Genomic DNA, 143461 nt, shown 5'->3' with positions numbered 1-143461 from the left:
ACTAACCGAACGCCTGCAGCGCCACTACGCCCCCACTCCATCCTGGGTGGCGAGGCACTACGCTTTCCGGCGCTGCGTACAGAAGCCAGAGTTTCCCCGCTCTCAGCCAGGTCGCGTCTTAGCCAATCAGACGCGACCTGGCTGTTGCTAGCGCAGATGCCGGCAGACGGAGGGAACTCCCTGACGTCATCTGCCCGGACACAACAGTCATGGATCAATTTGCTGTCAAAAACATTCATGCAGCAGGTTGTGCTACAAGCTCTGCAAGTCTAGTCATTGCAAGCAGCAGCAACAGTGCGATACCACACAAACCAGAAATGTTCAATAGCATGCCCAGAAAGGTTTGATAGGGTGCTGACTCCATTCCATGCCTTTTGGGCACAGTATAACCTCTATATGAGCCTAAGAAGTGAATATTTTACCTCAGACAGACTTAAGGGTTGGATACTTGGATTTGTCACCAGCTTGTTAGGAGATTCTGCTAAATGGGCCACACTGTTGCTAATGCAGCAGAGTCCCCTGCCGGACAACATTGCTGAATTCAGCCTTCAGTTTCAAGCTCTTTATGCCAATCCCAAAAACGCCTTTGGGCCACAAATTACTACAAGCGAGAACTAAGAGAAGGATGTTGGTATGCCATGATAGCCCAGCTGCAGGCCACTTTGGTTTCTTCCAAACTGTGAAGATTTTTGGTATCCATGAACCCAAGATAATGTAAGTTGGTATGTCACCTCCTCTTCTACCAGTGGTAGAGGAAAAGATGTTATTAGACAAATCATTGGGATTTTTCATGCCATTACATGACCCAACACATCCATGGGCCACTGTATCCTAGGATTTTATAATATATCTATCAAAGTCAAAAGGTAACACGACAATCTTGGTAGTGACAAACACTTGTACTAAGATGACTCACTGCATAGCTTGTCCAGGTCTGCCCACAGCCAAAGACACCACTTGGCTATTTTCATCATATATCTACTGTATACTGCATCTACTGCTAACTGAACACTTGATTTCAGATTTTAAGCCTACAATTCACTGCCAGAGTTTGGTAAGTTTTTCAAAAGTCTAGGGCTCCAAATCTTCCAAACATCATCTAGAGTCAGACACAATGGGTGAATGTGATTCTGGCAATATCTCAGATGTTTTATTAACTACCAGCAAGATAACTGGGCAGGCCTCCTAGCACAGGCTAAGTTTGCTTATAATAATTCACAACGTACCTCCATTCTTGGCTAACTATGGTAACCACCCCCATTTTTTTCTGCTGACCTCACCAGCTTCTTCTGTCCCAGCCTTGGATCAGCTCTTGCAGGAACTACAAACAATTCATCACATTCTCCAAGATCAGTTACGGAAGGCCAAAGTTGATGATAAACACTTTACTAATTGTTATCACCCCGCAGGCCCACCAATAGTGGTGGTGGGGTCTTAGAATGAGTCTCCTCTAAGCACCTTGTGACCAGGCCCCTATCAAACAAGTTCAATAATTGCTTCATATGATCATTTCCATGAAAAGCTATCATCAACCCTTTTACTTTTTAGCTCAAGTTATCTTCCAGTTTCCACCTTTGTCCTTTATTGCAGGAGCCCTCAAAGTATGGCCCGCGGGCCAGATACAGCCCACCGAAGCCATTAATCGACCTGCATGGGACCACGAGGCTGCCCCGTCCATATTGCCCTGCCCACCCGCTGGCACCCACCCTTCAGTCGAGCACAAGCAACAAGAGATGTGTTACTTTTGGGGAGACTGCAGGATTGCCCCTCCTTCCCGCCAGCCAGCTGGTCTTCAGTGCACCGCTCATCAGCCTCCGGACATCAGATTCCCACCATCCAGCACCAGTTCAGGAGTTCCTTTCCCACCCCCACCCCCCACTCAGGGGGAGAGAGAGGGAGGGAGGGAGAGGGGGAGGGAGAGGGAGAGAAAGAGAGAGACAGACAGACAGACAGATAGACAGACAGACAGACGGAAGGGATCAGTACCAATGTGCTCCTGGTACCAGTGTGCCTGTTAATTATTCTTAGAAAATATTCACTCTGTATGGCTGTAGCCTAGTGTTCTCTTTGGAAGTATAGTGGATGGGGTGGAACAACTTCACCAGTTCACCCTTCAAATATATTGTTTTAATAGGCTATGCACACCAAAGGTGGCTTTTTTTGAATAGCTAAGCCCTCCCTCACAGCAGCCCTTTAGAGAGAATAGGCGCAGCAGATTCTCAAATCTTCATATGTTTACTGATCCAAAATGTTTGCTGAACCATGCTATATGCACTTAATTATTTGTAACATCTATAATCATACAATAAGACATAGAAAAACTAATAGGTAGTACATGTTATGTGCTCTATTGGGGCTTAATAAAATTCCAGTAACTGCTAGCATTGTATAACCATCATATATGGAAAACAAAACTGTTTCCTATCACAGTTTTTTCCATTAGAGGAAGGCTTTATGTTAATTTCTAGGTTTTATATAATTTTGCTGATCACTGAAAAAAAATCACAATGAAATCCTATATTTAGAGTTTATCTGATTATCCTCTCTCAGTAATGGAAGCGGGATAGCAATTCATATTCCCACTGTACTTTCTTAAAACTCCTCTAGAAGCATGGCAGATAAATAGAACATTAAAAGTCAGCAGTACAGAAACCTCTTTTTACAGTAGACTTTTATACCCTTACTAAACTGCATAAAAATCATTGCCAAATGAAATGATTAGAAGACTAAAATCTAGGATTAAAGCGTAGTTAGAGTTGTCCTTATTGATCAGATTGTTATCAATGATCTTGGTATAAAAGTTCGGGTGAGGGAATGGAAAAAGAAAGAATTGTGTATTTTAGTTTCCCAAATTTGTCAATTTTAAATAAAATCAGGGAGCAATTTTTATCAACTGTGATTTTAAGAGTTCTTAACCTTGCAACCTTGAATAATGCTGACAACAAAAGACAGTGTCTGAAGCCTGCACAGGTTTTTCAATAGATTTCTTTATTTATATTATCTGAAACTGCAAAAACGTTCCCAACAGGATTTCTTGCTTGAACCAAGAAGTTTCAGTTTCATGTCCTCATTCTGAAGTATAAATTAATATGTGACTCTTGCACATGGAGCAGAATGAGAATAGAATATTTTCTAACAGTAGCTGTTGGCTACCTTGGTTATAGAACAATTTTCATGTAATTTGTATGACTGTAAAATGTGCACAATAATTTTATGCACATAAAACATGAGTAAAGTAGTTTTCATCCTAAGGCCCTCCAGATATGGACTACCATTCTTATAGTACACACTGCATGAAAAGGAAAGAAAATATTGATGCGAAGAAAAATGTGTGAGTGCCTATCTGTCTATCTGTCTAACCTTGTGTATAACTAAAGAAAATTTGAGGTACCAGTATGTGTTTGATGGCCTATGTCTCCAATAAGAGAAAGAATGGAAAATAATATTCTCTTTTAAAAAAATACTTTAAATATTTTTGAAATGTTAAATAATAAAAATAATAGGACTGTGCAATTATCTGGATTTGAGGGCAAAATATGATTTGGACATGTCACCTGCCATGAATGTCTTAGAGCAGACCATGGGTCCCCAACCCCTGATCAGCGGCATGCTAAAAACCATAAACAAGCAAAGTCCCATCTACAGAATGCAGGCAGCATGCGAACCCCCCCCAACAGTATGTGGGAAATCCTCTCTCCACAGCACCTGTCCCTGGTGCCCAGAAGGAAGCTGTCTTAGACTAAACACCTTTTTTTCTGGGATGGTCTGCCAGTAGATGGCAGTCATACAAACCCTGGAAAAGACACAGGGGCTCCATATATAAGGTGACCAACCGTCCTCCTTTAGGGAGGACAGTCCTTCTTTTGTAAGTTCCGTCCTCCCTCGAAAAGTGTCCTCCTACATGTCCTCCTTTTTGATATTTGAAGGCTAATCTGTTGCGCGTTATGTGACGTATTTTATTAAATAGTTTTTAATGGTGTTTTTTTTTACTTCATCGCAAGTATATTGAACAGATATTGAATCTTGTGTTGAATTTTTATCTAAAGAAATGCTAGACATTAAAATAGATGACAATTGTCTCTTTGAAGAAATTAGAAGACTGAATGTATATTTAAATTCTGAAAAATTAATACAATGGGAAAATCAACATGTTGAAATTGATAAAAGATGGGTGGATATTTTCAGCCATTTCAAAAATGAACATATTCCATGTGAACATTTATTTATACTTGTTCAATTTACGTTGTGCTGCCCTGGAACTAATGCAGCAGTTGAAAGAGTTTTTTTCAATTGGCAATGATTTTTCGACAAATGAGAAATCGAGATTGAATGTTGATACTCTAGCTGCAGCACTTGCTGTAAAATTCAATATGAAGGATATTTCTTGTTCAGATATTTCCAATATATTGTTAGAAGATAATACATTGACAAAAAATATTAATTCAATGGAAAAGTACTCATTTAAATAATAATTAACAGGCATGTAAGCATAATTACAATATAAAATGTTGCAAATGTTTTTATTATGCATATATCATATTTTAGTGTATTATTGTTGCAATGAATAAAATGTTTCTTTTATTTACGATATATTTTTTCCAATTTATTTGTCCTCCTTTTCATTGTAAAAAAGTTGGTCAACTTAGCATTTTGGACAATAGAACGTGTTTTGTCCTCCTTTTCATTGTAAAAAAGTTGGTCACCTTACCATATAGCTATTATACTGTAACTTTTTATCCTATGAATCCAGCTCTCTGCACAACCTTATACAAAATTTAGCATATTTAGCTTCATTGTTAAGACATAGGATACAGATTGCAGTAAATAGAATTGGTAGCATGGCATCAGAGGTGGGTTTAAACCGGTCCGGTCCAGTCCGCACGTACCGGTGCCAGAAATCCAGCATGAATTTGTGTACCAGGTCCTCTGGAGGCCCCGTACCGGAACTGTCCCTCCCCTGGCCTGCCCCCCCCGGTTCGCTCCCCCCCGCATGCCCAGTCGCCGCTCTCTGTCTCTCTCGCTACGTCTGTCCGCACCATTCTTGCCCCGTCCACCCACTTCCTTTGCCAAACTCAGCTGTTGGAAGAAGCCCACGCTTCCTTCTCTTTGACAAGCGCCTTGCAAAAACGGGACTTTGCAAACCGCTTCTCAAAGACAAGGAAGGGGGGGAGGGGGACAGACTTCTTCAGACGAGCCCAGAAAGGCCACTTTGCCTCCTCTGCTCTCCTTCCCACACTGCAGGCGCGGCCTCGAGGAGAAGATGTCCTACCAAGGCAACAACATCCCTCAGATCACAGTGAGGTGAAGCACCCTCAGGTATATTCTGCCAACCTTGGGCGGACAAGGGTGGGAAGGTGGGTGGGAAGCTCCAAAAGTCCGGCAAGAAGGGGAGGGGACACCTGGCGGGGGGTGCAGCTTCCCTTTCAGCCTCCGAAGCCACACTTGGCCCACTCAGCTCCCGGGGATGCTTTCCCAGCCTGCCGCCAATTTATAAACAGAAATTAGCCATCTTCTTTTAAACTTTCTATTTCAATGAGAATTTAAGAAGTTTTAGAAAAATTCTCATTGAAATTGAAAGTTTAAAAGAAGTTGGTTAATTTCTTTTTATAAAGGTCATGTGGTGGTGGTGCACGGGCTGCTGACCGACCTAGCGCCTGGCCAGGGTGGCGGGGCTGTCCTGGAGCATCTCCCATCAGGAGAAAGCGGAGCTGCCAAAAGCCCAACTGCAGCCGGGCATGAAGGAGCGGGTTGGGGGAGAGGTTGCGTGGGCCTAGAGGTGGCAGGGAGGCAAGGGTCGAGGCTGCCCTGGGCACCTGCAACGGGTGACAACCTGCCACCTGCAGCTCTCAGAGGATGGAGACAGGGAAGCGAGCTCCGGGCCTCATCTCTGTCTCCTTCCTTGAGAGCTGGTTTTGGGGATGGCCAGCCTCTCTTGCCACAGCGCCCTTCACTCGCCTCCCGAGAAAAGCTCGGGAGAGACATGCAAATGGCTACGAGCCTCCCGAGGAGGATGCTGGACACCAGGGGATGGCGGTGGTGCCCGCTGCTGCTGCTACTGCTGCTGCTGCTGCTGCTGCTACTGGTAATACAGGCTTCTTGGAGAGCATTAAGTTGCAGGTGCACCAATTCCAGCAGCTGTGTTTTGCCTTGAAACTTGCTGTCCCAGCAACCTAAAGGGGACATTCTCCCAGCGGCGTCTCAGGTGCTCCTGGGTGCAGTTTGGCGCCTCCCAGCTCCCCTCAGATCATTGGGTGGCCTCGCAAGCCTGCTCGCTCACGTAGCCTGCATCCGTCTAGCAGGAATGGAAAGCATGGGGATCTTAATGTAATAGGGCGGGGGAGGCTGGAGCGGGAGGTTCCCCGGTGCTCGTGGCTGCGGCCACTGCTTGGGAGAAAATCAGCCAGAATCTCAAGTGAGAGCCGCGGGGCAAGACGCAAGCGACGCAGTGGGTCACGGGCATAAAAAGCACTGTTGGATCGCCTCCCACAGTCTGGGAACCCACCATCCAAATAAATAAAGTTGGCTTCGCTTCCTTGCATGGCAAGAGAGAAAGTTGCCTGAGACACCGCTGGAAGAATGTCCCCTTCGAGAGAGAAAGAAAGAGAAAAAATAAGAGATAGAGAACCGAAGGAAGGAAGGAAGGGAGAGGGAGGGAGAGAGAGAAAAGAGAGAGACAAAGATAGAAAGAGAAAGAAAAAGAAGGAAAGAGAAAGAAAGAAAATTGGAGAGAGAGACACAAGAAAGAAGGAAGAAGGAAAGAAAGTAAGTGGGGGAGAGAGACATAACAAAGAAAGAAGGAAGGAAGGAAGAGGAAGAGAAAGGAAGGAAAGAAAGAAAGAAAGAGGGAGAGAGACACACAAGAAAGAAAGGAAGGAAGAAAAAAGGATGGAAAGAAAGAGGGAGAGAGACACAAGAAAGAAGGAAGGAAGGAAGGAAAGAAAGAAAGAAAGAAGAAAGAAAGAAAGAAAGAAAGAAAGAAAGAAAGAAAGAAAGAAAAAGAAAGAGAACATGATCACAATTGAGCCTAAAATTTTGGTTGCTAAACAAGAGCGTTGTTAAACGAGCTTCATCACATTTTACATGTTGGCCACTCCCACCCAGTCACATGACTGCCAAGCCACACCCACAAAATAGGCCACACCTACAGAATAGGTTCTAAAAAAAATTGAAACCCATCACTGCATGGCATATATTCACCAAATGTATCCTATGAGCAAATTGTTTAACTAAACTTTAATCAAGGAACTCAATATTTTCTGTGGTACAGTTCAGAGGTGGGTTGCTCCCAGTTCAGCCTGGTTCGGCCAAACCAGTAGTGGTGATTTGGCCTGGTCGCAGAACCGGCAGCTGGCCACACTCCCGAACCGGTTCCCCAGTCTCTTCTGCCGTTGTTGGTATGTTTCTGCACATGTGCAGAACAATTGACAGTCAACTGTGCATGTGCGAGCAACGCGCGGAGGGAGCGCACGCAAAGAGCGCATGCAGCAAACCAGTACCAACCGGTTCAGGAACCCACCCGATCAATTTGTCCCATTCACATGTTTTTGGCAGAATGTATATTCTCCAGAATACCATTCAGCTCCTAACCAAAAGCTCAGAGCATTTACCCCTTTGACAGGCCAGCAAATTCTTTAAAAACATATTTTTTTAGATATGGCTTTCAAAAGAGAAATTACAAAGAGTGCAAAGAAAATCTATTCACGTTGGAGCAGTTTGCCTTGACAAAAATGTATTGAGCTGCTGCAATATTTGTTTCTCCAGAGAATGCACTTTATTGTAATAAATACAAGCCTGAGTATTAATTGAACTCCATGTCATAGTTAGAGATTTTGCATTAGGAGCATATGGTGCTTTCTGTCATTCTTTCTAGTTATTTTTCTGCCTGAAGTATATTTTACTTCCTATTATTAACTTCCCACTTGTGTGTGTGTGTGTGTGTGTGTGAGAGAGAGAGAGAGAGAGAGAGAGAGAGAGAGAGAGAGAGAGAGAGAGAGAGAGAGAGAGAGAGAGAGAGAGAGAGAGAGAGAGAGAGAGAGAGAGAGAGAGAGAGAGAGAGAGAGAGAGAGAGAGAGAGAGAGAGAGAGAAATATTCAAGAAAGCCAGGCCATATTTATAGTTATTAATAAAAATGAATTATCTAGAAAATTACAATGCATTAATACTTTGCAAGATATTAAAAAGTGTGGTACATCAATTTATCTGATATCAGATAAATTGGCTATATCAGATATTAATACTAGAAGCTAGTATTTAATACTAGAACAATTGATAACAGAAATGCTATTTGAACTTTTTACTCACAATGGAAGTTAAATTAGCATCCTAAATAAATAATTCCAACAAGAGGACAGGTCTGTACTCTGGATGTATCAGACTCTGTTTTTCCATAGTTGACAATCATTGGTAATCTTGACACATCTGGAGGGTAACAACTTGTGGTGGAGCCCATTTCATAGCTACAGTTCTATAGTAGCTCTGTTTAACATGGGGCAGAGTGCCATACATTTACACATCACCTTTTTTATATCCATCAGACCATCAGTTCCCTCAGGTTTTTGAAATCTGAATAGCCATAATTGCTTATTGTTCTCCCGACTTTGCTACACTAACCATTAACAGCTTAGTATATTTATACAGACATCCTTGCAGATACAATTTTGGAGGATAAAGGTCTTATCAAATTGCAGCATTGTATCACCAGTTTTGTCCTCACTCTACTTAAATTTGGCTTCTACTGACTTTTGCAAGAGTCTTTTTACAGTATGTGTGAAACTCAAAAGAAACAAGTTTCTTTCCCACTTCAGCTTTGGAAGATGAAATCAATCTGACCCAGGGTCTCTTGAGACTTTTACTAGGTACAATAGTTTATACATTGCCTTATCTCTAGCTTTGAAGTGTGCTGCAGTATTCCTCTTCCCAGGCACCTAAGCAAGAAACAGCTGTGAGTGCAACTTTCCTGCATCAGCATTTTCAGCCAAGACCTCACTGCTCCTTACAATTTCCGCAGTTTTGAGAAAGTGTAGACACAGCAAAGACGTAACACAAATGTGAGGAGGGGAGGGGGAAACTCCTTAAAGAGGAGGGACAGCACCAGAAAGTGGACATCAAGAAATACTGGCTCATGGTTAATGAAATGAAAGACAAGAGACATATAACTTGCAACTCACGGCAATTCCCATATGATGTATAAACTAGGTAAATTAGTGATTCAGCTATGACAAGTTCAATTTCCTGGGTGGTTGGCAGATAGCTATAGGTATTTCACCCACATAATATAGTTTTTGTTTTATTAATGAAGGGAAATTAAGAGCTATTAGAATTTCAGTTGCTTCAGCATACCTGACTCTTTGGGGGGGGGGGTTGGGGGGAATGCAGATAAACGGCAAAAGCTATTCTTAGATATGCCTGGTCCTAAGCCAGTTTAGTCAGTTCTGGAAATAATATACTTGTCCAAAGTCTGTATGTGACTGAATACCTATGTGAGAGATGAGGAAGTGCCTGACATATGTTAGGAATTGGCCTATGGAATAGGAAGCAAAAGCATTTTGACAGTTTAGGTAAACACCTATAGACTAAAAAGACACAACACACAAACATGGCTGCAGGCTAACATTTTCTCTCTCTTGCTTCCCTTTTAATGCCTCAAGCCTGGATCTACAGGGTTCTGATAACCGGGAATAGCTGCAGAACTATTAAATGATTGATTTCTTTGCTCACAATGAAGAAAGCACTATTGAGGAAAATACTGTGAGGGAAAGGTTTGAAAACTTTCTAGTAAGCAAGTCTTCGTCTAGAAAAAAGTGTTCGGCTCAGGCAGCTTATTTACAATGAAATTGTGGACCAGGTACCACATTTCACTCTTATTGGCTAGATAATAAAAACTGCCTGGCATTCCATAGTGTCTAAAAAGATATTATAAGGCCATTTTCTCTAAAGTCATTTATAGCATCTTATAGCCTCATTGAAACATCGCTGTGCTAATAACAGTAATGGAGCTTTATATTGCCACAACATTGGCTGATGTAGCTATAAAATGCTATAAAACACTAATGAAGAAATGGCCTAAGTCTTGCAAATTTGGAAGCATCAGCTACAAGACTTGCTCTCTGGAACCTTCCAGGACTCTTTTGGCACCAAAGTACCCAGTTGAATATCTTTCTAATGACTTTGTAAACAACCAGCACTTATCTCCCCACCTCCTTTCCCTCCCCCTTTTCTAAGGATCTAGGTGAGAAATAGCCTGCACCTACCAGAAAATGTGCTAGGATGAGTGTAGTTGAGAAATACCTGCAAGTCACACGCAGTGGGGATTAAGGCTCACTGGTGCCATAAGCATTGACAAACCTTGGTGCCCACCCTCCTTTGTACATACTGTACAAATCTTCATTGGTTTTTTCTTTCTGAACCTTGTGGTGCCCCCTTTGGGCCTGGTGCCCTAAGCACGTGCTTAGTCTGCTTAACGGTTAATACACCACTGCTCACACATCTTTCTCTACTCTGGAATTTGCAGACTAGCCTTAGACAGCAGTACCTCCGCGCCTATGCAAAAAATTTGCCCCCGCTGCGGGGCAATCAATCTCAAAGAGGAAAACAGTCGTGCCGCTTTTTTTTTTTTTTTGTAAATTGATTTTTTATTTCTCAGCAGGGATATTGCAATATCTGGATTTAGTGTCGTGCAATTCTTTTCACCCAACTGCTTTATTTTTTCGTCTAAAAATACGCTTATCTTAAAAAAAAATCAAAAAGTTTCCAAATATTCTTCGTTCGGTCTCGTTTCCGTTGTGTTCGGGACAACGGAAAGGTCAAGGGGATACCTAAATGGACTTTTTGTTTTTTTAAAGGGTCACTTTCTGCTTCCTCCACCTATCTTTTCGCAAAACCAGCTTCTTTTAGGTAACAGCTGTGTGTAGCCCCCCCCCCCCCCCAAATTAGGAAACCCTTGAATGGTAAAGCCCGGCTAGTCGAGGATGATCGAATCACAGCCTCCCCCCCCCCCTCACTGTCTGGTACCACACGGTTCACAATTGGGAGGTGGTGGGAGGGGGGGCTACGCGTGGAACGCGGCTCCGTCTCGCGCCACCTCGGTCCTTCGGGTTCAGCCTCGACATTCCGGACCCGCCCCAGCAGCGCCCGCGCGCACCCTCCTGGCACGTGAGCCACTTGTTTTTCCCACCAGCTTCTCAGCCGCGCTCCCGCCCTCTCTTATTGTTCTGAGGGGGGGAGGGAAGAGAAGAGAAGAGCCGGGCGGAGGGAACCTTATTTTTTTGGGCGCCTCCCCCTTTAAGGCTCGGGGCGGCTGCACCGAAAACGGCTTCATGAATGGAGGCACGTGACCCAAACATCACGTGACGTGTCCGTGAGCGGCGGTAGCGGCGGACCCCGGACTCCTCAGTCCCTGTGTGCGTGGCGGTCTGCCCCCCCTCCCCGCCCCGGACCCCCCCCTCCGGAGGCACCGAGCGGAGGGTGAGAGCTTGCACGGGGGAGGCCCGGGGCCCCGGATCCCCTTTTTGGAGGGGTGGGGAGGAAGGCTAGTGACCCCCCTCCCCAGCAAGAGCGAGAGGAAGAAAGAAAGAAGGGAGGGAGGAGGAGGAGGTGAAGCCAAAGGGAATTTAATGCGTGTGGGGGGGTATTGGGGATCCCTTAGGGAAGACCGCTGCTTTCCCCCCCCGGACGATCGGCTTCTGGAGTTGCATTCCTCCCCACGGTGTTTATTTTTGGAAAAAAGCGCCTCCTGCTCTGGACTGCCGGGAGCGCGAGCGCGGCTCTCTCTCTCTCTCTCCCTCTCTCCCCCCCCCCCCGGCTGTTCCCACTCGGGAACGTTCTGGCGGGCTAGGCGGAGGGTACGTGTGCGTGTGTATGTCAAGGGTGGGGAGGCTGAGAGGGCGAGGTGAGATCCTGGCGGGGGACCGCATTTCACCCGCCGAGCTTCCTTTTCCCCCGTCTTTTCCTCCGCTCGCCGACTTCCTTTCTCCCGTGGCTGACAGGTGGGTGGGTTTTCCTCCTCCTCCTCCCTGCTGGACGTGGATCTGCGGCGTGGGTGGCCGTCCTTGTTGCCCGCCGGCGGCAGGTCGCGGCAGAGAGAGAGAGAGCGAGAGAAATGCCGCCGCTCCCCGGCTCGCCTCTTTTTTCCGGGGTCGCCGCGATGCTTTGAGTTTTCCTTCTGCGGAGGTGGGGTGGAAAGAAGAAGAAGAAGTGGGGCCCTTCCCCGCTTCTTCTCGGACTACCTAAGCGTTGGGTGCGCTCTCCCCATCTGGGAAAGTAGCCGGGGAGGGAGGTAAGCCGTTTCCCCGCACGCCGAAAGTCTCTGTGTGTGTTTGTGTATGTGCGGCTCCGAGGACGCGCAGCCATGTCTGCGAGTGTGAAAAGGGCTTGCCGTGCTGACTCATCAGGTGTCTGGGAACGGAGGAAAAGGGGCGAATGTTTTTTGGGGTGGGGCTGAGGAGCGGCTGGGGGTAGGGGGTGTTTCACAGAGTGTAGGGATGAGGTGGACTGAATTATCCCCTAGTATCTGCTGGCTGCAGCCTTCTGTGTGCAGAGTCCAGACACTGCTGACTCATCAACATGAGGTCACCCATAAGTATATGCTGCACACACGCAGACACACACAAAAAGGAATGGGGGCTAACTAGGGTTAAGGGGAGGAAAGGAAAAAGGGGAACCCAAACAGATAAACTGCTGATTCATCATTTTGTGGGGTAGTCACACTTGACCTCGGATCCCTTTTCTTTCAGCTGTTTTGTCTATAAGCCCTTGTGACAGTCGCTGACCCTTAGCATTACTGTAGCGCTGTGTGTATTTGTAGTGAACAAGAAGGTAGGGGAGAGTGTGAACATGAACTTGGTAAAAATGGTTTATGGGGCCATTGGGAATCCTTTGGGGAATGAATGAGAGAGCTGCTGGGGTGTCCTTATACTGTCTGTGCTCACAGATGCTGACATTCTTGTTTTGGTTGGTAAAATTGTAGGTCCTGAAAACCGTAGCTTTATGGGAAACTCTCCTTCTGTTGTAGTGCATGTTGTCTCTTAGACAAGCAATGTTTTTAAGAGCTCTGGGAAAAAAATCTTGGCATATTGTTTTGCAGAAATGCAAAGGACATAGAAATGCAGTTCTGGATGGCTCATTTGTACACCAGAAGCACAGATGTGCAACAAGTGCATCCGGTTCTCTGTTGAGTCTCTTCTGGGAAATTCTCATAGCACAGCTCTTCCATTCTCACCTACAGAGGGCAGTTTGTCCTCTGTCAGTCTGATAATGCTTAGGTATTAATGGAAGTATAAATAAATTTGAATAGTAAAGGCATGCTAATTATCTGTCAATGTACTGCGGGTCAAAGAGCTAGCCATTTTAGCCTGATGTCTTTTCAACCGAGATTTTTTTTTCCTTGTGATTCTACAATAAAATTACATTCTTTAATACATCTATTTTGAGAAAAATGAATAGTTCAGATATTATGAACCAGTCATATCTGAGATAGGGCAAAGGTAATTAGGTGGACATAATTTAAAAACTGAAATGCCTCTCACTATTTCTCTATTTATTTATCTCAAATTGGACATAAGTGCTGAAATTATTTGACTAACTCAATGTGCATTGACTAGTTACAGAATTGCAATTCCTTGTATGACTTGTGGCTCACGGAAAGCAAACTGTGATTTATTCAGAAACAGAAATCCATAGATGTGAAGGGAGCTTTGTTTTTGATATAAAAATGAGTTTCAATTATGGGAATGGTATGAGGCTGACAGTCTTCTAGATAGGTAGGAAAAGTAGAATTTTGATTTCCATTCTGCTGAGTAAGAGGTATAGTGGTAGAAAGCAAGTTGAAACATTAGGTACATTTGGGAGACTTTGCCTGAGGCAAGTCATGTTGATTTGGAGGAGGCAATATTCCCTAGTGATGGTATCTTTCTGGATATTTTACAGGACAAGCATTTTCTTTTACATTGTTTTGCCTGGTTAAGAGCACTAGCTAAAATGTCAATGTAAGTTTAGAAAGGTAATTGGGAAGTTATTTGTAGACAAGTTTCTGTAAATGCATGAACAGCAGAGCCATAGACGTGTAGATGAGAACAAGATAGTGTCAACACTGCTTTTTACACTACACATGTGGAAAAACCTCCTACATGGGTATACCTTCCAGCTTCATATTCTCCCCTGTAGCCTGTTTTCTTTTTCATCTCTTAAAAGTTTCTTTCTCTTCTTCCTATGATGGTGCTGCCTTTACTGCTGGAATGGGTGATGTCATTGTGTTTACACTAGTTTGATGGCGTAGCGCGCTGAACCAGGAATGTTGAGAATGGGGCCTGTGTTGAATCATGCACTCTGCTGTCAGTTCTCTTGTAAGCAAAGAATTGGCGGCACTTGTGCTGAGTGCAGGCCTTTTGGACTTCTGGCGAAATGTGTTGAGATTGCACTTTTCTTCCTTTACAGCCGTCGCACTTGGCATTTTTCAGTGTGATCTTTCTTCGGGAAGCTGTCAAAAAGCTGAGAAATCAGCAGTCTAGGGAGTTAGACCAAGTTTGTCTCTGTCTGGATGCCAATTCTCTCTGGCTGTCCTTCTTGCAAGATATTCACAGGTACAGCTTCTGTGCAGGGCTGTAAAAAAACCTTGTATATATCCTAATTCAGGCATAAAACAGAATGTGAAATTTTTCATAGGTTTTTTTCCCCCACTTAATCATCACTTTCTTTAGTCCCACCCCCTTTTATGAATGATGAATGGAAATGAATCTTTTTACGATTGAATATATATCTGATATTGATAGCTAATGTTATACTCCTTGTATTAAAAGATTCTTAATCTTTAGAAGTTTAGGACAAATGAACTTTTTTTTGTGTTTGACTCTCAGAGCTACAGGACCTAATCTTTCTACCCAGCAATCTATGCCCATCACTTTTAACAATGAAGATCAGCTCCAGTCAATTTTCAATCCTTTTGTGCAATCTTCTCACTTCCCACATGTTAATTGCTTTCCTAAGCATTAATACTGATATGTACTAGAAGTACAGTACTTGCCCTATGAAGAGCCTCACTAAATTATCCAGGCGGTTAATCTTTTGTATACTCTCCTACTAGGCAACATTTCCTTGGGATTTTTTAATTGATTGTTACTAATACTAGCATAGTGATTCCTAAAGTTCTGACCTATACTGGATTTACAGTATGATACCAAATCTGTTTTTGGTCATGCAGTTTGGTTGTGTTGCCTGTGTTCATATTCCTGTCACGTGAGCATTAGCAATGGTACTTAACACTGACATGTCATAGATAAAACTTATATAGGAAAGAAGTGTAGGTTAGACTTTTCAATGAATAGGTGACAATGAATCCCTTGCTTTGTTTACAGTTTTGTTCCTGGTCCTTATGGCTGCATGTGGCTTTTAACTAAAGCTGGAAAATTACGATAGATAGATAGATAGATAGATAGATAGATAGATAGATAGATAGATAGATAGATAGGTAGGTAGGTAGGTAGGTAGGTAGGTAGGTAGGTAGGTAGGTAGGTAGGTAGGTAGGTAGGTAGACAGGTAGGTAGGTAGGTAGGTAGGTAGGTAGACAGGTAGGTAGACAGGTAGGTAGGTAGATAGACAGGTAGGTAGGTAGATAGGATAGATAGATAGATGATAGATAGATAGGTAGGTAGGTAGGTAGGTAGGATAGATAGATGATAGATAGATGATAGATAGGTAGGTAGGTAGGCAGGCAGGCAGGCAGGTAGGTAGGTAGGCAGGTAGATAGGTAGATAGGTAGATAGGATAAATAGATGATAGATAGATAGATAGATGATAGATAGATAGATAGATAGATAGATAGATAGATAGATGATAGATAGATAGATGATAGATAGATAGATAGATAGATAGATAGATAGATGATAGATAGATAGATAGATAGATAGATAGATGATAGATGTGAATATATGGTAGTTGTGTCTGCAGTGTTTATTTAACCAATATTTCAAGCCCTGTTACAGTAATGGAAACATTCTTCCTCTTGTAATTTTTTTCTAATCAGAAAACGTGTCTATTGGTTACTGAGTGTGTTACCCACATACTTTAGGTACTGATTCCCAAATTGTGGGTCTAAAACTTTTTGATAGTAAAGCACAGTAAGCTGTGCAGTACAGTGCCTGCCTTACAGTACAATTAATAAGTGTTTCAAACTTGCTTCTTAGCTGCAAAAGCAAAAATAAGGCAGCGGGGTCCCATTAAGACACTTGTGGCCCACTACATTAAGTACGTTAGAGCTTTAATCAGTGACTGTAGCCATGTCTTTTGGGCACAAGAATTTGGCTTGTCAGCAATTTCCAGTGCTCTAGGAGTCTCTGAGTTGTTTGGCTGGCTTATTAGTGATCTTGGAAAGCGCTGAAGCCATCCCTTCTGGGGTGTTGCTGGGGGACCATTTTTTTCTGCTTTTGCTGACACTAGCTTGTCTTGGTTCTTTGCTATAAATGTGAAGTGATGTTTTATACATTCAGCATACAAGACCCTGGTCGGTGTGGAAGAGGCATTTATTATGTAAATAATGATGATATGCTTGGGTGAGTAAAAGGTAATCCGCATCCATGAAGTTTTGTTATGGAGGTGATGTATCATTGCCTGAGATGCCTTTTGGCTTGATGTCTAGCCCCAGAGCCCTGAAATGCTCTGATGGTCTCCTACATGAGCCCAGACCCTGCATAGCTTATGAGCATTGATATGGTCAGCCATGTGCTGCCATGTGTGGAGGCGCAGGAGTAAGAGATAAGCATAAAAATCCTATGGTGACTTCTCTGTGCTTGAGATACTTCTGGCCATTTTTTTCTTCCTTAAAAAGCATCCTTTTTGAGGGGTGTGGGGAGCAATTATTGAGACTTTTGAGCTGTTCCAGAGGAGTAATTAAAGGTAGTAAAGGTAATTTACAATATCTGATTCAATGGTTTGGGGGAGCTTTCAGGCCTTCTTTAAGAGAAAGTAACTATTCTTGCTGAGGGACGTGGTGGCTCAGTGTTAAGACTCTGAGCTTGTCGATCAGAAAGGTCGGCAGTTCGAATCCCTAGGGCTGCTTAATGGAGTGAGCTCCCATTACTTGTCCCAGCTTCTGCCAACCTAGCAAGTTTGAAAGCATGTAAAAAATGCAAGTAGGAAAATAGGAACCACCTTTGGTGAGAAGGTAACAGCGTCCCATGTGCCTTCAGCGTTTAGTCATGCCGGCCACATGTCCATGGAGACTTCTTCGGACAGCACTGGTTCTTCGGTTTTGAAATGGAGATGAGCACCGTCCCATAGAGTCAGAAATGACTAGCACATATGTGCAAGGGGAACCTTTACCTTTACCTTTAACTATTCTTGCGCATAGTTGCAGGTTGAATGTTGAGAACAAAATGGAAGTATTTGATTTCCTCTGTTTAGGAAACTGGTGGGTAATTTTGGTTTACTCAAGACAGCCACAGTGAATGACAAGATTTTGCTATATGTGATTATGTGTGTCTAAGAAAGAGCTCTGGTGAATTTAAGTGGTGGTTTCAGTAATGTAAGATTAATACAGATTAGTGTGCATACAGAGAACTTGTATTTCTTGTGAATACCAATATTATAATTTCAATTGCCTCCATCCAAGACCTATATGATACATGCTAAAAGCATAAATGAGGAAACCTCATTCTCATAATTTTAAAACTTCTTTTAAATTTTCCACTTTTGGAAGAATTCCTGAAATAATAAACCATAAGTTACCAGCAGCACACATTTCCTAAATAATGAGTTATCTGGAAATGTAGAACAATGCAACATGAATACAGTAAGTCACAGGTGTCAAACTTGCTGTGTCACGTTGCCGTCACGTGATGTTTTGCATCGTTTTCCCCATTTGCGGAGCTGGGGTGGGCTTGGCTTGCGCATGACGCATCCAGCCCGCAGGCTACCAGTTTGACAACCCATGCAATACGTGAATAGGTGATTTCATAATAATGTGGACGATTTTTATCAGCATCTAAAAAATGTGCTGTATCTTGGGTTATTTTTAGTCCTGTTGGTAAAACGGCAATGTGAAAGGAAGTAACTTGACGGGGAAATAAATGGAAATATTTAATCTCTGTATTGTTGGTCAGAATCTCACCCAGCTGAATTTGTTTCATTTTCCCAACTTTGTGTACCTACCACTGTTTTTCTATTAACATACATGGGAAAAGAAGAAGTCAAAAGATGAGAGGTTATCAGAACCACATTTGTGTTCAGTAATGACTATTCAATTATAGTATATATAGTAACCTGGAGACAGGCAATTCACTGAGGTTCTGCATGTTTCCCATTATTCCCTTGCCTGTCCTTTCCTTCCATCCTCTAGTCTTGCTCTTCTGCTTTCTAGATAAATAAATGCTTCAGGCAGAATGGATTAATTAATTGACATATTCTTGAATACTTCTCCCTTAAAACTATGGGGATATAGTGTTGCTTTGAACCCTATTGGGAGAAGTCTATAAGGCAATTTCTTGGCAACTCTCTTAGACTGCAGCTCTCCTTCTAGGCTGTACTGTAGTAGTATCAGGCGTGCACTCTGAGCAAGGCTTCTAATATGCTGAGTCAGCATGACTGGCTCAGCACAGCCATGCAGGACCCTGGCTGCCAAGCTATTTTTAAATGTGGTTTCATCCTACTCCAGCTCCTCCCAAACTTCCAAATCGTCCTTTTCGTGAGCATTTGCTCATAAGATTTATAGAAAGCTGTGGGGTTGGCAGAGACTGGGCAGAATTTGTCAAGAGCTCATGTAAATCCCACAGTTGGTTCATACTGTATAGAGAATACCTGTATTTGGTGCTTCCTTTCCTACTTAGTCTGAGTATATATATATAATAGCTGCTTTTGGATGATGTAGAACTTGACTTTGATAACATCTACCCATTTTGTATCTTACAGAATCTGATTGTGAAGGCTTGCGTGTTATGACGACCCCCAACAAAGGAAACAAAGCCTTGAAGGTAATAAGGCGAGACCTGGGGTTAGCTGACCATGCATGCAACCAGAATCCCACTAAAGCATGTTTCTACGGTCTCTGCAGGTGAAGCGGGAGCCAGGGGAGAATGGGACCAGCTTGACAGACGAAGAGCTGGTGACCATGTCTGTACGGGAGTTGAACCAGCATCTGCGGGGCTTATCTAAGGAAGAGATCATCCAACTCAAGCAACGCCGGCGGACCCTGAAGAACAGAGGCTATGCTGCCAGCTGCCGGGTCAAGAGGGTAACCCAGAAAGAAGAGTTGGAGAAACAGAAGGCGGAACTTCAGCAGGAAGTGGAGAAGCTGGCTTCAGAGAACGCTAGCATGAAAATGGAACTTGATGCCCTGCGTTCCAAGTACGAGGCACTGCAGAACTTCGCCCGGACCGTTGCCCGGAGCCCTGTCACCCCTGCCCGGGGCCCACTTGCTTCCAGCATGGGGCCCCTTGTTCCCGGCAAAGTTGCCACCACCAGCGTTATCACGATAGTTAAATCCAAGACGGACGCCCGGTCTTAGTGAAACGAGCACTGCCTGGGCTTGTCTGTGCAGGGCAGTTAGGCACAAAGCTCCTCCGGAACCCCCAAAGCACAACCCGCTCCCAGATGGCCTAGCCCACACAGGCACACGCTGGCCTGCTTGTCACTGCAGTTGCTTTGTTTTTAGCTTGTTCTGGTTGGTGTGACTGATGGTAAACGCAGCCTTTCCGTTGTGAACAGAACCGTCCACCTAGAGTGTTCTGAAAATGGAAGCTGAAGGACCTCAGTACTCTCGCCAAAGAGATTTTCAGCAGCATGGAATCCATTCTTGGGTAGGAATAACCCAAAGGGGAGGGAAGAGGTCATAGAGAGTTGGAAGACCTGCTGTCAGTGATGACTTCAATACCGTTCTTCCAGGGTTGAGTCAGCTGCTTGTAAATTGCTTGGTATCAGGGGGGTAGTTTGTGTAAGCATTTTTATATTACCATCTAGTTGCACCTTTTAGGTTTGAAGATGGGATTCCTTAGGACTTTCCCTGAAGGAGAGGGAAGCGGGGAAACAGCTATTTCCTGGTGTCTGTGCTGCAGAGGAAGGAACGTAGCCAGGAACGAGCACTGTTGTATCTACGTACCAGACGAAGTGGGTTACATTGCAGTGACCACAGGCCGGTTTTGTGCCTAATGTGTTGCACTGAACAAGACCAAAATCACTAGTTGTTTTCTGTGTTTGGAGAGTATCCAGTGTCTCTAGTGTGATGGTTTACACAACTAGTTTATGTAGTTTAAATAGCCCTTTATTTAAAAGAGAAGCATTCATTTAAAGAGTTATTAAATGATCTAAGTTTCAAATCTACAATTCGGTGAAGCACTTCCATTTAACGGTCTCCTTTTAGCCTGAGAAGGTGAGAATATATGATTGTCATATTCTCGGAGACACAAAATGCAAATTTTAAAAGTTTCTCATTAAGTCTTTGTGGCTCTGAGGTTGGTTTTTATAAAGAGTTATTAGACTTTTATTTATAAATAACATAGGAAAAAACAAACAAAAAAAAATAAGAGGCTAGTCCTGTTTGATATCTTTTTGCAATTGTACCAAAAGTGACTTATTCTTGAATTCCCCATCTGCTTCTTTTGTATTCCTGTTGTATTTAATTGTCTGTGCTCTGAGGTCTTTTGTGGCGCTGTGACGTGATGGTGCCAGTGGCCACTTTGCTATGTGGATGTCTGTGAGCATTTGTTCGGCTTTCCCTGGGCTGAGTGCAGGTTTTCTGGGGCATTTGCCAGTAGACCTTCTCAAAGGTTTGGTCTCATGAGAAAAATTACCTGAATCTGAAGCCTGAAAAGAATGAGTTCTTTTAAGAGGTTAACAAAACTGCTTAAAGACAGCTGGCAGACAGTGTTGCATTATATCATGTCACTTATATTACAATTGCCAAAAAAAAATAAAAATTGAGGGGGGGTGGGGGAGCTGGGACTGGGTGTTCCTAAAGGTTGAATCCAGAGTTGCAACGGTAATGGATTAGAAGGAATCACTCCTGTTAATGTAGGAATATGAAACAATTTACAGCATATCGTACAAAGGGTCCACAAAACATGTTTTCTAGGGTTGGATTGTATGTAGCATTTGTGAAGATCCACTATTGCAACAGGATTCTTTTGCTGGTGATACTACAGATATTTTATTACCTCTTACCTGTTTTCTTCTATGGTTTAGCATGTGGAGCATCACATAGAGATCTAAGATAGAAACTCAACAAGGTCTAAAGTGCATGTGATGGTCAACCTGACCCAGGAAACTTCAAATTCAAATCCATTGTTTTACGTTCTGGATGCTTAGTCTTATGGGAAACCTAATCTAGTTTCTCTGAAAGAGCTAGTCATTGCAGATAAAGGAAGTTGTTTTAGCTTCTCTGTTGCTTGTCTTGTAATTGGCCTACAGGGAGGGAGTGATGGGTGTGTTACCAAGAGGAACATGTGAGTTTGTATCTAGGTGGACACTTGACCTTTTGCCCAGAAAATTGGCCATCAGAATGAGCACAATTACTGATAGCTGGTAAGCATTGAGTACTGGCCTATTCAGAACACTTGAGTTCACCATATTTGGCCATTTTTCTACTTAACAGATACTAGAACCTGTTTTAATGACACAGCTAGTGAATTCTGGAAGTTTCCACAGCTGAGATTGGACTCAAAAACCTCTTGCGGCTTTTCAAAAGCTTCCAACTACATTCTAGGTCCCAGTGGTTAGAAAGAAAAAATAGCTTTAATAACTTTTAAAGCAGGGTTAATAAATTCAAATGAGCTCTTAAGGAAAGTTCGTATCCAGAAACAACTATTCACAAAAATCAGCTGAGAATCCATTCCTTGAAAATGATATTCCTGATATCTATTAACTGGCAAGGTTTTGCTGCCTAGAGTATGTTGGAGGGAAAAAAGGCTTTTAATAAGGACTCGCCTTCAAAATATCTTCATCATATCTGCTGGAACTCCCTTTTTTCTCACTGTAGGACCACTGTCCTCTGCAGACTATTCACCTGAAATGGAGGGAAGGGCACTAGTTCCTTGCAATATCTCAGCTGCCCTTTTGACACATTTAGATTGGAGGTGTTTTTAATTGTTTTTTTGTGCTATTCTTAGCATAGTTGAATTACAGACATGCAAAATACAACTGAGGGACTACGTAGGCACTAAGAACAGCAAACGTCAGAGAAAGAGAAAAATGAAGTGCTTTAATGTGAACATGCATTTACCCTGGCTACAGATTCTACCCAGAAATCACCATTGCCACATTAATTGCTACTTTTTATTTTAGATTTAAAAGGAATGGATCACAGGTTGTTGCATGCAATAGCAGTTATTGCTAAGCCTTGCCTTACTAAGTGTAAGTTTCTGATCTTAAAAAATACCTGTGTGAAATAAATTGCTCCGAGCTATGTTGAGGTTAGTAAAATCTGATCATTCCCCTTGGGGTATGTTTTATCACTGCTAATTTGGAAGACTTGGAAACCAATGCAGATCTGTGTGGAATTACTAGAGCCAGAAATTTCTTATATTTAATTGTTCCATATCACTCTACCTCCTTGCATCTTTCTCTCCATCCCTAAGCCGTAGATAATTTCTTCCCTTCATTGTCTTCCACTTTCTAGCCAAAGAAGTCCAAATTCTGTGAAAACCAAACAGTTGTAACTGAAATAAGCAATATTTATGCTTTCATGTCAAACATGCAAATAAAAATGGGTAATTGGGATTTTCTCACCATCAAATTTATAAATAAGAGGTGGGTTCTAGATTGAACTTTTAGGTCTCCTGGTCACAGCTTCCTTTGAGAGTTGCATGAAATGTACTTATGTCACCTGGATGGATGGATGGGTGAGGAAACAACTCTTTATCTCTGAGCTGTCTGCTGTTTTAATTCAAGAATTTGCCTCTCCATTGTTTGGCATGCCATATTTGCATGTTGCCCCAAAGAAAGCAAGGCAAAGACACTGGTGAAAGCTCCATACTGTCAAAATACAGTTCTGTATTTTGGGCTGCATTTCTGTAATAGGAATTTGTTTTCAGCCAGATGAATAGTTTTGGATCTCTTCAGTTCCATGACCGTTTCTTGATTGGCAGTCCTTAGAATTGGCTAAATAAATTTCTTTTGAGGTTGGGTTGCTTGTTTTACAGTCGAGATCCTGGATACTGTGAGAAGCCTCTGATAAAGAAAGCCCATCCTCTGGGATTTTACAAGAGTGGCTAAGTTGGTTTCTGTAGCAAAGCTAACAGTGTCCTGGCACTTTAAAAACAATTACATCATCTTTTGTGGATTAGAATTTACTTCATCAGATCCATGAGATGATATCGAATTGACTCTGATATATGTGTATAAATACAACTATCCAGACACATTTTAGATATTAAAAAGTACAGACTAATAATTTTATTAAACTTTATATACACACACACACACACACACACACACACACACACAAATACTATAGTTTCCATTTTCTGCAAAATTGGTAACAAACATTACAAGGTGTCCATATTATCTGCATTAGTCTGTGGTCGCTAAAATGTTAAAATATATTGAAAGTGCAATCTATTATTTCTTGCGATTTTGACTCTTCTTCCTACAGTAACAGTTTCCTCCGTAAACAACCTGTATACAGTATTAATTGGCCAATTTGGGATAATACTTCATCTATTGGAGTTGACTTGGCCACATAGATCTATGCTATAATGTATTTGCTTGTCTTGAAGGTGCCACAAGACTCAATCTCTTCCTCTGAAGATGCGCCTTTTGCCCTTTTCAAGGCTAGATAAGTGAGATGGTATCTTCATCTGAATGGATTGCAAGACATTCTTATAAGCAAATGGATATTTATTGAGCAAATCTGGCTCCAGAACTCAGTGGTAAATCTTCCAACTGGAGGTGGGAACCCTTCATACCTCCCAGCTTCCTTCACTCTGTCTGTCATCTCCTAGTGTTCATGAGTTTGTTTTTTTTCTGTCCTAGATTCCCCTCTCAAGCCCTTGCCCCTCAGTTTGTTTTCTGGTATATAGCATCCAGAGCGTGATGGTTCCTGTTTTATAGATGACTGTTTGGTTTTCCTGCTGTGAAGAGTGTTTTTGTTTCGTTGTTTTGTTTTAAATGGGGCATTTTGCTTGATGCAACAGGTTGGGGAACGTTGCTTTCTACCTGGATGCAGAACAGCTCCGTGAAGTAGAATTCCGCCCTCATGTGGCTGGCTTTGGGGGGTTGGGAAAGGTAGGGTTGTTTTATGTCGTGGTGGATTATGTAAAAGTGATATTTTGGATAATGAAACAACTTTTTCTTTCCAGAAAAATGCAAGAAAAACTGCAGGCTAAGAGCTGAGGAATGTGATGGTTAGCAATGGGTAGAGGCTACTCAGATGTTAGGTCCTTGAGGAACATGTTCCTGGGTGAAATAGATGCAGGAGCAGGAGGGAATGTACTACTGTGCATAGAAGACATTCAACATTTGTTGTTCCTTGTGTCATTGATCAAGTTTTTGCATCTGCTGTACACTGGCACATCCCAGTGAAGTAGGATAGCATTTCACTATAAACTAGCAGTAAACAGAGCTGGCGTATCTATATATTACTTTCACTTGGACTAGTAGTGTGTTCCAGTGGTATCCCTTGTCTTCTGCGCCAGTGACAATGGAAGCACTTTCTGACAACTTGCCTTCCACCTCTTTCTGATATCTCAAACTGTATTTTGTTAGTAAAACAATTAACGTGCAGGAATCTTCTTTTCTGGTTTAATAGCACTGCTGCCGTTTCCTGTAATATAACAGTGAATAGCTGTGACTGCTCATACAGAGGATTGCTCCTCCCTGTGCAGAAAGGATCACGTAGTGGTCTAGCTGTGAGCTTCAGGCAAGTAGTAGTTCTTCCAAGTACTGAGGACTTACTCCCCTTCCAGATCTGATATACAGTATACGTGAGTTCTAGCTGCTTGCAGCTGACACTTGCCTGAATGAGAGGCACTGCACAGTTGAGTACTCACTCCTGATTCCCAGTAAAGATATGTCACTATCTGGCTATGCAAAGGTGTTTGGGATTCAAGTGCTACGTGTCCTTGTCCTCACCTGCGGTTTGCTCTGAATTTATTACATCCTTTGTCAAACTGGAATATTATGGAGAAACTTAAATTATATTTGGTGTACTTAATGAACTGAACCGATGGACTGCTCCTCCCCACTCTCCAAATGTTGAAGATAGTCCTTAAAATATTAATTGAAATGACTTCACTACTGCTTTAAAATATTTGTTTAAAACGTTGGGGAGGAACAGTTTGATAATAAGAAATTCAGTCTCCAAAGCTGAAATACAACTGGAGATGAATTCTATATGTTAGGGTTGTAAAAGCATACTGTCATGTCCTGGGTCTCTCCTGTACAACAGTCGAACCCAAGTAATTAACCAGTATTTATTGCTAAATTATTGTCCTTTTCAATCTGTAGATAACTGTTGGGGATTTGTTGCCACAGCCCCAGTGGAGGTGTTGTTAATTTATTTATGTACATAGTGTATGTTGATATGAAGCATTCTTTATTTTGTATATGACCAATAAACATCTTTAAAGAGGCTGGCCCCTATGATATCACTGAGCGTGTTTGGGTTGCTAAACTTGTTCTGTTGCTGACAAGAACTTTTAAGATTTAACTGTTTGCATGCATTGTGTACAAAATCTGCTCCCTGCTGCTTGAAAAGTCAAGTTAGTTTCCTGTTTGGATTTGGAAATTTCCCAGGAATCTTTTCCAGCTCAAAACATCGGTGTGATTGTTTTATTATAAACTGTCCAGATTATTTGTCTCAGGGTTATATTTTTATCTGACATCGCTTTCCTCCAAGAATGAATAAGTTATATTCAATATTTCGTGGTGGATAAATACACTTATTCAAATAGCATATTCATTGGTCTTTATCTACTGAAGTACAGAAAACTACATATTGCTTTCTAGTGAAATCAGATTACTGTCCTTTACATTAATCTTCCTATTTTTGAATTATCTCTGTACTTTAAAAACTTTAAAGCTTGAAATCATGCATTAAAATAGGCAAATCTCTGGGCTTGTGCTCTTTAACTAGGACATATCTGGATTGTAATAATCCAGATGACCACTAAACAACAACAAAGAGGTGGCTATTTGCTGCCATCTAATGATTACCCAGATTTCTGCAGCCCAGATAAGGTAGCCAGGCTAGATTTTAGATAGCACCTTTTTAAAAATTCAGTTATATTAAAACAACACTATTATTCAGGTTACTGTGGTATGTGCTGGAGTTAGGCTAATACATATAGGATTTAAGAATTAAAGTGAACATTTTTGTATTTATCAAGTATAGCATAATTATAGGTAATGACCTAAGGTAATTTTTCTTAATTATATATTTCTTAGCAGTGTCTATATCTAACATTGTTGATGGTTCTCTTCAACATTATTTATGTTTGAAAGAAATCTGTCATTACAAAAACAAAGTAATACAAGAAACATTTCTGTGCTGAAGTTTCTGATTTCTCCTTCAGCACGCAACTAGACAAGGACTCTAGACTAAGAGAGTGTGGCAAATAAGCACTGTTCTATTTTATGTCAAAATGCCTAGTGGCAACTGAAGCAATGTAAAAAACAAAATTATAAGAACCTCTGTCCATTTCCAGTAGTAAGAATGCAACATTTTTGTTTTCTACAGATCCCATTAGCCTAATATGATGAAGAAAGAAAAAGGAATCTGGATATTATCTGGATCTGTGTACTGGGAAGCACATACCTCTAACAAAAGAGCAACTGGTAGTCAGCATTTAAAAAAGGGTGCATTTACATGACCTATTTAGGCATGGTTCACTCAATCCAATTTGCTGGATTCACTTGACACTGAACACAATTAACCCAAACCAAGCTGAAGTGCTACAGTAAAGCTAAAATGCAGTTGACTAACTTGTGGTTCAGTAAGTTGTGTAAACATGGCCATTGGCAAACTTACTTCAAAAAATGTGCACTTTTTTGCCTAATACAATCAATGGTAGGTTAACTTATCGCTACAAGAGCTTTAAGCTTTCATGTAACAAATCCAAGAGAATGTCAGTATGCAGCAATAAAACAAGCAAAATCTCCAGGTCCTTTAAACACTAAATTACAAGCTTTTGCATATTAGTTCACAACACTAAAAATGGAGTGGTTGATGAAAGCTTATGCAGAAGCAGGAGGCCCAAGAGAACAGTATTTTAAAACTTTTAATATGAGGCCTTTTTCTCTGCCAAATTTCCATTGTATTGTTAATGTATCAAATAAGATATTTGGTCGTTGGATTTTGAAAGGGAAAAAAAATTCCACTTTTTCTTACTCAAGACAGACCAACAAAATGTTTAATTCTCATTCTCCAATAGTTAATGAGTTAAATGCCCTGAGCAATCCTTTCCCCGTTATATTCCTATGTAACGTTCAGCAGTAGACAATAGTTTCTGGTTACGGGAATAAGCTAACCAAGATAAGCATCGTTACAGAAGACCTTGCGCTTGAAAGGGTTGGATTACACATCATGAAAATCTGCTTTGATGCGGATGAACAGCGACAGAATCCACGCGACAGAAATTCACACGCGGCCAACACTGGGGGGCGGGGGTGTCTCAGAGAAGGAGGGGCCGGAGCAGCGCAATTATTAGACCAGCCATCGTTTTTAAACCCCCAACCCGAAAGAGAGCGCGCTTCCGCAAGCAAGGCAGAGAGCAGGAATTCGACCCTATTCTCTATGGAGGTAATAGAAATGGCAGTCTTGTCTGCACGGAAAGACAAGTCCAACCGGAAGTAGCGGGTAGAGCTGTGTCCTCAGCTTCTATCTTGGAACGAAGAGCCTTGGCAACAGCAGCGAACATCACTCAGCGTCCCCAGGGCAACAAGCCGTCGCCGCCGAGCGTCGCCCGTTGCCGGAAGCGGAAGTAGCCAAATCCTCTTCAACCGATAGGAACCCGGAAATTACCCAGGGGATGGCGGCCGGTCGAAGTTTGAGTCGCTCGGAACGGAAAGCGGCGGCTCGCGCTGAGTTCCTCCGTCAAGAAGAGCAGCGGGAGCGACGGAGGCAGGTACGGCGGGGTGTCCAGAAATCAAGGTGGGCGGCTCTTCTCGAGGCGCCGGCTTGGCAACACGCCCCCTTCCCTTCCTCTCTTTTTCCCAGGTCTCTCGAATCCTGCGCAAACCTCCTGCCGACCGGAGCGCCGACGAGGCGATGCTTCTGTCTGGATGTCAAGAGATGGTGCGGGATCTGGAGCGGCTTCGCAAGAAGCGGGAGAGGCTGCGGCGCCGGCTAGAGGAGGTGGGTGCGTTTTATAGCTGTGCTGTCAGTGCCTTTTGATGGACGCCAGCAGGGCTTGCTCTCAATCCCCCCTCGTCTCCAGCGGTCTTCTTTTCCCGCCTATGATTTATTTTCTTCATCTCTTCAGTTGACAAGTTTTTATTGATGATGGCTTTAACTAGGCAGGAGTTAAATTATTTCGCCAGGTTCTGAAATCAGCTTCAAGGTGTGTAAAATTAGCTGTGCTTTATCATCTAAGTAAAGGTAAAGGTTCCCCTCGCACATATGTGCTAATCATTCCCGATTCTAGGGAGCAATGCTCATCTCCGTTTCAAAGCTGAAGTGCCAGCACTGTCCAAAGACGTCTCCGTGGTCATGTGGCCGGCATGACTAAATGCCAAAGGCACAAGGAACACTGTTACCTTCCCACTTCAAAGGTGGTCTCTGTTTTTCTACTTGCATTTTTTACGTGCTTTCGAACTGCTAGGTTGGCAGAAGCTGGGACAAGTAATGGGAGCTCACTCCGTTACGCAGCGCTAAGGATTCGAACCGCTGATCTACCAACCTTTCTGATCAACAAGTTCAGCGTCTTAGCCACTGAGCCACCATGTCCTGTTTATCATCTACTAGGATGGGGAAAAAGTTAGGTGATTGGCAATGACTAGAAATATAGGCACAGTTGATTATATGCCCTCAAGTGAGTGTCTACTCTTAGTGATCATTTAAATAGATTTTCTCCATTCTGAGGATCTGATCCCTATATGGTGCTTCAGGCGATCCACCCATCAACACTGTAACTGAACGGATCTGACTTGTGGCAGGTTAACATCTTCATTTCCCCTGCCCCCTTTCTCAAGTATTATAGGGTTCTGTAGAAAGTAGATTTTTACATAATTATCATCCGAAGTATGATAATTTCAGCCTGGGCATTTGTGCCAGAAATTAAAATTCTGGATTGAGTTTCTTGATGATGCTTTTGTTTATTTTCTTACCTGTCTATGATATTCTCAGAAGTCTTTTTCAATGTCAGTTCAAAGGTGTCAAATTTGACTTTGAAGAAGCAGAATTTCCATTCTGCTTCTTCAAAACTAAATTTCTACTTCATACAGTGTCACGAAGAAAACTATTGCTTGCACAATTCTGGTCTTTAGATGCAGGATAGGGATTGGCAATGAACAGTAAAATTCATGCAAGCTTAGTTTATATTAAACAATTGATGACCCCTGGGTCATCCTTTCAGAGTTATTTCCTTACCAGATTGCTCAATACTTCCAACAGTGAGAATATTTATAGCTCGAGATTAAATTGTGAGGTCCTTGGTGCTCTCTGCACTTGGTGGTTTTCTTGTAGATGTTTCATTACTAAGCTAGGTAACTTCATCAGGGCTAATTAGTGCTCATCACTAGTGCTAGCACTGATGATATTACCTAGTTTGGTAATGAAACGTCTGCAAGAAACTCATTGAGCTCAGATAGCACAAAGGACCCCATGCTTTCAGCAGTGACAGAGCTTCTAACGGCTTCTAATGCACAGCCTTCACTGAAAAATCTGCCTTGAAATTAGCCCATGCTGAACTGTCAAACAGCACAGGAAATACCTTGTTTCCCCGAAAATAAGACATGCCCTGCTAATAAACCCAATCGGGCTTTTCAGAACATGCGCCATAATAAGCCCTCCCCTGAAAATAAGCCCGCCCCCAACTACTGGTACAGCTTGCGGGGCAAAAAGAGGGCTCGCTGCAAAAACAGCAGCAGGCGAAGCAAAGTGCTTCCACCCCCCGCCCTTCCCTCCTGTGCAAAAAGAGCCAGCCGCAAAAACAGCAGCAGGCCAGCAAAGCGATCACCCCCTCCCGCCTTTTCCTTCTCGCGCAAAAAAACATTGCCCACCCCAATGGTAAAGGCAGCCTGCCTGGTTCCCTTCCTTGGCGTCCCTTTAGCGAGTGGTGGCAGGTGGGGAAGGGGAGAAGCGAGGCACGGCTCTTACTTTTCCAGGTCCGTTGCATTCCTCACCCTTTCGCCCATTGAATCCCCTTGTAAAAAAACCTCGCGAGTTGAACTCACTAGTACCTATTTGGTTGAATTTAGAAAGTAGAAATATTTTACTATCTTATTTTCTTTGTAAATAAACATGCACAGTTTTTTATACTGTCCAAAAAGCATCTCATTACATTTTTATTTTTGTTAAGGGTCTGCTTAGACACCTTTTCCATTATTACTATTTTTTAATGTTTGGCTTTTTTAATGATTAACTAGTTTATTTAGATATGGGTATACAAAAAGCTTCAAATGTAAATTGACCATTAAATGTTTAGCGTAAACATCTCTGAATCTCTGTGTGCTGCTTGTGCTTGTGGTTGAAGCGAACCCAAATTGTGCCATTTCCCTGAATGTCTTTCGGAAATTTCGTTTAGCATTTACCGTGTTTCCCTGAAAATAAGACAGGGACTTATTTTCTGTTGACCCCCGAAATAAGCACTTGGCCTTATTTTTGGGGAGGTCTTATTATTTTTGAGGTGCAGGAAGTGGCGAGTGTGGTCACCTCATGGCTGCTGCTTGTGTTGCAATATTTTTGGGGAGGGCTTATTTTCGGGGGAGAGCTTATTTTAGCGCATGTGCGCAAAAGCCCCATTGGGCTTATTATCCGGGGAGGTCTTATTTTTGGGGAAGCAGGGTAAAATATTGGCAGAAGAAAAACAATTGTAAATTAAACAAACAAACAAGCAATGGAAGTTACTTCTATAGTTTCTTTCAGGGGAGGTTTTCACTGGATTTCATTTCCAATTGTGAACTGAAGGCCTTTTGTTTCTGGAAAGGCGGATCTGGATCTAACCCTCCTTCACCAATTAAGTTGCTTGCCTTCCGTAGGCTTTAAACAACCTAATTGTCTTTTGAACTGGTTTTGCTTGTTAAGAATTTTGTGGTTTTCCTTGCTGACAGACAAAACTAGATAAGGTTTCTGCCAAATTTACAGAAAAGGAACCTGTTAGTTTATCTGTATCTCTTTTTTGGCAATTAATTTTCTTCTACTTGAAGAAGAAAGGTAGTAATTAAAGGTAGAGATAATAAAGATAAATATATTAATGAACAGTTCCGGCATGTTTCATTGAGGCACCAAGTAGATTTATAAGTACATGGTAGGAGAGCCAGTGCTTATTCAGAAAAGTATGTAATTTCTAATTTAGCTACTTGATATTGTAAAATTCAGTCTCTGCTTTCCGCCACATTTCATCTGCTTGAAAGAATATAAATGATGTTAAAAAGCGTTCCAAATAAATTAGTTTATGGTAATAGAATGCATGGGAGACCTTGAGGAAAGAGGACAAGAGATCCTGCCTGGGAAACAATCAGACAAGAGGGGCAGGAGCCCTCAGTCACTTAACAATCAGAGAAGGAAACTAAGGAAGGGCCCATCCTAATGGAACAAGGAGATAAAAGTGGAGGGGAGGAAATTTGTGCTTTTAGACTGGCAAGATTAATGCTGCCATTCCCTGGTAAAGCAGACAGGAAACACAACTAATGAACTAAGTCTATTTTATTGTAAGGCTACAATTACAGGACTGGACAAAAGCTAGAAAAGAAATTTGTGGATTTCATCATTTTGGAAAATATGAGATATTCTTTCTTTTTTTAGGTGTGTGATGAGCCTGACGAATTGAAGAGAAAAGTCAGCAAGCTATCTGCTGTTGTCCGAGGAGCTAAACATCTTATTGTTTATACAGGAGCTGGCATAAGTACGGTAAGGTTGTATCACTGTCTTTCTAAAGTCATCTGCAACTAAAGATTCTTATAACTGAATTATCTTGCTTATCATGTGAGAGCAGCATTGTTTTGAGAAAATTCTTAAATGCTCCCAAGTCACACAAGTTGAAATAATTGGCTTCATCACCTTCTGTAGAAACACAACTTGAGAGCATTTTGGCATTTTAAGTTATGACTTTTATGTTGTATATTGACACTAGCATTGTGAAAGTCTGGCAAAATGGGTGGTGGTGGTGGAGGGTATCAGAAAAGCTTTTCATGTTTCTTCCCAATCTCTTTGGGGGAAAATGATGTGTGTGTGTGTTTTTTGCAATGTCTTTCCTAAAAAGTTCAAAAAGATTAGATTGTGTTATGAATGTAAGAAAAGTGTGTGTTATTGTACTCATGATTGATAGCATTCCAAAGCAGGGCATTGATCACTGGTGTAAACAGTTGGGTATCTTTAAAGACTAGTAGAAACAAGTAGGATTCTATATACTAATCTTCTTCTAAATTTAAATTGTCAGTAAAAATCAAACTGTAAATTGAGCTGTTCACATCTCAAAGAGCCAACTCTTGTTTAGAATGCAAAATATATCTCTGGAAGTAGTCCTCTGTGAGAAGGAATGCTGGAGAGGTGTAAAATATGTGAACACACATTTTGTGCTTTGGGGAAGAAAAAACTGTGACAGACAACTAAATACTGTGGAAGTGGAAGTGAGTTCCTTGGCTGGCTGATAAATCCTCATATTTTGCATAACTACTTCATCAAAAAATTGGAGATGTGAAGAGAAAGATAAACTACACTCTTCCCATGTAAAACCTTCGAGCCAGGCACAACTCATTGTGACTTCATGGCCATATCTATACGGTTTACTTAGTAAAGTATTTTGCAGGTACAACACAACAGTCCCTGATCCTGCTGGGGCAAAGCAGCATGTTATATACATAGCTGTAACTTTAGAATAAACTGGAAATTGACTGTTGTTTTGTTCAGGGTAAACATTTAAGGGATGCAGCTTGAGCTGATGGAGAGATATACTATGAATGGCTTTGATCTTTGGGTGATGGCAGCATATTTGGTACAAAGAAGTAATTATCAGGTGCTTTAGGGTTTTTATTTTGTTAATGAAATTTGTAGAGCCACCTAATTCACAAAAAGTGACTGTTTTTTTTTTGTTTTGTTTTTTTACAACAATCCAGTAATTTCATGGCATGGAAGTAAAAGGTAGAGATGCTTATCAGTACAGGCAAGACAATGCATTCTTAAAATGAAACCAGTAGAGTTTCTTTTTCTTTGTGACTCCTTACAGGCAGCTTCAATTCCTGATTACAGAGGCCCAAATGGGGTGTGGACAATGCTGCAAAAAGGGAGAAGTATCAGGTAATTGGTTCAAAAGCATTTCTTACATTACGTTGGAATCCTGGTTCTTGCTTTTCATATTCCTTTTCTTTCCATGTATCAGGGCTACCGATCTGAGTGAAGCAGAACCCACACTCACCCACATGAGCATTGCTTGTTTGCACAACAACAAACTGGTAAGCTCTTTGATTTTCAGTCCTGCGCTTCTGAGACAGTGGTGAAATTCAAAAAAATTACTACCGGTTCTGTGGGTGTAGCTTGGTGGGCATGGCAGGGGAAGGATACTGCAAAATCTCCATTCCCCCCCTACTCCTGGGAGAAGGATACTGCAAAATCTCTATTCTCACTCTATTCTGGAGCCAGCCAGAGGTGGCATTTGCCTGTTCTCCAAACTACTCAAAATTTCCACTACCAGTTCTCCAGAACCTGCTGGATTTCACTCCTGTTCTGAGGTCATATTCTTACAGCGACTCTTACGTTTGCTGCATGTTGTATCTACATTTGTCATATTGTTTCTAGATGCTTTTGTAAAAGAGAAGACGTACAGAATCTATTGATGCCACTGTCTACATGAGTGCTTTTTAACCTGGACAATTTTAAAATATATGGACTTCCAACTCCGAGAGTTTCCCAGCCTGGATTGAAATCCATACATCTTAAAGTTACTGAGGTTGAGAAATACTGGTCTAAATCATAGATGTGCAAACTGACACGCAGATGGGCTGGCATTTCCAACATTCTACAGTGAGAAAAATATCCCAGATATAATTTCTTCATACCAAAAAAATGGCAAGGAGGCTGCGGCAACAGAAAGCAGCTATTTTATTACACCTGCAGGTGTATTCCCAAGCAATTGAGAATCCCTACAAAGTACATAGATGCACCTTAAATACACAAAATGACGTATGCGTCATAACTTGGATACAAAAAATACAATTGCATGCACAAAACACAAGTGCAAAGTACATGTAAATTCCCCAAATGTTCTGAAAGCATACGTGTCCAGAAGCCCCAAAGGACCTCGCTTTCCCAGAACTAAACAATAAGGTCATTACCGGCTTCCTGCAAAACATGTCCCGTTACTCCCTTTTACAAAGGGAGGGATCAGCCTATTTTTGACCAGGTAACTGACCTTCTGATTATGCTCCAAGCTGTGATTTTCCAGAAAAGCTTACTTGCTGGTCAGATATCCAAGATGGAATCTATCAGGTTCCTCAAATAACCTCATCTAATTTACCCAAATAATTCAAGGTTCTAGCCTTATTCTCTCAATTCACCCTCTCTCCAATAAGGACAGTTATTTGGGTAACTTCAGGTGAATTAATTCTCAATCTCTTGCATCATAATTCTGGCCTCCCTTCTACTTAATTTTTTCTTCTTAGAGCACTTAGATCCTCTAAAGCAAAGCAAGCAGTACTGGCTACATTTAATACATTCTAAGTATACATAAGCACATCTGACATCTTGAGGCATAACACTCACAAACGCTTCCTTTCACCAATTCACCCTGTCTGACAACCAGGAAGTCAAAAGATTCCAAACACTCCTAAAAGCAGAGCTTTCAGTGACATGTGTTTAATGTGTAGTTATATTGTGCAAAACATCCGGCTTAGCTGAATTTAGCTGTTTCAAGGAATTGAAACAACCTCCAACTTTTACACATCAAAGTCCAATTGCCACTCCTGTCTGGTCACACTCCCATCTCATCAGCTAAAGCAGCTATCGCTGATGAAGGTTCATTGATGCACTGTCACCCAGGGCACAAGTGTGATGGCCAAACATAAGCATGCATCTCTTCCCCCTATACCACACTTCTGGTAATATTCTCTGGTGTTATAGACCATCTTACAGGATGTGCACCTGGATATATAACAACATGTGTCGCTTGCCCCCTTACAGGTGGTTCCACATGTACATGTTCCCTTCCACCATCATGTGCATGAACTAGATGTTTATATGCATGTACATCATGTGCATGATGTGTAGGATGTGTAGACGGAGGCATTACCTTCTTAGGTGATTCTCTATTCTTTTGATAAAGACTTTGATTCATCCTCTCATAATAAAAAACAGTTTATCATTGCAATGAATTACTACCATATGAGTAGTCAAGCGTCCAATAGTGTATGAACCTCCCATGGCATGCTAAAATACGCATGCATAAGCATGCAAGCCACAGAATCAAAATCATCCCTAGGTAACTATAACCTTGGCCCTGCAGCCTCTAGGCCTTCCACTTCAGTGCAAATGAAAAACATGATCAGTGGGCACTTGCACATAGATGATTTTTCCTGCCTTTCTTCAGGAGGCATGTAATGTACACAGTCATGAGCAGGCAGTACTGTTTTCAACTCTTATCACCAGTTGTTTCTAATGAATCCACTTATTAGACTTGTGTGGACTCCCAAAAATAGTGATTATGTGAGAGAGTATAGTTATTTGGTTCTATGATGGTTTCCAGGCACTGGTATTTCCACAAAACATGTTGTTATTCTATCAGAGACTAGTCTCTTCTTTTTGCACAAAAAAAAATGAGCCATTCAAAGTTCTTTGCATTAAATCCAAAAAGATGTTTCCCTCTAGTTCAAGCACTATTGGTGTAAGACTTCCAGGCTTTGGAGGTCCAGCCACATTTCTCTTTTGCCTCATTTGTAGCGGTCTTATATGGGGAGGAATTTTAACATATCCAGTTGCATATTTCCCCTTCCACACCTAAGGCAAACCTGTTAGGCCTAGATCTCCACACAAAAACATAATGTAACAGCATGTCATAGGTTCGGTTGCACCTTGACACACCTTCCTCAAAGGTCAATCTGATGCAAATGGCATCATCATCAGTGGTTTCAATGGGTGATAACAGTGTCTGCACTTGATAATGTGAACCTACATTATCAGGCTCAGAATGGAAGCAGAACTGCAACTATGTAAGGGGAAAACTGAGTAACATCCGTAAAGGCTTCATCCCTACCTGATAAACATCTAACAAGGCAATCACTGCGAATTTCATTGTCCTAATGAACTAGGCCTTCCCCCCTTGTTTAAGGTATATATCTATAAAACAAAAAGGCTTACCCTTAAACTTCCAAGGTCTGTACTGGCTGTACATTCATTGGACACAACATAGATATCAACCACTCTGCCAATTCTTTTCTGAGCAAATGCACGATAAAGAAATTTTATTACCCCCAAACAATAAGCAATTCCCACACCCAATGTTCCATAAGCTAAGCTAACGCTGGTCTTCAAGAAGCTTGCTTCAATGGATTAGATGCAATTGGTAACTCAGTTCATCTTTAAGATGCAGCCACCAGTCCTTTCACTCTGGAGTACTGGAACCTCTTGTTCACACAGCCAACTCAGTTGTCAACAGTACTTGAAACAGACCTTTCCACACTGGCTGCAACTTCATCTCTGCCAAGGATGTAATCAGGACCCAGTCACCACTTCCGTAACCGCCACTGGGCTTTCATGAAGCCAGTATCATCTGAGGGTAGCAGAGATACTTGATCCTGAAGCGATGCCACATCAATGTTTCATATAGATATATGTGATGGGGGCAGAGGTTACTAGCACATGCCTCCCTGTTGAGCAGAACTTTAAATTTCTGCTTTGTTGCAATCAAGTAATTGAAGATGAGGAAAGGTTAATGTCTTGCTTCATCGTACATCTGGACAGTGAGCTGTTTGTCCCCACTGCTGTGTCAGAGGCCATCGAGATTTAGCAAGACCAGTCCCAGGCTAGACTACGTTCTTCCCATACATTAGCTTGCACTCGGGATTCAATTACTAGATTCAGTTTGTAGACAGCAAATTCAAGAGGTCATCTCAAGAAACAGCGAACCTCCTCTCCTGAGATAGAATTTAAACATAGGACAACCAAGTATACAGTTCTTTTACAAAAACATCTTATGTGCCACATATGGAGTCTCCCAGTGTTGTAACCCAACCTTATCTTATAATAAAACAATTTTATTTAAAAACAAAATGTACAAGAGACAAAGGCAACCTTTCATCCATTCAAGGAACGGACCCAAAGTTTTGATTCCACTGAACAAAACTTGTTTCTACTTGGTTTATTGCCAATCAATTCCCAATTGTTCCGTTATCTGCTATAAAACATGTACCTTTATCACTACTAATGGCTTCAATCAACCTGTATCAGGGTATTACCCACTCCAATATGATCCTAACAATCATTTGAACATTCACTCTTGCACATCAGCCAAATATTCAGTCAAATGACCTACTGAATAAACGAAATATTTCAAACTTTCCCACTTCTGGCAATTCAGTGTAATCCATTTGAATTCCACTTGGACAGGCCATACCGCCAATTCCCGTCCCCCAGCAACCTGCTATTTCACATTGAAATACATTGAAATGTATTTCAGTTTCACAAGATCAACCAAAACTTGCATTCCCCACTGATGTCCCTCATGTCTTTCCTCATGGTTACTTTGTTCACTATCCACAATCCATTCCTTATAATCCATCTCCATAAGGATATCTAAAATCTGTATAAATGTTTCCCACTTCCTGCTTCATTATTCAACAATATTAAAGCTTGTATTAAAGAAACAGTTCACACATTTGCATCAACCAACCCACTTCCAATTGGCTCACATCAACCAATTGGATCAACCAGCTTCCCGGCTTCTAAAACCTTCTCAAATGTGCCCCCATTAACTACCGCATATATCCATCCGTTCCTTTGCCACCTTCAACTCAAGAAGTTCCACTAAGAAATAAATTAATACCCGTCCTAGTAGCCTCCCAGTATTCAGAGCTATCCTCAAGACACCAATCCACACAAAAGCCAAAGACCAACCTTGCACTACCAGATCCATTTTGACAAAAAATGCCACAGGTTTCCTTTATCCTTTATTTAGCATGAGCTAACTACCCCTTCAACAATACAGTCCTCCACTGCCTCAAACTTGTGAAAGCTTTTCCTACATCAGGCAAGCTCAAAACAGGAGCTTGTATCATCACATCTCTATATCTCCCTGATTCTCCACAATCTGCAATAACCAACTAAGCCCAATAGCCATCTTATTCCTAAACAAGGGATGGGTGTCTATTCCTTCTATCCCTTCTGGATTTATTCTCCTTGCATCCCCGACTGATTAAGTGACCTAAAATACTTAACCTCAGTCTAGTGTCTCCCTCAATACTCTCTGACCATCAAAAAAAAAGTTCAACAAATCATTTGTACTGTCCTCAACCTCAGCTATAAATCTTCTACATATTGCAACAACTGCAATCCTCTGGACTGGGTAAACTTCCTCAACACCTATTTCACATTCGCAATTGGCAAATGCAGACTTCTTGAAAAGTCCTGTGGTTGATCCCATCACCTCTAAAGCTTTTTGTATTCAAATTGAACCACTCAAAAGTAAAAATGAAAAAAAAACCTTTCAAACCTGCCACACTAAAACCTTGGAATTCCCACTGTGCCTCTGCTTGTTTACAAATCAGCATTCGGCATTGCATTCCATTCGAAAGCATCAGCATTCGGAAATGCTCAGCCATACAAACATAAATGAGGGTGTTAAACAAACTGCCCCCAAAAGGGAACAGAAAAAAATCTTAAATGAGATATCTCAGGTCCCCACTCTGAAATTCGTTTAGCTTTAACTTGAAGGACAACTTCTTCGTGCTATAAGTGCATCTAAACACCTTTAAAAGTTCCAGCAATTATGAAATCAAGATCACAATTCAGAGCACTTCCCGCATAGCTATCATTCTGCAGAAGCAAGCCACCCTTGGACCCTCCTCTCTCTCTCAAACAAAGAGAGGAAAAAATGTGTAAAAGGGAAATCAAGCCGATTCCCTCCCACTCCCCCTCACTCACCCCCCTCTTTTTTTTTTAAACAAAGTTTTATTGGTTTTTTAGTATTTTACAAAGGGAAAAGGTAAGGGAAAGGTTACAAATTTTGGCAGTTGCGAAATGCGGTAGGTGCACCCCCCCTCCAAACTCATAGTATACATTTGCATAAAATTCAATGTTAAGTAGTAACATGTGGTCAGTGTGGTAAATTCAATTGGTAATTTCGAACAGTTTATATCAAGTGACTTTTCTTACTCATTTTTGTGATCTGAGCTTTCTTGATGTCGCCCCATCTCCCCCCGCTGGCAGAGCTCTGGCCCCTCCCGTGTCTTGTATGCCTGTTAGGGAGTCTTCTGGTTTTTCTAGAAGTACTTTGTTTTTCTCCATAAAGGCCTGCGCCTCTATGGGTGTATTGATTCTAACTCTTGTCTCCTCCCAGAATATTAACATACCTTCAGGCATCAACCATCTAAACCACACCCCCTTCTGGTATAATTTATTCACCAATTGCAAATAATTTTTTCTTTTTTCCCTCACTTTCTTGGGGATCTGTTTCAGAATGGTTATCTCCTTATCTTTGTATGTCAAAGCTTGCCCCCTTTGTGCACTCAGGATTTCATCTCTTGTGCTTTTCCTAAGGAATTTAATGTGTACCTCCCTGGGAACATTGTGTGTTCTAGCATAAGCTGAGTTCACTCTATAGGCCAGGTCTATTTCCCACCCACTCACCCCCCTCTTGCTGCTGCAACGCATCAGAAGAAGAAAACAAGAGAGGGAAGGGGAGAAAAAACTTTAACAAAGACATTTTCAAAACACTTTTGAACTCCCTGACATCTCCCACTGTCACGGGATTGTTCTCAGTTCCTTTGTCTTCCGACACTAACTATTGTCGTTACAACAACAATAACCCTTCCAAACTACTATTCCCTAGTATTCATTAGTCGTAAACGGATTAACCACAGACATTTACAGGTCTTGAAATCACTTCACCCCCTTCTCTTATGATTCCTGTAAACTAACAAGCTACTTCCATCAAGCCAGCAACACCGGCATCATCTCACCATCCTTATTCTACAAACAATGGAAAACTTTCAGGGATGGTTTTCAATCAAAAATAATGATATCATTGTCCCACAATTCCAAGCTTAAAACAAGAAATGTACCTAGTCTGTCATCTGGCAGCAGATCACACATATCATAACTTCAAGCAAAAATATGCATCCTGAACACAATTAACAGCAATCACATTACATTATTGAAAAACAACTTATTCATTTTTAGATACGTTTGACTTGACTCCAATTATTGCCCAATAGCTTTAATGAACACTTCAAAATTCTATTCCCTTCAAGCACTGGATCACCCATCTCCCTCAGTGATGTCCTCTTCAAATACTCTATTCTAGGCGTTTATCTATTTGGCCCCAGGAACCTAAATTCCAGCCAAGTCCCAGTGCATCGCTCAGTAATATTATCACAATACTACTCAGTACTCCTTCCCTCTATCAAAGGGGAATAAAAGGGAATAAAAGGGACATAGAAGGAATGTCCTTCTCACATTCCTCAGGATCATTAACAAATCGGGCCCCATATCATACCCGAGAGCCTAAATCACTTCACCTTCTTGAACCATTCCTCTGCATAACCTCTAGCCTGTTTAGCTGACATTCTCAGCTAAACCAGAGGAAAGCTCCAAACACACACATCACCGTTAAACATTCAAGAAAGGAATTTAGCCACCCAGATACCATCCATATGTACCCCTTTGCATACATACATTACCTGGGTCAGATGCATCGTTCTCGGGATTTACTGTACTCATGCTTTTCCATTGCCCAAGTCTCCTTCCAATATAGATTAGATTAGGAGCAATCTCTCCAGAGAGGAACTTCAATCCCTTTCAGAACACTTCAAATGGAAGTGTGGTGGGCCTCCAAAGGTATGACAAACCTCCTCCCCAGAAGAGATGTCCTGATCCCGGACGAGCCCCCAAATTATGAGAAAAATATCCCAGATATAATTTCTTCATACCAAAAAAATGGCAAGGAGGCTGTGGCCACAGAAAGCAGCTATTTTATTACATCTGCAAATGAGTATCCCTACAAAGTACATGTAATGCAAATGAGAATCCCTACAAAGTACATAGGTGCACCTTAAATACACAAAATGACGTATTGTATGCGTCATAACTTGGATACAAAAAATACAATTGCGTGCACAAAACACAAGTGCAAAGTACATGGAAATTTCCCAAATGTTCTGAAAGCATACGTGTCCAGAAGCCCCAAAGGAACTCGCTTTCCTAGAACTAATCAATAAGGTCATTACTGGCTTCCTGCAAAACATGTCCTGTTACTCCCTGTTACAAAGGGAAGGATCAACCTATTTTTGACCAGATCACTGTGACCTTCTGATTATGCTCCAAGCTGTGATTTTCCAGAAAAGCTTACTTGCTGGTCAGATATCCAAGATGGAGTCTGTCAGGTTCCTCAAATAACCATCTAATTTACCCAAATAATTCAAGGTTCTAGCCTTATTCTCTCACCTTTTTTTGCTTTTCTTGCTTTCTTTCCGGCTTCATCCCTGTTCTGTTTCCACTACTACTACATGTCTTCTCTTTCTGCTATTGGCTTTCTTCTTTGACTCTTATTTTTTATATCAGTTTTCTCCTGATAGTAAGCATGGTTTTTCTTCATATTTTTCCCTTGCACAGAAATCTCGGTCTTAAAGATTCTGAATTTTTGGCTTAGAATCTCAGTGCAAAAACAATTCCTGTTAACAGTGAGATAAGCAATAGTGTAATTTTTCATATACTGTATTTTAGGAGTATAAGACACCCTTTTTTCCTCTAAAAAGAGGCTGAAAATCTGGGTGCGTCTTATACACTGAATACAGCATTTTTTTTGGCCTCCTGAAGCCCCGCCCCTTCACCAAAATGGATGTACATAGCCTTATGGAGGCTTTCAGACAGCTCCTGGGGGCTGGGGAGGGCAGAGATGAGCAAACAATGGGCCTTTTCTGCTCCCCCAGTCCCCAGCAGCACTCTAAGCCTCCATAAGGCTATGCATGCATTTTATTTTGACAAAAAAACAGCCCATTTTCGTGAACAATGGGCTGTTTTGGGGAGGTTTACAGAGTGCAAAAACTTTTTTTTCCTCCTTTCGGAAAGCTGTTTAGTTAGAGTGGTTGATGAGAATTACATTGATCAAGTGCTGTCCCAGCAGAAACAAAATTTTAGGTGCTACAGGTTGTCAGCTATTTCCTTCTTCGGCACATGGATAAATACACCTGGAAACATCTACCTACCTACTCTCTCTCTCTCCCTACCCATGTACTGTATTTCTCTCTCTCTCTTTCTCTCCCCCCTCTATCTACCTATATACCTACCTACCTACTCTCTCTCCCCCCCTACCTATCTACTGTTTTTCTCTCTATTTTTCTCTCTCTCTCCCTACCTATCTACTGTATTTCTCTCTCTCTCTCTCTCTCTTTCTTTCTTTCTCTCTCTCTATCCATCTACCTACCTACCTACCTACCTATCTACACTCACTCTCTCCCTACCTACCTACGTACTGTATTTATCTCTCTCTCTATTTCTCTCTCTCTCTCTATCCCTTTATCTACCTACCTAACTACTCTCTCTCTCTCCCTACCTACCTACTGTATTTCTCTCTTTCTCTCCCTCTCTATCCCTCTAGCTACCTACCTACTTTTAAAAAAAATTGCCTCTTCAAAACCGGGGTGCGTCTTATACTCCGAAAAATATGGTACTTCTTACGTACAAGTTTGAAATGCTTTTTAAACTTGAATAGAAGTGAAGTAGAAACTTTCAAAATGTGGAAGTACAATACACTTTGTAACCATAAAATTTAAAACTCAGTAGCCTTTTGGAGGGGAGTCCATGGCCCAGCAGTGCTTGCCTTCCCTGTAGTACATATTCTCTTTGAGACAAGCTAATAGCTTTATCTGTTTTCAGAAAATTAGTTTCTGACCTTTGGAATTCTTCAGGAGGCAACATTCTGCATCTTGTATTCTTACACTGGGAATCCAAATAGCATAGTCATTAAATCTTCCATTTCTCTGTCTCAGACCTGAAATAGGTTTAAGACCATGGTGCTCAAACTTGATCAGGCAACCATATTTACCACTATCTGTAGACTACTTCCAATCTGGAAGTTAGCGAGTTCAAAACAATTTTATTGCCTGCTGCCCATCAACAGAAGAAGTAAAAGCTGTCCTTGACCTACATACAACCATTCATTCAGCAATAATTTGAGGTTAGGATGGCATTGAACAAATCGTGGTTACCATCAGTTTTCAACCTCACAGTCATGATCGTGATCTGAGTGCTTGGCAATCCATTCACAATTACAACTGGTTGACAAGCACTCTTTGATCACATAATCACGATTTGCAATCTCCCCTGCTGTCTATGATACTATTTCCATGTTCACCCCATTCTCTTTATAGGTGAAGCATGTAGTGTCTCAAAACTGTGATGGGCTTCACTTGCGCAGTGGCCTCCCTCGAGAAGCCCTGTCTGAGCTGCATGGAAACATGTACATAGAGGTGAGTGCTTGGAGAGGACGAGATTTGGTGCATTGTCATAGAAGAAAAATGCTAATACATTCTATGATTCCATCCCAAACTAGGTTTGCACATCTTGCGCACCCAATCGTGAATATGTACGAATATTTGATGTGACAGAGCGCACAGCCTTGCATAGGCATCAGACTGGGAGATTATGCCATAAATGTGGAGCACAGCTGAGAGATACAATTGTACACTTTGGAGAGAAGGGTATTTTACAGCAACCCTTGAACTGGGAGGCAGCAACAGAAGCTGCTGGCAAAGCAGACGTGATCCTTTGCTTGGGGTCTAGCTTGAAGGTAAAACTAAAGAAATATCTTCTTTGCACATCAGTGCAAAAGTGTTACGATTTAAGATGTATTCTTTTGTACTATGTATAGGAAGCTTTTGGAACAATACTGCAAATGATGAACTACCATATTTTTCGGAGTATAAGATGCTCCAGAGTATAAGACGCACCTTAGTTTTGGGGGAGGAAAATAAGAAGGAAAAAAATTCTGCCTCTGCCTGCCGGCATCCATGGTATTCAGCTGACACATGGTAACAAGGTCAGCCAGTCAATAGGTATAGCAACTAAATCAGCCAATGAGGGCTATTTGGACTCTGAAATATGCTGTGTGAGCAAGAAGGATACAGGAAGGAGCCTGGCTTAGCCGAGAACTGAAAGTGAAACTGCTTGTGTTTTGCTTGTATTTACTGCTACCTTGAAAAACCTACTTTTGGTAATCTATTGTATATTATTATTATTTTGAATCATGATGAATCAGTTACTATGCTTTCTGAATGTGATTGCTGCTGCAAACTCTGGCCAGCCAAGTCAGCTTCAGCACTTATTGCAGCCTGATTCAGCACAGCTGATTGGCGGGGGGATCGGACTACTGGAATACCCCCAATCAACTGTTCCAGGCTGCAGGGATTGCCACAAACCATCGCTGCTTCCATGCCTCGCATTTTTGGCCTCTGGTGGGGGTGGTTGGGGCTACCTTTGGTGTATAAGATGCACCCAAGTTTTCACACTCTTTTTTTGGGGGGGGAAAGGTGCGTCTTATACTCCGAAAAATACGGTAATTGAGATTTTATTTTGTAGTTTTCAAGGTTCAGCTTGCAAAAATAGAAATTTTTGAAGCCACACACAGGTAATCCTCGACGTACGACTACAACTGAGCTCAAAATTTCTGTTGCTAAGCAAGGCAGTTATTAAGTGAGTTTGTCCCATTTTACAACCTCTCTTAAGTGAAACAATGCAGTTAACTTATCAGCATGGTTGTTAAGTGAATCTGGCTTCCCCATTGACTTCGCTTGTCAGACGGTCAAAAATGTCATCACATGACTTGAGATACTGAAACTTATAAATTTGAACCAGCTGCCAAGCATTTTGTTCATGTGACCATAGAGATGCTGTAACGATTATCAATCATAAGTTGCTTTTTTTTAATGCCGTTGTAATTTTAAACGGTCACTAAACGAATTGTTGAAAGTCAAGAACTACCTGTCATTGCCTTCCTATTATCCCTTCAATATAATCTTGCAGATTCTTTTTAGTATAGTAGCAATCAAATCATGTGCTAATCTTTTTCCTTTTATCAGTGATCTATATTCCTGTAGATAGGCTGAAAGTTAATGAATACAGATTTGGACTCAGCAAGAAATGAAGTTCCTAAAATTATATTTGAAAAGGAAAAGATAGTATTTCTCCCTAGAATTAAAAAACAACAACAACAGTAATTTAGCACAGGTAATCCTCAACTTACAACGATTCATTTAGTGACTGTTCAAAGTTACAACAGAAAAGCGTAAAAGTGATTTAGGATGATTTTTCACACTTGTGATCGTTGCAGCATTCCCATGCGTACGTGATCAAAATTTAGACCCTTCGCAATTGACACATATGTATGACAGTTGCAGTATCCTGGAGTCACATGATCATCTATTGCCATCTTCTGGCCAGCAAAGTCAATGGGAAAGCCAGGTTCACTTAACAGCCGTGTTACTAACTTAAACAACTGCAATAATTCACTCAACACTTATGGTAAGAAAGGTCACCAAAAGGGGCAAAATTTACTTAACAAATGTCTTTCTTAGCAACAGAAATGTTGGGCTCAATTGTGGTCGTAGGTTGAATACTACCTGTAGTTTCCAAATAAATAATATGCTTTAACGGCTGGTTTGCTATTTATTATTCCTCAGAAGTAAAATGTCATGCAACAGGCACTGTTAAAAAGAAAAGGATTCTCAAATGTTCCTCTTGGAAGTATTGAGAAAGAAGATTTGATTAAAGCCTGTAGAAAAAAACAGGTCTGGGTTTTTTTCTTGTATTAGTACAATACTATTCTGAGATCATTTGCTCCCTTTTTCACTAGGAAAGTAGCCAAGAGCACCAAGTAAATATGCTCTTCTCGAAATATTTTGAGCAGACTGAATAGTTCAGTACAAGACCAGAAAGGGTTTAAGAATTGCTTACTCTATAGCCGGGATGCCGGGTGGCACGCGGAGCCATTTGTCAGGGTACGCGAGGTGTTGTCCTGTCAGCTGGCCAGCGCGCATGCGTGCACTGGCCAGCTGAGTTCAGCCTTTTTAAAAGGCATTTTTCGCTCTCCCCAGGCTTCAGAGGCTTTATAGGAGCCTGGGGAGGGCGGAAAGAGCCTCCCCCGCCCCCCCTGGAGGCCTTCCGGAGGCTTCAGGAGCTTCCCTGAAGCCTCTGGAGCACAAAAAACCGGCCCTATGGACAAACCGGAAGTTCGGAAACGGACTTCTGGTTTGCTCGTAGGGTTGGTTTAAGCCCTCCGGAGGCTTCAGGGACTTCCGGTTTGCTCGTAGGGTCCTTTTTAGTCCTCCGGAGGCTTAAAGGAAGTCTCCTGAAGGTTCCTGAAGCCTCCAGAGGGCTTAAACAGACCCTACGAGCAAACCAGAAGTGACTTGCGGTTTGGTTGTAGGGTCTTTTTTTGCCCTTCGGAAGCTTCAGGGAAGGTTCCTGAAGGTCCCTGAAGCCTCCGGAGGGCCACCTGGGAGGTGTGGGGGGGTTCGCCCTCCCCAGGCTCCTATAAAGCCTCTGGAGCCTGGGGAGAGCGAAAAAGCATGCAAAAAATGGGAGGAAGCGCCTCTCATGCACGCATGCGCACTGGGGGGATTGTGCGTTGCATTATGGGTGTGGCATGCCCGCGCACAACCCCCCTGTGCTCCCCCCCCTTATGACACACAAGCCAAAAAAGGTTCGCCATCACTGCTCTATAGTTAAAATTCTTAAAGTAGGTATGGCCTACTTCGGTAAATTCCCAGTTGTACACTAATTCATTACTTTTTTCAAAGCTAAAGTTCATATTTGGAAGCTTTTACACATATTTGATTTATAAGTTATAGACTTTGACAACATTTTTTTGTTTAAGAACATAAAAGCTATACTGAGTCACCCTAAGATAACTTTCCTCCAACCCAATACTTTTCCAAGATAACGTTCTCAAGATATGTGGGACTGTATCTCTAGAATTCTGATATATTAAATATGAATACAAAGTTCTTCATAAGGATCTCAACAAGTGGCACTTGTCAAGTAGGACCACAAGGTAACTGTACTCTGCTCCTTCTCTCAGTTTCTTTCTCACCTTTAAACATGATACACTTTGGTATATCATATTTAAAGAGAAGAGTTCCTGATACCTTGGGCAGCAATTTTAGTTTTCCATTAACTCAGGCTGTACTTCTATACATATTTTCCTATCAGTAATCTCTGTTAAACATTATCAGATATGTTTTAAAATAAACTTATATAAACTTACATTGCGAGCTATAGTTATAATGGTAGGAACTGGAATTAGTAAGAACATTTTTCAGGTATTCTGACTTTAAAAGTTTCCCCTTGAATTTGAGGTAGTAACATTTGGGTTCTAACGTGATAGTGTATCTTGGCCATTTTTGCTTGGAATACTGTACCTATGCATGTTACTTGGTCCAGAATTTTTCTTTTAAAAAGTCATGCAGATGACTTGGTAACCCAGAATCCTGGAATAATAGATGGTCTGTAAGCAGATGATTATTCTCATTGCCCCACTTTCCTTTTTACTTTTGGGAAAATCTGCAAATATGCATTGGAGGAAGTCTCCATATATAAATGACATGTCATGGGGTCCTATACCATGATACCTGAAAATTAGGAGGTACATTCACTTTTTAGCAGTAACAGATGCTGTGTTGTCCTTTTTCCAACAGGTTTTGAAAAAGTATCCACATTTATGGTGCATGAGTAAACCACCCAGACACCGCCCTAAACTCTATATTGTAAATCTCCAGGTGAGTATATTATGAGGTAGAGCATAATGTACAGATGCATGTGCTTACATCATTTGCTTTTATATACTTTTGATAAGGAATAATGTATGTGGAAGGTCATAGACTGTTCCTACTACTGTATATCAAGAATAAATAAATAGTTCTTGAGCAGAAGGCATGTGTGAGCCTTTGGAGGTTTGTCAATTAAATAGATGGTATAGCGCTATGTGGAGCAATTGTTTGCTTAGTTTTATTTTTCCTTAGGTTAAGATTTCCATGATAATGACTCTTGACATAGTGTGAATAGAATCTAGATGGTATTCAGCTATACGCGGAAATATGTATCCTAGCTTGATAACCTTCAGACACTTGTTTCCTCTTAAATGTTGGGTTGGCTTCTCTATTTCTATCCAATGATAATGCAGTGATGGTTGGAATGTGAGCTAATTATGTCTCTTTCTCAGTATTCCAAAAGCTTCCCATTGTATTCTGACTTACACTTTGAAAGATAATTTTATTAGATGCCATATATTCAAGCTAAAGAGAAAGTATTCTTTCCTAACTAACTATTGGAATGTCATTTTTTTTAATAAGGACTAAATATGTTTTACCAGACGTGCCATAAAAAAATAAAATGTCTGTCTGAATCTGATGAGTAGCAGTGTTATATCACTCACAGACTGTTGTCTTTGAAGAAACTAATCCAATCTCAATCTATTGTATTTGCAGTGGACACCAAAGGATGATCTCGCAGTCCTAAAACTTCACGGAAGATGTGATGATGTGATGAAGTTGTTGATGGATGAGTTGGGACTTCCCATTCCTTCCTATGATAGGTCAGTGACAACCAAATGTGTTCAGTGTCACTTTTGTTCAGTGTCAAGCTTGGTTAGTGTCATGAGCTGTCAAATGCCCTTGATAATATAATTTATTTTGATTTATTTGGAGGAAGAATTTGTCATCCAAAGTTCTAAGGAAGATGGTGTGGTCCAAATCCTGCTATGGTTAAATATACTGTATTTTTCAGAGTATAAGACCACTTTTTCCCCCCTAAAAGAAGGTGAAAATTTGGGTGCGTCTTATACATCGAATGTAGCCAAAAACGCGAAGCACGGAGGAGGCGATGGTCTGTGGCAATCCCTGCAGCCTGGAACAGCTGATTGGGGGTATTCTGAGAGGCCAATTCTCCCGCCAATGAGCTGCTTGTGCTAAATCAGGCTGCAATAATGTGCTGAAGCTGACCTGGCTGTTTATTTGCTGCAAGGACGTTTCAGAGTTTGCAGCAGCAATCACATCCAGAAAGCACACACAAGTAACTGATTCAGCAGGATTCACTAACTTCTCTTTATATATAATATAACACATGAAGTAAAAATATACAATACCAAAAGCAGGTTTTCAAACATGGTAGTTCCAACATGGTAAATACAAGCAAAACAAAAAGCAGAGGAATTTCAGTTTCAGAGATCAGCACAGCATGCAGCTTTAGTACAGAACAAACCACAAGCCCAGGCACCTTGCTATCTCCTTTCTTATTGCTCACACAGAAAATACTGTTTCAGTTTCCAAACAGCCCCCAACTCTCTCACACACTGACAGGATGCTAGCCAGATGAATACTATGGATGCTGGTAGGCAGAGGCAGAATTTTTTTTCTCATTTTCCTCCCCCAAAACTAAGGTGCGTCTTATACTCTGAAAAATACGGTATTTGCATAATAGTTCAAAATGTAAGGTGCTACTTTGGTTCAAGACACTTATTCATAAGTAGCTGTGTAAATTAACATTACATATTATCATGTTTGTCTGTAGAATGAAAGACCCCATCTTTTCTCTGGCTGTTCCTTTGCAACCTGCAGAAGAAAGCAGTCATAGCCGAAAACTCGTGGCTCCGCCAGCAAGTCTTCATGAAGTACAACTGGGAGAGGAACAACACATGCATCCAGATCCACCCTCTGGTGGCTGGTTTGGCAGAGGCTGTGCAAAAGGCACAAAGAAGAAAAAGAACTCTTGATAACAGATTAAAAAAAAAGATTTTGAGGACCAACTATAGTTGCTAAAATCAGGGCAAGAAATGACATCTGCACTAGACTTCATCAGGATTGCTGGGCTAACTGGAAAAAAACACAGCTGCTATTTTCATAGAGATTTTTTATAATTAGCTGACAAGGACCAAAGCTTAGCTTGGGTTTCTGCCATCTAAGGGGAGGTTGGCTTTTAATACTCAGGGCTGCCAATTAACAATTATTAATAAAATTATTATAAATGGCTGCTGGCAGTTGTTTTGAGTATGGCTCTTTTGGTTTTGATGTAATCATGGGTGTCAAACTTGATCACATCACGGGTCGGATCATGACATATTGCGACGCTTTTTGCCTTTGCGGAGCTGGGGTGGGCGTGTCCTGCACGTGACATACCTGGCCCACAGGCTGCCAGCTTGTGGCTATGTAGTTGCTGGTGTAGATGCTGTACACGTAGTCCTTGAGTTATGACCACAATTGAGCCAAAATTTATGTTGCTATGTGAAACATTTGTTAAGTGAGTTTTGCCCCACTTTACGAATTTTCTTGCCACAGTTGTTAAACGAATCATTTCATTTGTTAAGTTAGTGACATGGTGGTTAAGTGAATCTGGACTCCCTATTGACTTCGCTATCAGAAGGTCGCAAAAGCTAATCACATGACCCCAGAACACTGCAACCGTCCTACATATGAACCAGTTGCCAAGCATCTGAATTTTGATTGTGTGACCATGGGGCTGCTGCAAGGGTCATAAGTGTGAAAAATGGTCGTCAGTCACTCTTTTCAGTGTTGTCATAACTTTGAACGGTCAACTAAATGAACTGTATGAGGACTATCTGTATTCCACCACTCATTTAGGTCAGCGATTTCTATATTAAATTCTGCCAGTGAGCAGAGGTCTGTTCCTAGAATAGAAACAGAAATCGCATATTGGAAATCTGCCTTTGTAGATCTACATCTTCTGTTGGCTTTTTCACATTTTAGAATGCCTTATGTACCCTGGAAAGGTTCAACTGTCACTGAAACACGAATGGTTGCTGGGTGTAATAATTGTGCGAAAGGTGGTAATTCCACCCACACACACAAAAAGGTGATGCATCTTCAAAAAGCCACATGCAGTAAGTAAGAGTGAAATGGCGTTGAGGTAAATTGCCCGTTCTCCAATAGTTTGTGGCCTGGCTGGACGGCAGAAAAATGCGAGTATCTCCCTCCCGCCACAGGCCAGCCGGCCGACCAGTTCAGCGCCCCCTGACTGGGGCCGCCCAGCGCCTCCCTTTCAATCCGAGCGGCTTTTCGGAAGGGGCGGGGCCTTCCGGGACGTAGCCAGCGGGGCGGCGCTTTCGGCAGCTCCGGCTCCTCCCTGGTCACGTGGCGGGGGGGGAAGGTAAGTGACAGCGTCGGTGTCGGGACGGCGGCGGTCTGTCCGGCACACTCCCGCTCGAGATGCTGCGGAACGGAGCTGCCGGAGGCGCCTCCTCTTTCAGCGCCGCCGCCCGGCCTGTGCGCGTCTGGTGCGACGGATGGTGAGTGTCCCTTCCAGCGGAGAGATGGGCCTTGTAGTTGCGATATGCTGCTAGCCTCCGCATTTCTATGGCAACCGTCTCTCCTCCACGGCGTCGAGGAGCTGCCGCACCGAAACGGGTCCCCATGGCAACGCCCCTCACGCTTCCGCTTCGCTTGAACGGCTCCTCTTGGAAGTTTCTCAGCGACCCCGTCCGTACCCGGCTCCTTGTGCTGGCTCCCGGCCAGGCTCTTTGGCCGGGAGCATTTCCTTCCCGCTTAAGGGCTCGTTTATGCACACTGGGTGGTAGTGGTTGTTTTTGCTGCCAGGGTTCATCTGGGGCTACGGTCATAGATAGTGCGCCTAGATCTGGGGACTCCACCAGAACTAAATTTACGTCAAAGCTATGATTGACGTGGAGGGGAGGGCTGTGTGGTATTCAGTTGAATCACGGGTTTTGTTGCAGCTCATCTTTTGGCAAGCACCACTTGACCTCTTCAGCATTTTTGGTGGAGTGTTTTGGCACCATTTGGCGGGGGGGGGGAGGGGGAAATGCTTAATGTTTCTGTCTGCCAGATGTGCTCATTAAGGACAGAATCTCTGATGTGTCTGAACATGTGTGCGCAAGCAGTAGACATTCATAAGCAGGCTATTTGCATCCATTGAGCTATTCAAGATGAGCTGACTTCAAGGCTGCCAATCCCGCAGCCAGAAAAGTTCCAGTAGTACGGTTGGTTGGTAGCTGTGGTTAATATGTTCTTCTGGGATTCCTCTTTATCTCCTGACTCACTTTTTTCTGAAACAGCTTTTGAATATTAACCCCTGTCAAAGGACTGGGTGTACTCTTCCTCATACTATGTCAAAAGGACTTTGGAGTTTAGAGGACTTTAGGCTTATAAACACGAGTTGCCCACAAAGACATACTTTTAAGATTACCAAACATTCCGGGAACCTACCGTGTTTAGCCATGAAACTCAATTTGCTTTTATCTACTCATGATTTATCACCGGCCTAAATTAACTTATATTGCCAGGTGGGTCAAATTGGTACAATAGAGATAAACCATTGGAAGAAGTAATAGCCTGTATTTCCTGTTCTTTTCTGTCAACACATATAAAGTCAACTCTTGGAATTCAACAGTTTTATAGAATTGCAGTTTCTATGACTCTCTTTCTAACACGAAGACTGTAGCAAAAAATTATCGAATTAAATGAATGTCTAAGGGACCTTTTAGTTTTGGTAAAATAAGTTAGAAAGGAAACAAACTAGTTGGGAGAATGCCACGCAAGGAACAAAATGGAATCAAACAATAGGAAGTAATCAACAGCTTCATGATATCAGGAAGATGAAGGAAAATATTATATTTGGCAATGTGATCATTATAGAAAATGTATTTTTTTATTATAAATATATGCGAGTGAATCAAACATCTTGTAATACTTGTTTTAGAGGATTTTTAAATTGCAAATGCTGCTAATATCAGCCATATCCTAGTTGAGTTCAGAGGAAGGGGACAAATGGATCTGGAACTGTTCCAGAAGTTGTCATGGAAATTGGATTTAGAGTCATATGACTCCTGGAAGATAACTCCTGGGAACACAGGCACTAAGGCTCTTCTGAATTGTCATATGATAGGTGTGGGCCCCATTAGAAACTGCTTGGCATTTGCTAACATCTGGGTTACAGCCAAATTAAACCTGAAGGTTTGACATTCTCCTGGAACTGTATTTTTATTTTATTAATATGTATTGTAATCCATCTTTCCACTTACACACTTTTCTTTTTAGCTTGGAAAAAGTAATTCGTTTATCTTAGCAAAATAAAATATCCTGTATTAATTTATTTAGGCACATTTATTTGTAGAATGCTTTCATTGTTTACTCTTTCTAGTCATTAACAATCAGAGAAGCTGTACTAAATAGAATAACAGAGTTGGAAGGGATCTTGGAGGTCTTCTACTTCAGGAGGTCTTCTATGGCAGGAAACCCTACACCACTTCAGACAAATGATTATCCAACATCTTGTTAAAAACTTCTAGTGTTGGAGCATTTACAACTTCTAGGGGCAAGTTGTTCCACTGATTAATTGTTCTTACTGTCAGGAAATTTCTCCTTAGTTCTAAGTTGCCTTTTCTCCTTGATTAGTTTCCACACATTGCTTCTTGCCCTGCCCTCAGGTGCTCTGGAGAATAGCTTGACTTCCTCTTCTTTGTGGCAGCCCCTGAGATATTGGAACACTGCTATCATGTCATCCCTAGTCCCTTTTTTCATCAAACTAGACATAACCAGTTCCAGCAATCATTCTTTATATGTTTTAGCCTCCAGTCCTCTAATCATCTTTGTTGCTCTTCTCTGCATTTTAGAGTCTCAACATCCTTTTTACACCGTGGCGACAAAAACTGAATGCAGAATTCCAAGTGTGGCCTTACCAAGGCATTATAAAGTGGTATTAACACTTCACGTGATCTTGATTCTATCCCTCTGTTTATGCAGCCTAGTACTATGTTGACTCCCAAAATCACTCTCACAGTTACCACTATTGGGCGAGGTACCACATATACTCTACTTGTGCATTTTTTTCTTGCCTAAATGAAATTCACCATTGAATTTCATTTTGTTAGATAGCGAACATTCAAGTTCGTCAAGATCCTTCTGTGTGTTAAGAGGATCTTCTGGAGTGTTGACACTTCCTGCTAGATTTGTGTCGGCTGCAAATTTGATGAGTTCCCCATCTATCTCCTCATCCAAATCATTGATGAAGATGTTGAAGAGTATTGGGCCTAAAAGAGAGCCTTGGGGTACCCCACTGCATACTTCCCTCCATGTAGATGCAGTTCCATTGAGGACTACACGTCGAGTGCATGCAGTTGGTCAGCCAGTTACGAATCCATCTGGTGATGATGCTCTCTAACCCACATTTTTCAATTAGTGAAGTAGTAGGTTATGGTCCACTTTATCAAATGCCTTACTGAAGTCCAAGAATTCCTCTGGTCCACTAATTTTGTCACTTTGTCAAAGAAAGCAATAAGATTAGTCTGGCATGATCTGTTTTTGAAAAACCCATGTTTGTTTTTGGTTATTACTTTGTTTGCTTCTAGGTGTTGGCTGATTCATTTATTATTGTTTCCAGAATCTTCCCTGGTATTAAAGTCAGGTTGATAGGTCTGTACAGTGGTGTATTAACCATTAAGCAGACTAAGCATGTGTTTAGGGCACCAGGCCCAAAGGGGGCACCACAAAGTTGAGAAAGAAAAAAAACAATGAAGATTTGTACAGTATGTACAAAGGAGGGGAGACAAGATTTGTCAGTGCTTATGGCACCAGTGAGCCTTAATCCACCACTGGATTTTTAATTTCCTGGATTTATTCCCCCCCCCCTTTTTTTTTTAAGATGGGAACCACATCAGCTCTTTTCCAGTCCTCTGGCAATTCTCCTGGATCTTTGAAAGATATAATTCAGTGTTTCTGAGCTCTTGCCACTTTCTCCCAGCAATGGACCAATTGTTTCCGTGGCTTTTTTCTTGTTTTTCACATGTTGGAAGAAGCTTTTTTGTTATTTTTTATATTTGTTGCAAGCCTTTGTTCATTGTGAGCCTTAGCTTTCAACATTTCATCTTTGCAGGTTCGGGCTATTTGCTGATATTCTGCCTTAGTTATGTGCCCCTCTTTCCACTTTTTATACTTGTCCTTTTTAGCTTTCAATTTGTCAGAGAGTTCTTTATGCAGCCACGCTGTTTACTTTTGAGAGCTGTTATTTTTCTTCTTCATTGGTATTGTGATAGACTGGGCTTTTATAATCTCACTTTTCAAAATCTCCCAAGCTTCCTGAGTTGTTTTCCCCTTGAGGATTCTCATCGATGGAGTCCTTCCCTCGCTAAGCTCTCTTTAAGTTTATTGAAATTAGCTCTCTTAAAGTCCAAGACTCTAGTTTGACTTTGTTCTATTCCTTGTGCTTGCATAATGTTGAATTCCAATATTGCATTATCACTCCCCCCCCCCCCCCCCAATATTCTGTAGCTTCAACACTTTCTATCATTTCATCTCTCTTGGTGAGAATTAAGTCTAATATGGCTGATCCCCTTGTTCACTTCTCTACATTTTGGGAAACAAAGTTGTCTGCTAGGTTTGTTAGGAACCTGTTGGATCTTTCACTTGGTGAAGAGTTTGTCTCCCAGTTGATGTCAGGGTAGTTAAAATCCCCCTTTACTATTGAGATGTGCTTCCTATATACCTTAGTTAGCTGACTAGCAAAAAGTTCATCTTCCTCTGTTTAGTTAGTTGGCCTATAGTATAGACCTATGGCAATGACATTTCCCCCCCTTTAATATTGACCCAAATGCATTCAAGATAATTTTCATGATTGTTGTGCTCTATTTCTGTAGAAATGTAGTTGTTTCTTATCTATAGCGTAACTCCACCTTCTCTTTTATTTGGTCTATTTCTTTTAAATAATTTAAATCCCTTTAGCTATATGTTCCATTTGTGGGTTTCATCCCACCAAATTTCCATAATGACAACAATATCATATCTGATATTGAGAAATTATAAATGAGAAATATAATTTTGGAAACCTAGATTTTATTTGAGCTGAATTTTAAGCTAACCAAAAAAAGTGTGCAAACCATCTAGTTTATTTCATTAGGGAAATTTTAAAAACAGCAGAAAAAAAAGAAAGGAGTTATAAATGTGACAGGATTCAAGATGCATTTTTACCAGTCAAGCTTAAATGGAATTTGGGACTAGTACATTGGATTCTATATGAACCAACTCTTTTTTAAGTTATGCTAGCAATACCCCAAAAATTGTTGGGATAAGAAATATGTCATCAATTTTTCTTTCTTAATTTTGAAAATACCCAGCTGAGTTTCCATCTTTAGCTAAGACACTCACATCCGTTGGCAGGTGGAAAACAGAAGGGAGGCTAAAATTGGGCAATATTTAAAAAGCTTATTAAGAGGCAATAGCCAAATCAAGGTAGAATTGCCAGTATGTTATGAACATACCATTACACGGAATGAGTCCAATGAGTACTGAGTTTTAAAAGTTCTTAAATACATTTAAGATATAAGTATTTTGTGAACACCTTAGAACAGGGGTGTCAAACTCGCATTGTCATGACGTCATCAGATGATGTATCACAACTTTTCCCCTCTTCTCTAAACTGGGTCTGGGGAATGGCCAACACAAGACGCATCCGGTCTGTAGGCTGCGAGTTTGACAGCTCTGGCTTAAAAGAAGGTTTTTTTTTCTTCATTTTCTTTTCTCAGAATTTCTGATAGCTGAGAAATTGATTGGATTAAAAAAAAAATTCCAGTGAGGGCTGTTTCCCATTCACTCTACACTTTCTTTACTCATCTCCATTTTTCTCTGAATAAGCATACTTGAATACATGAACCCTCCTCTCTAATGCTTCAGTTCAATAGTATTGATGCAGCAGAGATAATGAGAATTTCTGCATTTACCACAATTTTAATTTTTCTTTCAGGTCAGAAAACTATTTTCAAATTCTAAGTATATTTGGACTTTTTACCTACGGCTCTTTGGAAATACTGTAAAAGTATACCTAAATGTATTGATTATACACATACTTTCCATTTATTAGAAAATTTGAGGTGCACAGGAATAAAAAAAACCTGAAAAAACAGTAATAATGGATAAATTTCCAGTAACATAACTGAAAATAAATTTACAATTTGCTGTTTGTGAGTTGTCATGTGAAGTAAGGGGAGCAAAGGGAGGGAATGATGAAAGAGCTTCATGATTGCAATGCAAGCTCCACCCTTTTTGTATGTGCTTCTTGACACTGTGCAAAAGGGGCAGATCCTGAAAGCTTCCAATTCTGTAGACACCACTAAAAAGTAATGTTGATAGTACAGTGAATAAATTCTTTGTTTTTGAGGACTGTTATGTTCTGTGCATGCTAATAGTGGAATCTTGTGAAAACAAGCATTGACATGCTTTGACAAAAGTTCCTTTGTTACTTTTTGTTTTGTTTGTTTCTTTGTAGCTATGATATGGTACATTATGGACATTCCAATCAGTTGCGACAAGCTCGGGCAATGGGAGATTATCTGATTGTGGGTGTCCACACAGATGGTAAGGAAACTGCATTACTATTTTTCTTTTTAGAAATCTGATGCCTCTGAATACTTTCTGAAATTGTGATTTGCTTGTTTGTTTATCCCACCTTTATCCTTTTTATAAATAACTCAAGGCAGTGGATGCACATTATGCTCCTTCCTCCTCCTATTTTCCCCACAATAACAACCTGTTGGTGTGATTTGGGCTGAGAGAGGGCCTGGCCCAAACTCATCCAGGTAGCTTTCATGACTAAGGTGGGACTAGATCTCACAGTCTCCTGTCTTCTAGCCAGGTGCTCTACTCTTTAGGCCTAATTGGCTCTTATATTCACTTCAAGCAGTTTTGTCTAGTGGTTAAGGCATAGCAACCAGGTGGGTGACTTTGAGTCAGTCACTCTCTTTTATCCCATGATAAGAAGCTTAGGCAACAAGCTGGTTGGTTGCATTTAATTAATATCACAATTAATGGATCAACAATGAGTTCATCAAAAGAAAAAAAAACCCAGACAATGTACTTGTGGGAAAATCTAGGAAGAAAATAAAATCCTTTCAACCAATTTATATATTAATTTAATCTGATATTGTCACCTGTGATCTACAAGACTCCGTCAGTTCTGCGGCTTCATTTAGATCTTGGCCTATCTTGAATTAAGAATTCAAATGGTATGATCAAACTTCAATTGGAGATAGGTTGATGGTGTAAAACCTGCAATCTCCACCAAATCTTGGCTACTTTCCCAAAGATCTCTCCAACATTTTGAGATGAATTATATTTTTAACATGGTGGAAAGAAAAAAATATTGAATACAACAAAACTAATCATAACTACTTCAGTTTAAATAATAATTTATTATTGTTGTTGTTGTTGTTGTTGTTGTTGTTGTTGTTGTTGTTATTATTATTATTATTATTATTATTATTATTATTATTATTATTATTATTATTATTATGTTAATCTTTGGTGAGATTCACAGCCTTTGGGACTGGTTGGTAGCCTAACAGCTCAAGTCCTAACCCAGGACCTAGGAACTGTTAAGGTAACGTCGGAGGATTTAAGTTGTTCCAAGTAGGGTGGTTTTTTGTAGAGTCAGAATGTTCAAGTCAGGTAAATTTAGAATTTTCAAATAGCGAGGTAGCCCTTTAGGTATTATTGTTGTTGTTGTTGTTGTTGTTATTTTATGTTTCTATTTTTTTGTCCACTTTTCAGAAATTAGTCAAGGTAGGTCAGTCAAAGATCATGTGCAATCCTTGGTCTGCCAAAGTTGCTCTTTCATGTTATTAATATTTGTTTTCTTTATTTTCTTATTAGATTTTATAAAGACATTATAGCTGATAGCATGTGATAACAAACTTACATATAAACTATAATGCTGTATAACGCCATTAATGGAAATCCTTCATAAATAAAAGGAAAAGACTAATGAACTAAGTGGAGGAAAAAAGGAAACTGAAAAAAAACAAGTTCTTCCCCCACAAAAAATCTTCCAGCATTTTTAAATAGGCATAATCCCACAATGTTAGTTTTTCATGAGAGTTGAAAACAAATTTTTTCTTTCCAGCAAAACTCATCTTACCACCTGAAAAAATAAATAAATAAACATCAAAGTCATATAATACAATAGCTAGAATAGAATTGTATAAAGCAATAGCTTTCAAGTTCGGTCCATTCTTTTCATCCCAATATTTTAGTGAAGTATGCTCAATTATACTCTTTAAAATCAGGTAGGAAAGGAGGAAAATTGTCTAGAGCTAAAAAAAAATTAGAAGGCTTCATTAACTCCCATGTAATGTACCTTTGTACCTTTACTCCCATGTTTGGTATATCAAAAAATGGGAGTAGAGGGAGAGGTATATTTCCTTAGCTTAAATGTATTTAAACCAACATACTCAATAATGCTCCAAACCAATTCCTATTATATGAGATGGCTAGATTCATATATCTTGCTAAGCTATGAATTTTAACTATTGTTTATTGAGTTGATTGGGTTCACACATTGCGCTAACTTTGAAGCAGGAATAGTCATCCTGTTTGGATCCAAGAGCCATATTTTCATTTTCATTTTTCTTTTCAGCTGCTGAGGGTCATGCATGGGCCATGATACTGACATGGTGACATCATCAGAGGGTTAGGGTTAGTAATTTTCAATCATTTTTCTTTTTAAACATTTTTGGCTGTTTGGATTTTTTAAGTGAAATTGATATGTTAAAACTATTTTCCAAAGTGGAAAATTACATTGCTGATTGTCATTAATGTGCCACCAAATTTTAGTGGCATGATTTTTGGGATATTCTGTGAATTTTCAAAAGATTGCCATCAACTATACTTTTCAAATTGTGGAGCATTGTAGAGCATACCCAATACACTGAACCAAATCAAAACAAACTACATTTCAACTTAGAAGAACATGGTTACACATTGGATTGATTTTAGTTTAGTGTGATTCATCCTTCTTGGAATTATTTAGCTTAATGCCGTAAGAACTTTAGTTCTTAGTAATCCTCTAAACTGAGTTCATTCTTAATATTGTTAAACTTACTGGTAAATAATAGGTAGCACAACAGTTGACCCTGTACAGGGGTGGGTTCCGGCAGGCACTACTGCTGGTTTGCTCATGTGCGCACTTTACGCATGGCCGCGTGCTTGATGTGTTCTACACGCACATGCACAGTGCAATTAAAATTGTTTTGCACATGTGCAGTACTGAAAAACAAGATGGCAGCACCACCTGAGGAATCAGTTCGGCAGCGTGGTAAGCCTGAGTTGCTGCCAGTTCCAGCAACCCAGCCGCCAAACCACTACCGGTTCAGCCGAATCTCTCCGAACCGGTAGGAACCCACCACTGACCCTGTAGAAACAGATGCTGGAGGTCTCAGCACTTTTTCTCCTAAAGCTGTATGAGTCTTCACATACTGGCCCCATGTTAGCTTTCAGGTGGTAACTTGGTAATTCACAGTGCCACAGCCTACTTTCTAGAGTCACTTCACTAACATTCATCTCCTCATGTCATGTATGAGAGACATACGGCTTTGACAATATGTGCTCGCTTTCTAGTAAGTGAAACATGAAAAAAAATTAAATGCAAAAAATTGAATAATGTTAATATTGCACATCCTTGCCATGTAGCTCAAAAATATGTAACAAGAGAATTCAGCCCTTACTCTCTCACCCTTAGGAGAAAGACCAATCTTATAAGATATAAACCAAATCAAACTTTATTGAAGAAAGAAAGATACGTTATAATAGCTAAAAGCTATTCAATTTTAAATGTCCCAAAATGCCAAAATTTAATAATGACTGAGACCAGTTATAAAGCTATTCAGATTATGGAAAAATAGTCTTATTGAAAAGAACATTTACATAAGAATTATAATACTCCCAGCAGACCACAGGATTTACTAGTCTGCTACAAATAAGCATTTTACCACAATTACAAGTATGTTGCTGGAAGCTTCAAATTAATCATTAAGATTCTAAAATTATTGTCTCATGTACAAACTGAGGATATGCATAAATGCTGAAGTACAAATAATTAACAAACTTGTACAAAAAAAAATTTAAGAACCAGGACACTTTAACACATAACGGAAAGATTAAACAATGCAACATTCCTAGCTAAATATTTTTACCTGTGTTTCTAGTGTAAAAGATTACCACTTTACCCTAAAGATTCAGGTAATTTTTCCTGAAACAAATATGCATATACATATACATGCACATATACAGTACATGCAGGAAAAAAGATATAAAGAAACATATAAAATGGCTTCCAATCTTTTCCACACCAGCTGTAAGTACTATATTAACTTCTCTCTAAAGTTACGACATAACTCTCTTCTTTCTATAATCTATCCTGTTTAATCATCAAAGCCTAAAACCTAAATTATTTTTTTCTTTTGGCAAAAAGTCCATAAGGGATTTCTATTCACCAATAAACATAGATATTGTATTTCTCTAATCAAACAAGTCAACATCTCTTTCAGCAAGTTCTTATCATCTTCATCAACTATTTCCTCCATTTACAGATATTTGCCAGATCTTTCAAACTTAGTGCATACAATAATCTCACTGCAAAACAATGTTCCTTGGCTCTTTTTTAACTATTTATACATCAGTCCCCAGAGGAAAAGTTCAGTCTTTGAAATCCTTTGAATCACTGTATGTATTTGAGGCCAAAGTTTTCTAGCTTTTTTACACATCCATCAAGCATGATAAAAAAATTGTTCACATTTCCAACATAAATTTGAAGAATATTTATACATTTTGGATAATTTTTCGGGTGCCATATACCAACACTACATAATTTAATAAAATTTCTAAAATTGTAACACAAAGTAAATTTCAGTCCTTTAAATCACATATTTTCCTATTGTTAGATCGGTATATTATGACCAAAATTGAAGTCTACTTTAAATTCTTTGATTTTCTTCTATTGCAAATTTTATTCAAAGTTTATACATTTTAGCAATTGCTAAATGAAGATATTCATCATTTATATAAAATTTCATTTCAAATTGTGGCTTATATTGTTCACTACAATTAATTATTTTATGTATTTTAAATCTGTCTGATAACTATAAATAAGAAAACCATTGACAACTATGTTCCTCTGTCATTAGTTATTCTCTTTATTTTATTTTATATTCCCCTTGAATTGGCTTCTTTGCTTCCTGAGTATTTCAGCGTATTAAATCTGAGGCTGAAGTAGAGTTAAGACAGAATCCCAGTTTCCCAATTCTTGGTCCATAGCTTTTTTCCCTCCTCCAGTTCTTCCTTTGTGTTTTAAAAGAATTCAGAATTTCTATCCCCAGAATATAGGAAAAGGCTGGGATAATTCTGCATCTTTGTGTCAGAAAATCATGACTCCTCAATGAAGTATGGATTGACTGTCTGGCATATACAAAGGCATTCACAATGTGTTTGGAAGATTTTGTATTTTTGGATGATAATCTTAATAGTAAATTATGTTGTTTCCCAGAATAATCAGTATTTAAGTTCTGTACTTGGAATATTCATATTCATTGTTAAGAAAATTTATAATGTACCCTACTCAAGCTTCTTTCTGAATCAGCAATATAGTTAAACAAGGATAAATGTATATGTCCCTCATAAAATAGTACTATTTTTTTTAAAAAAAATAAACTAAATTATTATAAACAATTGGCAATTGTCTAATCAGAAGAAGAGCAATCCTGCTTCAAAGTCTTTACCCTCTTGTAGTACTGTACAGTCAGAGATTGCTTCCTGGGGCCAGCTAACTGAAGCTCACTATTGAATTTTTAAAGGCTATCCAGATTTTTAAAATCTGTTTCCTTCTGTAGGAGTTTTTGGGAAACTAACAGTGGCATGGGATGTATACACAAGCCTGATAATTACCTCTTTTTCTCTTCCTTTTTATACTAAATCATAGATGAAATATCCAAACATAAAGGCCCCCCTGTCTTTACTCAAGAAGAAAGATACAAAATCGTGAAGGCCATCAAGTGGGTAGATGAAATTGTTCAAGGAGCTCCTTATGTCACGACACTGGAAACTCTGGATAAATACAACTGTGACTTCTGTGTACACGGGGGTGAGTACCGGAGCATGATGTACCCACTTATCTCTCTTTCTCACTACATACATACCTAGCTACTAGAGGTCTGCTTTATTGGTTAAAATAAATGGTAAATTTATTTTGCTATCTTTGTTAATATACATCATCCTCATTTTTTGTGCAGCTGGTATAACGTAATAAAGCTACACAAGTATCGGTTGATAATAGTAGAATGTGTCTTGCTTTTGAGAACAGAAATGTAATGGCGATCAACACATTCTGCAAGTCAGGTTGTGTAGCCTGAGACTTCCTACAGTGTTGCTGGATTGTAGTGATTATTTTCAAGACAGAGAAAAATAACTAGCAAAAATCTTTCTTCGCTCTTAGAGAAAACAGCTTGCATACCTGTTTACTATAATTAAAATGCATATTATAAGAATTTGCTGATTAGATTACCTAAGCAGCTCCTCCAATGTATAAGCAGTGTTTTTTTTTAATAGATGACATCACACTAACTGCAGATGGCAAGGATACTTATGAGGAAGTGAAGAAAGCTGGGAGATATAGGTAAAACCCTTTTTATGTTGTTCTGCTCAGAGATCCTGAAATGCTCTGTTAATTTTTTTTCATTGTATCCATAGCTTCTCCTCTATAATTTTTAAATGTTGTATTAGATTAATAGTATATTGATCTGGTTTTGTCCTTAGCTGTTATTCAGCTATGAATATGAATAAGTGAAGATTGGAATCCTTTAATCCAAAAGCCATGGAATTTATTAGTAATTTAACAGAAAGGATTGAGGAGGGAAACATGGGAAATAGTGGGTTACTGTTCAGTGTTCTGTATCATTAACAATTAAGAAGATTATTTTCTTGTTAAAAACTCAAAACATTTTTTAAAAAATAAGAAAAAAAACAAGTTTGCCAAGATATTCTCAGACAAACAAAAAGATTTAGAGGGAAGGACTTTGCAAACATTGTGAATAGTGGTTAGCAAAATTCCCATCTTATCTGAATCTTGTCTTGTTGCAGGGAATGTAAACGCACCCAGGGAGTGTCCACTACAGATCTGGTTGGCCGGATGTTGCTTATGACCAAGACCCATCACAGCAACATTGTAAGTGAAAAATAGCTTTGCGAGTTCCAGGATGCTCCAGTTCCTTCAATACTCTGAACCAAGGATGTAGGGATTCTTTTTGGATCACAGGACTTTTGAGTTTCTCAAATGAATCTTGGGGACATTTGTAAGCTCTCTGATTATTCTTTGATATGATTCCAGGATTATTGCTGTTTGATACAGGCAGCAGACGCCAAAACAAAGTAAAAGTGTAAGTTTAGGGAAGTGCTATTTGAAGGGGATACGATGCCCGTCAGATGTGCTGCCAAGAAGGAAAGAAAATAACTTACCATTAAAATGTTATTATGTGGATCATCAGTTATTGGTGGGATTTGGAAAGAGGAGGTCAGGTTGCCTTACTTGGCAAATGGATCAATATTTAATTTAGGTCAGTGCCATTTATGTATACTTATGAAATAGTGCTTAAATTATGGCAGTTTACTAAATGGGCAATTGGGCTAAGAATATATTTAGTTTGTGTGGCTCTGTGGCTGAAGTTGGAAGGCCATACTGTGCTTCTGAAGCTAGTTTCTGAACTAGTTTCTAGAAGTATGTAAAGTATCTGTCCTATTTGCCAGGCATTTCATACTATAAGGTCAATACATTTCACCTCATTAAAGCACGGAGGTAACATAATTCACTCTATGTCTCCTCGGGCTTCATTCCACAGTTCTGGTAGTCTTAAGAGGGCTTGGAGTGATGTGAATAAAAGTAACATGGCAGTTTTGCTTTCTTTTAGGCATGGGGACAAAATACACATTGTCTTGTAAAGCTCAAGGTGTGGTTAGAACAAAGCATTCTTTTAAAGTTTTGCATAATTGTACCTTTTGCGGTTGAGAGGTTTTCTTTCTTTATGGGTATAAAATGTTTAAAGAGAACTGGTTTAGTGTAGAATCTGAGTGTCTTAAGTTCTAGTCCTGCCTAAAATACAGTAGTCAGCTGGGTATCTTATCTTTCAGCACTCAGAAAGAAGGCAGTGGCAGCTGACTTCTAAAAATGCTGCCAAGAAAACCATGGAGTTGTCCAAGTAGTTAGCAGGAATCAGCACTAATCTCAAGGGGAGGGGGGATTGAGCAAAGTTGAGGAATGGGAGGCCTGCTGTACCTAATTTAGAGTTCCATATGTTCTTTTCATTTGTTGGATGGGCCACTGAAATGTCTTTACCATTAATATGTTTCTTTTCTATTTTAGGCTGAAGATACAGATTATCGGAAGCATGCAGATAACCTAGGAAAGGTAAGAACTGGCACTATGCAGTTTATGCATAATTAAATATAACATTCCAGCGGAATAATTCCTAATTTAGAATGATTGGAGTTTTCTGAAATTGATGATTTATTCATTAAACTATTTCTGTTTCTCTATTTTTTTATATTGTAAAGCTGACATCAGAGATATAATAATGATAATGATAATGATAATGATAATGACAACAATAATAATAATAATAATAATAATAATAATAATAATAATAATAATAATAATAATAATAATAATAATAATAATTAATAATAATGGTTGATTGCACAGTCAGCCAGATGTTTAGGCTGGATTTGGCATTTTTATCCACCTTTGAAGTCCTTTCCAAGGATCTGGGAAATGCAGGTGTTGTTGTCTGATGATATTAAGGGTATCATCGCTGGATGTAAGCTTTTCCAAGTAAAGCTGCCTTTTGCATTTGACTGATGGTGATTTTTTGAATGATGGTCTTTCAGTGGTGTTCCATATGTTTTAGGATTGCACCAGTGGTGGGTTCCTCCCGGATCGCACCGGATCGCGCGCGCTCCCTTTCAGCGCTCCACCTGGCTTGCGCGCTCCCTTTCAGCGCTCCACCTGGCTTGCGCGCTCCCTTTCAGCGCTCCACCTGGCTTGCGCGCTCCCTTCCGGCGCTGAAACCAGAAGTACAGTTTTGCCCGGCCCTGGCGAAGCAACGACGCCTGCCTGCGCTCCACCAGCTCGGCTGGGAACGGAGATATTTCCTCAGCGGAGCGGAGCGCCTGAAAAGTCTTTTCAGGCGCTCCGCTCCGCTGAGGAAACATCTCCGTTCCCAGCCGAGCTGGTGGAGCGCAGGCAGGCGTCGTTGCTTCGCCAGGGGCGGGGCAAGACTGTACTTCCGGTTTCAGCGCCGGAAGGGAGCGCGCAAGCCAGGTGGAGCGCTGAAAGGGAGCGCGCAAGCCAGGTGGAGCGCTGAAAGGGAGCGCGCAAGCCAGGTGGAGCGCTGAAAGGGAGCGCGCGCGATCCGGTGCGATCCAGCAGGAACCCACCACTGGATTGCACCCAAAGGTAGTGTTATTGGTACTATCTTTACTTTCTTTTGCCACAGTCATTCCACTTCTATTTGCAAGTCATTTTACTTTGTGATATTTTCTCCTTCTTCTCCGTCTCTTCTCCTCTTCCCCCTCCTCCTCTCTTTCATGCCAAAAAAAAAAAAAATCAGTCTGAAAAGGAGTGGATTTTGCCCAGAAGTGATGTAACACTTGTTTTGTCCTTTGCTCCTCTGCAGATGCTTAGCTGTGGAAATACTTTTTATGATAGTAATATGTGAAATATCTGAATCAAACAAAAATCACTTTATTCTCCATTTTTATTTAGAGATTCTTATAAAAGGACAAACTTGTAAGCATGGATTTCAGTTTTATAATCAGGGAGTTTGTTTGGGGGCCATTATAGCTAGTTTCAAGTTTTGCAAAGATCTCAAGGAATATCTGTATTTTAGGACATACGGATCAGTGGTAGGTTGCCAATGTTTTTACTACCGGTTCGGGCGCACGCATGCACAGAAGTGTCCTGGCAGGTGGGCAGAGCCTCCTGCCACTGCCACTACCAGTTTTCCCAATCTGGGCTGTACCGGGAGCAACCCACCTCTAATCCGGATGTACATAGAAAATCTTTTTTATATTTTGCTTCTTCTTTATGATACAGAAGTGTTACAGTATGTAAGACGTTACTATTATGCCTTGAAGAATTGTATAGCTTTATATGTCTTACAACAAATAAATTTCTCTTTGGCATTAGCTGTAATCTGCATACAGTCAATGAAGTCATTCTACTGAGTTGTAGAAGCACTCCCAAAGAATGCCACCTGGTGGAGCTAATCTTCCTTTCCACTTTGAACAGTTTCTAGCACTTACTATGCATATATTAAATACATAAGTCAGAACAAAAGAAGACAGGGGGTATATATGGATGTGTAAAATCTTCTAAAGTGTAGACTATAAAATAATAAACATTAAATAAAAACAACAAAACAAAACAAAACGCATAATCAGTGTTAGGCCCAAAACCAAAAACAATGTGGAGATTCTTCCAAGTTGAGTTATTTTGTTGTTTCATCCTTATAGACCAGTGATGGCGAACCTATGGCACGTGTGCCACAGATGGCACGCGGAACCATTTGTCAGGGCATGCGAGGCGCTGCCCTGTCAGCTGGCCAGCGCGCGTGCACGCACTGGCCAGCTGAGTTCACCCTTTTTTTAAACCATTTTTCGCCCTCTCCAGGCTCCAGAGGCTTTATAGGAGCCTGGGGAGGGCAAAAAAAGCCTCCCCCCCTGGAGGCCCTCTGGAAGCTTCATGAGCTTCCGGGAAGCCTCCGGAGCATAAAAAACCGGCCCTACGGGCAAACCGGAAATGACTTCCGGTTTGCTCAGAGGGTTGTTTTGAGTGCTCTGAAGGCATCAGGGAAGCCTCCGGACAGTCCCTGAAACCTTCAGAGTGCTCAAAACGACCCTCCGAGCAAACCAGAAGTCACTTCCGGTTTGCTCGGAGGGTCGTTTTGACTGCTCCGAAGGCTTCAGGGAAGCCTCCTGAAGGTCCCCGAAGCCTCCAGAGGGCGTCCGGGGGGGTGGGGGAGGCTGTTTTCGCCCTCCCCAGGCTCTTATAAAGCCTCTGGAGCCTGGGGAGAGTGAAAAAAGCATGTAAAAATGGGGGGGTTGCGTCTGTAGTGCGTGCATGCACACTGGGGGGGTCGCACATTGCATTATGGGTGCGGCACACATGCACACGACCCCCCTGCGCTCCCCCCACTTATGGCACGCGAGCCAAAAAAGGTTCACCATCGCTGTTATAGACAAAACCTTGCTAGACTGAACAACCCACTGTCTGCATCTAAATACGCATACTCTGTGAGCTATTAGGGAGAAGCTATCTTCCCTCTCTTTCTCTCGCACATAATATCTAGTCTAAAGTGCCTCTTACTCTTCTGGAATGCAGCTCCTTCTTCCCAGGGATCTACCTTCTCACTGGAGATATGGAAATATGTATCATTGTGCTTAAAACTGGACTTTTTTTCTTTCTTCTTTTCTTTCTTTGAAAACTCGGAACTGAAGAAGTTTCTTGGATGAGAAGCAAAATGCTTTCAAAGAAAAAAGAAAATCCAGTTGCCTTTCCTAGAGTTCAGATTCTAAATATTTCTCACATTTCTCTCTTAATGGTTTCAAGATAAAGTGTTTTATTTAACATAAGAGATTCTCTTGGATTTAAATGAACTATACCATTCAGTATTAATGGTTAATAAAATCAAATCTACATAGGAATAAATTGTTGACATTCTCCTTTGAAACAAAGTTGGAGCTTGTGATCAGTCCTTTTGCACAATATTTCCACCAATGAGCATAATTCTAATTCTATGGAATCCTCTGCCTTCCTACTTCTTTTACTGAATAACTTTATTGTCATGCTTCAAAAGGATAATCATGTTAGGAATGTAAGCTAACAGTTGGGTCAGCAATATATAAAGCATGATGGTAGTACTGTAGCTTTAAGTACTGCTGTAATGTGATTGGTTGCTGTTACCTCAAGCAGCCATAAGAGGGAGCCAGAATGACTGTTAGCTCTCTGTTTGTTAGATGCTGATCGGTGAATACTGCTTGTTAGATGAATCGTGAGTTACTGTGTGTTTTGCTACTGTTAGCGACTTTGTGTGCTGAACTGATTATATGATACTGGACTGTGTTTGATGGATCACTCCTTAGCTGAGAACATTGATAACTGACTGACTGAACCGTGTGTAAATTGAACTGTGAATACCTCTATTTTCCACATAAGTAAAATACTATTACTTTTACTATTCGGTGTCCCTGTATGCTGGTTTGTGCGTGTTCTTCCACACCACTCTCATTACGCTTCTCTGCGCATACTCACTCTCCTAACGGGGAGCTTACCTAACAGTATAGAATAGTGATGGTGAACCTTTTTCTTATGGCGTGCCAAAATTGTGTGCACTATTGCGTGCATATGTGCCCACAACAATTCAATCTTCCCTGCCCACCTGCACATGCGCATATGAAGCCACCAGACTCTGGAGGCTTTCCTGAAGCCTGGGGAGGGCGAAAATGGCCTCCCCTGGCTCCCCAGAGCCCCTTCAAAAGCTGGAAATGGATCGTTTCTGAACGTCCGGTTGACCCATTGGGCCAGTTTTTTGTTCTCCCCAACCTCCCTTTTCGTGTCAAAAATAAATGATATTGCCACAATGATAAGTGCTACCGTAGTTCAGTTTGAATTTCAAATTATATGAATTCATTGTTTCAATTGAAAAGGATAAAAATGGGCAATGGAATTTGAAATAAAAGTAGAAATATAGGAAAAACTCATTTTGACTGTATTTAATTTTGATGATAAAGAAGTTGTTATGACTTCAGTTTTATCTTAATCTTTAACTGGTATCAATTCTTTGTGATTATGAACTTTAAATGTATATCTACTTAGACTGGTCTGTTAACTTTTTTGTAGCAATTACTGGGTCTTTATCAGTGTTGGTTAATGTATACATTGATTTATTAGAATTATTTTTTTAGCCTACTATTTAATTCAAATTCCACTCCTTATATTCGGAGAGAACTAACTCCAATAGCTGCAAAAATATTGAAGATGTTCTTTTTTTTCTTCAGTGCCCTAAAGGTCACAGTCCCTGGACTGGAGTTTCTCAGTTTCTGCAAACATCTCAAAAGATCATCCAATTTGCATCTGGCAAGGAGCCTCAACCTGGAGATAACATAATCTATGTGGCGGGCGCCTTTGATCTTTTTCGTATCCTAGATTTGTTTTCTTTGGGGAAGAATGGAATTAAGAGTTTCTTGCAGCAAATTAGGAAGGCCTGATACCTGTTTTTGGAACTGCCTCTACTTCTTCAGGTTGTTTTGACTTAGAAATGCTAAATCAAGTTCTTTCAGTTAGGAACTTAGGCGAATGTAGCTTTAGCTAACAGTAAAGTGTACTTTTAGCTGAGAGTTCTTAGTGATTTGTCCAAACTTCAAAAGAATTATAGCATAGACATGTTTACTATCTTTGCAAAAACCGTGTATGATAAGGGATTTTATTTTAATATAGGAAAGTAATGTGAAAAAAGTGACACATATACTATAGTCTACTTCAAAAAAATGGAATGCTGCTTTTTTCAAGCTCTATTATGTCCTCCAGTGGGAAAACTCATCCCAAATAATATCCTCTTAAGCAAAATTTGCCATATCTACCTTGCCCACCCCCCAGAATAAATCTGGTGCTCGCTCTGACTTACTGGTAACTATTTTGTAATAGTTACTATACTCAGCCACTATTTTGTGCCACTATTTCCCCCTCAATCTTTAGGGAATGCTGGACGAATGTCTATTAATTTTAAGTATAAGCATAGATTTAAAAAAAAACCAGGATGCAGATGCTAAAGGTTACAGTACAACAAGCACTTGCCACTAGATCTTGCAATCAATTCCAGAACTTTTTCTGAGCATGAGCCTTGTCTAGTTATTGTAAGTCTTGTAATCTACAATTATGTGAGCTACTAAGAAATAGAGGACTTGTGAAAAGGAAAGAACATATCTATGTCTCATTAGCTTCATTTAGTGCCTGAGGTTTGCTTTCTTAATATATACATTAGATGTGGGTCATGTGGATTTTCTGGAGAGAGCGCACCAAATAGCAAAGCGTCCTTATATCATTGTTGGGCTGCACTTTGACCAAGTGAGTATCAGTTCTATATGGCTTGGTTGGAAGACTACTTACTCATTTTCACCTACTGGGGAGATGAATATAGTATCTGATGCTAACTGCTATAATTTAATTACAGGAAGTGAATCTCTATAAGGGCAAGAACTATCCCATAATGAATGTGCATGAACGAACTCTCAGTGTTTTGGCCTGCAGAGTGAGTATTTGGCTGGAATCGTTCTCCTTCTTCTTCTTTTAATTCAAGTTTTATTTGCAGTTTTCCTTACACACCCTATATATTTGTGTGGATAGTGTATTAACTGGGTCAACGTCCTTTTTAAACAATGTTAACAATAATAATGTACAAATAAGCGTGCATAATCCTAATCTTCCAACTTCAACAATACGATTCTCTCTTTATAAATTCTTTATCATTTTTTCCCATTAATCTGTTTAAACATAAGTAATATTTATTTGACCATGTACTTGTTATCCCCTACTAAGTCACTAATATTTAATATTTTAAAAATTACTCATTATTCCATCATAATTTCAATATCCCAAATATCTAGGACTACTACTAAGACCAAATATTAACAAAATTTAATCAATCTGGGGATTATATCTCAAAGTCCCCACAATTTCTAATCCTTAAAAGTCTAAGTTCACAATATATTTTCACATTGTTAATATTAATGGTACAATTAGATTTCCTAATCCTAAACTTCCACCTTCTAACCGTAGCTTATTTTTTAATTATAATAACTTCTATTATCTGTTAATATATATGCTACTATTTTCCCTATTTTTTATTTTATACTTTTTCATTTTATTAATATATTTTATCCCTATCCATCATCTCTTAACCTTTTTGGAGTTCCATTATTTGTTAACTTTTTAATCACCTTTTTATTTCTCTCTCTTGGAATCTTATAACTTTTTTTGATATTTTTATACCCACTGAATATTCCCTTCAGGTTACCCTTTGTCTGTATCATTTGTTCACCCATCCAAAAGTCTTTTTTTTAAACAGATTTTTCTTTTTTTACTCTGTTTTATTATATGGTTTTAAGGAATTATCTATTTGACTCCTACTTATCAGTCCTTTCTCTTCATTGTCTTTCCCTTACAATACAATACAATAGTAGAGTTGGAAGGGACCTTGGAGGTCTTCTAGTCCAACCCCCTGCCTAGGCAGGAAACCCTATACCGTTTCAGACAAATAGCTATCCAACATCTTCTTGCATCTCATTTTGATTTTTCTCTTCCACTTCTTCTAATTTCTCACCTATTTTCTGAATATCATGTTCATCTTTCCTCCCCCTCCCCAGTTGTTGACAGGCTTCTACACTCATTTCCTTATCTGTAGACAATCCCCTTGTCTCCTTATTGTTCTTTATAGTTTCATGCATGCTTTTGATCAAATCAAAATTATTTCTTCATATCCCTCTATTATCCCGATAATCCATTTTGTAACAATTTGATAAAAATTACTCAATATACCTCTATGTTCCAACGCCTCAATATTTAAAAACTCCAACAGAGTCAATTATTAATACGATTTTAGTCAATCCCATAACGCCGTTTTCACTGGCAGACAGTTGCAGGAGGCTGTCGCTGCCAAAAACGGAGCCCGGGAATCTGTTTTCTCTGGCAGAGCGCCTGGCTCACCACAGGCACCCAACACGAGTTACATCGAGCTGGCCACACCCATCCTGGCCACGCCCACTCCCCCCACTTCCCCAAGGTCATACACAATCCTGATGCGGCCCTCAATGAAATTGAGTTTGACACCCCTGCTCTAGAGTTATTCCATGGAATTTAAGGCAATATTCTTTGGTCACTAGATCATCAACCAAGCCAGACCTGTTTCACTTCAAGATGGTTGGCTGTATTTGATTTACTTTCACTTTCTGTTCCTAATTTAGAAGAGAATGATTCCGACTTCTGGTTGATGTCGTGGCGAGAACGGCTTGGAAAATATCTAAAACAGTCCCCTCCCCCTATTTTCTCCACTGCAACAACCCTATGAAGGGGGTTGGGCTGGGAAAAAGTGACTGGCTCCAAAGTTGCTGAGTCGATTTTTCATGCCTAAAACAGGACTATGGTTTCTAGACCAACTCCTTAACCACTATACCAAACTGGCTCGCCCTAGACATTTTATAAAAGAGAGACTATTTTTCTCCAATGGAACTTGTAGAACAGGAGTCCCAACCCCCAGTCTGCGACCTGGCCCATTGGGAATCAGGGCACGCAAACTTCACAAAGCTACATTTGTGCAAGCAGCTCACTTGTGTAAAACAATTACCTCTCCCTTCCACCACAGCAGTCCACAGAGCTGGAAAGGTCAGGGGCCCCTGTTTTAGAAGACACAGATTTCAATTACTACTTCTGTGAACTATAGCCCTAATAGCACAAAAGTAAGTCTCATTATCTAATGGAATCTTTCAATGCTCCATTTGTCTCCTAAAATCTTACTTTCAAAATTCACTAATTAAAACTATAATTGATAGATGTGTGGACTGTGTAGTTATGACTGGCTTTTTTTCTTTTCTTTGTCTTTAGTATGTTTCTGAAGTAGTGATTGGAGCTCCCTATTCGGTCACCGCCGATCTGCTCGATCATTTCAAGGTGAGGATGTCTGACTTCTTTCTTTCCTTCCTTCCTTCCCCCCCCCTCTCTCCCTCTCCCTCTCCCTCTCTACAAACTAAAATTCTTAGGTCTGATTAGTGAAAAACCTTCAAATTGGGCAAAATCATGCATCATGGCACAACAATTTTTGAATCAACATACATTAAATGGGCCTACAGAATGCATCTGGGGATTGAAATTTCATGGGATTGAAACTTAGCAAAGTTATCATGGCTTCAGTGCTGCTGCAGTCAACAGCAATCACATTTCCCAAACTCCCTGCCAGCCTCCTGCTAGGAAAGTCAATCGGGCAGGAGGTTGGTAATCACTCCTGTTCCCACACTTTTTGCCCACCCACGTTCATTCTGTTTCTGTTTAGGTGAGGAAATATCTCTGAAACAATGACCCCAAAAGGTCATGGGTTGTATAGTATACAGGTAATCCTCAATTTACGAACACAATTGAGCCCCGAATTTTGGTTGTAAGTCATTATAGTAATAAGTCAAGTCACCACATGATTGGATTGGATTTTATAATAGTCATTAAGCAAGTCACTAAAGAGAGGTGGTTGTTAAGCAAATCATGTGATCATAAGTCCAAATCCAACTTATCCAGTGAGTTACAAAAAAGTTACAAAATATAATCACGTAACCATGGGAGTGGTGGAGCAGCCATAAATTTGAGGATGGGTCATAAATAACGTTTTTTCAAGTCTATCATAACTTCCAGCTATATATGCACGCACTTATACACAAAGTTTTAGAAATATAGATCATAATGTTCTTAATGGTGGAAATGGAATTTTGGGTGCTGTTAGGCAGAGTGGGGAAATAATATATTTCTTCCAATGCTCTGAAAATTGATAACTTGAACATAGCTTGAGGTGGATATGAGGTGAGGCGACAGCATCCGGGAGACAGTTGGGAGACAGAGCATTTGCCAATTTATAGTGGCTTCAGTATAAGGGATGTATTGCCTATATCAGTGGTTCTCAACCTTCCCAATGCCGCGACCCTTTAATACAGTTCCTCATGTTGTGGTGACCACCAACCATAAAATTGGTGTCTCGGTTCCTAAGACCATCGAAAATATGTGTTTTCCGATGGTCTTAGGTGACCCCTGTGAAAGGGTCGTTCTACCCCCAAAGGGGTCCCGACCCACAGGTTGAGAACCACTGGCCTATATCATGTAGGTGAGTTGTGCCTGCTATATTGTGATGAATCAGCCTCCAGACAAAGAAAGACTAAAGAAGATGGTAACAGTTTTTCTTTTTGTATAGGTGGATCTTGTGTGCCATGGGATGACTGAGGTGGTGCCTGACAAGAATGGATCAGATCCATATGAGGTAAGAATGATGGAAAGCTATTTTTCCCTTATTTGGGCCTCAGTTCACAATATATTACAGGGAAATAAATTTTGTGGCCAATTGTGAATTGTCTCATTGCTGTGCTAAACTGCAGAGTTCCTTCCTTTCTCCAATTCTAATTGTTTTATTGACTTTTTCTTTCTGCACTGCCATATATGCATCCCTGGAACTTTTTCAGCCTATTTGATAAGAATTAATGCTGTCTTCCTGAGAATGGCTGAAAGATTATCCAGAACACTAAGAATATTTTTGGCTCTTAACATGCTTGATTTGGGTGGGACTTTCTGGATCGCGTGTTATCACTGTTCCTGAAAATTGATGGCATAGTTTCCTCCATGTTGAGATAGCACATCACATCCTATACTATAAAGTATTTAAAGAGTTGGTGAAAGAAAAAGAAAAGAAAAGACACCACAAATCCAAGAGAGTCTGCCTAAACCCACCGACATACAACATCGCTCTGTCAGTTGTAATCCCATGTTAAATGAGAGCCCTGGCCATCACTTCTGATGTAAGAGATTTTGTTTTTATTTCTCATTCATCCATTCATCCTATTCTCTGTACCTACAGGAACCTAAGAGACGTGGTATTTTCCGGCTGGTAGATAGTGGCAACAATCTCACCACTGATCTGATAGTGAAAAGAATAATTAAGAACAGGTTAGCTGCTTGTAATTTTGCGTGTAGTATGATAGAATTTTGATGCTGCTGCTGTAAAAGTTTCATTCATTGGACCTATCTTTTTATGACCCAACACTAAACCAACAAAATAATTTTACATTTCTTACCCACAAAATAATAACTTACAGAAGAAAGAAGGAAGAACCTACCCAGAGTTATTCTGTTTTGTTTGGGGATATATTTTGATTTCTCAGTACTGAGAGCTACAGTAATAATAATAAATAATAATAATAATTTTATTTGATTAGCCGCAACCCTCTCCCGAAGGACTCGGGGCGGCGTACAATCAAAACGGATAAAAATACACATAAGACAAACATATATACCAAAAAGAACAGAGACATATACATATGTGCATGGAGGAGAGTTGACTTATAAGTGAAAGACAATTAAAAACACAATTTAAAATCCCCTTAAATAAAATTACTAAATTAAAAAACCCATCAGGAGCGATACGAAGTTATGGTTGAGCCAGGCCAGCTATTTGGAAAAGGTGGGTCTTGAGCTTGACACGGAAGGAGCGGCGGTCAATAGTGGTCCTAATATCCGGGGGGAGGTCATTCCACAGGGCTGGGCCCGCCACAGAGAAGGCTCTGCTCCTAGGCGCCGCCCCATGGCACTGTCTGGTGGACGGCACCTGGAGAAGTCCCTCTCTGTGCGAGCGGATGGGTCGTAGGGATGTATGGGGCAGAATACGATCCCGCAGGTAACTAGGTCCTGAGCCATGGAGCGCTTTAAAGATCGTAATCAAGACCTTGAAACGCACTCGATAGACCACAGGAAGCCAGTGCAGCTCGCGCAGGAGAGGTGTCACATGGGAGTACTTAGTACTCCCCATAATCACCCGCGCGGCCGCATTCTGGACCAACTGCAGTCTCCGAGTGCATTTCAAGGGAAGCCCCATGTAGAGAGCGTTACAGTAGTCCAGGCGAGACGCCACCAGCACATGGGTGACTGTGCGTAGGGCGTCCCGGTCCAATAGGGGGCGCAATTGGCGCACCAGGCGAACCTGGTGGAACGCCCCCCTGGCCACGGCCGTCACATGTTCATCCATGGACAGCCTGGCATCCAGGAGGACGCCCAAATTGCGCGCCCGCTCCACGGGGGCGAGTTGAATGCCCCCAATGGCCAGAGATGGAATTATCTGGTTGAACCGGGGAGCCGGAACCCACAGCCACTCCGTCTTGGAAGGGTTGAGCCTGAGTCGGTTGTCATCCATCCAGACCCGTACGGCTTCCACACACCGGGACATCACTTCGACGGCCTCGTTGGGGTGGTTCGGGGTGGAAATGTACAGCTGAGTATCATCAGCGTACAGATGATATCCCACCCCGAAACCATGGATGATCTCACCCAGCGGCTTCATGTATGTGTTGAACAGGAGTGGCGAGAGGACCGACCCCTGTGGCACCCCACAAGTAAGGGGGCATAGGGTCGACCTCTGCTCCCCTGCCAACACACGTTGCGTCCGGCCAGAGAGGTAGGAGCCGAACCACCGCAAAACGGTGCCCCGGACCCCCAACCCCTCCAGTCGGTGCAACAGGATACCATGGTCGATGGTATCAAAAGCCGCCGAGAGGTCTAATAGGACCAGGATAGAGGAACAACCCCTATCTCTGGCCCTCCAGAGATCATCTACCAACGCGACCAAGGCCGTCTCTGTGCTGTGCCCAGGGCGAAAGCCGGACTGGCGCGGGTCTAGATAATCATTCTCCTCCAGATGTCGTGGAAACTGAGAAGCCACCACACTCTCTACAACCTTTCGCCAAAAAGGGAAGGTTGGAGATAGGACGATAATTGGCCAGCTCCGTAGGGTCCAGGGAAGGCTTCTTGAGCAAGGGTCTCACCACCGCCTCTTTCAAGGCGGCCGGGAGAGACCCCTCACCCAACGAAGCGTTCACTAGGCCCAGGAGCCAGTCGCGTGTAACCTCCCAGGATGCCAGTACAAGCCAGGAGGGACACGGGTCCAGTAAACGTGGTAGGTCGCAGTCGTCCACGCAATCTGTCCAAATCGTCGATGACAACCAAGTCAAACTCCTCCCAAAAAGGTTTCTCAAGACTCGCCACTGGCGTCTCGACTGGGCCACTGAAGGGGACCCAATCCTTCCGGATTTGAGCGACTTTATCCTGCAGATATTTCCCAAACTCCTCTGCCCTACCCTGTAAAGGGGCCTCCCGCGGCCTCTGAAACAGAAGGGAGCGGGACACCCGAAACAGGGCGGCAGGGCGGTTCTCTGCGGATGCAATGAGAGCGGCACAATATTGACGTTTGGCCATTCTCAATGCCACTAGGTACGTCCTTAAATGGGCTCGTACCTGTGCTCTGTCAAATTCGGATCGGGAGGATCTCCAACGACTCTCTAGGCATCTCTTGCGGCGCTTCATCACCCTTAGCTCCTCGGTAAACCAAGGAGCCAGGGTGGATCGTTGCCGCCGGAGAGGCCGCAAAAGCGCCACCCGGTTCAAGGCCCCGGTAGTCGCATTATTCCACGCGGCCACCAGGTCCTCTACCCGAGGGCGGGTCAGGGCTGCAGGAGGTGGCCCAAGCTCCATCTGGAACCTGTCTGGTTCCATCAAGCGCCTGGGGCGGAACCATCTAGTGTTTTCCGGTTCCGCCTCCCCGCAGCGAGGGGTAGCACCAGGGAAGTCAAGTCAGAGGAGTGAGTGATCTGACCATGACAGAGGAGTGATGGTTAAATTCACTCCTCCCAGATCACTCAACCACTGGCGAGAGACAAAAACAAGGTCCAAGGTGTGACCTCCCTCGTGTGTCGGGCCCTGAATCATTTGAGTCAGGTCCATGGCTATCATGGAAGCCATGAACTCCCGAACCCCCTCTGATGCTTCTCCCACCGACGGCAGGTTAAAATCCCCCATCACTAGAAGTTTGGGGGTCTCAACCGCCACCGATGAGATCAGCTCAAGGAGCTCAGGCAGGGTCGCTGATGTATGGCGGGGAGCCAGGTATACTATCAGCAGGCCCAACTGCCTCCCAGGGCCCCATTTCACAACAAGGGATTCACATCCGGACGTCTGTGGCACAGTGGACTCCCTCGGCTCTAAGTCCTCCCGGATAATCACTGCTACCCCACCGCCCCTTCCCCGGGCCCGGGGCTGGTGAAATGCTTGGTAACCTGGTGGGCACATTTCCACGAGGGGTAACCCTCCCTTGTGGCCCAACCAGGTTTCCGTTATTCCCGCGAGGTCTGGCTCCCCCTCCAAAATTAGATCATGAATGAGGGGGAAAGTTATTGTATATATAACTATAGTGAAAGTTATTATATTTTTCTAGTTGTGCTTGCATTGGGATGGGATTGGGGCATCTTTAAACAGTTGACCTAAAAGTATTAAAGTAATCCTTATACAGTAGAAGATCATGTAGCCACCTCTGAATAGTCTTCTACTAAATTTGGTAGTTTACCGTAATTTTGAGGGCTGCAGAAATGTATTTGGGAGGTCATGTGCAGTCCACAAACCATGAATTACCCACTTCAATGCACAGTTATACAACCATACAACTAAATATTTTTTACAATATCATGTGAATGCTCAAAATTTTTCCTATAGTTTCACCTCTACGTTAATCTATAGGTCACAGAATGCTGGGGCTGCCTATAGTAGCATTGAGTTATATTCCGATTATAACCAATATTGCAACTAGAATACCTTTCACAAATTAAGAAGACATGATAAATTGCTTAATTGCTCAGTATTTGGATTTGAACAGGAAATTATGCTTTGGATTAGCATGGACAATATCTTTGTATCGATCACTGTTTCTTAAAGAGCCATATTTTTCCTGAGGTCCCTGTATGACCCAGGACTTTCGTGGATCTGAAGCACCCTTTCCTGCTTTCTGAACATCATACATCTGATTTGTAGAAGAAAATTCTTAGAAACAGCTCAGAGCAGACATAAGAACATCAGAATTGCCCAGCAATTTGAACAAGTGCAATGAAATTAAATGTCTATACAATTATGGATCTCTTGGTTGTTGTAGGCTGGAATTTGAAGCTCGGAATCAGAAGAAAGAAGCCAAGGAGCTGGCTGTATTGGAGGTCATGAAAAGAAATGAGGAAGCAGCCCAACAGAAGATAGGTTTAAGAAATCAAGAAAGTTAGCATGGGGAAGAGTACTGCAGAATCCTCTTCTTCTGGACCAGCGAACTTTCCTGGAGAATAGGACACTGCTGAATTAGGCCTGTGGTCACAGTTTTCCTGGCTTAAGTAAATCAGTTGTCCATAGGAAAGGGCCAGGTGGATGCTGCTGTCTAGTTAATCAAGAAGCAGTGTCTTTCCAATAACCAGTTTAAATTCTGATGAAAATTAGCAAACTTCTATGAGTTTTATCTACTGGCACTTTTTACTTATTGGAACTAGGGACTTCTCTCAAATTATCTTCTAGAATTTAAACATCTCACAATATCTCTTTATGCCCGCTAGAGATAATTTTCAAATATATCAAACCACCCTGTCTGGATTCAGAGTCCTATGTAAACAGCAGTGGTTGCTAAATGCCATCAGAGGTTGTTCCTTTTCCAGGAAACAGGATGCAGCCAAACTTGCCACTATATTTCCCAGCTAAGTATACCTGGAAAGAAAGAACTGTAATTGTATACACTGCCTTACATCTGGTGCATTCAGAATCTTTCCATATTGTAATTGTGGAAGGAGTTCAGTGGACTTCACTAATTTCAGATAATGCTCTCCTTACTTTGTGTACAGATAAGTCTCTTAAATCCCATAGCTAAGCAGGAGAGCTGCAGTACTAATTGCAACCATAGCACAAAAACACAGTATAATCGTCAGAAAACTCACTTTGGCCAGTTAATTTTCAGAAGCTCCATATTGACCACAAATTACATCCTAGAAAAACATTTTGTCCCTTGTATATAAATGCTTTGTACTGTACTGCTAACTTTGGATGCTTTGGTGATGAAGCTTACTGCCTAAAGTCTCTTTCTCACACATGATGGGGAACACAGGAGGGCCACATATGAGGATGGGCTTCATTCTCACCCAAACAGGCTCTTTTCAATCTTGATCTTGTATATTTTCAGCCATGGATATTAATAAAATCTTAATAACTAGCATTTACAGTTGAAGTCTGAAATTAAGGCTAAAAGGACTGAAAGAAAAACAGTTGAAACGTAACCAACCAAAGGTTTATATACTAAACAAGTCAGTGCTTGAGGAATTTCTTTCATTTGCAGTGTGCTTCTATATAGTGATTAGAAAACACATGATTGTTTATCCCCATACTATCTTTATATACATTCTCTAGAGCACTAGATGACTCTATCCGTACAATGTTAGCTGTTAACTGGCACATTAAAATATATGTGTCAAAGTACAGAATATTTGGCATACAAAGTGAAGATAGGAGTTTCCAAGGGCACCCTTTTATTATATGAATAATGATTATTCAAAAATAGCTAGAATTTATTTTACTGTGGGAACGGCATGAGATAAACTTTATATCTGCAGTTGCTGTGAATTACCCTGTTTCCCTGAAAATAAGACCTCCCTGGATAATGAGCCCAATTGGGCTTTTGAGCACATGCACTAAAATAAGCCCTCCCCGTAAATATTGTAACCATGAAGTGACCACATTTGCCACCTCCTGCACCTCAAAAATAATGACCTCCCTGAAAATAAGGCCAAGTGCTTATTTCGGGGGTCAAAAGCAAATAAGACTCTGTCTGGAGTATTAACTATTACTCCAGATATTTTACTGAAATGTAGCTTGAGGGGCTACATTTGATCACAGCAGGAACAGAGACATGTAATTCTTTCTTAACTATTTCTCCATTCCCTTATATTTGAGGGGAAACTCAAATGTAAAATCTTTTGATTGGACAAGTTCTGCAATTATCCTTGAGTTTATTTGCCACAATAACCTCTAACTGCTATGAAAACATATTTAATTAAAGATATTTTTTTTTGCTGGGCACTATGTATCAGTAGAATTTCATAGCTGACATTGAATGATGCAGAACTTCCCATACTGAATAATCCCAAAAATCTAGAGCTTCAGTAAAAGCAATAAAAGCAATTGTCATAAAATGACAATATGTTCGTATTCTGTTTTATGCATAGGAATGTATAGAGGCAAATAATTAGTATAATTTAAATAGAAATATAATAAGTTTCCCTTTAGTAAGAAAAAAAATTGACAAGAGATTTTGGAGCTTATTTAGTCTGTTCTCCAGATACTATTGATAGATCACTTGAAAACCCCTATTCTTTTTATTCTTTATCATGTTGGCTAGCAGTTCTTCAGTTTGACATGCTTTGAAATGGATTTTTCCTTTGTGAAATAAGACACATGGCCATCTATTTAATATGAAACTCTTGCTGTCCATCTGTACAAGAGAATTGGTTTGCTTGTACGCGTGCTATGTGTGCATACATGCGCAGTGCAATTAAAATAGTTATGCATATGCGCAGAAGTGAAAAATAAGATGGCGGCGCCATAGGTGCCGCCTGGAGATCCAGTTCGGGGGCGTGGCAGGCCTGGGTTGCTGCCAGTTCCAGTGACCCAAGCCTTCAAACCACTACCGATTCAGCAGAACCAGTCCAAACCGGTAGGAACCCATCACTGGTCCCACAAGATTGTAATTAAAAAAATAGGAAAAATTAAGGAACTTTGTTATTTACAAAACATTGTAGTATCAAATTTATATATGTTCCAAAACAATTCCTCTTCACTCAGTGTGGCCTAGTTATGCCAAATTTCTTCAAACCCTTCTTTTCCTTTAAATTAACAAATAGTTTGTCTGCCCAGAAACTTCTGTCCTTCTGTCTTGTGTTTGTTTTAATCTTGAGCTTGTTACCATTTTTAAATTAATTTTTCTGAAATATGAGACTCCTTGAGGAACACAGTAAGACTTTTTGAAAGGATTTGTCATTAAATGCAAATAATGCAATACAAAAATGTTAAATCTACCTCAGGCTGCACATTTTCATAGGAAGAGGTTGCCCCTGGCAGCCAGTTGCTTGAAATTGTTATTAAAAATGTCAAACTTATTCAATTTCTGTCTTCCCTGCTGGTCAGAGTCTGAATCTGGAATTTCAGTTTACCTCAATCAGAGGCAATGAGCAGTGGCTGGCAGAGCTAGAGTTACTCACAACACCTTGCTGTTTTATAGCCCAAAATCTTTTGCATTTTACATTTTCTTGCTCTCTTAAGTGCCAGGAGTCCCTTCTTTTTATGTTGATGTTTGCTGATAAGTTGTTTCTGCCTTGGGGAATGAGAGCGTAGGGTAATAAATTATGGGAATGCTTTGTGAATTTCAAATGTCAAAGCTGTTTACTGCTTCCCGACTCAATAAACTTTTGGAACTTGGCATCTGTTGCTCAGTTTTAGGAGCAATCTTCTTCCATTATTGCTAGAAATATGGGGAATTTCTGGCCCCTTCTCATGTGGTCTGTAGGTGCCCTTTTTGAAGTTTCTCTCTTGTCCTAATGCTGCACCTTTTTCAGAGACTGGATAGGAAATAGCTCCTAAATATAATTTCACTTGTTCCATCTCTTTCCACTTGAACTGACAGGTAGCAGCTTCATTCCACTCTCTGTTTACATTTTCTAAGATGAGAAGGGCAAGTGAGGCTCATTCAGCTTCAGAATATGAATGGAACATGGGAGTTATGTACCTTGAGGGCCAGGAAAATAGCTGAGGAATGGGAGGAACATGTTACTCTTACCATACTTCCTGGAAACAATATTATCATCAGACAAAAAATATATTAATTTCTCATTAAGCAGGAACTGCTCCAGTTTAAAGGTAAGAAAACAACATAGCTTCAGTTCATTCTCAAGCTTTCTGTGGTCTGTGAAATGCTCTGGGATGCACATATTAAAATTGTCCATAATCTCACATATCAGTAAAAAAAACCTCATATAATTCTGTTAGGCTCTTGACATAGCACAAATCTAAATTCATTTTTCCAAAGCTGTGCTGTTTGGGAAATGTGGAGGTCAAATCCAGTGCATCTGGAAGGCAGAAATTTAAAGAAAGCTGATATAGATTACTGAACATTTCCAGTTCATTATTTTATCCCTCTAATTGTAGAGAAACAGAATAGCCCTTTAAGTATTATTTTACCAAAGGGGGAAAGTTGAACAATAGAGCTCAATTTCCTGTACTACCATTCTTGTATCACAAGCTTTAAAGTAGCTTAGAAATGTCCAAGGAGAGTGTGTGAATAAAAATTTGCAGGATGTTGGGTACAGAGTCACAATCTAAGATGCGGATATAAAATGAGTGGAGCTTGGATCACAGTGCTGCACTCACCACCATCTTGTAAACTTTGTGGCTCCCTCGTAGAAGCTGCTGTATTAGTTTGTGAGGGTTAGTGAGAATATCCCTTAGCCACGTATTAGGAAGTGTTAGGGAAAAAAATGTTTCTACTTCTCATCACACACAAAAAGCACACAGAGTTCTATTTTCAATATTAGCAGCCAAACCTTCATAAAGACATCTTGACAAACTGATCTCTCTTCTTTATAAAATGACCTGAGACTTTCATCTAAACACCAGTCATTTCATTAATTTGTAACAAAATTATATAAAATTTCCAATGGTGGCAAATATCTGTAGCTCTGGTGTAGAATGAGGGTGGAGGGTCATTCTCCGAACTTAGGGGATATCCCGTCAGTGTTCTGCTTATAAGGGCTCTGTGTGGTCAGTAGATTTTGTGATAGAGAGGTCAGATCAGGATTATGTGGATGGATGGGTCACGTCACATGTGGGTCATGGCACATGAGGGTTTGGGGAAGGTCATGTCAGGTGAAGTGTGGGTCATGTCACATGAAGGTCTTGGGAAGGTCATGTCAGGTGAGGTAAATTGGGAAGTGAAGTGCTGGTTGCGAAGATTGTATAGGTTGGTTGAGGATTGGTGCCATCGCTGGTTGGTTATGCAGTTGATTTGAATTCTCAGGGGTTTATAGGCTGGTTGTAGGTCAATGTGTCTGTGGATGGGATTGCTTCTAGAGTGCCTTAAGGGCCAGGACACACTGCAGCACCACAGCACTAAGGAAAGCAGAGGAGAACCAGATCCTTGATGTCTTTCTTTGCAACGGCTATCTGAAAAACTTCCGACATACAGGACCCAAACCATAACACACCACTTAGCCAGCCACCAGGAAAAAACTAACCCTACCAAGCACAAAAGGGATGTTGGAAATGACAGATTTCTCTAACCTCTAGGAACAGCAATAGCCCACAAACCCACAGCCACACTCCCCCAGGAATTATCCAGAACCAAAGACAAGATACGGAAAGATGAAAGAAACAATATAATTTATAAAATCAACGGTAACATTTTGCCAACTGTTAAACCCACCATTTTCAAAAGTGTCAAGACCATACTTAAACATAAGTCGAGGGGGCTATGCTCGGTCTGAAATGGCCTCTGGGTTTGATTCTCTAAAGAGAAAAGCACTGCTTTAACAGAAAGTAACTTTCTGGATCCTTTTTTTTAATCATATAAGGAATTTTCTTAAGTTTATTATTCACAATTCACTATATTTCCCCTTCTGTGAATCATAAATGATAGGCAACTACCACAATATACGTACATATACGTAATATACAATAGTTCTCAATTTCCTTAGGTGATGAACATATTCTCAGCCTTAAAACTGGCACTATTGACTACCTAAACTCTTTATAACTTGAGGTAATTTGAGACTTTTGGAGCACATGTAGCTCTTGAATGTCTTTTTTTTTCAAATTCCATACTATATCTGACAAGTTTCAATGCATATTTCAGACAAAAGTCCAGGAAAAATATATCCAAGTTGGAGCTATTTTATTCTCAACCATCTTTTTCAGCACTGAAACATTTGAGACCAAACTATAATTGTATGAATCTCCTTGGTCAAGGAAGGCCATCTTCAGTAATGGCCTTATTGTTGCTTCTTTTGGGCAAGGTGAAAACAACCTTCCAAGGAGGCATTGATTTCCTCAACCATGACATATCCTGAGAAATTTAATTAACTAGAAGGGGCAAAGAGTGAATCAGCAGGGGCAGTGTTCATCTCCTCATACCTTACCCACATCCTCAATTTTTATATTCTTTTTCCAAGGAAAAACAATGAACAACATAATGTCTGTTCGTTATTTTAATTATTAAACTGAGAATGTTGCTGTTCTTGTAACAAAGCAGAAGTTTTATGACAGAGAATCCAGAAATATTCCAGTACTGCACTAAAAGCAAATGGGATTATTGGTCCAATCATGGCACTGTCTGAGCAAGCGCTCTTTAAAAGGACTAACACATTTATGATATATAGTCATCTTGAAAGATTTGTTAGGAATAAATTCATGAGCATTGTCTCCCTATCTCCCAGTTTTTATGTGCATCTAATGTTATATATCTGTTGAAAGGTTTAAACTTGATTCAAATAAATGGTTTTTGTCAGATAGAATTGGAGTTATACAGAATAAAAGCGGGGGAAGGTAGCTATGATGCATTAAAGAAGAAACTATATGGGAAATGATAGCTTCCAAACGCAGAATTACTACCTTGGCAAGTTAATACCAAAAGTATCTGGAACTTTTTATCCTGCTTCTTCTGCTTTGATTATTTTTGATTAGATCAGTTTGAAATTCTCAGTGCTGGATGCAAAACATTTCTAATTTTCAGGCTGACAGTGTTCTCCGAAGAATATGGAGGCAGCATGCACTGTCACATGAGGTAAATTGACACTCCATTCTACTGAGCATTGTCTCTGCTGAAAGCATATCAGAGGGTTTCTGATACTTACTGATGACCTTTGATAGTCTAGAAGTGGGAACTGACATCTTTCTTCTTTCTTTTAGAAACAGATTACTAGATAAAAATCCCGTCATATCAGCAACTAATGAAAAGCAGCTGATTTACACAAACAGTTTATACTGTAAACTAGATGTATGTGTTCTGGTTCTGTGTTTCATTTTTTCATGTGAAAAGAGTGTACATTTAATAGTCCCTTCATTAAGGAGAGGAGATGATTGCTTAGGTGGAACACTATAACTTCATCTGCATGACATCTTGAATACAAACTAGTGAATCATATTTTATCCTAATGTGCTGGGTAAGTCTGTGAGATTAATTTACCATTGTGTCATGATTCACTAAAAATTGGATTAATTGAATAATTCACAAGTTCCACATAGCTGACAAAATCATGGAAATAACCCAACATTAATTTAAGGAAGGTATCGTTAATGCTAGATAAAGGTAAAGGTTCCCCTCGCACATATGTACTAGTCGTTCTTGACTCTAGGGGGCAGTGCTCATCTCCATTTCAAAGCCAAAGAGCCAGTGCTGTCCGAAGACATCTCCCTGGTCATGTGGCCGGCATGACTAAAAGCTGAAGGCGCACGGAACGCTGTTACCTTCCCACCAAAGGTGGTTCCTACTTTTTCTACTTGCATTTTTACATGCTTTTGAACTGCTAGGTTGGCAGAAGCTGGGACAGGTAACAGGAGCTCACTCAGTTATGTGGTGCTGGGATTTGAACCGCTGAACTGCCGACTGACAAGCTCAGTGTTTTAGCCACTGAGCCACCCTACATCTTTAATGCTAGCTCATGAAAATGGTAAGAAGAGAATTGCAGTCTTAGTGCTTCAAAGTGTATTTTGCCCATGGCCCTCATACTTGGACTGAATTGCCTTTCCTGAGAACTAAACACTTCATGTCTCATTCTCACATCTTCTTACTGTAACCATGGTTCAGTCAATTGAACCACGTATCATGTGACGAATGTTGTGTGAAGGTGGCCTATAGGTGATATAGAGGCTCTTCCTCTCCACAAACTAGGTCATTACCCTCAGATGCAGCACAAGTATGCTATGACTTTATGTCAGGCAGAAAAATATCTTCAATAAACCAGCAATGCTCATAGCTGCCTATTTCAGGATCAAAAGGTCTTCAAGGTCATTTGAAGCTGCCTGCTGCTTTCTAACCATTTATAATTATAATTATTGGATACATGATTGAGAATTATAGTTCTCTTTGCCCAAACTATCTCCGAGGAAAGCAGTACAGATGTAATTTTACTTTTTAATTAATGAGATGGTGATTGACTTGGCAAATGAGTGGAAAAGCAATCAGGGATATGTAAATTGCTTAATCTAGTGTCATTTACGGCTGTTTACAGTTAAGGGGCAAAATGTGGGATTCAGAAGCAATTTACATATGGCTACATATTTATTTACCTTTTTTTCTGAGAGATTAAGATAGTATCAATACGGAACGTCCTCTACATTTATCCAGGAAGCAACAATTGTGTAAAATAAACTGAGTTGAGAGAGAGAATTGACTCAGATCATCTAGTGAACTTTGTATCCTGGTGGATAATCGATCTTGGATCTCTCTAGTCCACGGGTGTCAAACTCACAGTGTCACATTGCTGTCGTGACATTTTCCCCCTTTGCGGAGCTGGGGTGGATGTGGCTGGCACATGAGGCATCCGGCCTGCGGGCCGCCAGTTTGACACCCCTGCTTTAGTCCAAGGATTCTTCAAAATCCCTTCTAGAGGATACCAAATTAAGTAAAGGGCTGTTCAGTCTCTTCCAACCTCCTGATGCCCCTTTTGATAGATGAAGAAGTCTGAATCGTTTTTAGAAAGCTGCCTTCTATCAAAACTGACCATCAATTTAGTCCAGGAGCCTCTACCAGTGTTGGAAGAAATGACCATCTAGGTTCAGTTCCAAGTGGGAAGAAAGACACTGGAAACATGGAGACAGCTTAAAAGATGGTTTAATGAGGTACAGGACCAGATGGTTTGAGATCCTGGGCAAAAAGAAAAGAAAAAAGGGAGATGATGCTGAGAGTGCCTGGGTTGTATGTCCTATCTGGACTTTTGAATTTGAGCTTGTATTCTGATTGGTTGTCAGACTCCCATGGGGCCATGCAGGGGTAACTTTGTAGGTTGTGTTTTGAGTCCCAGGCTTGGTTGAGCCTTGCTGGGTGATGTAATCTTCCCAGGTGCCATGCTGTACGTTCTGTTGCTAGATGGGTCCTATTATGTCTTGGAGACTATGTCTTTTGTGTTGTAGATAAGCTGGCCCAGGCCTTAATGGCCCATTAACAAAGGGGGAGTGAGTTTCTGACTCCCCTTTTGGGGGAAATATTCTGCCCTTTTAATATTTCCTAAAATATTCCATTTTTCTAGGAGAGGGGTAGGTGCTAACTTCCTACACCAGGATTGCAAGTCCCAGCTTTCCTAGACATTTTGGGAACTAAACCTCTGATCTTTATATTTACTGGGCCTTTCTGGCAATTCTAAAAGTTGATGGAATATAGTAAATATAGTATCGCCATTGCTGCCCTAGAGTCTGGATAAAGATGTCTACTCCCTGCAGTTTTACTCTCCAATCCTGGGGCAGTTCTACTGAAAGGCAGGTGGCCAGGCCTAGGGGGTTGTTTAGCATGGAAATGGGATCACACATAAAGCAAGCCTGTTATTGCTACCCAGGCTCTCCTGATGTGCCTGGCAGCCTGCAAAAAGCAAGGAATCCAAAAGTCATTAAAAATCAACAGTAACCAGGCACTGATGAGATAGCAGTAGGTAACCAAAAGAAAAACAGTGGGACTAGCATCAGCCTGGTGACTATTTTCATGCCCCATCAAGCCTTCTTTGTTTCCCTGGCTTTTTTTTTTTTTTAAAGAGGTTTAGGGTTGAATTATGAGGGTTTTTTGACAACAGTAGAGAAGTGGTTGCAGCTGATTTTTTTTTCTCAGATGCTTTTTGATTTCTGGGTCTTGCTTAGAACTATATGTGATGGAGAAAACAGATGTAAAAACAAACAAACTGGAAACTGCATCCCTTTCCTCCCTCTGTTTCAGATGTGACCAGGATTACCTAGCTCATTTCTTTGCCTAATCTATCAACTGACCCTGCTTGCCTAGAGATAAGGCTCCCTGCAATCCTGTTTAAAGAATAGAAACTTCATTTACCTGTTCCTAATACAGGCCAAGGGCAGTCCTAAGAATGAGATTGCAACACAATAAAGTGAAAAACTACAAGATTCCATCCTTAATTAGGAACAACTCACCCAATTACCTCAACATCCCATCTTCTTAGCAATGGATTTCCCCAGCTCTGTTTTTCCCTCCTGAAACAGTAGTTAGGCAGTTTTGACTAACAAAATAATCTCATGTACATGAGCAAGGACTTGCCTAGTTTTTTCCAACATTTCTAATAAATCAGGTCCCTAGAGTTTCTTCCTCTGTAGCCCTCAACTTCCACAAAAGTATTTGTTTTCCCATTCTTCTGGATTCCTCATTCTTGTAAAATTGGGACTTATTGTTGAATAAATGGTTGGGTTTCTCTCTCTTATATTATGCTCAGTTCTTCTCAATTTTCCACAAAAGACTCAAAAGTCTCCCACTGAAGTACTAACTAGAACTAACTCAGCTTTGTTTTTAAGCCTAGATATTCAAGAGCTAAGTCACCCTGGCTTTAAATTGGCTAGTTTTAGTATCTGTTTTTAATTGTCTTTTCATCTTGTTTCATTAAAAAATATAGTTATTTTTATTGAATACTGTGTCAGTATAAAATAAATTTTGCATTGTTATTATTCAAACTAGTGAAATATTGTTTTTGTAATAACTATAATAAATAAAGGACTAAATAATAATAAATAAATCAGATGTTTAATTTCTCCTACCCTGTTTCCCTGAAAATAAGACCTCCCTGGATAATAAGCCCAATAAGGCTTTTGAGCACATGCGCTCAAGTCCCTCCCTTGAAAAAAAGCCCTCCCCCGAAAATATTGCAACACAGCAGCATCCATGAGGTGACCATGCTCGCCACCTCCTGCATCTCAAAAATAATAAGACCTCCCCAAAAATAAGGCCAAGCGCTTATTTCAGGAGTCAAAAGAAAAATAAGACCCTGGGAAAACATGATGGCAATGATAGGCCATGATCTTTAAAATGAGGCGTAAAAAGAACAGGTGGAACTGAGAAGGTTATGTGAGAATTTTTCAGAATGTTACTTTTTCTTCATCATAACTGTAAATGGTCACTAAATGAGGCAGTTGCTAAACAAGGATTACTTGTTCTGAAAGGCTTAGCTATTTGTCTTGAGGGTATGGATTTTTATACAGATAGTCCTCAACTTACAACCACAATTGAGCTTGAAATTTATGTTAAGTGAAACATTTGTTAAATTAATTTTGCCCCACTGTACGACTTTTCTTGACACAATGGTTAACTGAATCACTGCAGTTGATAAGTTAGTAACCTGGTTGTTAATTGAATCTGGTTTCCCCATTGACTTTGCTTGCCAGAAGGTTGCAAAAGAGGAACACATGACCTTGGGACACAGCAATGGTCATAAGGATGAGCCAGTTGCCAAGCACTCAAATTTTGATCGCATGATCATGGGGATGCTTCAAAGGCCATCACTGTGAAAATTAGACATAAGTCACTTTTTTTCAGTACTGTTGCAACTTTCATCAAATGAACTGTTGTAAGTCGAGGACTATCTGTATTATTTTTTACATTTATACTTATATGCAGGTTAAACACAAGATATGAAAATTATTGATACTCCAATAGAAACGGCTGCTCCATTAACAGATATTGACAGTTTTTCTTTCAGATTTCAGTTGAACTGCTGCATATATACCGTATTTTTCGCCTTATAAGACACACTTTTTTACTCCAAAAAAGAGGGTAAAAATCTGAGTGCGTCTTGTAAGCCGAATGTAGCCACTGGGTCATCTGAAAATGGGGCAGGCAAAGAGGGGGCTGCAGAGATCGTGATGGCTGGAAAGGAGAGAGGTTTCGCTTTCAGAGCTCCCGCTCGGCTGGGCTCCCAAGAGGGCTTAGGCGGTGGTGGCGGTGGCAGCGGCTCCTCACATTGCTGGGGCGCTGCTTTAAGCTGCCCTCCTCCTGCAAACGAAAGGTGCCTCAAGGCTTTGGCTCCTGAGATCGGTGCGCTGCCATCCAAAATGCTGGTACCACGATCGCTGCAGCGCCCGCTTTACCTGCCGCTTCTCGGGCGGTTCCAGGTGGCAGAGATCGTAGTAATAGCATTTTGGATGGCAGCGCACCGATCTCAGTAGCCAAAGCCTTTGAATCAAGTTTGATTGTGTCCCATCTAGCGTTCTCCACCCCCAACCCCAAATCTCTCCGGATCCGCAGAGATCCCCAAATCCGGAGAGATTTGGGGTTGGGGGTGGAGAACGCTAGATGGGACACAATCAAACTTGATGGCAGCGCACCGATCTCAGTAGCCAAAGCCTTTGAATCAAGTTTGATTGTGTCCCATCTAGCGTTCTCCACCCCCAACCCCAAATCTCTCCGGATCCGGAGAGATTTGGGGTTGGGGGTGGAGAACGCTAGATGGGACACAATCAAACTTGATTCAAAGGCTTTGGCTACTGAGATCGGTGTGCTGCCATCCAAAATGCTATTACTACGATCTCTGCTGCCTGGAACCGCCCGGGAAGCGGCAGGTAAAGCGGGCGCTGCAGCGATCGTGGTACCAGCATTTTGGATCACAGCGCACCAATCTCAGGAGCCAAAGCCTTTGAATCAAGTTTGATTGTGTCCCATCTAGCGTTCTCCACCCCCAACCCCAAATCTCTCCAGATCCGGAGAGATTTGGGGTTGGGGGTGGAGAACGCTAGATGGGACACAATCAAACTTGATTCAAAGGCTTTGGCTACTGAGATCGGTGTGCTGCCATCCAAAATGCTATTACTACGATCTCTGCCGCCTGGAACCGCCCGGGAAGCGGCAGGTAAAGCGGGCGCTGCAGCGATCGTGGTACCAGCATTTTGGATCGCAGCGCACCAATCTCAGGAGCCAAAGCCTTTGAATCAAGTTTGATTGTGTCCCATCTAGCGTTCTCCACCCCCAACCCCAAATTTCTCCGGATCTGCTTATTGCTATTGCTGCTATTGCGCCCAGCTACTGTATCTCTTTGCTGCATGACAGATCCGGGCGGATTGGGGGTGGGTGGTTGGAGAACGCTAGATTGGGAAGTTAAAAGTTTTAGATGAGCCACCGGCTGGAGGGCTGGGGCCATGCAAGAAGCCCGCTCAGGCAGGGAAGGAGGGGAGGAGGGAGTGAGGATAGACAAGTAAGAGGGAAAGAGGAAAGAAAGCAGGAGGGCAGAAGGGAGGTGGAAGGAAGGAAAGAAAAGCAGACACGCTGGAGGGAAAGAGGAAAGAAGGCAAGCAGGCAGGAATGAGGCAGAAGGAAGGAGGGAAGGATGGAACTGGAAGGGAGGCAGGGAAGGAGGGAGGGAGAAAGGAAGGATAGGAGGATAGGGAAAGGGGAAAGAAGGCAGGCAGGCAGAAGGGAGGGAGGTGCAAGGAAGGAAGGAAGCATAGATAAGCAGGAGGGAAAGAAGGCAGGCAGGCAGGAGGAAAGAGGAAGGAGGGAACTGGAAGGGAGGCAGGAAGGAAGGGAAGGAGGAAGGGAGGGTGGAAGGAAGGATAGACAAGTAAGAGGGAAAGAGGAAAGAAAGCATCTGAATGTACTAAACACGAGTCTTCAGGGAAAAGATGGATACATTGTGAAAACTCAGCTGTCAGTTGATCTTAATGTTATGAAATGAAAAGTATGCCATTTGCAATTAACTTGGCATAAAATAATTCATTTGCATTTAATTGTTATTGTTCAAAGAATGTTCGGAAAAATGTTCGGCCCTCCAGCATGTTCACTTCATCCAATCTGGCCCTCTTTGAAAAAAGTTTGGACACCCCTGTGTTACATGGTTGACATAAAATTGTTCTTAAACTGCTGTTAACTTTATACAGTTGATATAAAATATTTTACTATAGTATTTGGTTCAGAATCTTTTTTTTCTAGATTTTCCTCCTTTAAAATTGGGTGCGTCTTTTATTCCGGAGCGTCTTATAGGGCGAAAAATACGGGTAGCTCCCCAAAACTGCTCACAATTTACAAAAGTAGGAGGACCAGATAATTAATACAGAAAAGGCTCTGTGCTCTTCTATTTGCAGATGGTGATTTCCTCAACTCCATTGCAAAGGAGGAGCACATAACTGCATAGCACCTATTCTTTTTCACAGCAGTAGTGATGAAATGTTAGAAGAACAAATTGGTTCAAATTAGGAAACAAGTATGTCAAGGTTATTTACTGACATTTAACTTATATGCAGAACATATGCAAATGCTGGATTGGAAGAAGTTGGAATTAACATTACAGCAAGACATGTTAACTTCACTTATGCTGATAAAACCACTTTAGTTCACTAGTAGTATGTATAAAATGAAGTGACAATAGCTATAGTTAAATAATGACTAATAATGATAACAATACATATAGATATATTAGTTTGATAATATGAAATTTTATATAAACAACACATGGAGAATATGAGAGGACGTTTAAAAGCCTTATCTAAAATATGTTATAAAGATTGGTTGATTTTAGGATGATTTAATGGAATGTTATTTTATAATCCTATTCTAGATTTTGAATATTATATATAAAAGGATGTAAAAACAATTATAGTCAAATTAAGGTCAAGATATAATAATTGTGATATACATGAATATAGGTGAATTTAAAATATGCGATTTGATATGAAAAGCAGGTGATGACCATGGAAGAGATGCATGGAAATACTGTAACCAACTGACAAACTTTCTACAATTTGTAATGGAAGATGGTTTTGGTTTTTTTATGTTTGTTTGTCTTTGTTCAAAAATAAATAAAATTGTTTTTTTTAAAAAACCACTTTGGTGACTGGAAGCAAGGAAGGCTTTAAAAAAATACCTTGTTTAAAGATGACTGCAAAAGCCAGTTGGCTCAATTTTTAAAAAGTAATCTACTAGTGAGAATTCATCACGGATGAATCACGGTAGTGGAAGAACTTTGTCTTCCTGGGCTCAAAAATCTACAGGGATAAATAAAACCCCTGCTATTTGCAAGAGAGCTATGGCAAATTAGACAAAATATTGAAGTATAGGCATCACACTGTCAAGAAAGGTACATCTTGTCATGGTCTCTTTAGCCGTAACACATAGCCATAAAAGCTGGACCATCCAATAGGCTAAATGAAGAAAAATTGGTGCTTCTGAATTATGGTGCTGGAGAAAATCCTAGGGAGTATCTTGGACAGCAAAAACAAATCTAGATGAAGTTTGGAGAAGTGTGTGCTTTTAAAAAAAATCAAAGGCAACAGACAAGATGGCACCAATAACTAGCATGACCTGCAAAAACTGAAAGCAGCAATTACTGACCTAATCCATCCCATGAAGAATCAGAAGCAGCTGAACAAGAGGCTGATTATCAACACCAAACCAATTTGCAGCTGAGCAATGGGATGAGATAGTTGTAAGGGTAAAAAGTGTGAAACATTTTTTTCCTCTTTCATAAATTTTCCTAAGGTGTGCTCTTTTTACTGGCAGCAAGAAAGGAATAGTTTCCTTGGTGGGTATTATTAACCCTCAAATGAAATTCTTTTCTCTGCAGGGCAGTTATGGGTACAGAGATTTCTATGAACTCTGGAAGAGGATTCAATTATAAATGAAGATATTCCTCTTGGGACTGTTGAAAACTCTGAGAAGTTAGGGCAAACTTTTAATTTCAGCCCTTGTTTGTCTTCTCCCTAATAGTTCTAAAGGCCTTGCCATACAAGGATCCTTCCTGGGTCCCTTCAAAAGCAACTCTAGATCCACATGGTTTGTTAGAGAATGGAACCAATATGTGGTGCATTCAAAACTAATCTTTCTTTTACATACTCAAATACTTAAATCCTTGAGGTGCTTTTTCCATTTGAAAGAATTCTTATCTCACACATTTCCTGACTTCTGAGTAGCAATTTGCCTCAAATAAAGATTAGCTTAACATCTTTTAATCTCCCCTGCATAGGAACTGCGAGGATTTTGAATTTGCATACCAGGCAAATGCATGCAACATGAAGCCAGGACTTAGGGTAGGATGCAGAATTGTTATCAAGAACCTCAATTTGAACTAGGACAATTGCTTTTATTGCTTGTTCCTGGTATTATGAGATCTATAGGACCGAATTCAATCAAGGTCTTCAGCTGTTTTTGAGTGCATTTTCTTCTTCTGCCTTCAAATCAGACTTAATTCCTGGTGGCTGCCTGGGCAGCTCCTGGTTTTCTTGGCAAGATTTTTCAGTTTGTTATAGCCTTCTTCCTTGGATTGAGAGAGAGAGTAGCTGGCCTAAGGTCACCCAGCTAGCCTAGAAACTTTATGCCTAAGGCAGGAATAGAACTCATAGTCTCCAAGTTTCTAGGCTAGTATCTTAGTCATTATGTCAAACTAATTCTTTTTGAGGCATTAGTAAATGGAATCTATGGAGGTATGGGAATAAATATTTTTTCTTCCTCTTAGTTTTAAAATCCATTTTAATCGATGGGTGAATGAATGGAAATGACTGGTGAAATCCAAAACACTAAAATAACTATGGGGGTTATATTTATTAATTCATTTTATTGGCTCAAATACAAAGAATTTATCCACCTGAGCATTTCAAGTACTGAATTATACTTTAGTTGGGGCTCCCTTCATGAGGAGTGGGGTTAGAACAATTCTCACTAATAAGACCCTGTTCTCTCTTCCATATCAGTCTCTACATTTCAATTACAATAAACAGAAGGACCCTTGAGGGAGGGAATGAAGTTTATTAGATCCTCTTCCATTACCTTCAACGCCTATTCCCACCTGGCCACCAATCTCTCATCTGGAAATGGCTAAATAATTAATTAGTTAAGATGCAGGAAAGCCACTGGCAGTAAGCTGATTTCCTTGAATTGCTGAAAAGAAACCATCAGTTGATGGATTCTCCCTCTGGCTTCCAATATTACCACATTGGAATTAATACATTCTAGATATCTACAAATTAAAACAGTTCTAATACTATCCTTGCAGTGGAATATATCTTGAACATATAAAAGCAAATGTGATGTAATTCTAGAAAAGTATCTAGAAAATTATAAGCATGGATCCTTTGAGATAGATCCTACACAGTAATCCTGATGCAAATATCTGTATCAGTGTTGTTACAAGAAGCTACATCTGCTGTTTCAGATAGATCTCTACCTAGGAGGGTCCCCATAAAAATTTAATCTCAAAGATAGAGGGCTAATCTAAAGGATAGATGAGCACAGGGGAAAGATTAAGTGAGCTTTGGTAAATTCCAGCTTTTGCAAAATGAATTTCATAGTGAAAAAATATCAAAATAAACACCAGTGTAGTGTGAAGCTGTTTATGAATTTGTTTCAGCTATCTCTAATAATAAACTGACATCAAGAGATTAAAATCTGGTTTGGATCAGAAGGAATCTACACAATAGCAACTGTCCTGGGAGCACCTTTTGATTTCCATAAAGTCACTTGAAAAAGAGATCCTTAAACTGATCTCAAATTCTAATAACTGCATCCCTTTGGGGGATTTTTTAGCAGCATTACATAAATGAGTTACTATTTTATAAATTATAACTTTTTATTTCTTGGAAGCTTGGTACATTATTGATAAATTCCACCTACTTTGTATATTGAGTCCCAAGCAGAGGTGGTATTCAGCAGGTTCTGACCAGTTCTGGAGAACCAGTAGCAGAAATTTTGAGTAGTTCGGAGAACCCGTAAATACAAACTCTCATTGGCCTTGTCCCCATCTATTCTCTGCCTCCCGAGTCCCAGGTGATCGGGAGGAAATGGGAATTTTGTAGTAACCTTCCCCTGGAGTGGGGTGGGAATGGAGATTTTACAGTATCCTTCCCCTGCCACGCCCACCAAGCCACGCCCACAGAACTGGTAGTAAAAAAATTGAATCCCACCACTGGTCCCAAGGTCTACAGTCATAGATTTATAAACACACTGATGTCAAAAAAATGACTGCATTCTCATACCATTTCTTCCATCATTCATACAGTTTTACTTTGTATAGTTAGTGTTGGAAGAAATGTCCTTCTGGGTTCAGCTCCAAGTGGGGAAAAAGACACTGGAGACATGGAGGCTGCTTGGAAAGATGGTTTTAATGGTGGACAGGATCACATGGCCTGAGTCCTGAACAGAAAAGGTGATCACATGCTTCAATGTTGGTGGAGAAGAAGAGAAGGGCCGATGGAGGGGCTTGCTAGGCTTTTTATAACCTGTTCAGTCCCACCTCTCTGTTTCCTGTTCCTGTGTAAGAAATGTATTCTGATTGGTTGTCAGACTCACATGGGCCCATGCAGGGGCAACTCTCTAGGCTGAGTCCAGGTTTGGTTGAATTCTCAGAGTTCTCAGATGCCATGTGGTCAGTTGAGTAAAGTGCCAATATTATCCTGCCTTAATCCCATCCCCCTGGAACTGAAGGGGAGAACTCTTTATTATGTAAAGTGGACTAGCTTGGCCTTCTTAATGGCCCATTGACAAAGTGGGTGGAGGCAGGAAGCTGCAGGAATTTACTTTGTGTTTAAAATGTGTTTCTCCCTTTTTCACATCCAGGAAAATATAATATTCTGCCTTTTCAATATTTCCTAGGATATTTCATTTTTCCGGGAGAGGGCTGGGTGGTAACTTCCTACATTAGTATCAGTATGCTTTTATTTGCTTTTTTCTAGGAATCATTCAGGATTTTTCTTTCAGGATAACATAATTAACCTCTTCTTGGCATCCTATTTTACTTCTGGGGAAGCACCCATTATGAGAAACCACCAAAGGCAATAGAAATAACATTTCTCTTTGTACTACAGATCCATTTTGTTTCTTAAGTGTTATAAGTGGATACTTGGATAGCAAAGGGAAATAGATCGTTGCATAATGGAATGATACATAAAATTATAACATGGATCTTGATTCCTTTTCAATATGTAAGAATGGGGTGTATCTCTAGCATCCTGAAAGCTTACACTGTGTACCACTCAGTGCAGCATTTCCCTTGTTATTAAACAAATCATGGCTGTAGAACAGGGGTCTTCAGCATTGGCAACTTTAACACTTGTGGACTTCAACTACCAATTTGCTGGCTCAGGAATTCTGGGAGTTGAAGTCCATTAGTCTTAAAGTTGCCAATGCTGAAGGTTGGAGACTCCTGCTTTAGAACACAGAAAAAGATCCCCTTCCCCCAGAAAAACAAAGTTAGCTCCAGGCTAGCAGCTTCCTTCACAGGTTTTACTACTTAGATTTTCTTAGAATTACTTCAAGGTGTTTAAGCAATCACTTAATTTCTACCCCTCACTAGATATTCACTCTATTCCCATTCAAAAGCAATACTGAATATTGCTTTTGAAATGTTGGGGGGAAGCTCTTTGGCTTTCTCATCTTCTTCCTAACCTCCATTCCTGGCAATGGCTCTTCTCTGAGCAGGTCTGCCACTTTTAAACATTACGTAGATATTTCAGGTTCTGCTTGACAGCATTCCTTAAGCCCTAGAACTCATCCTTCTCACTAGTTTATTTCAACATATGGTAATAATAATAATGAAACTGTTGATTAAATGAGATAATCTATTTTATGTGCCTGCAATTTCAGGGCATGCTATATTTTAAGAGCAAGCAGCTTCACTTTTATATGGCAAACACTGAGGGTACATCCATAACAAACTTATTTCTACCTAAGTAAGCAAGGCATACTCCTAAATTAATATATGCCCAAGATTTAAACCTAAATTGCTTTCACATTCTTGGGAAAACAGGAACCTACTTCACACAGTAAAACAGTGAAAAATTCAACATCTCTGTTCTTGTGATACATTTTTGTGGAATGGAATGTGAGAATGAAGAGGAGCCTTCGGTGATCTCTGGGTTTGCTTGTTTTCTTGCAGATGTTTCATTACTGAAACTACTGTTGGTAACATTATCAGTGCTAGCAGGGAGTGGGGTTTGCTTCAATTTATATTCTAATCTAGTGGCTTGCCCTGTTAGTTTTGGTGGGAGTGGTCTAGGTGTTTTTTTGGTTGGGCTCTTTACTGTTTTGTTGGGCTCTTTGATTATGGTATTGTTCACTTCTTGACTGTTGGCCTGATAGTAATCTTGGTGTTGATTGCTGGTGGGGAGATGTTTTGTTTTTTTAAGGGTTCCCTTTTTGATTGTTTCTTTTAGACAGTATGTAGATGCTGTTTTATGTCTGTGTCTATTCCCTGTGAGAATGACCTTGGGGGAGGGGATGCTGCCTAGGGAATGGTCAGATAAAAGGGGAAAGAGCCTTCAACTGAATAATGGGCAGAGAAAGAAACTTAGAAAGGTTCTGCTCTAACTAATCAGATAGTACAAATGTGTACTTTCAGACTTCCAAGATAGCAATAGCACTTAGACTTATATACTGCTTCGTAGTGCTTTACTGCCCTCTCTAAGCAGTTTACAAAGTCAGCATTTCCCCCCCCCCCAACAATCTGGCTCCCCATTTTATCGACCTCAGAAGGATGGAAGGCTGAATCAACCTTGAATCATTCAGAATGGAAGTCCTGGGGTGAGCAGTGAGCTAGCCCTGTTTATGTAGCCTTATAATACAATAGAAATAGTTCGTCTTGTTGTGTTTCCTGTCTGGACTACCTAGGAAGCTGACAAGTCCCCAGGTTTCACAGTAACAAGGTCAAGAGGTAGAAACCAGTGGTGAAATTCAATTTTTTTTACTACCGGTTCTGTGGACGTGGCTTGGTGGGCGTGACAGGGGAAGGATACTGCAAAATCCTCATTCCCTCCCCACTCTGGGGCCAGTCAGAGGTGGTATTTGCTGGTTCTCTGAACTACTCAAAATTTCTGCTACGGTTCTCCAGAACCTGTCAGAACCTGCTGGATTTCACCCCTGGTAGAAACTAATCTAGGAAAATCTTCATAATTGATGTAAGGCACTATTTCAGATCTTTTAGCAATCAGAGGCTCAGTCAATGTGCCTCCAAAGAGAAGCCAGACACTGTAGAATTCTATAAGGCCAGAGGGATAGAGATGGAGAACTATTCAACCCCCCCTCCCCAATCCTCCAATTAGGAGAGCAAGGATGGGAACCAAAGCTGATTTCTTTATTGCAGGATGCCCTTTGATTTGCTTCTCCCATTGTAAAGAATCAGTTCACAAGTATTGTGGAAAAGGCCCTTCTATGTCAGACAGCCTGGAGAACAATTGCAGTTTGTGGGCACTACAAATGTAGATTGGGTTCCCCTATCAGGCCGCTGATATCAATCAAAAATATCCAGAAATCTTTTTTTATAGAAAGAAGTATTTCCTTTAAAATCAAAGATACATCTGCATCCTGGCAGGAGATTACTGGGCTGTTTTTAAATTTCACGGGTTCATTTAGATTTTAGAGGAAAGGGCCTTTCTGCTCTTACCAAATTCCAACAAACAGTTCTCCATCCATCAGCGAACAAAGGAATGATTAAGCAAACCAGGGAAAAGCTATGTTTATTGTCTATGTTATTATTATTCAAGTGTTTGTATCTGGCAGAGAAGAGGGGGGGATAGACAATAGAGACCATGATACCTTACTGTAGCCAGACTGTTATGAATTTGTTTGCTAAGAAGTACGCTGCTGCAGACTGCAACTGGGCAAATGTGCATAAGGATTTTAGCCTCAAAATGAGCTTCTCTCTCTCTGTTTTCTGGGACCCATTGTGCCTGCAGAAGCTTTGAATTCTTGCAGCTGCTGTGTTGAGCTTTTTAAATTATGATACAAGAAACAGGTGGTCACCGGAGCCTTTTAAAACACATTTATTAACAGATGCAGAAAAAATACAAATAAAACCATATTCCTCATCACCTGCAACTCCAACCGCCATTGACACAGAGAGTAAACCCATCTCTTGCCTTCCTGTCCCCCCCCCTCCAGGTACCTCCATAGAACTTATAGGGAAGGACACCTGCTCAAGTCTCATGGGGTAGTACAGTCAGTGGGGTCCAAAGAGACAGTGACATCCGCCTTGCACTGAATGACGCTGGGCACACCAGGCAGTAGCTGGCAGCTTTGCAGTTCTGGAGCCACTTCCTTCACACACACTGCCTGGAGAAAAGACAAAAGACAGGAAGAAAAGATAAGTGCAAGAGCAGATACTCCACCTGAGCCTCCTTTGTCGAGGGCATTTACTTATTTGGGAGTATGCCCTATGGACTTTTTATGTAATAGATTTCTTGGAGAGGAAGTTGGGGCTGTTGGTCTCCCTGGGCTTTTAACAATTCTACTGATACTCCAAGAGCCACTTTAAGTGAATGTAAGCCCCACTGAACGGCACTGAATTTATGGTACTTCTGAGAAGTACATCTTGCATGGTGATGCAATATGAATAAATGATACATATGCTTAATAGAGCTAAGATTTTTTCTTGCTCATAATTTTTTTTAAAAATTAGATTTTTAATTAGTTTATCAAAGTATAAAATACAAAGAAAAAAGTAGTGAAAAACTAAGAAAAGGGGAAGGGAAAGGAGGTATAATATACAGGGAGAAAAGGAAAGAAAAAGGCACCGACTTCAGACTCTCTTTAGCAGAGTAGAAGATAACACTACAACCACAACTTTCTGCTTTTACACAACAGTATGTACAAGCCATTTCTATAACAATAAGCCCATCTTAAGTTAACAAAGACAAAATCAAAGTTTCATTTTTCGTTTCATTGCAAGCACAAATTCCGGAAGCAATTTCAGAATAGGAGCAAGGTTAGATCTCTTCTTTGGATAAAAGAATCAATTTAACCATCTCTGCTTCTTGCTCCTAATTTCCATTGCTATCAATTTCCTACCCCAAAGATGCGTTTTCCAAAAGGCAACTGGACTTCGTTTTATCCTTGAAGTCATTTCACTTCTCATCCAGGAAGTTTCTTCAGTCACAATTGAAGACACTTCTTGGTTGTGAAGCGAAAAAAAAATCTTCAAGGAACAAAAGTCCAGTTGCCTTTTGAAAAACGCACCTTTGGGACAACCACGAGCTGGATGACCAAGAATCTCTAGACGGATTTCCTATGTTGTTTTCACTTGGTTGAAATGAGGAAAACTACGAATTGGGAATGGAGCTGCTATAGTACATATTATGGTAAAATAAAATGCAATACAGGGCTAACATAGACCACTGAACATAAAGTAAATGCATCAGAGACAAGATTTCCCCATTTATTTGTACCCATTCCCTGTGTTCTTATTCATGTTTATTCTTATTCCTGTTATCTTGTACATGAGTGACTAAATAAATAAATGAATAAAATAAAGATTCACGCTCATCGACGGGCGCCCCTAAGCATCTTCCCTCTCCCCCGAGTTTACTCTCCGTCCCATTCCCGGAGCAGCTTCTTACCAGGTTGCGCAGCCCGCCGAAATTCTGCCGCGACTCGGACATGGCGAGAGAGGATGCGGCGGGGCCGTCCTCGGCGCTACTGTCCGCAGCGCCGTTGTCGTCGGAGCGGCGCATGTAAGGTGAACGGCGGATGCCGGAGAGCAGCCCCGACGCCCTGCCCACCGAGTAGTAGCTGGGGCCGGCCGCCTGCTTGTACCACGCGCCGGCGGGCGGGCTGAGCAGCAGGGCCAGGGTGAGGCAGAGCAGCGCCAGGGTCGGTGGTCCGCTCATGCTGCCAGGGGTTTGAAACGGCTGGGCTGGGAGGTCGCCATCGGGCGCCTCCTTTTATACCGCCGGGGAGGCAGAGAGCGGGGACCAGCCAGGCGGCTCAGAAGCCCCCGAGCGGGCGGTGGAGACGAGCACGTGACGCGGCGCTCTCTCCGCAGGGAAGCTGCCTGCTCCGGCGGGTGGGGAGGGCGGCTGGTTTTGCTTTAGCTCAGAAGTCTTCAAACTTGGCAACTTTTAAGACTTGTAGCATAGCTGGCTGGAGAATTCTGGGAGTTGAAGTCCACAAGTCTTAAAAGTTGCCAAATTTGGGGACCCCTGCAAGTTTAGCTCTTTTCCCCGCGTCCGTTCCGGCGGCTTCCCTCGCGAGTTGTGGAGCTCCGCCACAAGTCCGCCTCCCGTTTCTCCTTTGGCGGGAAGAAATAAGACTCGAAGAACGACGCTCTGGGCTGGCTCCTCCGTCGAGAGGACGAGGCCAGAGTGAAGGTTCCCTGGGGGCGGGGGAAAAAGCGCGAGCCACTTCCCTCAACGACCGACGTTGCAGCAAACACGCGTCGCTAACCGAACCCCGCGAGTCATGGAAGCCCCCCCCCCCGCACTTGTAGATGCACTGGAAACATATAACAAGATGATTTGTTAGCAGAATAGTTTGTGGCTCGTGGGAACGCAGTCCATATCCCTCTCACATCTTTCCCCAATATTATTTAGCTTTAGCAGCATTGGCAACGAAATCTGACTTTGGCATATGAATCTATAGATAAGTGGTCTGGGTTTGTGTTTTATTTCTCTCAAATCTCCATGTGTAAACAATTTAAAATCTATTTTTTTTCAAGTGGTTCTGATGGTTAAAAAGGGGTTAACCAGGCTGTTGACAAGCCCTTTCCGCAATTGTGTTTATTTGCAGTGCAAATATCTACATTTATTGCTGCCTGTTATACAGGTAGTATTCAACAACCACAGACTAACAGAGTTGGAAGGGACCTTAGGTTATCTAGTCCAAACCCTCCCCTCAAGCAGGAGACCCTAAATGCTTTCTGACAGATGGCAATCCAGTCTCTTCTTGAAAGCTTCCAGTGATGAAGCTCCCACAACTTCCAAAAGGCAACTTATGTTCCATTAGTTGATTGTTCTAACTCAGAAAATTTCTCCTTATTTCTAGGTTGAAACTCTCCTTGGTCAACCACAATTGAGCCCAGAATTTATATTGCTAAAAATATTTGTAAAGTGAGTTTTACCCCATTTTACAACCTTTCTTGCCACAGTTGCTAAGTGGATAGTTGCATTCGTTAAGTTAGTAACATAGTTAAGTGAATCTGATTTCCCCATTGATTTCGCTGTTCACTTGGCCCCGTGACACTGCAACCATCATAAATATGGACCAGTTGCTAAGTGCTTGAATTTTGATCACATGACCATGGGGATGTTGCAAGGGTTGTAAAAGGGAGAAAAATGGTAATAAGACACTTTTTTCAGTGCCATTGTAATTTTGTATGGTTACTAAATGAACTGTTGTAAATCAAAGGCTATCTGCACTGCAATCCTTGATTCTGGACTGGACAATTGTTTCTTGCTAAAACAGGATGGTGAGAATAATGCTTTTAATTTTAACAGAATAAAAGTTTGTTCTTTCAAGTAGGTGGTTCACAGCTATAGTAAAATGCTGATCAATTACTAAGGAGAATATGAATCAGGAACCCTGGTAGCACCTTCTCCAGCTATCAATTTTTATTAAAAGTCATAATCTTAATCTTCCATGAAGCTCACTTCATTTCAGTCCATGAAAAGAATGTTTGCCTTAAAAGAGTATCTTAAAAAGAATTGTTAGTTGGAAAACCAGCTTCCTGTTTTTTGCTACCATACATGGCTCTTCTACAAATAAGATAGTGTTTGTTGCTGCCCTCTTACGTTATCTGGATCATCTAAAAATTCCTAATCCAGTTTAGTTGTAGTGCAATAACCCATGTATCAATGATATGGTGTACAGTATGCCTAGTTTTATTGTTGTATAACAAAATGTATACAATTTATAAAGCAAAGCCCCAATAGCAGTCCAAAATAATAATAAACTGTATGAGTATTTTAAGTTATATTGTGTTTTTCATTCTCCAAAGATAAAAATCACTCTGCCAGTTTTCAGCTATTTCCAATTGCAGAAATTTCAAAAGCCACACACAGTCACTTACATTGTGTGACTTAGCAGAGGTGAATATGCAGAATCTTGCAGAAATCCACATTCTTCATCACAATTTGGTAACAAAACCATCAACTTAGAAAATGACTTTTCATCAATACTTAGCCATCAAAAGCTGTAGTGTAACAGTGTTAAGCCTCTGTAAAACTTCACACCTATTGTTCCTTTATCTCAACACTTAAATTTTCTCCTACATGCCCTTAGTTGCCCCTCCTCCAAATTGTAGTCCCTGATAAGAATTTTTTCCTCTTGAACTTAGTGTTGTGTGAATACTAGTCAATTAAATTTTATTTAGCCAACAATGATTAATCAAAGCATGGCTGTCAAATACATTTATATACATTATATTCCAAATACATTTAGAAATATATTTCCAAAACATGGAAATATAGTTATTGCCTGAAGCCGGGCAATAACTCCTATAGAAAGCAGAAAAGCAGCTAAACTAAAATGAGGTCTATTTACAGCTAGAAATAAAACAGAGGCAGGTACAAAAATACAATTTTCATTTAATTAAAATTTGCTCAGGAGGACAAAGTTTGGGGAACATTGGGAAGAGCATATTTTTAGACTATAGTTAATTGTAGTGATCTGTTGTGTTTTACAAGACCCTGGTGTCATATTTGTGGCAAAAAAAAGCACAATTCTCCATGCTGTGGAAGATCCCGGAGCTCATCAAAAGTGGTGGGTAACTGTTCTTTTAAATGGATACTTTTTCCTTGATGGCTATTTAGTTAGCATCACTTTTTCATTTTCATACCATAAAGGGTTTCAATTGCACACTGAAGGCAGGGGTGGCATATCCAGCAATGATTAGCACCCACACGAGGATGAAACATCAGAAACAGTTGGTTTATCGCTGCATAGCTACTAAACTAAGCTCATGTGGGAATCTTTTGCCATAATCATTAGATTGAAAAAAGATCATGAATATTGCTGGCTTTCTCATACGTTTTATTCCATCATCTTTCTGTTTAACCGAAAAAAGAATTGGCCACGGATAGCTGCAGTCCTGGCTAGAACCAAACTTGAAGAATCACAATGTGGGTTGAAACAGGCCAGGAGCATTGCAAGGAATGACTCATTGGAATCACCCTGTAGAAATGATCTCTAGGGGATGGTGCTCATCTCCGTTTCAAAGCCGAAGAGCCAGCGCTGTTCAAAGACGTCTCTGTGGTCATGTGGCCGGCATGACTAAACGCCAAAGGTGCAGGGAACACCATTAACTTCCCACCAAAGGTGGTTCCTATTTTTCTACTTGCATTTTTTATGTGCTTTCAAACTGCTAGGTTGACAGAAGCTGGGACAAGTATGGCATGCCGTACATGGACCAACAATGTAAATTAACGTTTCAACTAGATTAGTAGAACCAAATAAAATGTAAAAAAAAATGTCCAAAAGTCAATGTCTAGGCTCATGATGGCGAACCTAAGGCACACATGCCAGAAGTGGCTCGCAACGCCCTCTCTGATGGCACACAAGCCATTGCCCCAGTTCAGCTCTGCTGGCCAGCTGGTCTTTGGGTCTCTGCTGAGCATCTGTGGGGGTGGGTGGGATGCAGGGTGACGTGTGTGCATGTGTGGGGATGAAGGGTGCATGCATGTGCCTCCCGCCGGCCAGCTGGTCTTCAGGTCTCTGCCGTGTATTCATGGGGGGTGGGGCACATGCAGAGGGTCACAAGTGCATGTGAGGGGGGTTGAGTGCATGTGTGGGGGCGGAGTGCATACATGGGAGTGTGTGCACATTGCATTTTGGGGATTTGGCCGCATGTGTGTTTTGGGCACTCCAACTGGAAAAGGTTAGCCATCACTAGTCTAGGCCATTTAACTATTGAAGCACAGCATTGTTTATATTAAAAAAATCAAGATACTGGACCACTATATAACTTTACAGCTGGTCACAATATGAACTATAGTTTGAGGTGAGATCCTGCAGTCACATTGAGGGGAGAATACTACACCCCATTTATATAGCGTGTCCCAGCAGAAGCCATGTGAGGTGCAAATCCTATTCAGGATTGTCCATCGCTGACATGGTCGTTCAAAGCCTAGCATCTTTTTTGAGGAGTCATTTATGCGTCTTCCTATAACTGGGCGTTCAGTGAATCATTTGGCTTTCCATTAAGAACTGATGTTAACAGTTGTTGGCCCAATATTGTGCAAGTGCCAGTGGGGGTTTCCTTGATTTGAGTCTTCCTGCTGATAAATGAGGAAGGTTGGCATTGCATTGGTAGTTGTTGTTAATAATTTTTCTGTATTTGCTCACTAGTATTTTCTCACTTCATAAGGCTGGCAGTGCTATATGGCTCAGAACAGGAAGCCAGCAAGTTAAGAGATGTTTTAATACATCCACTTATAATCCTCATGGTATTGTTGAGTTTGGCAGAATAAAAATTTAATAAACAATTATTGTAATGCAGGTCAAATGTGCAGCAAAAATGCTTGGCACAAGCCTGAACTATGGACTCCTTGACAACTTTTAGATCTAAATCAAGAGTTTATATTAGTAGAAATGTTTTCTCTGTTTTGAACAAGTCGATCCCATATTATTAAGTTAAAATTGAGGCCTAAAACTACAAAGGGTCAAGAAGTCAAGAATTTTTATTTGTCTACTAAAGCAAGGCATCAGTAATACACATCACAAAAAAGTGAGATTTGGGTGTTTTACGTTGAAGTTGAAAGTACACATTTTACAACAGTATTTAAAACAATAGTCTTAATAAAAATACAACTGAGACATCTATCTTACACAAATAATCCTATTTCATTTCAATCGACTGCTAAAATTGAAACTGGAGGTTTGCTTACTTGTTGCCTTCATACCAACAGTCATCACTTTCTTTGCGTTTTATAGACTTTGAGAGCTCAGCTGGTAGTACCATACATTGGGACATCTGTATTATAGGATGGTGGCATTGAGAAAATATTGCAATATATAATAACAGTTTTCTTCTCCTTGATTCTATATTGATGTTGGCAACTCTGGCAACTCAGAACGTATGTATAATATTCAGGGGACACAAAGGGATGAATCTCAACAAGCGTTGTGAATCCATGAGATCCAAAGGAAGCTGGGGGAGAAATCGTGCCCGAGTCATTCTTTGAACTTCCATTCCTGTCGGCACATTGGACAGTGCTGTTGAACTTGTTGAGAATTAAGCCACTTCAGTATGCAGTGCATGTGGAAACAGTGTGAACACTGTCCCCACACAAGAGGACAATCATCTCCAGGCACCTTACCTGAAAACACAAGTTTTAATAGGGCAAAATCAAAGGAATATTCATTTTAGGAGGACACACACACAAACACACACAAATTAAGATTAATACTTACAGTCAGGGCAGCATCCATTAAAAGCCATTCGACAAATGCCACAGTTTTCATCATTAGCAACCCAGAGCCAGGAAGCAACCCCATGCCAGCTCTTAATTTTCACCTTCATTGTAGTCAGACTTCTAAGGTCAGAATAGTATCTGAAAGGCAGGAAAAAAAATAAGGTTAACTGCAACTTCTTTTGTTGCTTTTTATATAGTCCCTTTAAAGACGAAAAACTGTTATTTAAAATAGCATTATTTTACACACAGCTTCATAGCTTATAAGAGATACTGGGCCATTGTTCTTGCTAACAGTTAAAACTTGGTACTCCTTGGTTGTTTTCTTGCAGAAGCTTCAATATTCAGCTAGGGAACATTTTCAGTGTCAGAAGGAATAGGATTTGCATTCTGTTTATAGTAGTTTGCCTGTGTGCATTGATGGGACTGTTTTCTTCTTGTTGATTAGTGGGATACTGTTTATCTCTTGATTGTTGGTCTGCTACTAATCCTGGTGTTAATCTCTGCTTATCTGGATGTTGATTGCTGATGAGGAGGAAGTGTTTTGGTCTTTTTGTTTCCTTTTTTATTGTCTCTTTTGAATAGTATGTAAATGTCTATGTAAATGATGAATGCATGATAAATATCTATTGCATTTACAAATTAAAAGATGGCACAAAGATTGTCTCTTACTTGGCAGAGGTCTCTGAGATAATTCTTAAATTCCATTAAACAACATTTCATATACCCTTTTAGTGGTACACAGGAGAAAAAAAATCTTAAAAGGTTGCTAAATAAGATGCAATTGAAACTTGATTCTCAAAAGGCCTTTTATGAGTATTTGGGGGGAAGAATTAAAATAGGAAATCTATCCTGCACAATGTTTTAAAGTTCACCCCTCTTTTGCTTGAAACTGGATGTTTAATTAGGAAACTAGCACAGGTGAATAAAAAATAAAGTTGCTTTAGGTATTAAATTCTTTAAAATTGTATTAAGCATTTTAGAAAAGACTGTAAAACATGAAACATGAAATGCATATAAGAATAAAAGAGTAAAATATAATTGTAGAACAAAAATAATCATGGAATCTAAAATGTAATGGAGCTTAGTTTTTCACTATATGGTTAGTTAATTATAAAGTTATGACACATCATTTACTAAAAGAAGACTCAAGAAAAGACGTTTTCACCAAAACGAATATAATGGAAAAACTCTTCCTACAACTTATCTCAGTTGATGCAATTTTACTGCATGCAGATAGCTAAACGCTAAAATAATCATGTCATTATAAATACTATAAAAATAGTTTGACTCTCTAATACTAACCCTCAGTAAAACGTAGCAGGTTTCTCATTCATTGCCAGCTTCACCATCACATTTTTTTCTTTACTTGCTCTAATATTGCAAACTTAAAACCAAGATTGTTTAATTAAACTCCACCTTCGGGGAAAAGGGCCGAATTCGCATTTTCAATTTTTACCTTTGCTTTCTCCTATTATTTAGTCAGATGAAACATTCTGGGCAATTCTAAAACTGGATATTATATTACTATCCCATTGTCTTTGTTTATAACGCTTGATATTACGACACTAGGAAAAACAGGGAGGCAACGGAGGAACAACAAAAAATGCACTCCTGCCAGCGGGTTGAGAGAGAAGGATCGGAACACTAGACTAGACTAGATGAATTCACACGACCACATTCATTCCCAGGTTTACCTAATCAAGTTGTAAATTCGCAAAGATAAGGCTAACACGTCACTGGGGGACAGCAATTGAGAGGCCAGCTGCGAACGCCGCCTGCCTTTCTTCCTCCCCCTCCCGTCCCCCCATAGCCAGAGGCTAAAGGAAAGCTCCACCCGCCGCCCCGCCCCTTTTATTGTCGTCGTCCCCCGTCTCCCCCACAATCACCCTTCGCGCCCAAACTCAGCTCTTCCCAACCCTACCCCCACCCCATCGGAGGTCCCCGCCCTCTCTAGCCACCCCTACTTCTTCTCGCAGGCCCCGCTCCTATAAAGCCTGGCCAAGGGAAGGCAGCCTTTTATTTCCTTCACGAAATCAAGCTTGTCCGCTGACGCTCTTTCCACCCCTCCATTCCTTATATCCTGCCTCATCCGTTTCCGGTCCCCGGTATAGCGCGGCCGGAAGTGTAGGCCCAGGAGCCGGAGGGAGCCGCCATCATGGGCGACAAAATGGACATGTCTTTGGACGACATCATCAAGCTGAACAGGAGTCAGCGAGGCGGAGGTGGTCGAGCCGGCGGTGGTCGAGGCCGGGGAAGAGGAGCTACGGGTCGAGGAGGAGGAGGTGCTGGGCGAGGAGGAGCTGGACGCGCAGGCGGAGGCGGCCCCGTCCGGAACAGAGCCGCTCTGTCCCGGGGAGGCGGCAGGAACAGGCCCGCGCCCTACAGCCGGGTAAGGCCTCACCTAGCAGGTTCTTCCATCGAGTTACGGGCATTGTCGAGACGGAGGAGCGGACTTTTAAAGTTATCGGGGAAGCGGCGTTGGGGAGATTCTCCGGCGCCTTTAAGGGAGGGACGATCTCTGTTGGGATATTCGGGGCTTGGTTCTGTATCTTGGTTGTGCTTAGGTTTCCTTTAGGCCATAAAATTTGGATAACGAAAATGTTGAACCGAATAGAAAAAAATCGGGCTGTAGTGATCGGAGCTCGTTCTCTTCGCAGCCAAAACAACTCCCTGAAAAGTGGCAACATGATTTGTTCGAGAGTTGCTTTGGCCCTGGCGCTGGCGTGGAAACGGGTGGAAAGCTCCTCGTCTCTAATCTGGATTTTGGTGTTTCGGATGCAGACATACAGGTATGTTTGTTCTTAATAAAGGATCCCGGATAGTGCGTAAATGGAATAAACTATACCATTTATCATAGTTTTCATTTATTTTCTAACGATACTACACTAGTATTGAAGACACAAACATTTTAGTCTTACTAAAGTCTTCCTGAAATGATTTTTTTATAGCAGAGAATTGATTCTAGCATCAACCTGTAGCATATATTAGCCACAATATTCAACATTGATATGCTATATTTTTAAAGTGATAGCATATACTTTTAGTGTTGTTTTGTTATAAAATTTTCATGCAATGCTGCTTTATTGTAAACCAACTTTCAGGTACATTTGAACTTTCTAGTAGTACAAATGTTTCATTTGTTAAGGGAACTATTATTCTGGTGGCCCATTCATATTGTTGAACAGATCTGTTGGCTTGTTATTGAAGCTGGGAAAAAATATAGTTTATATCTAATTCAAATGCAGCTTCAGTTCTTCATTGAATAACTATTGATGTAATGGTACTGCTATCTCTAGGCCGAATCCTAGGACAAAGAGAATGCTAGGAGACTGATATATTGTAGTGATCAGAATAATGTTTCTCAACCTTGGCAGTTTTGAGAATGTAGGCTGGGGAAAATTCTGGGAGTTGAAGTTCATATATCTCAAAGTTAGCAAGGTTGAAGAACACTGTATTAGAATATTGACTGGGGAAGGTTCAGGTTCAAATCCACTGTTAGGCTCACAAAGGTACTTTGGTCAGCAATTATAGCTCAGTCCATCCTCATAGAACAAAAACATGTACAAAATAGGTTTTGTATATAAACTGTCTTCATCTCCTTTGATAACAAATAGGGAAAATCAGTAACAGTTTGACATGAATATTATAAGCAGTTTTTTAATGTTCTGAAATTAGTCTCCTTGACTATAAATACACTGATTTATTGTATTTATAATTTTCTCAGCCAGTTCATATTTTGTACTGGCTTTAATTGTTTTAGAATTGTTGCCCAGAGTTATTTTGGTTGAGGTGGGTAGGTATGGAAAATAGATTGATTGGGAGATGATAAAATATTAATCTTTACATATCAGTTGAAGCAGAAAAAAGGCAACATTAACATGAGTGTTTTATAGACATAAGAGCAAAATGATAGGGATATATTGTCCTCTATTATAATTTCCAGGCTCTCTCAATAAACTTAAAGACCCTCTTACCATTCTCAGATACATTAACTTTGCTTTTCCATTATTTCAGGAGCTTTTTGCAGAATTTGGGACACTGAAGAAGGCGGCAGTACACTATGATCGCTCTGGGCGTAGTCTAGGTACTGCAGATGTTCATTTTGAGAGGAAGGCTGATGCTCTGAAGGCTATGAAGCAATACAATTGCGTTCCCTTGGATGGTATGTATGTACTTGCTAATCATATTGGGTTGTTACACAAGGATGAGAGATGATCTGACATGGTTTGGGTAATAAACTAGCTACTTGTATATAAGCATTCTCCTTAGGTAGCAAGGAACTACTTTAGGGCAAGTACATGGAATACAATGTAATGAAGTAGTGGACTGGTAGAGGAGTGTTCAGAGCTCCATTCTCCTTCCATGTGTCAAGCATAGAAATTGATGGCAGCTAGAAGAGTAAGAGCCATCTTTTCTGCATGGATCCTTCCCTGACCATTCTTTGTGGGCATTTTTTGCTGCTAGACTTATTTTAAGTTGTTATGGTAATCATGTACATTCTTTTTATTATTCTTAGGACGTCCCATGAACATTCAGCTGGTTACATCACAGATAGATACACAGAGGAGACCAATACAGAGGTAAAAAAACTTACCCTAATGTTCATTTCTTTAGTTAAGATAGATTATGCTGTAGCCTATAGTTTTCAGGATTTTGTAATGGCACTTGTATATTACTACAGACAGCAGTGGAGTCTACTGTATTCATACAGAAAACTTGAAGTTGAATTTTTTACTTAAAAAAGTGACCTGACAGCTCTGTTTAAGTATTATTACAACATTAGGGTGGCTAACATGTTATGTGGACCACAGTCATTTGTATGCAAGGGGAAAAAATAAGGGAAAAACACTTACAATTTGGATATTCCTCCCCCAATAGACTGTTCAAGTCATTTTGTGTACTTACATATATTTGCATCTTATAGAATAATTGATTTGCTTTCCTTTAAATTAGTTTTCTAACTTTAGAAAAAATAAATTTGCAAAGAATAATCAGACCAAATTTCTTGATAATTTATTAATCATGATTCCAGAAAAAAATGAAATGGGGATAGTGTCACTTTGTATCATTTTCCAAATAATAGTTACATTAAAATTCCTCAAATATCCAAAAATGGTATTTGATCTTACTATATACTTCATATTGCAACCCTGCTGTCCAGCAAAAAGATTTTCTATTTCAGAGTTTAGATTCCAATATACTGTTAATTATTATCATAAACCAAAATAGGCCTATTGTGTATTATGTACTTTGGTACTTAAAATAGAGACTAGAGAAATTCTGTATTTTTCTAAAGTAATTGTAATCAAAGTGCCTCCAGTTTGTAAAAGACATCAGATACAATGATTCATTTTTGTGGTTTGTTGATCATGTTCTGTGGTAGTGCTTACTTTTACATTAGCCTCCAGACTGATGTACTTTGCATTTTCGCTTATATATGACTAAGCACCTCTAATTCTGTATCTCTTGATATTAGTGTAAGTAGAGGAGGTATGACAAGAAACCGTGGTGGCTCAGGTGGCTTTGGCGGTGGCAACAGACGAGGCAGTCGTGGCAATAGAGGCAGAGGCAGAGGTGCTGGTAGGAGTACCAAACAGCAGCTCTCTGCAGAAGAATTGGATGCACAATTGGATGCTTATAATGCTAGGGTGAGTAATTTACTAAAGAAGATTGAGGCAGAATGTTTCCCTGATGAGTGAATGGGCATGTACAGCTCCTATAACTTTGCAGCAATTTTTATGTTAAATAGCTAATTGGCATGTATGTTTTCAGTTGCTTGTACGCTCTTCCTGGGTATGAAAACCACACTAATTTAAAAGCAGTCCTGACAACACTAGTTAATTATGAGTCTGATTATCTGATCATGTTTATGTTATTGATATTAACGTGGTGGAACTTGTATTGAACCACAAACTCAAGTTCTCTAATGTAATAGCAATTCTAAACTCTACGTTTTTCATGAATGTATCCTGATGTATTTTGCTTTTTTAATTGCTCTTCTGCTTGGATCAGATGGGGTAAACAGTTGGATTTTATAATGTTATAAATATTATTTGGAACTAGAATTGTATTTATGTGTGCACACTGTACACATGCATGAATGCATAAACCATACATGGTTATCTATAAGGCCATGGCACTAGTGAAACACATTATAGAATCAAGATCATGGTCTATTATATATAAGTAGCTATAATAAGTTATTTCCATTGCTACTGAATGATCATCCCTGAAAATTAGCATGTATTAAATGTTCAGCAGGCCTGCATTTAAATTGAGAGAGGTTCAGATATTTATGCATACATATATAAGGAAAGAACTCTCCATCTTTTAAAATGACTTTTCTCGTGAAAATCTAGAATTTGGGGATTGTGCTCCTCCAAATACTTTTAAAGCTGAAATTGAAAATCATTGAGAAAAAATCTTTTCCTGGATGTGAATCTGCCTTGAAATAATTCATGGCAAAGTATGTAATATCAGTTATCTCTGCCACTAGAGAATCTGTATGCTCAGCCTACTGCTTTCTTTAGCTTACAGTTAATTGTTTACAGACAGGTAATTGTCTTTTTGTTTCTTTTTAGATGGATACCAGTTAAATCTAATGATGCGTCACATGCATGGAAAGGACTGCAGACATCTCATTCCATGCTCCCTAGTGGGAGGGAAAGGGTGTATAGCGGCGGCTACTAATATCAAGAATGGAATTTGTTTTACTTTTATGTTTTGAAATAGGTTTTAAACTCATGTAAAGGTTTCTTTCTTTTTTTTTAATTCTGAAACAGATCTGTTTTGTACTGAGTTATTTTTGGGAAAAATTTTACTGGTTGCCTGTTGGGCCAAAGTGGCTTTTTCACTTTGGCAGTAATAAAATAGAAATGTGTCTAGAGCTGTAAATGTCTGCTTCATGTTGCAGCTGGACCCGTCTGGGCTGCAAAAGCAAAGATGAATAGGGGAAGCAGACTGCCTGCTAGCCCCCAGCTAAATAGTTGGTGCTGATTGCCCTTCCCATGAGGAGGGATTCTGTTCTCTCAGGTCTCCCTCCTCCACTCTGCTTCAGAAGGGATTTGTAAATTCTGCATCCCACCATCTTCTATGTGCTAATTCTTCTCCTTCAATTTGTGCGAAAGCCACCATTGTGACTACTGTTGCAGGGAGATGATGTTCCCTGGTGAAGCTGACTTTGGAGGTCATGGGGAGGGAGTAAATTTCTTGTTAAAGTTGTTTTGTATTTAACACTTGATTCCAAAGTTCAGTGCTGGTCCCACCTCAGTATTTTTACTGTAAAATAGTTGCTGTGAAAATTCAGTGACACCAACATGCCAAGTAAAGATTTAGTCTTTCAATTTGTAATTCCCTATTGAATTCTTATTTCAAGTAAATCTAAAGACATTTGTAATGGTCTATGTTTAAATTTATTACATAATGGATTAAGATTATTTCTAGATTTTAACTGGTGTGGGATGGAGTAAATATCAGACTAATGTGAAAACTTTCATCTTTGGTGGGTGAGCTACCTAAAGGGTAACCTTCTACATCCTCAAGATGTTGTAAAAAACATTAATGCCTGTGTGGTTATTGCTACTGCCCCTTCAACATCAGAGTATCCTAATGCTGAAATTAGAATGCATCAATAATTTGAAAAAGTGGATATAGCAGGATACCAAAGTTATGCAGGAGTAACAGCCAAAGGAAGATTCTTGATATTATTTAAGATATTTAACAAAAAAGACTTCTACATAGCAATGAAACAAGTATATGTAAGTGATAGATGTTGTAAAATAGTAATACATGACACTTTTATTATCTACATAAGCATAATAGTAAATATTTGGGGAAACAGTTCAATTGCAAATAATTTACATTTGCTCTAATTAAGGCCTATGATGCTAAAAAAGCTTAACCATACATTTAAAAGATGACTGGGTATGGACAAGTTAATGACAAAATGCATTAATATAAAGTGAAAATACTACCGTCATTTGTACTTAATTTCATTTTAACATCCATATAATGTGAAGTATGTTCATAGTTTTGTATGTTGAGGCAATATATACTTTTCATAATTGTGCAGATATACTAGATTAGTAGGAAATACTGGTCTAAGCAAGAACTCTAATGTATATCAGAGCTATAAAAATTAGTAGAAACTTGGGTAATTACTATGGCATAATCCGGAGAGAAACAATTCTTCAATGTTATTGAACTACAGTTCTCAATAGCTAATGAAGAGGGTTATAGTTTAGCAGTATCTGAACCCACACATTTCTTACTTTTGTAAAGAAACCTAACCTTTGTTCTTTTGAAATACTATTGCAATTTTTGTGTTAGCAGTTATGTTTAATTTTATTGATTGAATTGCGGATATTTTGCTAGGGCAGTGAAAGAGATATACCAGTAATACTTAAGAAATTTGTAATAGGACATCAATATTTGGAAAACTGAAAAAACTGCCGTTGAATGAACAAATTATAGAATATGTAACATGTAGAATTGGTAGAATGGCTAATGGGGAACAGGGTGAAGAGTACAGAACCCACAATCAGAATAGAACTATAGTACTGTATGCTAGGGTTTTTGCCACTTTTTAAACAAATATTTAGCCAGTTATTCGTGATAATAAATTAAGACAATCTCAGTGCTCATTTGCTATAATTAGGAATTATAGTATAGCACAAGATGGTGAGATAGTATCATCGACGCAGTGAACATGGATTTGGACAAACTCCGGGAAACGGTGATGGACGGGAGCCTGGCTGCTATGGGACCATGGAATCGCGAAGAGTCCGACACAATTTGGCGACTGAACAATAGCCCACAAAGGCTGTAACGATCAAGATAGCTGGGAGGAGGGTTTCAGGTCTTGGTTCAATTGCTACTGTATTATAACGGGTCTTGTGCAATGGTACAATGCCTAATAAAATTCATAGGCTTTATTATGACCTCAATGAATATTGGAGAACAAGTCGCTCTCCAGTTATATTGGGATTTGTAGGACCTGCAGTAGTCTGCTTAAATTTTGGAAGCAAACTGATGGGAATGGACTGCAGCTTTGTGTTAAATAGTCGGTATAGACACACAGAGAATAAAGGGTAACCGATTTTGTTCAATCTAACGTGCCGAAGAAAAGAACCGTTAAATTGGGTAGCTATCAAGAGCATTCGTTTTGAAGTTCTTGGAAGAATCGTTGGGCAAAGCTTTCCCACTAATGCAAAACGTCCGGCAGCAAGCATTCAATTTTTATATGGAAGGCGTGCCGGGACCTCGACCTTTATTTCGGGACCTCCTGCTCGCTCTCCCCACACAATTAGGAACCGAAAGTCCGCCAAGATGGCTGCCGGGCAAGGTGAGAGCGACTGGGCCTCGTTGCCCTCCCCCCGCCTTTCTCTACCCAAAAAGAAGGCGTCACAAGGAGGTTCTAGCCGTAGCATGCATTCTCTATGGTCTCTCCTCACGCTTTGGGTCTCCCCACCCCACCCCACCCCGCCTTCGCTTAGGAAGCCAATGCTGGGTCCATTTAAGGGAAGTGATGTCTCGGGAGGAAAGCACCGAAGAACCGGTGAAATCCCACAGCTTTCTCGAGACAGGAAGTGACGTTTGATCAGTAACACACGGAAGTGCGGGGGTGCGCGCGCGGGGTAGATCTGGGCGGTGGCGGGCGGCGTTTGTCACCGCCGGCGGCAGCAGAGCACTAGGAGCGCGCATAGAGAACGCACGTGCTGGGTAGGTTGCCTTTGCTTCGGTGGAGGGTTGGGCCGAGCCGGTGCCTGTGTCCGACGGATTTTCTTTTTCCGCCCCCCGGTCCTGTTCCATCGGCCTTCCTGGTTGGCGCCTCCGCACTTGCCTCTGCTCGATTTTCCCTGCAGGAGATTCGCATGCTCAGATAACCAGGCTTGCGCTGCAGACGATATCCGTGCCTTCAAACGCCGTGGGTCCGGTGACTCTCGGTAACCTTTCGAAATGTCCCTCGCTTTCGGTTTGTAGAGCGCCGTGAATAGCTGAGCTTCCGCTCTGCCCGATTTGGACTTTGGATCTGTAACTTTCCTGGAGCATTTTTTCTCGCTCAATTCATTCTCACTGCTGGGGCCACTCATAGCTTCTCTCCTAGCATTTCATGCGCTAGTTAAATGCTCGGCGTAGGTCACTATCAATATTGAGGGACTATTGTACCCATTTTTACCTCTTCTTTAACGATTATTTTCTCTGAATTCCGTTGGATGATCTCTCTGTGGCTTTATTTGTTCAAAATGCTCACCCATGATTAATTTAATTGTGGTTTATTCAAGCAGTTCCGTTTTCTGGCTTTACCCAAAACTGTCACATAAGTAGGTGAATTAGAATTTTCCAGCCTGCCGACCTTAAATATAGTCGGTTAATTTGTAGTTCAGGTTATCATGAACACTATTTCTTTTATCTTGCTGGTAACCATAGGATACATAGCTCACGATAAATGTAGTTAGAGTTTCATTACTTGGATCTATTACTGGTAGTCCTTGTTTAGCAACTACAATTGGAACAACTTGGTTGTTAAGTGAAACAGTGGCTAAATGAAATTGTGACTGGTTTTTATCGTTTCAGTTTTCCTTTGCTTTACAGACCTGTGAAGGTCCTAAATAAAATAAAAAAACATTGTAACCAGGCCATGCATCATGGTTACTAAATAAGGGCTACCTGTGTCATTGCACCATTGAACCATGGATATATGTGCATTCATATAATTTATACATTGCTACCTGTTACTATTATAAACCTCTCAAAGTGATAAAAACACATTTAGCTATAAAGGATTCAAAATATATTGCTAGTTGTAACTTTCTGCATTCATCTTTCACATTTGCTTTATTTTTGAACAGCTTCTGTAAAGTCTACAGTAACTATTTTGTATTATTTTGTTATGAAGAGGTTGATGATTTTTAATGAAGTTTTCATAGTGCCTCTTGAAAGAAAATTGTGTGAGAATAAGAGGCTACATGGATTAAGCTTAGTTTTAACTAGCACATATCTAAATATCAAATTAAGAAAAGGGAACTTTGGCATGAACAAGATATATCACAATTGCCCATATATTTTCATGTTTCTAGGATTAAAACAAATATATTTCAGAGTGATTGCCAGTCAGGCAAATAAACACCCCCTTTTTTTAAAAAAAAGTGTATGTGATGATTCATATTATTACAGAAGCACTGAAATGCAGTTACTACTTTTACCTATTCTGTTTGTCATCGGTTACCAGAAGGGGGAAAATTAGTACTGAGTAATTATTAAATGGTTTTATTATGAAGGAGAGTAATAATTTCCCAGCTCTTTAGAGAGCGAGAAAAAGGCTTGTGGAATTTTAATGACCAATAAATTTTAATTATTAGTTTTATCTGGGACTAGAGCAGTAATAGTTATATTGCTGCCTTTTCAATAACTATATGAATCTGTTGAGCTTTTTATCTAGCATCATGAATAGATTTGTTATTTTGGCAAACTTGGAAGCCTACAGGCATCAATTATTACCATATTGGCATACTGTAGTTTATAGATTAAGCTGGAAGCTTTTCAGAAAACTGACTGTAATGTTAAGAATTCATTGATACACAGGTTAAGACTGGAATATTATGCAGAACAAGTGAACTAATAATATGCTGTCCATCTATTATTGTTCATGAATTTATCAACAATATTTAAAATTCACTGAAGAGAAGAACAATAATAAACAGCTATTCTTGGTTTTAGCATTATGATAACTAAATTAAAAGTAATTTATAGTAATTACTTCAGGGTTTTTGTTGTTTTTGCCATGAGAAGAATGTCATCTTTTAGCATTAAATTTATTGGTGCAAATAAAAATCAAATCACTTTAAGGAACTTGTGTTCTGATTTCCATGTAGAGCTAAGATGGCAAGTGGTACTTTACACATTGCCAACAATGATGGTGATAATTTGTGTAAGATCTACTACCGTGTTTCCCTGAAAATAAAACGGTCTTATTTTCTTTTGACTCCCAAACAAGCGCTTGGACTTATTTTCAGGGAGGTCTTATTATTTTTGAGGTTCAGGAGGCGGCCAGCATGGTCACCTCATGGCTGCTGCTGTGTTGCAATATTTTCGGTGGAGGGCTTATTTTAACGCACGTGCTCAAAAGCCCGATTGAGCTTATTATCCGGGGAGGTCTTATTTTTGGGGAAACGGGATAGTAGCAGAGATGATGAATGTGGATGAGATTCTGTTTTGACAAGCTGCTTGCATGCTAGTGCATATGAATCTTTTGACAAATTTTAGGTCTGAAAACAAAAGAAAGCCTGAATACAAAGCATCTGAAGGAGTGTTTTGTCCTATCCTCATTGATTGGTAGTAATGAGGATAGAAATGTATGTGCCATTCTTCTAGGCACACAGCATATCCCCATTCCTTCTTAATTAATTTGGGTACTCTTTGGGCAAGGCTGTTCATCTTGTGCTTTATTTAGAGGAACAGACATCTGCCCAGTCTTGATGTTGGTGAAAGACTGCAGAGATAAATGTGATGGGGCAAAAGCCTGGTTCTTGACTTAACCGTACTTCTTTGAAAAAGAATGAAAATATTGAAACACTTCCTGATTAGAAAACAATGCTAATGAAGAGATGGTGTTACTATTTTGTCATGTTGTGGAAATACATTAGTTGCTGCTGAGTATGATGTGAAGTACAGCCTAGCATAGTTTAGGTAGGAGATTGCAGATAATTGTGATTTAGATATTTGAGAGAAAGGGATTGCATTGGGTCAATATAGTAAATGGCATTGACATTAACTACCACTGTGTGCCAATTGGTCTACCGAATTGCCTGAGTGTGATTTTCTTCATCTGCTAGTGTTATGCCACTCTTCTGTAAAGATTGTTTCCTTCCAACATTAAATACCGCAAGCACACAACTCTTACTACTACTGTTGTCAATTTTATTTATATTGTATTTTTGTTGTTTGCATTACTTGATTTTGTATTTATTTGATTTGCACATCTCATCTAAGCAACTCTGAGTGGCTCATAACTTTTAGCCCAGTAGTTTCTGTTTGAGAACTTCCTGATACTTGCAGTTAGCAGTATAGTATTTCTAATACCCTCTTTCCCTGAAAATAAGACCTCCCCGAATAATAAGCTCAATCAGGCTTTTGAGCGCATGCGCTAAAATAAGCCTTTTCAAAAATATTTAAACGCGTGCGCAGCCGGTCCCTGCCATTTCCTCTGGTTGCTTGCTGCGCAAACAACACGAGGTGAGGAGGTGAGGATGGAGGGGGGAAAGTAGGGGGGAACATGCCCCACATACCCCACACACCCTTACCTAACGGCCACTCCCGCAATCCTAACCACCATGCCCCTTCTCTCATGCTAATGGCCATTTCAAAAAGAGCGGCAGGCCCAGGATCGTAACAGCAGCCATGAGGTGACCACGCTTGCCGCCTCCTGCGCCTCAAAAATAATAAGACCTCCCCAAAAATAAGGCCAAGCGTTATTTCGGGGGTCAAAAGAAAATAAGACCCTATCTTATTTTTGAAGAAATGCGGTAAAAGAGAATACTCCTGAAATGACTTGTTTTTACTCTTGTCAATATTTACCACAATGTTTCCATTGGATTATGGAACCAGTTTGATGTTACCAGTTTGGATAATGAAACGTCTGCAAGAAAACAATCAAGCTGAGCACCAAAGACCCCCTCATATTTCCAATTCATTGACTGGAATCCAAGTGAATTAATGGTTGAATGTTGAGAACCATTTGTGTAAGAAGCTTCTAGTTTCTCTGCTGCAAATTTTCCTAGTAGCAAAGCCCTCAGACTTACATCACTGAATGTTTTCCTCTGAGGGTTATAATCGGATTAAGTCTATTTCTGTTTTCTGAGAAAAAGTTTTTGAGAGTTTGCTTCCATTTGTCTTCTTTTGTTTTAGAGGTCTCCAAAGAGTTGAGGCGTGTTGGAAGAACTGAAATTAGTAGAAAATCTGTTTAAACAAGATTGATTAGGGCAAGCTACAAATATGTTGCTCGGGTTTTCTCCATTGCCACAGTGATCAAGGAGTGAATTCTGGGTGTTAGTTGAGGACAAGAGTTAAAAGAACTGTATTTTACACTCTATAAAAATATTTCCAATTAACAAGAGAATCATTCATTGCTGCCCAGAATCTAAAGTGATGCTCATGGACACACCCATTTTTAGGGATTTATGGTCTACAGGCCAACTTTCCTGTGTTATACAGCTGTTAAAGATATAACCCCCAAAGAATTTCCTAATCTACATTTGGAACCCCTTCAAATCTTTAAATTCAACTTCAGCTGTGAGATTCCATCCTCTTCTTTGGAGGGGTTATATTTTTAACAGCTGTATTAATGTTGAAACATTTCCAATTGGCTCTTCTGTAGCTTTATTTAGGACAATATATGCTTGTGTTCCTAAAAGAGTCTATATTGTTAGTCTATATTGGTTCTTGAAGCACATTCTTAGTATATCTAGAACCCATCACAGTCATCCTTTTCTGACTCTTCTTCCTCTTCCTGTCTCTTCTCCTATTCTAAGAGACACTTATTGATCAAGCCAGAAAGGAAACATGGTATTAGATAACTGGGTTGTGCTTCCAGGGATCAGAAGGTACTGTATAGGCCAGTGATGGCGAACCTTTTTTTGCTCCCGTGCCATAAGTGGGGGGAGCGCAGGGGGGGGGTCGAGTGCGGGCGTGCCGCATCCATAATGCAACGCGCGACCCCCCCCAGTGCGCATGCGCGCACAACGCGCGACCCCCCCATTTTTACATGTTTTTTTTGCCCTTCCCAGGCTCCAGGGGCTTTATAGGAGCCTGGGGAGGGTGAAAAGAGCCTCCCCGACCCCCCCCGAAGGCCCTCTGGAGGCTGACAAGCTAGGACACAAATACACACAGGCACGAAGTCTATAATATGCATAATTCAGAATCCCCGGACATTTACATTTCCACAACAGTAGTTCTTGAACCACCCAGCTGAGCAGACACACATACATAAAACGAGCGTGAAAGTCGCTGGGCAAAACCTGGTGAGATTCTCTCAGTTTGGGATCTCCGCTCTCTTTCCCCTCCCCACGCTGCTCTGTCGTCTGCGTTTCCCTCTCGTTTTACAACCCTTCCCAGTGCCACTCGCGTTTCAACGTGCGCCCCAATTCCACGTGCAGGCGCGAATGTGAACCAGCGCACACGCACACACCGAGTCAGACACAGGCTGAGCGGGCAAACCTGCGGCCGCCAGCCAGGCTGTCGGTCCCTTTAAGAGTGGTGCCTCTGACATCACGGCCAGCTGCAGTGAGCCGGGCTGGGTGCTGCTAAACTGGGGATGATTGTGAATTCTCCTCGCGCCCCCCGTCAGTTCCCAGCCAAGCGGATCCCGTGATCCAGCGGGATCCGATAGAGGGGGCGCCTTGTGCTTTCCATCCTGTGTGTGTGGGTCTGTGTGTGTGTATGTATGTAGGTCCGTGAGCAGGCGCGCATGTGTGTGTGTGTGTGTGCGCCTATGTGTGCGCGAAAAAGCGGGGGAACCGAGTCACAGACAACCCAGCTGCCTCTCGGCAGCCGACTGCGGCACCAGTGTCTGATCGAAGCCCCCAGGACAAGCTCGGTAGCGGCGGCAGCTGCCATCCTGTCCCTCCCCATTGTGGCTCAGCTTCATCTCTCACCGCCACGGCAACTGGCTGAGCCGAGCCTCCCCCTTGCCCCCTCCGCCAGTGGGATCCTTTGAAGAAACAGGGCGCTCTGGGATTCGTAGCGGCCTGGGCATTTCCACCCCTCGTCTTTTTGTCTTTCTTTGCGGCGCTTTTTCTTTCTTGTTTTCTTCTCTCTCTCTCTCTCTCTCCCTCTGAGCGCTTAAAACCACGCTCCGAGCAAACCGGAAGTGACTTCCGGGTTGCTGGGAGCGTGGTTTTAAGCGCTCCGAAGGCGTCAGGGAAGCCTCAGACGGTCCCTGAAGCCTTCGGAACGCTTAAAACGACCCGCCGAGCAACCCGGAAGTGACTTCCGGATTGCTTGGAGCGTGGTTTTAAGCGTTCCGAAGGCTTCAGGGACGGTCCCTGAAGCCTCCGGGGGGGGGCGGGGGAGGCTCTTTTCGCCCTCCCCAGGCTCCTATAAAGCCTCTGGAGCCTGGGGAACGCGAAAAATAGCTTTTAAAAATGGTAAACTCAGCTGGCCAGCGCGCACATGTGTGCTGGCCAGCTGACAGGGCAGCGCCTCGCGTGCCCTGACAAATGGCTCCGCGTGCCACTTGTGGCATGCATGCCATAGGTTCGCCATCACGGGTATAGGCATTTAGCATTTATACTGTTTTAATAAAGATTGCAAAATCAAGCTAATTGTGAACATTTTTCTCTTTAAAACATCTTGGTTTTTTTTAATAAGTTTATTTTATTTTATTTTATTTTAATACAAAAATATCTTGGTTTTTAATAAACATTAATTTGGGAAGGTTCTTTGTACAACTGTAACACCTCTTCTGCATTTGGCTTATTTAAGATTATAACCTCTTAAATAAGCCAACTGAGATAAATATATCAGTTGAATTATTTAAGAGGGAATCTTGCTATATCTCTTGTCTTAATGCCAGCCAGATTTATTTTTCCTTTCCCGAAGTTTAAAATTAGTTTTTTAAAAAAAATCTTGTTACTTGACAGTAATTTTTTGGAAATTCAGAGATTTGCAAATTATATTGTATAACTTGTTGGCTTAATAAAAGTATAGCAATATATATCTATATAAATATGTCGTTCTTTTTGTCAATTTCATTGTAGTTCAAGTTTTCAACTGCAGAAATCGGATGTATGAAGAATACTGTCATATATTGTGATTTATATTTCCCACAGATACATATCTGCAAACTGGACATGCTCCATCTGGGTTCTACTGCATGCATGTATCATACTTTAGTCTTTTCCGTGCTGCAGTACAATGATTTCCCTCGCTGAATAGGCTATTTTGGAATATCCAAACTACTGGGTTTTCCAATCTGACTTTTTTCTGTGTAAACATCCTAGTTTGTTTGATCTTATGGCTTTTTGAAAACCTTGAACAATGGGATATAACTTCTTTTTGAGTTCTTTTTTCTTGCCATAATATCTACTTTGTACTACTTTAAAGATATCGGGAATTCAATTTTGCAAGAATTGGCAGCTTTATTCTTCATTTACTAAGTTTAAAGAGATGGAAAATGAAAATAGTCCCTGAGTCCTTTCCAAGCTGTTGCTTAGTACTTCTCTCCTTGTGAGTTTTCTGGGTAGGGCACCTGAGATTATAATTTAAATGAGCCTGCACTATTCAACTACACCTGGAAATTACAGATAAAAGGCTTTTGTTCCTTCTAGGCATTTTTATTCCACTGAACATAGTAAATGAGGAGGAGGAGGAGGAAGTTCAGATGTTCTGGCAAACTATTTCTAGCACAGCCTTTCTCTTTTAATGTGGGCATGCTATCTATGATCTGATGATCTAAGAGGCAGTTCTTGACCCAAGGAGTCAAAGTGCCTTTATTGATTGTGTACAGATCCTTATGCCTCTCTGCTTATTCTTGACATTATTAAGGCAACATTGGTTCCTGCCAATAGCCATATGTTTCTAGAAGAAAAGCAGCTGTAAATCCTTCCAAGATGGCTCTTTCTCCTGTGTTGTGGAGTCAGGTTCTCCCTGGGAAGTTTGGCCATCAAAACAGCTTATCACATTTCAGCAGTCATTAGAGCAGGGGTGTCAAACCTGTGACGACATGTTGTCATGTGACGTATCACAACTTTTCCCCTTTGGTAAAATGGGGGTGGGCGTGGCTAGTGCATGACGCATCTGCCGGCCATGAGTTTGACACCCCAGCATTAGAGTATTAGCTTTTGGGCCTAAGGAATGTTAGAATAAAATATGCCATTGCATATTTATAATAAGTTCATCTTAATGTTCACCTACTAAGTTGACCCTTACTGCATGCTGTTCATGTGTCTTAACAGTTTTTTCTTCTGTTGTTAGTGTCATACTAAGCTCCTAGGCTGTCTCAAAAGGGAGATTTTCATCATGAAGTAATTTTTTAAGCATAATTTGTATATAGATCCCAAGATGGGACTGAGCGATAGGTGATTACTGTGTTTATATTTCATACATAAATATATGAAATTTCCACAAAGCTGTAGGTCTGCAAAAATCTATGGATATCCTTGATACAGCTTTTAGAAGAGTTGATACAGAAAGAGCATTGGTGTGAATTTTGCAGTACAAGCTTGAGTATCGAAGTATAGTATATGTGAAGTAAGAACTACATTATCTTTTGGCCAGCTTAAGGCTTCCTTTCCCCTTCACTGAGTTGCAAATGGAACAGGAACAGAAGCTTTTCAGCCCTAGCTTAGGCAGGAAAGCAATTGAGTTGTACCACTAGTAGCAAATCTTCAGTAATGTTAAAGGCATGTGGACCCACCCTTGGGATAGGAGCCAACTTCCCGACTTGAAGGGAGGGAGGGTGTGCGGCTTGCAGTGATGCAAAGCTCAGCTACATCATTTTATACTCTTTAAGTCTTGACAGCCGGTTTCTCTGCCTTATGAATGCTACTGCTGTCTGGAGCTTTTCTTCAGGGCTCCCTGCATACAGGTGAAGACTTGATAAGGACTGCGTGACTGAGGATTTTGAGTAGCCTTTCAGATAGCAGAGGGACTTCCTTGATACTGCGTCATGTCGGCAAAGCCATAGTTTCTGTAGTTCTTCAAGTAATCATCTTTGTTGCTGTTTCAAAGACAGTTTGCTACACAATAATCAGAAGATGCTGCGCATAGTGCCCTTTTTACAGGTAACAGTGCTCTAAGATAGATGCGGTTTCCTTGGCTTGGATACAAAAAGCATTAAAGAGTAGAATATACTGTGTCTGTTTTTTCCTTGGAATGGACACATACTTTGGCTGAGTTGATTAATCTAAAGAAATGCATCTCTGGTGTGGTTTTAAATCTACCAGCTTCCTTTCCCACAGGAAAGAGGCTATTCCTTTCCATTGTCTAAGGAAACCCCCTTCCTTTGTCTATTTTCCTCATTTTCTATCCTGTAAATAAAAGGTGAGAGGGCCTAACATATCCCAGCATTTTTGCTTAATATTAAATTGTAGTAGAAAACTTTTTTTTAAAAAAAAATCTTCTCGGTAGTATATTACGCATGCCTGATGCTCATAAGGGGTGACCAGCATATGGTTTGCATAGTGTCATAACTAATCCTATCGGAGAACACTAACAAGAATAAATGGCTGAAATAACCTTGAAAGAGGCTTGTGTTTGTGGAAAAACTGGGACCTAGGGACCCCCTTGAAAAAGCCAGGTGTAAAAGGTGTGGAGGCGGCTGCCACATTGTAGATAAACATATGTAATGAGAGAGTGGCTGCTGCTGTTAGACTCAAGTCCCCATTTTGGCTGGATGAGATAATTGAATTCTGTGTCACTAGCCTGTCTGTCCCACTTTCAGGAAGATCAAGGGCTCTTCAGGGGAAACTACAGATCTGTTTCGTTTGACTAATTGCACTTTCTCATTTATAGATGATGCAGTGCTTCGTATTTGAATGCACATCATATATTTCTTCTTTTCACTAAAAATTGTTCTATGCTGTGTTCAGGAGTGGCATTTGCTATTTCAGTTCTAAAGAAGTGAATATAATTAAAATATATTTAAAACAAACAAACAAGCAGTCCAATTTCCTCATTGATCCTAAAGGTAAAGGTTTCCCTCGCACATATGTGCTAGTCGTTCTCAACTCTAGGGGGCGGTGCTGATCTCCGTTTCAAAGCCAAAGAACCAGCGTTGTCAGAAGACATCTCCGTGGTCATGTGGCCGGCATGACTAAACGCTGAAGGTGCACGGAACACACTTACCTTCCCACCAAAGGTGGTTCCTATTTTTCTACTTGCATTTTTACATGTTTCCGAACTGCTAGGTTGGCAGAAGCTGAGAAAAGTAACGGGAGCTCACTCCATTACGCGGCACTAGGGATTCGAACCGTCGACCTTTCTGATCGACAACCTCAGTGTCTTAGCCACTGAGCCACCGCGTCCCTTAACCTTAGTATCCTTGATCCTTAGTGCAATGCATTTGTACCTCAAACTACCTGATTAACAAAGGCAGAAAAGTCTTTTTTTAAGGTTTACACATACTGCATGTAAATTGCTGTAAATCACAAGGTTTACACATACTGCATGTAAATTTGCTGTAAATCACATTTGAGAGCTGTTGAATTGTATATCCAAGTATAATATGTCGTATTGCTGCCGCTTCCAATGAGCTTCCTGTGTTAAGCCAATTCGGGTGAAACATTGATTTGTGGCTAATCTGGCTTCCTGATGTTTCCAGGACTGGGATAAGTGCCAGACACCAGAGCTTTCCATACAGAAGCACATCTATGGACTGTAGCTCTAATGTAGCATACATTTTGTCCTAGATTCAGTCCTCAGCATCTCCAGTTTCTCACCTGAAACCGTGGAGAGCTGCTCGTCATCAGTTTGCAACTGCATTCCTGAGGATGTGTCCTTTGGCCTTGTCCCCTTGTTCTCAGACTTCTCAGTGTGACCATTTTTGGCTGAGAATTGTAATACGTTAAAATTTTAAGTGCATCAGTACACTTGAGTTTGTAGTTTACTGTCCCTGTTCCTATGAATACAGGAATGGAGCCCTTCTGTTTTGACACTCACAAAAAAAATTACTGTTTTACTGCTTTTTAAAAATGTAAGTTGGCATACTGCTTTACTTACAGAAATGTTTCTGGTCCCAGATAAGATCCCTAAGATTCTTGGAGGTTAAAAAGGTAACTACGGTGTTGTGTTGGAATTATGCCTACCTGCTTGAGGAAGAATAGAATTCAGATATGTAGAGATAATAAAGAACATTTTGGAGGAGGAGGAGGAGGATAAGGAAGTGCACTTTCACTAGGTTGCCTAATAATTTGGTATTCAGGGAATTCCGTATATGCTCTGGCAGCCATATTGTGAACAGACAAGTTCCTCATGGCAGCCATTTTGTGGAATCACACATAACTAGCTCTCCAAATTTTACTTTTGCTCATAAGAGTAGAGAAGTTGCTTCTCCCTAATTTAAAAGGATTGTTTTAGCATCACTTCATTACTTTCTCTTTGTAATATTCTGAGGCAAAGCATCTGGCATGATTTCAACTTATGGATCCGCCCTGCCTCACCTGCCTCACCTTGCTCCTTCACTGTGCGAGACAAATAAGTGTGTACTTTAGGAGAAGCAGGTTCACATCCGGGCAGTTCCGTGTGTCACAATTGCAAATTACTCCTTGACTTGGTTCCAGTATCTGCTACGTTTCTGATGGCAGAACTTTCTTTTTCTGATCTTTGCATATTTGTCACATGGAGTCTGAGAAAGTGATGTAAAAGGAAGCAGTGAAAGCTACTCTTGCATGTTTTATGTGCTTAACAGGAGACTTGAAAATGTGTGAAATAATTTGCTCAGATTATACTCGCTGTCTGTGGTTACTTTTGCCACCTGCTTCATTTTTTTTTTTAAATTAATTGTTTAGAAAGTTATTGGAAATTGATTTACTGCTCCTTCCCCCAAATGAAACAGCTATTTAAGTTGGTCTTGGCATTCTGCAATTGTCTGTATTGGGCATGTCCACCCAAAGAGGAAGCTTGTGACTTTGCAGTTTTGTGGGGGGATTAGCTTATATGGCAGGGGTATCCAAACTTGGGAACTTTAAGACATGCTGGCTGGGGAATTCTGGGAGTTGAAGTCCACAAGTCTTAAAGTTCCCAAGTTTGGACACCCCTGTTATATGGGATACAACTTGCCAGAAGTAAACTAATTTACAGGTAGTCCTCACCTTATGACCACAATTGAGCCCAAAATTTATGTTGCTAAGGAAAAAAATTTTAAGTGAGTTTTGCCCCATTTTATGACCTTTCTTGCCCCAGTTATTAAGCGAATCGCCGCAATTATTAAATTAGCAACATGGGGGCTAGTGGGAAACATTGCCATTACTGCTAGTGAGTTCCAGGAAGACACATTTGTCCATTGTTGTTAAGTGACTCTGGCTTCCCCATTGACTTTGCTTGTCAGAAGTTTACAAAAGGGGATCACATGACCCCTGGACACTAACAGTCACAAATATGAATCAGTTGCCAAACATCTGAATTTTCATCGTGTACATGGTCATGGGGATGCCGCAGTGGTAAGTGTGAAGTCACTTTTTTCAGTGTCTTTGTAACTTTGAACAGTCACTAAATGAACTGTTGCAAGTTGAGGACTACTTCTATTACATTGGGGGCTAGAAGGCAGCAGTAGACATTGCTTAATTGAGCTTCCTTTGAAGGGTAGAATATGTATCCTACATGAAAATCTTATTCCTGGAGGACAAAGTTCAAATGTTATGCTCTTTCTCTTGAAGGCAGTGCTTCAGGTAGCAATCTGCTTTCTGCTTCCCAAAGAGGAATCTGAATCTTGACTATTTAAACCAAACAGCGAGGGTTAGTTTTTAAAACTTTTAAAGCCAATATTTGCCAGGTGAAAAGCAAATAAAACTATTGCGGCCTGCAAGATACTAATGTCCTTGTGTATGTCCCTCAGACATAGGACAGAGTTGCAGAGATGGCTGAGCAAGAGCCTACCCATGAGCAGCTGGCCCAGATTGCAGCTGAAAATGAGGAAGACGAGCACTCTGTCAACTACAAGCCCCCGGCTCAAAAGAGCATCCAGGAAATCCAGGATCTGGACAAAGATGATGAAAGTCTACGCAAGTATAAGGAAGCCCTACTGGGAAACGTTGCCATCACTGCTGGTGAGTTCCTGAAAGGCACGTTCTTTCATTGAGGAGTGTGCATGAGCACTAAAAGGGACAGCTTTGGACGTCTGACTTAGCCTCAGAAACCAGAATGTTCCATAAAGGCTATTTTCTTACCCTCATCATCCGGCTGGGGATATGGAACCCAGCTGGCCTCTGCCAAGTATTGGATACTTTTATGTTCCTGGTTGTTGGGTTCATATACTACTATTTAACTGCAATACGGTATGTAGCGCATCAAATTATGTGAACCTAACAATCTATAATTTATATGCTGTGGTGAACTCAGAAAATTGAGGTTGTATAATAAGCCACAATCAAGGAAACTTTGGTTTGCCATAGTGGTTTCAAACTTGTGGGCTGCACGAAGCCCTCATTTTATATGATCTGACAACAATATTTAGAAGAAAGAGTTAGCCCTGTGGATTGTGTCCTTTCTGCTGGATGAGGGACACATGTCCATTTCAGAGAGTGTAGCAAATTGAGGAGATCACTTATGACTCCAGGAAAGTTTCAGAGTGCCTGGCTAAGATCGGCAATCTGCTTTTCTACTGTGGGTTGTCACTCTGCTGCAGTATGGAATGAGTGAGACATTTTCTGTTGCTCTGCTCTTTCTGCAAGTTGGCACCGTTGTTTTTCCATCATTCTTACCTCCGACTCCTCCATATGCTTTGCCAGATGACTGGAAAAGTTCTGAAAGGCTGGCATTCACCAGTTGCATTGTGAATCCTAAGACAAGGGTTGTCAGGCTAAGAAGAAAACATGACTAATAAGCCTTCAAACATCTGGAGTGTATTAGATTGGGGGAGATTTGTACAAGCATTTGCAGTTGTAGTGCTGTGGGCTAGAAAGCTCCTAAAACAAGACCAGAGTTTCTAGTCATACACTTCTGTTGCAATGAAGGCAGAGAAGGTTTGATGTTTTATCTGAGATATGTTTTATCTTCCATTGCAGACCCTTCTAGTCCAAATGTGGTGGTAACAAAACTGACTTTGGTTTGTGCAACTGCTCCTGGGCCCTTGGAGTTGAATCTGAGAGGTAAATAAGTTGGATTTTAAAAAAGGATATTGGGGGGATCTTTAAAGGCAGATACATTTATGATGTACAATTTTCTGGATAACTTCATCAGATGTATAAAACAAACTTTATTCTAGTGCATCAATAAATCGTTAAATCATGAGGATGCCCCAAGTTGCTTAGTCTGTTGCAGCACAAAAAGCCAATAAGGATAGCTATTCTTCTGGAAATCACATTTTATCTATTCTGTAAAGCCCAAGCTCTTCTTTTTGGTCCTGCCAGTAAGACCTTCTTTGCGGGGGGACGACCCGTAGCATTCTCTGCCTCCCCACTTTAATTGGGAAAAGTTGGTCCTTCAGATAACCTGGTCCCAAGCCATGTAGAGCTTTGAAGTGAGAACCAGCACCTGGAATTGGACCCGGAAGCAAATTAACAGCCAATGCAGTTCTCACAGGAACAGAGGGGACTATCAGTATGCCGTCTAACTTTCCAATGCCACCTTTATGGGGACAAAAAGTGTTGCTACAAATAATTATAATTGAGAAAAATGTTTTCCTTTTGTTGCATGTCACTTTCTGTTTAGTTTCCCCATCTGGTTTATATTGGTGCCCATGAACAGCATGTTACTGTTCAGTAACATGAACAGCATGTTACTGACTTAAAGATTCACGTCCATGGTGATTACAAGCAGGCTTTCAAGCTAATATCGCACATAGAAGTGACTGCACAGATTGCTTGTCAGATTTGCATCTTTTGGAAGAAGTAATTCCTATTTTCTCCTTTCAGGTGAGTTGGAGAGTTTCAAGAAGCAATCATTTGTGCTGAAGGAGGGTGTAGAGTACCGGATAAAAATCTCTTTTCAGGTAAGATCTCCTTTTGAATGATTGTATTGCCTGTCAGAATGGTCAGTCTGGGAATAATTCAGCATATAGTTTTGAGGGAAGGCATTTGGTCAAAAGGTGTGTATTGATTTTATATATTCTTGCTCATTATAGGTAAAGAGAGAGATTGTTTCAGGGCTCAAGTACATTCAACACACATTCAGGAAAGGAGTAAAAAGTAAGTGTCTGTTCTATTCTTTATGCTGTACTTGAGGAGAAGTAGTGTTGTGTCTTCCCAAGAGGAGTGCCTAGCCTAGGTTGAAAGGAGCTGCAAAGTAGAGTCGAAACTTGGCATTTGCCTAATGGAGAGAAAATTAATTCGTTTTTGAATGGCAGACCAAAACAGATGGAATAACAAAAGAACATACAACCCTCAACTACTTTGGGTGCTTTTGGTCTTTCTTCAATTGATCCTTCAGTTAAAGATGCATTGACACCTTTTCTTCAGCGTGATGATCCATTGATACTACTGCAGTTCTCTCTGAGCTGAATCTGTTTCATTTTCACTTCTGCTGATTGACAAAAATAAGGGCACCTTCAGTCCATCCGGTAGTCAGTCTGGAAATGGCTACGTTTTCTGAGTCATGTTTCTATATTGGAACCCCCAAAGACAGAGTTTGGGACCAGAAATACTTGCTTAAAGTTTATTAAGAATCCACAATAGCCGAGCAAAATGTCAATGGGTGTAGACTTACAGATAAGAATTAGATTTCAGAAGAAGGGTGAACGATGGATGGGCCATATCCAAAAATGGATATTAAGACTTCAGAATAAAATTGGATTTGAAAGAAATCTAGACACTTGAGCACATAGAAAAATAAAACTCAGTTCTGGTGCTGCTCTTGTTTTAGGTAGCAGAGAGTTGTTTATATGACAGCTGTCAGTGCATTTTGATCTTGTCTCTATAGCTCACACTGCCCAGCTTCCAATGACACTTTTAATTCTTGCCATTCGTGCCTTACAACTGTTTTTCTCTTTCCAGTTGACAAGACTGACTATATGGTTGGAAGCTACGGGCCACGGGCTGAGGAATACGAGTTCCTAACCCCCCTGGAGGAAGCCCCTAAGGGCATGCTGGCCCGGGGCACTTACAACATCAGATCTAAATTCACAGATGATGATAAGACGGACCACCTTTCCTGGGAGTGGAACCTGACTATCAAGAAGGAGTGGAAAGATTAGCCTTCTCAATGCCAAGTCCCAAGCGTTGTTCAGACAGTGGCTACAGTAGAAACCCCTCCCTGTACCAACATGCTGGCATTGGACAACCTTCCCTTCCCATTTTTAGCTCAACAGGAAGACCTTTTTTGGCTCAATGCCCTGTAATGTATTTCCTCCTGAGAATCAATAACAATGACCAAACCTGCCTTGTGCCTCCCAAGCGAAGAGGCAGAAGTGCTTCTTATCCCTCTCTGGCCTTGAGTAAGAGGTCTGCTGCTGTCCCATTTCAATACATTTCAGGCAGGTGGTAAAGGGGAAGCAAGCAACATTTCTGTCTGTAGGGGAAAGGATTGGGAGGAAACCCCCCCCCTTGCCATCTCTGAGCAAAGGGCGAGGTGCCAAGAAGTCATCATTCCATGCAGGCTGGAAACAGTTGGGGCGGCAGGCACTTGCCAGGCTGAGTCATGTTCATGGCCTACATTTTCTCTTTGGGGGATGTGGGTTGCCTTTCCATTTGTGATACTTTTCCTGTAACCATGATGCCTTAATGTTTGTAACATAACATGCATCCTCCAGGGAGGGGCCCAACCTTCTTACCCTTTTTTATATGTTTCCTGGTCCCATTCATGTATTCCCCTCCTTCCAGTTTCCATCTTCTAGGCAGGTAAGCCTCCTCCTGAATTCACATCTCTAGCTGCTCACAATAATATCCTTCTGGGCTCCCTGTGCCCAGAGAAGCCCTTGCATCTGATTTAGGGAGAGGTGACCTGTTGGTAGGTGCAGACATTTAGTAGAATCATTGCCATTTCTCTGTTCTGTCACTCCAACTGGGTGCAGAGCACTAAAGTCCCAGGGTAGCATCCGATTTTTAGGGCATTTTCCTAGCTGAGCTGTGCCTCACCTGATCTGAACAAAGAGCTTGTTATGGACAAATATTCAAGAGCAGAGAATGCCTTATGTGTCTGGTCTGCATTTGAAATCATGTGCCTGGCCTGTCAGTATTTATTATTGCCTTGATTAGATTATTTTTCTTCATGGTGCCCAAACAGTCCAACTGTCCCCAGCAAAATCCCATTAATCTGGCAGTCAGAAATAGAGAGCCTGCAGAGCTTCTCCTCTGCTTGCCAGGTGGGTGGGTGCCAGCTTAACCACCTTGCTCAGCTGGCTATTGTGAGTCCCAAAGTTGTACTAAAACTGGGACCATGTGAATGTGTGCGTGATTCCTTCACTGCTCTCTCTCTCTGCCCCAATTCCTTTCTCCTAAGCCTTTCTTAGAGAAGATTTTTGTTAAATTGATTTGACTATATATCATATATCTGGATTAACAGATTTGAAATCATTGGCTTCCCCTTTTCTGACTGTAAAATAAAATCATGAAACTGATTGTTTTGCTCTGTCCTTTTTCGATTCCTTGCAGTGGCCTTACAAATTTATTTTAAAACTTTTAAAGAATACATGAGTACACACAAGAAAAGAAAATGAGAAAAGACAGTGTATGGGACATAAAAAAAATCAGCAAACAATGTTTACAATTGATTTAAATTTTATTATTTCATTAATTGAATAAATTGAGTAAACATTGTTTTATAAACATTAAAATTGCTTCTGGTTACTAGCTGTACATTGAGAGGAAAAACTAGTCTGAAGCATTTGAGTGTGCCATGTGTGAATAAACTATACAGGGAACCCATTCCTGCTTATATTTAGTCAAACTTCAACTCTGTATGTATTCTGTGAATTTGCCATTGCTGAATGTTCCCCAGGTTTGGTTTTCCGATCCGATATTGTCAATGAAGGGAACAGTGGCTTTCATGGAGGAAGAAAGGCGTTTGTGGGAGTGGGAAAGATGCCTCCAGATTTTTGGACTCCCAACTCCGTAATGAGCAATATGTGATTGGGTGGTTGGGATTGAAAGCTGTAGTTTAGTATAGTACTCATGGAGACACTCTTGGGTTGGCCATTTGTGGGGTTTATAATTAGCATAGAGAGGCTGATGTAGCAAGCTTCCCAAGCAGCACCTTTTGTTCCCAGGAATGCTGTTCCTGTGAGGTAGAATTTTTCCATTCAGAAGAAATCATCCTTACAGTTACTGCTTGGAAGCAACATGTTAAGTTCTTGATGAGAGAGGGTGGGCAGTGCAGCAATCTTATTGTGTGCCAACACCACTTTGCCTCTGAATCTTGGAGTCCTAGTGGACAACCATTTAAATATGAGCCAGCAGTGTGCAGCAGCTGCCAAAAAAGCCAACACAGTTCTAGGCTGCATCAACAGAGGGATAGAATCAAGATCACGTGAAGTGTTAATACCACTTTATAATGCCTTGGTAAGGCCACACTTGGAATACTGCATTCAGTTCTGGTCGCCACGATGTAAAAAAGATGTGAAGGCTCTAGAAAAAGTGCAGAGAAGAGCAGCGAAGATGATTAGGGGACTGGAGACTAAAACATATGAAGAACGGTTGCAGGAACTGGGTATGTTTAGCTTAAGAGAAAGAAGGACTAGGGGAGACATGATAGCAGTGTTCCAATATCTCAGGGGTTGCCACAAAGAAGAGGGAGTCAAACTATTCTCCAAAGCACCTGAGGGCAGAACAAGAAGCAATGGGTGGAAACTAATCAAGGAGAGACGCAACTTAGAATTGAGGAGAAACTTCCTGACAGTTAGAACAATTAATCAGTGGAACAGCTTGCCTCCAGAAGTTGTGAATGCCCCAACACTGGAAGTCTTTAAGAAGATGTTGGATAACCATCTGTCTGAAACGGTATAGGATTTCCTGCCTAGGCAGGGGGTTGGACTAGAAGACCTCCAAGGTCCCTTCCAACTCTGCTGTTGTATTATATAAGAGGCATTTGGCTTGCCCAGCTATTTGCCAGTGCCTCTTTGAATGTGTAAAATAGCATCTGATTATCACCTTTAGCATGAATGCCCATTGATGGTGGTGTCATCTATGAGTACTACCACATTAAGAAAATAGCTTGGGAGAGGATAATTCTTTTCATGGGTCACCGTTTTAAGGACAGACTCCTTGGCTAGATGTTGAATTGGTCCATAACATCTTGTAATAAAGCCTAATTTGTTAAATGATTTATTTTCTGGAGGCAGTTCTGGAAAGCAGTCTTCCGTTTGCAAGCACACAGTGCAAATTTTATTCCTATTCTAACATAGGCTAGGAAAAACCACATGCATTATTTTACTGACAAAAAAGGTTTAAGAAGCTCTCAGTGAAGCATCCAGGTGACAGGAGCAAGTATAGTTGAAGTTGCCCAAGTTTAAACGTTTTTGGTTCTAGAACTTCTAGAAGATTCTAGAACTCAAAAGTAGTGGTTATTTGATCTCCCAGCCTTCTCAGGCAATGTTAAGGTCAAGCAAGAAAATTTTCAAGAAAAAGGTGAGTAGAACAATACAGGTCATCCCCCAGATATGAACTTTCATTTAGTGCATTTTCACAAGAACGTATTTATTCAGAAACGGTGCTTGTGTTAGAAATTCAAAACTGCGACCAAAAAGAGGCCTCTGTAGCCATGTGACTTGGATTCATCACTGCTGCAGCGGGCCGCAATTTTTAACTGACTTGCCTGTGCTGTTCGGGGTTACGACATGCAATTTCCTGAGGACTTGTGAATATCTTTTTAGCTTCTATGAAGGCTTATTCAAGAAAACCAGCAGAGGCTGCTGAAGAGCCATGCTGAAAGTGTTGCCAGAACACATTGCCTTTTGCCAAAGAATAGGTCAGGGTGGGAACAATTATGTTTGTTCTTAGCAAATATTTAAAAAGGCAGGCTGGAGGAATAATATGTAGAGTTTTATTCTTTATTCCTTTTCTTCTTTGTTTTATTCTTTTTCTTTCGCTGATGACAATTTTTTTCCACATGTGGTGCTCTCTGAGCTTGATGGTTTGCTTGTAGACTTTTCAGTACCAAACTAGGTAACATCATCAATGCTAAAAGAGTGTGTGGTTTGCTCTTATTTTTATATACCAGTGGTTTGCCCTGTCAGTGTGGATATGAGTGTTCTTGGTGGCTCCTTGATGCTGTTGTTTATTGTTGTTTATTGTTTATTGTTGTTTATTGTTAGTGTCTCTGTCTGACAAGTAGTTTCTTGATTGGGTATTGTTTGCTTCTTGACTATTGGTCTAGTGCAGGGGTGTCCAAACTTGGGAACTTTAAGATTTGTGGACTTCAACTCCCAGAATTCCCCAGCCAGCATGGCTGGCTGGGGAATTCTAGGACTTGAAGTCCACAAGTCTTAAAAGTTCCCAAGTTTGGACACCCCTGGTCTAGTGTTTATCTTGGCATTAATCCTGCTCATTTAGGTATTGATTCCTAGTGAGGTGGTGTTTAGGTCTCTTTATTGTTTTTAGGCTTTGTGATTGTCTCCTGAATGGTATGGTGTGTAGATGAAGTTTATCTCTATATGCCTATTGACAGCTGATTTACCTAAGTGCCAGGCTTTCAGGAGCACTCTTAATATTTTTGGACTTGGCTTGGTCTAGAATGCTCATAGATTTCCAATTGAAACTATGGTCAAGTCTGATGTACCCTGCTAGTCCATGAACAGCTACTAGCAGTCAGAAGACATGATGAAAACTCCCTCATTTCACAATGCATGGACTTACAGATTTTCCCTGTGTATAAAATGAGAGAAAATCCAACTCCCTTTTCGCATTGATGATGTTATCTAGTTCGGTAATGAAATGTTTGCAAGAAAACAACCAAGCTCAGAGAACACTAAGGAACCCTCAGTTCAACCCTCAGCTACAAATATTCTCATTCATATATATTACACACCCACACCCACCCACCCACCCACACACACACACATATACTGACCCCCCTCTTCATACACCAAAGCACTCCAAGACAAGAATACTGCTCGATGATTTATTCACAGTAAATTAACACACTGACTAGACCTTGGCAGCAATCCAGACTTCCAAGATAAGACACAGGCACAAGAGCGCTTTTCCAGCGTTGATAAATAAGTTGAACTCTGCAACCAGCCTCCAGGAAAGTCCCTCCTTAAATACTATCTTGAGAGGAGCCTAATTACAACCACCTGGGTCCAATGATCTCCTGTAACTGCGTAGCTGTTCTTTACGTCTATTAGATCTCCGTTGCCGGGTGTCCAGGACCAACTCCCTTGTCTCCTCCCCACTGCTCCAAGGCATGACGTCAGGAGCACACTCCCTTTGGCTTTCACTACTGCTCCATGCCTCAGGCGCCTCCTGGTGGCCAACCAGCCTCTCTGATCCCTGCTTGGAATCAGAACCCTGTCCAGGGTCATCCACATCTTCCAGAGCTGACTCATAAGGCCCCTCACTGTCGGAATCTGGTTGCAGCTCCAACGGCTCCTGCTGGCCCACAACACATATATATATGAATTGTGTATATGTATACACACACATGCACACACACACACACATGTGTGTGTGTGTGTGTGTGTACACACACATATTCTTATATCACATAGTTGCCTCCCTTTGTTCATTTACAAACATGCTGCTGTCGGTGACATGGAAGTTGTTAAATTGCAGCAACACTTTATATAGTATGCAGAAAAAATCCATTTTCCAAAGATGATCCAATCTCTACAAGAAAGACAGCTTCCCAAATGGTGGGGAAGAAAGTGGAAGGGAGCAACTCTTCATTCCCTTGGTGGGCCTGGCAGAACTGGCACCAAGAAAGCGGCTTTCCCTGTTTCTCCCCTTCTTTTTCTGCCATGGAGGGGGGGAGTGACAGGACAAAAAGGATGGAGAGAAGCTGGGGAAGGATCCTGTGCTACTATTGCTGTGACTCCACTCAAGGAGAAAAGTGATGGAAGTCTGCACCCCGTTTTCTATGGAAGGAAGTGGAACCTGGATAACCTGGACCGTCTCTTTCTCTCCCCACTTCTTCTATCACCCGTGAGTTGGCAAGAGTGAAGAGATGGCATTGGGAGGGCTGAAACAGCCTGGAAAATCAGCAGCCATACTTGCAGCCAAGAGCCATGGAGCAAGTCTTATCTTAAATGTGGTGTACTTCAGGCAGACTGGATGGCAAAAGAACTACCACTTTAAAACTAGAACAGAAAAAAAAATGATTTCATTATGAGGCAAGGATGAGTTGAACACAGCATTGTCTGTTCAGATCACAAGAATCCATTTACTGACGTATCCCCAGCCTGAGATTAGTAGTTGTGAGGAAGAACACTTTGATCTGTATTGGAGCAGCTCTCAGATTCATGCTGAGATCTCATGTGCTATCTACCCTCTTGCATGTGAAACACATCCTGTGGGCAAATCATCTATTACTGCCTTAACATGAGGATTAGCAGAGAAAGGCTGCAAAACGTAAGCAATTACTTAGATGATAGGAAAGAGACCCAGACCTAGCTAGCATTTTGAAGGTCACATCAGAAGCTAAACCATACAGTCTGTGTTTGTGCAATATTTTGAATTGGAAAATTACGTTTTACTTTAGTATAGTGTGAGCCAAGCAACTGTGATCAATTTATAATTCAGGGGACTGTGTGAAGCCAGAAAATTGATGATAAATTGAGTTAAGGATCGCTCTGCGCGGGATGAGAACGGGTGCAGAATGGCTAGAGAGAATGCTCACATTGCCAACTTACTCATGAAGTCATCTAATTCCTCAGTCAGGATTAAATGTGAGTAGCTGCTTTTTCAGTTTCCTGGTTGTTAAGGTCCAGTGTTCAGGCATGCCATGTATACCTGTATACCACAAGGTTTTTGCACAATCTGCTACTTTCCTGTCTTCCTGCTCTGTATGTCCTCTCTAGAATGGACTTTCACCTCTAAACTTATTGGGTAATTGAGCAACAATGGAGCAAAACCAAGCTCAATATCAGCTGCCTGAATACTGGTGACTTGTGCTCCCCATGTGGGTCTTTCTCCTCTCAGTCTCTTTTTGGTATACTGGGTCAACTCCACAGGGGAGGTTTATTTAAACAATAGCTCCATACCTCCAGCAGAGTTTGTCAGGTGGTTACCGTATCTAACAGCAGGCAAACTGCATCCCCAAATATTGGACATTTCTCTTTCCTTTTCTATTTCTCGTCTTATATAGCCACCTATTTAATCTTAGATGGATCGCAACAAAACCCATAAAGCTACTGTACACTTTTACAAAGGAACATCACTTTTCCCACCAAAACTCCACAACATCCCATCAACTCTATATACATTGATTCATCTCCACCCTAGCCTAGTGCTTGGAGGAAGACTCAGCCTTCCAGAAACCAAGTAAGAGCCTTCAAGATCTCAGGTGGGAAGCTGTTCCGAAGGGCCAGGATGGTTACAAAGAACCCTAACAGATGACAACATTTAAGGGAAGGGACTTGGAATATACATATCCTATTCAATTGGGAGGGACAGGGAGAGGTGGTCCTGCAGATAACCTGGGCCTTTGCTATTCAGGGCATTAAAGGTGAAAAACAACATCTTAAACTACTACCAGAAAGAGAGTGGGAGCTAGTGAAACTTACACAACAGTGATGTGAAGTGGGCAAATTGCTGGGTGCCTCGAAGTGTACATGTTGCTACATTCTAGATCAGTCATAGCTTCCATCTTCAAAGCTCCATGAATCTGTCTGATCAAGGATGAAATCGTTTGAAAACTGGGTTGTAGTCACTTACATATCTGTAACCATTGTTGTATCTTAGCTTTTTCTTTTTCCTTTCAAAGTTGGATTTTTCCAAAGGAAAAGGAGGAAAGAAGAGTTTTTGGGTAACAGATTTATCTCTAGATCCATCTTCAGCCTTGGACGCATAAACTGAATTATCCTAAAATACCCAACAAAATGCTAAGTCCCAAAACCTGGGCAAGATCAAGGAAGCAAGAATTACAAGTGGTCCTAGAGTGACTTATGACAATTGGGACCAGAATTTCCACTGCTAAAAAGCCAGTTGTTAAATGAGTTCGCCACGATTTTATGAATTATTTTGCCATGAACGCTAAACGAATCACTACAGTTGTTAAATGAATCACGCAGTTAAGGCAAATTTGGCTTTCCCTATTGATTTTCCTTGTCAGAAGTCAGCAGGGAAGGTCACAAATGGTGATCATGTGACCCCTGGGACAGTGCAACCATTGTAAATACAGGCTGGCTGCCAAGTGCCCAAATTATGATCATGGGACGGTGCAATGGTTGTAAGTGTGAGGAGCAGTCACTTTTCTAGGTGCTGTTGTAACTTCAGGCCACCACTAAATGAATGCTCACAAGTTGAGGACTAGCTGTATATAGATTTCAGTTAGGTGATTTTAATGCATTAGGGGCAAATATATCTTGGAAATAAAGGAATTTCCAGTCATTTATTAACAATATTCATTACGATATAGAGCAGGGGTATCAAACTCAAGGCCCGCAGGCTGGATCCGGGCTGGAAATAGCAAAGGGCTGCCCTGTGGTGCCTCTGCTAGAAAAAATGGGGTGCAGGGGAGGCATGGGCAGCCCCCACATACTATTTTGGCCAGAAGGTTGCTGCAGGAGGCCATCCAGGCCGAAAACAGACTGTACATGGGCGGCCTGCAGCCTCCCCACCCCCCTTTTGGCTGGCAAGGTGCTACCCAAAAATGGGCCACAGGGGGACACACAGGGGCCACCGTGGCCAGCAGGGTGCTGCAGGAGGGCATCCGTCCTGTCTCCTCCCCGCCCAGCTGGCCTGTGGACAACTACAATGCTGATCCGGCCTTCCAAGAAATCCAGTTTGACACCCTTGATATAGACTTATCAGGTCTGAATCCTTTTCTTCCCAGGTTTCCTGTCAC

The 143461-nt window shown here is 40.9% G+C and overlaps 7 protein-coding genes across 17 annotated transcripts; 5 read left to right on the top strand and 2 right to left on the bottom strand.

The window, feature by feature from the left end:
• Positions 1-11236: 11236 nt before the first annotated feature.
• MAFG (MAF bZIP transcription factor G) lies at positions 11237-25722 on the top strand. Of its 5 annotated transcripts, none has more exons than XM_081950848.1 (3): positions 11237-11463; positions 18895-18956; positions 19037-25722. In XM_081950848.1, exons 2-3 carry the CDS (start codon positions 18921-18923, stop codon positions 19487-19489), a joined length of 489 nt encoding a protein of 162 aa, XP_081806974.1. In that variant the 5' UTR covers positions 11237-11463; positions 18895-18920; the 3' UTR covers positions 19490-25722. The 5 variants fall into 5 exon arrangements, with proteins under 5 accessions (XP_081806974.1, XP_081806978.1, XP_081806976.1 ...); XM_081950852.1 differs by having other exon boundaries at positions 11383-11399; XM_081950850.1 differs by lacking the exon at positions 11237-11463 and adding an exon at positions 11847-11984.
• Positions 25723-27623: 1901 nt separating this feature from the next.
• SIRT7 (sirtuin 7) lies at positions 27624-50293 on the top strand. Its single transcript, XM_081934228.1, has 10 exons — positions 27624-28040; positions 28133-28270; positions 31880-31984; positions 33300-33370; positions 33453-33525; positions 43648-43746; positions 43830-44066; positions 47971-48051; positions 48760-48866; positions 49841-50293. Exons 1-10 carry the CDS (start codon positions 27945-27947, stop codon positions 50040-50042), a joined length of 1209 nt encoding a protein of 402 aa, XP_081790354.1. The 5' UTR covers positions 27624-27944; the 3' UTR covers positions 50043-50293.
• A 1117-nt stretch (positions 50294-51410) lies between these two features.
• On the top strand, positions 51411-89525 carry PCYT2 (phosphate cytidylyltransferase 2, ethanolamine). Its single transcript, XM_081935210.1, has 13 exons — positions 51411-51572; positions 57557-57645; positions 63038-63199; positions 63664-63730; positions 64195-64279; positions 65471-65515; positions 70165-70303; positions 71148-71230; positions 71337-71414; positions 73763-73828; positions 75108-75173; positions 75765-75853; positions 79875-89525. The coding sequence occupies exons 1-13, from the start codon at positions 51493-51495 to the stop codon at positions 79993-79995; spliced, it is 1170 nt and encodes a 389-aa protein (XP_081791336.1). The 5' UTR covers positions 51411-51492; the 3' UTR covers positions 79996-89525.
• Positions 89526-101496: 11971 nt separating this feature from the next.
• On the bottom strand, positions 101497-103769 carry NPB (neuropeptide B). Its single transcript, XM_081946717.1, has 2 exons — positions 103085-103769; positions 101497-101801 (listed from the first exon to the last, which is right to left on the bottom strand). The coding sequence occupies exons 1-2, from the start codon at positions 103352-103354 to the stop codon at positions 101673-101675; spliced, it is 399 nt and encodes a 132-aa protein (XP_081802843.1). The 5' UTR covers positions 103355-103769; the 3' UTR covers positions 101497-101672.
• A 4352-nt stretch (positions 103770-108121) lies between these two features.
• Positions 108122-110966, bottom strand: ANAPC11 (anaphase promoting complex subunit 11; the record flags this gene model as incomplete). Of its 5 annotated transcripts, none has more annotated exons than XM_081935804.1 (4): positions 108122-108778; positions 108873-109012; positions 110177-110290; positions 110839-110966. In XM_081935804.1, the coding sequence occupies 2 exons, from the start codon at positions 108979-108981 to the stop codon at positions 108633-108635; spliced, it is 255 nt and encodes an 84-aa protein (XP_081791930.1). In that variant the 3' UTR covers positions 108122-108632. The 5 variants fall into 5 exon arrangements, with proteins under 5 accessions (XP_081791930.1, XP_081791932.1, XP_081791931.1 ...); XM_081935806.1 differs by having other exon boundaries at positions 110177-110258; positions 110839-110959; XM_081935805.1 differs by lacking the exon at positions 110839-110966 and adding an exon at positions 110569-110634.
• A 63-nt stretch (positions 110967-111029) lies between these two features.
• ALYREF (Aly/REF export factor) lies at positions 111030-115758 on the top strand (the record flags this gene model as incomplete). The annotated part of the gene is made up of 6 exons (XM_081935802.1): positions 111030-111263; positions 111532-111663; positions 112889-113036; positions 113391-113454; positions 114351-114522; positions 115456-115758. The coding sequence occupies 6 exons, from the start codon at positions 111030-111032 to the stop codon at positions 115468-115470; spliced, it is 765 nt and encodes a 254-aa protein (XP_081791928.1). The 3' UTR covers positions 115471-115758.
• Positions 115759-118415: 2657 nt separating this feature from the next.
• On the top strand, positions 118416-136079 carry ARHGDIA (Rho GDP dissociation inhibitor alpha). Of its 3 annotated transcripts, none has more exons than XM_081937085.1 (6): positions 118416-118594; positions 131424-131634; positions 132592-132675; positions 133441-133517; positions 133650-133713; positions 134518-136079. In XM_081937085.1, the coding sequence occupies exons 2-6, from the start codon at positions 131445-131447 to the stop codon at positions 134715-134717; spliced, it is 615 nt and encodes a 204-aa protein (XP_081793211.1). In that variant the 5' UTR covers positions 118416-118594; positions 131424-131444; the 3' UTR covers positions 134718-136079. The 3 variants fall into 3 exon arrangements, with proteins under 3 accessions (XP_081793211.1, XP_081793212.1, XP_081793213.1); XM_081937086.1 differs by lacking the exon at positions 118416-118594 and adding an exon at positions 118662-118818; XM_081937087.1 differs by lacking the exon at positions 118416-118594 and adding an exon at positions 127475-127653.
• The last annotated feature ends 7382 nt before the right edge of the window (positions 136080-143461 follow it).

The sequence above is a fragment of the Natrix helvetica genome (assembly GCF_964273705.1).
Source record: "Natrix helvetica genome assembly, chromosome: 1".
NCBI lineage: Eukaryota > Metazoa > Chordata > Lepidosauria > Squamata > Natricidae > Natrix > Natrix helvetica.
This window is presented reverse-complemented; position numbering and strand designations above follow the sequence as displayed.

Bases quoted from the DNA above. Each gene is read 5' to 3' on its own strand.
- NPB (XM_081946717.1), bottom strand. From the start codon at position 103,354: ATGAGCGGACCACCGACCCTGGCGCTGCTCTGCCTCACCCTGGCCCTG. The intron at 101,802-103,084 runs GTAAGAAGCTGC...TCTTTTCTCCAG, and splicing joins TCGGCGGGCTGCGCAACCTG to GCAGTGTGTGTGAAGGAAGT.
- ARHGDIA (XM_081937085.1), top strand. From the start codon at position 131,445: ATGGCTGAGCAAGAGCCTACCCATGAGCAGCTGGCCCAGATTGCAGCT. The intron at 133,518-133,649 runs GTAAGATCTCCT...TGCTCATTATAG, and splicing joins GGATAAAAATCTCTTTTCAG to GTAAAGAGAGAGATTGTTTC. The intron at 133,714-134,517 runs GTAAGTGTCTGT...TTCTCTTTCCAG, and splicing joins ATTCAGGAAAGGAGTAAAAA to TTGACAAGACTGACTATATG.
- SIRT7 (XM_081934228.1), top strand. From the start codon at position 27,945: ATGGCGGCCGGTCGAAGTTTGAGTCGCTCGGAACGGAAAGCGGCGGCT. The intron at 33,526-43,647 runs GTAAGCTCTTTG...TTCTCTTTATAG, and splicing joins GTTTGCACAACAACAAACTG to GTGAAGCATGTAGTGTCTCA. The intron at 43,747-43,829 runs GTGAGTGCTTGG...ATCCCAAACTAG, and splicing joins ATGGAAACATGTACATAGAG to GTTTGCACATCTTGCGCACC.
- MAFG (XM_081950848.1), top strand. From the start codon at position 18,921: ATGACGACCCCCAACAAAGGAAACAAAGCCTTGAAG. The intron at 18,957-19,036 runs GTAATAAGGCGA...CGGTCTCTGCAG, and splicing joins AAGGAAACAAAGCCTTGAAG to GTGAAGCGGGAGCCAGGGGA.
- PCYT2 (XM_081935210.1), top strand. From the start codon at position 51,493: ATGCTGCGGAACGGAGCTGCCGGAGGCGCCTCCTCTTTCAGCGCCGCC. The intron at 63,200-63,663 runs GTGAGTACCGGA...TTTTTTTAATAG, and splicing joins TGACTTCTGTGTACACGGGG to ATGACATCACACTAACTGCA. The intron at 75,174-75,764 runs GTAAGAATGATG...CTGTACCTACAG, and splicing joins ATGGATCAGATCCATATGAG to GAACCTAAGAGACGTGGTAT.